We start from the raw sequence: 140,416 nt of genomic DNA on the forward strand, positions 1-140,416 counted from the left end.
TACGCTATTATCATTTTTTGTGTTGTTACCTTTCTCAAATAATATTTATAATAATTCTTTTTAAATTATTGGTGAATTTATTTATTTTAAATTTTAATAAAAACTTTTCTTTTGCTTATTTTTTAGTAATAAAATTATAAAATTAAAGATACATGAGACATACGCCTATTGATCCAAGGGACTTAGGCCCCGTGTCTCGGGGCTACGCCTCGCCCCGTGCTAAGTAAAATGCCTCGTCTCGCGCCTCCATCCTAGACTATGTTTTATTAACTCTTTATGATCAGACAGCGATGAACAAGTAACTAATCACATTCCCTAGACTTCTAATTATGTTAAACTAGCCAATGTTATAACCAAATTGAAAAAAGTTATCAGTTACTGCTAAACATCACATAATCCTAATCATACATTTAATACTTAAGCACCATATTGATCTATCATGGAAACGAACAAGACTTTAACATGTGTACTCTAATATAGCACATACTCATTAGAATTGAACTAATTTAGCTAGAACTAAACTAAATAAACACATAAAAACACACAAGAAATTACAGGAATTAAAAAGATGGAAACATAATTGCCTTTCTTTTGTGCAGCCTTTAATCGAGAATGGATTTGGGGACCTTGGCCTTCCTCCACAATCGCACTCAACCACAAAGAAAAAAGAAAATTTTAAAGTAAATAACAAAATTAGAGAAATTAGACAAAGTATTCCAATTCTAGTCGGATCACTTTGTCATAAACTCAAAAGTTTAGATTTTGTGTTGTCAAAGCTTGTACGTGTGTGTAAAACAGTAGGAAATGAGGTTCTTTAAATGGAACCCCAAACCACCTAAATTGTGGTTTGCAACCGATGTGGGACAATGCATTTTGAAGGGATTCCTTTTGAATCCTGGTGATTCAACCTAAGCCAATAAGAAATTGTGATGTAGATGACAAAAATCACGATTTTTCCTCTCCTGGTTTTCTTCGCATCTCGATACGTCCATGACAAAATAAACAAACTTGTGTTTATAGATTCACATGGAGTTTCATCCTAATTGCTAATTTTTTTCATTCAATTGATCTTTTCAAATTAATTAAGACACGTGCGATATTGTGCATTTTAGTTCATATTAATTAAAACACACGCAAATCATGTTTATTAAAGATATGATTTGCACACGTATATTAAATTGAAAATTATGAGCTTAAAGCATGACATACACTTATATAATTAGGGAAGCATTTGTATTTTTTCAATGATCTCATTCAAATTATAATTTTCGTTAATGTATTAATAGTTGTCTCTCTTGTATTTTCCCTTCTACTATCAAAAATAAGCTATATTTGTCCTCTGTTATGCTTTCTCAACAATTATACCCCTACTATCATACTTAGAGCTATATTTACTCCTCATCCATTAAAACTAGCTATATTTATTAACCCTTTATGATCCTAGACTATGGTTTATTAACCCTTTATTTTCAGACAGAGATGAACAAGTAACTAATCACATTCCCTAGACTTAAAATTATGTTAAACTAGCCAATGTTATAACCAAATTGAAAAAAATTATCAGTTTATGCTAAACATCGTATAATCCTAACCATACAGTTAATACTTAAGCACCATATTGATCTATCTAGGAAACGAACAAGACTTTAACATGTGTACTCTAATATAGCACATACTCATTAGAATTGAACTAATCTAACTAGAACTAAACTAAATAAACACATAAAAACGCATAAGAAATTACAAGAATTAAAAAGAAGGAAATAGAATTGCCTTTCTTTTGTGCAGCCTTTAATCGAGAATGGATTTGGGGACCTTGACCTTCCTCCACAATCGCACTCAGCCACAAAAAAAAAAAAAAAAAAAAAAATCCCAAAATTAGAGAAATTAGACAAAGTATTCCAATTCTAGTCGGATCACTTTGTCATAAACTCAAAAGTTTAGGTTTTGTGTTGTCAAAGCTTGTAGGTGTGTGTAAAACAATAGGAAATGAGGTTCTTTATATGGAACCCCAAAACCCCTAAATTGTGATTTTCAACCGATGTGGGACAATGTATTTTGAAGGGATTCCTTTTGAATCCTGGTGATTCAACCTAAGCCAATAAGAAATCGTGATGTAGATGACAAAAATCACGATTTTTCCTCTCCTGATTTTCTTCGCATCTCGATACGTCCATGACAAAATAAATAAACTTGTGTTTGTAGATTCGCATGTAGTTTCATCCTAATTGCTAATTTTTTCCATTCAATTGATCTTTTCAAATTAATTAAGACACGTGCAATATTTGTGCATTTTAGTTCATATTAATTAAAACACGTGCAAATCATGTTTATTAAAGATATGTTTTGCACACAGATTTAAATTTCAGTTAATTGACACATGTGAAGGACCAAACACTATACATTCTAAATGTGAAAATTACTAGCGATAAATATGATTCTAATACTAGTAATTGTCATTTTGATAATTGGAAGGACAAGAAGAGCGAAAAGTAGTGGAAGCATTTGAATTTTTTCATCGTAATTGCTGAAAATTTGAAGTTAGAAAACCATAATGATCTCATTCAAATTGCTCCCAATTATAATTCATTAATACATTAATAGTATTTGTTCCAATACTGTAAGTGTTTTAAATGTCTTCATGAAAAGAAAAATAAAAAAAAACACAACCTTTTACTACAGTAAAACACTTATCCAACCAATAAAGTTGCCTGATTTCAATATTTCAACCATACCTCTGGGCCCGCAGTATAAAGCACATGATACACTTGTATTTAGAAAATGGAAAAGGGTCGTATTTGCTCTTCTACTATAAAAAATAAGCTATATTTGTCCTCCGTTATGCTTTTTCAACAAATATACCCCTGCAATCATACTTTAGAGCTATATTTACTCCTTACCCGTTAAAACTAGCTATATTTATTAACCCTTTATGATCCTAGACTATGGTTTATTAACCCTTTATGATCAGACAGTGATGAACAAGTAACTAATCACATTCCCTAGACTTCTAATTATGTTAAACTAGCCAATGTTATAACCAAATTATAAAAAAATTCCAGTTTATGCTAAACATCACATAATCCTAATCATACAGTTAATGCTTAAGCACCGGATTGATCTATTTGGGAAACGAACAAGACTTTAACATGTGTACTCTGATGTTGCACATACTCATTAGAATTGAACTAAACTAAATAAACACATAAAAACACACAAGAAATTACATAAATTAAAAAGAAGGAAACAAAATTGCCTTTCTTTTGTGTAGCCTTTAATCGAGAATGGATTTGGGGACCTTAGGCTTCCTCCACAATCGCACTCAGCCACAAAGAACAAAGAAAATTTTAAACTAAATCCCAAAATTAGAGAAATTAGATAATGTATTCCAATTCTAGTCAGATCACTTTGTCATAAACTCAAAAGTTTAGGTTTTGTGTTGTCAAAGCTTGTAGGTGTGTGTAAAATAGTATGAAATGAGGTTCTTTATATGGAACCCCAAAACCCCTAAATTGTGGTTTTTAACCGATGTGGGATAATGCATTTTGAAGGTATTCCGTTTGAATCCTAGTGATTCAACCTAAGCCAATAAGAAATCATTATGTAGATGTCAAAAATCACATTTTTTCCTCTCCTGGGTTTCTTTGCATCTCGATACGTCCATGACGAAATAAACAAACTTGTTTTTGTAGATTCGCGTGTAGTTTCATCCTAATTGCTAATTTTTTTTTCACTTTATTGATAGTTTCAAATTAATCAAGACACGTGCAAATCATGTGCATTTTAGTTCAAATTAATTAAAACACGTGCAAATCATGTTTCTTAAAGATTTGATTTGCACACTGATTTAAATTTCAATTAATTAACACATGGGATGGATCAAAAACTATACATTCTAAATTTAAACATTACTAGCTTCAAATATCATTCTAATACTAGTAATTTGTCATTTTGATAATTGGTAGGACAAGAAGAGCGAAAAAGCAATTGTATTTTTTCATCGTAATTGCTGACAATTTGAAGTCAGAAAACCACATTGATCTCATTCATAGTGCTCGCAATTATAATTCATTAATATATTATTAGTATTTTTTTCCAATATTGCAAGTGTTTTAAATGCCTTCATGAAAATTAAAAACACAACCTTTGACTACATTAAAACACTTACCAACCAGTAAAGTAGCCTGATTTCAATATATATTTCCAACATACCTCTGGCCTGCAATATAAATCACATGATACACTTGTATTTAGGAAATGGAAAAGGATCATATTTGCCCTTCTACTATCGAAAATAAGTTATATTTGTCCTCCGTTATACTTTTTCAATAATATACCCACAATCATACTTTAGAGCTATATTTACTACTTACCCGTTAAAACTTGCTATATTTATCTCCACCCCCCCCCCCCCCCCCCCCCGCCCAATCCAAAAGAAAAAATAACTTCATTTTTAGCTTTAAAAAGTTAAGCGTCATGCTCTTATTAAATGAAAAAACCAACTCCATCATATTGCATTTATATTTTATTTGGTTGATGGTATAAATTTATAATGAAATTAGTTATACCTTCAACCAAACAAAATATAAATTTAATTTCAAACTTAATCTTGGGACATCACACCTTATTCAATCGAAAAATGTTATTTTATCTCATATGAAGGTGGAACAAATTAATCCAAAAATTATAATGCAGGACTGTAATCCCCGAATAACTTAATCCACTAACCAAACAACCCCTAGAGTATAACCTCTCTTTCTTGTTTCACAAATTTCAAAGTCGCCTAACAATCCTCCCCCCGGCAAAAGCTAAATCATTAATCAGGGACCTAAATGAGTTTTTTTCCTACTTCGTGGTGCAAGAAACTAAAATTATACAAAATTTGGATGACTTCACAAATACCCCCAACAAATAAGCTCCTTAAAACAATTTCGTTAAACTAAAGGGACAAATGATAAAAGAAGATGCCTCGTTGGCGCAAATCAACAGCTTCAAGACCCTTCTCGCGTCCTTTCTTTTCCTATTTCCACCGCTTGGTGCCAGTCACTCACTCACTCCCTTCTTCTTCCCCCTTTAGTCTCCCTTTGCTCACTGTACAACAACATTTTTCATCTATCTCTCTTCGGATCTCAATACTTCCGTTTGTAAATTCTGATTCGCTGTATATTTTTTCCTGTTGAGTTTGGGAATCGCTTGAGAAAATGGAGGGAGTCCATGAGAATACGGTGGTAGGGAGTTCTTCACCGCCGCCTTTTCTGAGCAAGACGTATGATATGGTGGATGATCCATCGACAGATTCAGTGGTGTCGTGGAGTAAGAATAACAACAGCTTTGTTGTGTGGAATGTGCCGGAGTTTGCTAGAGATATTTTGCCCAAGTATTTCAAGCACAATAACTTCTCCAGCTTCGTCAGACAGTTGAATACTTACGTTAGTACCTTTTATTTTCTTTGCTCTGGTTTTTACTTCTCTTGATCCTTATGATTGTGTCCGAACTGTTTCCTAAACCCTAAATCACAAGTTTCTTAAAAAGGAAACTAATCAATTTTTTGCAAATTTCCTGTTAGGTTTAAAGTACTAAGATACTTTGTTTTCTCTGTTTGTATGATTTAAATGCTTCTCTGGCTCTTTTTTTTTCCCCCTTTTTTCTTTTCTGAAATTAGTAGGTTAAGCTTCTTATAAATAAATTGAAACTGCTGTTATATTTCTGTCTGAATGGTGTTATCACCAGAATTTTATGTGCAAACTGCAAAGGTTACAGTTTCATCGTGCACCTGTCATTCCTGCAAATTGGAATCGTACTCTGCAAATTTTATGTCTACTTGAACTGATAATGAGTGGGCCTAGCATATATGTAAATAGAAAGTTAGGGGTCATTTTAATCAGTCGTTTAGTTGGCTATTTGGTTATTGCCAGTTTTCTGTGGGAATAGTTGTAGAGTAGTTCCATTTGATAAGTTTATTCCGAGTGTATCTGGAATTGATTTAACAAGGATAAAGGAAATTAGTACTTCTAATTTGAGAAATAATTGCAAAAATGGCACCTCTGATTTAATCTCAATGATTCCAAATTGTGATGGGTCTTTTAGGCATAGACATAGCTCTACCGGGTTCGGCCGAAGCTGTAGGCCATACTCTAGCTCTGCCTGTGCTTTGCGGGGGGAAGCTTAGGATTGATTGAATTGTTCAAGGGGACTATATACCTAACTGGGATGAAAATATTCCTTCGAGTAGGTGTCCCATGCCTTTACCCCCATCAGCGGCTAACCTCCCTTGCCTTGCCACACCGAGTTTAAATGTCTTTAAGTAATAGAACTTGCCACCAAAAAAAAAAAAAAAAAAATTTTAACAGTTACCAGTTTCAAAATAAAAATGTTTTAAGTAATAGATGGATTTCAGGGATTTGTTTGTGACTACGTTTTTGTGGAGTGTAGTTCTGCCACTGCTGTGTATTCTGTCCTTATGTTTAGTTATGATATGGAGTCTCCTTGTGCCCGTTGGGCAACATTAATTCTTTTTATAGTTTGCTTTTCCCCCTTCATCAATCAGGGTTTCAGGAAGGTTGATCCGGACCGCTGGGAATTTGCAAACGAGGGATTTCTTAGAGGCTACAAACACCTATTGAAGAGTATAAGCAGGCGAAAACCCTCTCACTTGCAGGGCCATCAACAAACCACCCCGCAAGTGCAAAATGTATCTGTTGCATCTTGTGTTGAAGTGGGGAAGTTCGGAATGGAGGAAGAGGTGGAAAGGCTTAAAAGAGATAAGGATGTTCTTATGCAGGAGCTGGTTAAGTTGAGACAGCAGCAGCAGGCGACGGATCACCAATTGCAGACTGTTGGGCAGCGTGTCCAATTAATGGAGAAAAGGCAACAACAAATGATGTCATTCCTTGCCAAGGCCATGCAGACCCCTGGCTTTGTAGCCCAACTGGTCCATCAACAGAACGACAATAACAGATGTATTACTGGGAAGAATAAGAAAAGGAGACTTCCTGAGCAGGATGAAGAAAATATTGAATGCAATCCTGTCAATGCTTTGCGAGATGGACAGGTAGTCAGGTATCAACCTTCAATGAATGAGGCTGCAAAAGCATTACTGAGGCAGATTTTGAAAATAAATTCACCTGGGAGGCTGGACAACAAATTTAAGAACACAAATGGCTTTTTGACTAATGATCCCCTCCCGCCTAAAAATGCTCTAGACAGTAGCGGTACATCCAGTCGTATTTCCGGGGTTACCCTCTCAGAAGTACTTTCAACTTCTTCACAGTCTCATCTAATGTCAGATTCAGGATTTCCATTCAACCCTTGTTCTCTCATGTCTGAGACCCAATCTTCCACTACTGTGGTTCCTGGGGAGGCCAAAGTTCATGCATTACCTGAAACTGATGCCCTTAACTCTCACACGGTCCATGATTTGCCTGAATTTTCTCAAGAACAAAGGATTAATAAACATGATACTCTTGGTACAACTGACCTTAAGATGTCGGAGACTGGAATTGTGCCAGATATTGACACAACTCAAGGTATTTTGGATGGCTTAAAGACAGTTGTCCCTGATGGATTTTCGGCAGACACCGATGGCGATATTTTGCTGGATGATATGCCTAAGCTTCCAGCGATTAATGATATTTTCTGGGACCAGATTCTCTCTGCAAGCCCTCTAACTGAGGATACGGATGAGATTGGTTCCCTAGCAGTGGAAGATAGTTTAGAGAAGGAAGACGATTTCCTTGGAGTTCAAGAGAATGATTGGGATAAACTAACGCACATGCATCATCTTACTGAACAGATGGGGCTTCTTTCCTCAGGGGCCCAGATTTGATGATTTCATGTATTTTTTAATACTGCAATGACAGAGGTAAAATCTGCGTCCTCCATTATGACCTTATTGCTATCCTATCAGATTACAGATCCTGCAACTATTAGGGTTGTTTTTCCTCAATTCAATTGCCATACAAATAGGGCTTTTTAGGACCAGTGATTTCACCATCTATCATGTCAGACCTATTGTATGTATGTGTGACTTAACTAAAGGAATTTCACTTTCAGTGTACAGATAGATGTGATTTTCTAACTTTTAACACCATGTTGATATCTTGAAAATTTCTTTTTGATATAATTCTTGTTTCACTTTCAATGTACAGATATATGCGGTTATGTAGACTTGTTAACACCATGTTGATATCTTGAAAATCTCCTCTTGATATAATTCTTGTTTCATTGTGGGGTCTAAAATAATTCATTGATCATATGCCTCAGTATACTGTATTAAATGGGTGTGTCAAAAAAATCGTGAGGTTGGATCAGGTTTCAATACTTCTATTAGTTTATTATTACTCTTATGTTCTACTCCGTCATCTTTATAAGGTAGGGTACTCTCTGCATCACTGTGATACTGCCTTGAACACAACTGCTAAAGTCTGGTGAACTTCTAGAGAGTGTAGAGCATTGAACTTCCCCCGTGTGGTAATATTTTTTTGTCAGGTGGATGTTCTAAACTGGTGGGCATTAACAGCTTGTCTTGAAAGACTGATCTTCACTACTAATGATGTTCTGAGTAATGAAAGGGGGATCCCCACAAGGAAAAAAGGCTGTGCCTGATCTTGTATTAGTTTGATGCATTTTATTCCGACTCTTTGTATGTATATTATGTGGCACAGTGGGTTAGTTAAAAAAGAATGCTAAAATGTTGTTTACTTAATAAGAAAGTGAAAAGGGATGCAAAGAAATTGTTGCAGGGGATCTGTATGTAACTTTTGCTGTTTATATAATGCAATGATTTCAATGAAGATGAAGCTCGATGAATGAAAGGCTTGTTTTTCTTTCAAACATATTGAATTGTCTGCTATCGTGAGGCTTGTATTCAATGCAGTGGTTGTTTCAAGCAGCGTCTCGCACTAATAGATGATCCTCTTTTCAGCATATTAGGAGAACTTGTTCCCTATCTATGTTTCTTATTGTTGGGTTGATGTTGATAGTTCTCTGAATGGCCAAAACATTTGTGGTGGTTTCGAGGTGGCAGCATCTACTTTGGTTTCTACTCGTTAACAGAAAAATAACTTCTTCTAAGGGGGTGAAAATGGGTCCTTGAGGTCCATTCAAACTTCTCTCGTTCGCTTTTTTAGCAGTGGAATTGAAGAAATTTAACTTTAGATTAAGCAACTCATGATTAGACTGGTTCCAAAGTTATCCTGTTCCTTTTTAATCCCTTTTTGAAAAACAAAAAAGTTCTTTTTTCCTTTTAGCTGCCGGGTAGGGTAAAGCATGTTAGACTGATTGTTCTTATTAAGTTTATAGCTGTTGACGTGATGCTGGTCAAGTTCTCACTGAGGTAGAGACTGTACTGTTAGATGTTTTGAGGGCCTATATGTCATGTTTGAAAATAAAATTCAGTTTGAGATGAAAGAGCTCCTTTTCTATCACGACTGGACGAAGACTCCTTTTCTATCACGACTGGACGAAGACTAAATATATTTGATGACTTATATTTTCTGTATGACAATAGAATCCTTCATCAAATAATATCGGGATTGAGATGTGTCAACTATCTTACATGATCAAAGTAGAAAAGTAGATCAGGCATATATATTTGGTTCACCCGCTATGGTCATTCGTATTGCATCATTATCTAGTTCAAGTTCCAGCCTGTGCTTAAATGGCTTTATTTTATTTTTTTCTTTCACTAAATCAGGTTGGGGGGGGGGGGGGGGGGAATTTGGACCTGATTAGTAGAGCAAGTGAGCACCTCTAGTCTCGAGAGAAGGAAGAGAGTCCCTACTGTAGTAAACCTTACCATAGGCAGGAATTTGTATCCTCTTGCCTCTTGACCTAGTCTTCCAAAAGAAGGAAGATTGTCAAAATAAACTTGGAACTTTTGGGTTTTTGATGCCAGGCAAGTTTGTGAGCAGCTATAGGTAGGAGAAGCTTGGATGATGTTTGGACAGTTATTTTGGATAATTTAGTGCCTTCACTACGTTTAGTGATCAATGAAGTTAGTAATTCCGGGAGGGGTAAGAGGAGCTCAGATAAGCTCGATGATTGGCTTGATAAAGGAAGCTTAAATTAGTGATAGAATAAGCATTAAAGCTTGGTTCTGATAGCATGTGAAAGACCATGAGCATCTAACCCAAAATTGTGCGGTAATGAATAAAGTGGTTCAACACATCGTAATTTCCTTTGAAAATTCTTGCACGACGACTTAGGAATATTGTAACTTCTAACAAAGGTTTATATTCCCTGCTTCATCGTTCTAATAGTAAATGTTATTTTGCTCCAGCTCAAAAATTAAGAGTTGATCACTCCTTTTTTGGAAAAAAGAAAAAGAAAAGAGGAAGTTGCCTTATGCCTTGAGGTTTACGTCTTTTAGTTTCTACAGTGACATCTTTTGTTCGTCATGGTTCTGTCATCTAGCAAAAAAGAAAGCCTTTTTCAGACGTCTTTGAGTTGTATTTTGCAATTTTGTGGAGGTCATTTGGCTTGACGGCCAAGATAGATACATAATTTACTTTCCATATTGATGTAATTGATAGATTGACACTTGAGTTTTCTATTTGAACACAAAGGATATACTAGTATTCATTGTGATGTAGAAATGTTGTTGACTCTATTAATTCCATTATTAACTATTTGCTCTTTTTCAAACGTCTTTGCCTTGTATTTTGCAATTTTGTGGAGTTCGTTTGGCATAATGGCCAAGATAGATGCACATTACGCTCCTATATTGATGTAATCGATAGATAAGCACTTAAGCTTTCTATTTGAACACAAAGGATACACTAATATTCAGGCCTATGCTCCCAACTCTCAAGTTAAACATCGATAATGCTGTAGTTGTTTATTGTCTAATTATAATGGTATAAACTATAAATAATATGAGTTCATGACACAGGCATTTAAGTCTTTTGAGCTGAGCCTTAAAGATTTTTACCATTAAATTCATTAAATAGAATTATGGGTCTTTGTTTATTATCTGTTGTAATTTTAGCGAATATTTACATGTAAATTTATGCACCTCGCTAAAAGTATTGGATTTAGATGAATTATTGACGTGCTACATCCGCAGTTACATATAGTTCTTTGCAGAATTATTCCAAAAGTACCTGGCTTTTGGGATGGTTGGGGGCGAGGATGGAGCTACACTTTGGTAATGTGGTTCATAGTTACTTGTTCTTATGTTCTGAGTTGCATGTCTCAGCCGGTTTCGACTGATTTTTTTTTTTTTAATTTTTTGGGGTATCCTACAAAAGGGAAAATCTTTCCTATCCCCATCGATTTCGGATTAAAAAGGTGTGAAAATTTATCTTTATAAAGAATGTGTTCCGAAATGTGAAATGGCAGAGAAAAAATATCACATATAGGATATCTATAAAGCTCCTTTTTTCTTTTATCAAAAAAGGAGATTAGTTCCTTTTTTTTCCAAAGAACCAAACAATCGTAAGTCAAAAAACTTTCTTATTCAACATATAACCAACCCTGCACAATATGAGCATAAAACAAAAAACTATCCTTCTGACAGTAACTTGTTTCTTCAAGAAATAAGAGGTTTGGACATAATTTGAAATTATGATATGAAATAGTGATTTGAAATCATGATAATCTGAAATTAAAGTTTTGTTTGGACATGCGACTTGAATTTTTTAAGTTATATTTTTTGCAATAGACATAAAAACTCATAAGTTGTAAAAACCGTCAAATTTTTTAAATTCTTATACAATTTTAATAAATGAGCAAATTATAGTTTATAACAAAATTAGTACCAACATCAAGTGAAATTTTAGTTCAACAAAAAGGAAAATTGAACATGAGTTGTACAAGTAAATGCAATTGGTAAATGATTGATAAGAGCAAATTTGTTATAAATATATTACCACCTTGCAGGTCTTTTAATATTACATATAAATGGTTAATAAACATAGTTGATAATTATATCTACTAATTTATGGGTCTTTTTTCATAAAATATAAACTTATGAGTTAAGTTTTACATTTAAAATAATTTGATATCATGATTTGGGTGGAGAATTTGGAATTTAAAGTCATGATATAAAATTAAAATTAAAAATTTGTGTAAATTGTATAAATAAATATTAATTTAAATTTAAAATATAAAATCATGATTTCATATCCCACAGCCAAACGCCTACTAAATATTGGGGGCGGAAAAAGGAAGAAGAGTACGCCGTTTTCATTTCCTTTCTGCAAGGACTTATTAAAAAGGAAAAAAAGCTACTTTCAGTTCAGGAGTACAATTTATAAAAAGTCTGGGTGCAAAAGCAACAAAAAAATCTCATAACCTCGGAAACGAAAACAGCGTGTCCATTTGCCCATTTATCCCTCTCGCACGTCACACGACGTTGACGTTTTGAAGTGTACCCTTTTCTCCCGACGGCTAGTAAACCTCTCTATATCCTAGAGCACAAAACAACTTCCCTTATTTTCCTTCTTATTATACCATACATACATCCCCTCAATTTCTACTTCATTTATTTGCTTCAAATAACTGAATACTGCTATTGTGATTTGATGTCGGTGAGTAGTTCATTATCTCTCGTTTTTTGTTTTTCAGTTGCGAATCAATTTGATCTGTTTAATTACTGTTATATTTGATTCGGTTTGTTTTGTTTGAATTCATTTTTAGTTTATTAGTACGGTAATGAGTTTGTAATTGTTCTCGATTTAAATGACCTAGATTTTGCTTCTTCAAATGAAGTCAGCAGTTCTATGATACCCTAGATAACTAGACCTATATAAATCTGTAAGAAAGTTTGTGACAATGTAGCGCTTATCACCGTAATTTTTTTGCTATCACTATAGATCTTATATAACATAGTTGTATATTTAGATTCTTGTTGTTTTCGAGCAATTAACTAATCGTAGTAGCTGATTTGGTATGTGAGTGCCTTTTGTGGTCGATTAAAATGCTTTTGGAAGATTATTACTCCTACCTTCTGTACTTTTAGGAGTTACATTAGAAATGTCGAATTAAATGCTTTTGGAAGATTATTACCTTCCTTTATAAAAAAAAATGTTTTTGGAAGATTCCAGACCATTAGTCTCATTTGCTACCGGAGACGGGACTGGAGTTATTGATAAGTGAAAAATAATGAGGTCCTTTATTGGACTTGAGTAGACTTGAGGACCAAGTGTATTTGGGAATATTCTGAGATGTTTTTCTCCCTCATATTTTTGTGCTTTTAGTAACTAATGATGTTCTCCGTGGCCTCAGTTTTTTTTATTACGAGTCATTGCTTCTGTAGAATGATTAATGCACAAAGAAGTTCATTTTCTAAAAGGAAGGCATTATCTGGGACCGAATGATTAAGCTGAATATTTTATGAGAAGAGAAAACTTCAATATCCTATTCCTTAGTGTGGCCAATTATCCACAGAGTTTTGAGCCGTGATGCCACGGGCCCACTGGGATTTCTCAGTTATAAGAAAAAAAAAAATATCCTGTGTCCTAACGGATTTTGATAATATGTGGTAATGTCCATCGTACACTCTAAGAAGCTTTTGTGTAAATAACTCCATTCCTCACGCTTTTCTCTTCCTTACGGGTAAATCCATATGTGAGAAAATTCTTGCTTAATGTTGTCAAAGTTGCAGGATACTCAACTAACCTTCCCAAAAGGAAAAAAGGGAAAACCAACACACATGATGCATGACCTTTTCCCTTATGTCGTCAAGTCATATTAATCCTTTCTAGTATTCATCATAATAGGCGAAAACAGTGAAAGTGAGCAATGTCTCTCTGGGTGCATCGGAGCAAGATATCAAGGAGTTCTTTTCATTCTCTGGGGATATTGACTATGTTGAGATGATGAGGTTAGTGTTGGTAATAGAAAATATTTTCATTTTTCTCTCCTCCTCTTGTCTGCTTTCAATCTACGCGTGTTTTCAGATCAGGGAAAACCTGCCTCTTGAGAAAATGAAAGCAGTTAATATAATGTTAGCTCCTTTTTGGTTTCTTTTATGGCTTTATGCAAGTTACTTTTCTGGCTATTGTAGTGAGAATGAGCGATCTCAAATTGCGTATGTCACATTCAAGGATCCCCAGGGTGCAGAAACTGCTGTTCTTCTTTCTGTAAGTTTACTTTTCTTGTCCTTTGGAGTCCTATGTAAAATCTCTATTGTATACCTGTAATATTTTTTTCTAGTTCAAGTCTTACATATTTGATGCAGAAAATGCTTGTAAGTTTCTTAATGAATGATTGATTTTAGGGCTGTAAAATATATATTGTCATTTGAATTTCGTTGTGTCCATTGAGTGCATTTCCATAAAAGACAACGCGTTCCTGATTATAATCTGTAAGCATCCTTTATCAGAAGTGATAGAAGCCCCTTATTTGTTTTCTAATTTATTCTCTTCACTATTTGTCTCTGCATATATTTTGTCTATGAGGTTTGTTGTTTCATCGAATGAGACAATGACAAGCAAATTGAGGTTCTTGTTAGAAGATTGTTGAAACAGTTGCTTCACTGGGTTGGTGTTTTCAGTTATCTTTTGAGTCTTGTATGTAGTATCTAGAATTTTTGGCTTTTGTAGTTTGTGCTTTTGGTCCATCCTTGGTGTTCTGTTTCATTTTCTTTTCACTGCTGGCCCATAATTTTCATTTACACCAAGGATAGGTTTGCATGTTGATTAATACTAGAGGTGTTTCCCTGCACAGTGTGTTGCTGGTAATAAATTTGCTCTGCCCTTTAATACCTGTTAGGCTCTTTCTTTCTATAGCTAAAGTAAAATTTTAAGTGGCAGCCACTATAAACTTGTAAGACCGTTAGAAAACTAGATACCGTTAGCGTTAATCCGTCCATGTAATACTTAGCACCGCCATTGATCATTTATATTTCAGCTTATATGTTGGAGCCTTCGTATCAGTACAGAAGTCGGAAAGAGGCATCTGATTGGCTTTGTAGTTTGTGCTTCGTATCGTTTGATGTTGTGTTCCATGATACAGACAATCATTTGACTGTTCGAAAATTTTCACTTTTAAAATGCATGAGCATGTTGAAAATTGCATCTCTTTTGAGAGGAGGCAGTGGAAGAGGGGGATGTGAAGTTATCCTCAAATTCATCTTCGGATTTTAGGTGTCAGTTTTCATTATTTTATACCCCTTCTCTCTTCTGTCGTTCGCTTATGTGCTATTGAAGGATTAGGGGAATGATCCCCTCCAGTTCTCTTTCTTTTGCGTAACCCTAGATGGCACAATTGGTAACTGCTAGCCCAAAAGTTGTTGAAAGTCTTGAAGCACACCAGTTCTGCCAGAGAATTGTGCGAACCAAAAAGGAAGAACTGATTTGAGGCAACCCTATGCCCAGCTGATGTATATGTGGCCTTTTCGCTCTGCCATTTGATGGCATTTAAGTTTTGTACCGAGTCACTGTAGCTATGTTTTTTCAAAAGGGTTCTAGGAGGAAAATGCTTCAGAAGAAAGTCTAGGGAGGAAATTGTAGTTAAGAAGCTATGCAGCATGGTAGTGATACAGATAAACTGCATTTAGAAAATTGCAGTTGATTGTTCAGTTAGCTTGCATTTACGCTTTGATTTGAAGGATGAAGGTTTAGCTTCCGTATTTTTGCATTTTTTTGTTTTGTTTTGTTTTGTTTTTGTGTGTGTTTAAACTGATAAGCTCATCCGTGGTTTCCAGGGAGCAACAATTGTTGATCAGTCTGTCACAATAGCCCTTGAACCTGACTACGAGCTGCCTCCTTCAGCTCCAGTGCCAATCAAGGTCTGTATAATTTATACAGACATTCTGGATTTTATCTACTGTCTGGTAGTCCCTAACATGGTGTATGCCTCTTATATATACACACAGGAAACCGAGATTGCTAATGCAGCTGGTGGTGGATCTGCTATTCAAAAGGCAGAAGATGTTGTGAGCAGCATGTTGGCAAAAGGCTTCATCTTGGGCAAGGATGCAGTTAACAAAGCCAAAACATTTGATGAGAAACACCAGTTCATATCCACTGCCTCAGCCAAAGTTGCTTCTTTAGACCAAAAAATTGGCCTCAGTGAGAAAATCAATATGGGAGCAACAGTCTTGAATGACAAAGCGAAAGAAATGGACCAGAAATTCCAAGTTACTGAAAAAACAAAATCAGCTTTTGCAGCTGCTGAGCAGACAGTTAGCAACGCTGGATCTGCCATCATGAAGAACAGATATATTTTGACAGGGACATCTTGGGTTACTGGTGCTTTCAATAAGGTCACCAAGGCTGCAGGGGAAGTGGGCCAGAAGACGAAGGAAAAGATGACAGAAGAGGAACAGGCAAGAAATTCAGCAGCAGGTTATGTGCCTATACATGCTTTTACAGAGTCCCCAAAACCGTCGAAGACCGAGGAACCCACCAAGCCATCTTCACCTAAGGGTCTAATTCTCTAAGCTTATGCAAAAATATTTGATAAAACTATTTGCTATTCCGCTTGTCTGATCTTTTAGCTGGTCATTGCGTTATGGTTAGATACTTAGATATGCTAGTTATATGAAAAACGTCCTTGTAAGTTTGATGCATAGAACAATAGTTGCTGGACCATTGAGTTCTTGTCAAATTCTCGTCTTTGTCAAATATTTGCCTTTGGGTTGGTAATTTGGCTTTTGGAAGTAGAACTGCTGAACATAGCGGATAAAGAATATTTTTTAGTTAAACAGGAAAGGGGTCGGAGACGTCCTATCATCATCACATCATTGTTATCTTTTACGTTGGTTCTGATTTTAGTTTATATTCGGAAAACCTTTTTAGTAAACGTTTTTGAAAACATGTTTTGCGAGTGGGGTGGGTAGAGGATGTTTGAACTTAAAAGAGAAAATGTGTCTGGATCACAGGATTTGAGTGGTTTGCTGTAGATCTCTGTTTCATCCTTCCCAATGCATTTCATTTCTGTAATGATGAGTTATGCTACAAAAGCTTACCTACCAAAAGAAAAAACAATAAACAAAAACAAAATAAAGTGGGGCAAAATTTGAAAAAAAAAATTGAACTATGAACTCGTATTGGAACATTCCCATCTATTCCCAGCAGACAGCTTTGTTGATTGAAATGAGTTCTTGTCCTAGTCCAGTCTCTTTTTCTTTCACCTGCATGGTTAATTTTCGAAATATTCAATTCATCAATCAACTTTTGCCAAAAAAAATCAGCAATTCATCTATCAACCATCAGATATGAACTAATGATTACGGGTAAAGCTTGAAGATGACTAGTTTTTGCAACTCTGAATAGATCAGATGAAGAGTCCAACGACTTTTTGGAAAGAAAAAAAAAACAAAGAGTCGAACAACCGCCGTCGAGAACAGCTTCACACATATTAGTGAAGTGCACCCAGAAATGTGAACTTCGGAGGACTCGTGCCTCCGACAAATTAGAAATTCTACACCACGCATTGCATGCAAACTTTTGTTCAAAGAGAGTCGAATAACACCTCTTCATCGGAGAATACAATGCATACAGAAACCCCAAATTTACGATGGGTGTATAATTTATGTGTAAAAATTTACTAAAATTACAATAAATAGTAGATATGAAACCTGACTTAAGAAATATAATGGTTTAATGTTAAAAAATTTAAAAAGTTGAATCCCTAAAGTTTAAATGCTAGATTTGCCTCTGAATGCATAAATAGGTCCAAAATTTCTTCTGTATACTGTACATACTATGTCTTGAATCTGCTTGATTTCTTTGTATGTTTACTTCTTTATATAATAAATCCCTTAGGGAAAATCCTGATATTCCCGACTAATTGCATTATTTCCTAAAAGCCAATACTCATGTCTTTCATTTTTTCCTGAAAAGATCTAACTAGATAGCAGTGGCCATGAGACCAACCCAAAGTTATGGCGACGAAGCTAATGCAATCCGAATTAGTGGCCGACTTAGAATTTTAATCAAGCGGGTTCAAATATATTGAAACCTTAAATATGATAGTCGGCAATAGAAATTACAGTATTTCTTTTGTGCTACCCTTGAAATTTAATACTTTGATCGATGTCTTATGTGATAAGAATGTGCCACTAGACGTAAAGCTAAACTTTATAAAGTAGTTGTTAAACCAGGTATGTTGCATTAGCCGGTCAAGAACTCACACGTTCAGGAGATGGAAGTAGTGGAAATGAGGATGTTGAGGTGAATGTATGGGCATACTAGGAGATATAGGATTAGGAACGAAGATATTTGGGACCAGTTAGGAGTGCTTCGTGTTCACTAATTGCCCCATAAGGACAATACTTGTATCTTTAGAACATCCAACAACAACGAGGGCTATCAATTTTCCAATGCCATTTTAATTGCCAAAGACTTGAACAAACTCTAGTACTATAAGCTAAAATTAATCAAAAAAGGAATCAAACGCACATAAAACTACCAAAAACACCACAAACCAGAAACAAAAAGGCTTACATTTTTCATGTCCAGGAATTATCAAACGCAGCAGAAGTCATAGCCTGAGCAAACTCCTCAAAACTAATACAACCATCACCATCCCTATCAGCTTCCTTTATCATCCCAGTCAACTCCTCTTGTGTAAGCGCATGCCCTAACTTCGCCATTGAATGAGCCAACTCCGCAGCCGTAATCAAACCATTTCCATCTCTATCAAACATCTGAAATATCTTCTTCAATTGTTCCTCCGAATACGGACATTTCGCTGGTATAAGTTCCGGTGCTACCAAAGCCACAAACTCCGAAAACTCAATCAAACCATTGCTATTTCTATCCGCCTTTTGGATTAAATCCTCTAATTGATCATTACTAGGTTTTAAACCTAAGGATCGGAGTAATGATCCGAGTTCAAGCTGCGTTAAGCTTCCGTCGTTGTTCCGATCAAATGATCGGAATATCTCACGAAGCTCCGCTATTTGATCATCGTCAAGCCTTGCATCTCCGCTCATGATCTCTAAACTCTCTCTTGTTTAATAACAGAATCGTGTTTCGATTATCGAGCCTTTCAAAACGATCTTAATGATATTAATTCCAATTGCTTTGAGAATTGGTAATTAGAAGCATAAAACCTCTGCTAAAATTATTCAACAAAATTTGGGGGAACTTTGAGAAAAAATCGGATCTCTGAATTGATCAAATCATACAAATGATGAAGAACGTAACCGAAGGTATGTAACGCGTGTATATTTTAATTCCTTTTTTAATTTTAATTTTGTGATGGAAATCACTGTCTGCATTTGATGATTGGGGAGTTTCAGATAAGGAAAGAGAAACCGTCAACTCATCCCTTGCCTCTGTTTTCAAAATTTAAAAAAGTTAGTTGAGCTTATCACGCGGATCCTCACTCGGTCACTCCTAACCCGCCACCCGTCTTTCTTTTTTTTCTTTCTCTTTCAAAGTGAAATTTATATTCGTTTCAATTTATGCGAAGGAGTCGGGATATGATGGTCAAAATACTTAATTTTGATTATGAATTTGGTTACGGATTTGTTTTTAAAAATAAAATATATATATTCGAAAACTACGAGAAAAATATTATAAGTCAACATAGTTAATGATTCAAAAAATTTAAACAAAGCTAGAGAAAATTGCAGTGAAAAAAAGAATTATTTGACTTTCCAAACAGTAATCCTTCACATAAAATGGACACATAATTTGAGAGAAAAATATCTTTAGAATTTATAGGGAAAAACAAATCATATATATTTACACACTTAATCCAGATTATATGTTTTTAAAAATATATCAAGTGAGAATTAATCCTTATTCTTCTAAGTAAATAATTTTGCTTTCAATCAAGTGCACCAATAAGAATGAGCTCAAAAGAGAAAAACATAAAGCTATGATAATGATGAATCTTATTGTTTGAAAATCGATAAGAATGAGCTCAAAAAAGAAAAACATAAAGCTATGATAATGATGAATCTTATTGTTTGAAGATCGATTTCGATTATTGAATACCGTTATTTTTATTTTTTATTTTGAGCCACTTACATTATACTTATATAGACCATACTAGTGGCATTTGGCCCATGCTAAGTCCGGACCTAAAAAGTTAAATTTATATAAAAAAAAAATCATAGATGTAGTCTAAACTTTAGATTTATTTATACTTGAATGTCAAAAAACATAATGACCAATATTATATTGTGGTAACATAACATCTTTGTCATGAGTGGGCACAAATTTGAACACAATCCAGTATGGAAGAGAAAAGGTGAAGCCGCAGGGCAATTAGGAAAGTCATGAAAAAAGGTGATTCGATCGTTTTAGAGGTAGAGACTTCTTTATAAAGATGAAACCATGAAAAGATATACTGGGAAGAAGTTCAAGAAAACTAAAGAGTTAACAATTTCACGCTCGTTAACTTGAAAAAGTGAACCTATCTAACTTCATCTCTACTTAATAAGTTTTGCTAGAATTGAAGTTCTTTTTGAATCCCACAATATTAAACATTTTGTACATAAAAATATAATAATTAAAATGTTTTTATTATACATTATATCATGCAAAACTATGCATCCAACGAAAGTCAAACTTTGTACTAATATATACTCCTTCCGTTTCAATTCATGTGAAAGTGTTTGACCGAGTAATATTTTTTTTTTAAAAGAATACTTTTGAAATTTATAGTCTAAATAAGCCATAAAAATTTGTGTAGATATAAATCATTTCATTAAGCATAAAATGGGAAGTTTGAAGTTAAATTGTAACTAAATATGGAAAAATATTATGTCTTTTTCTGGACTAACTAAAATGGAAAGATTGTCGCATAAATTGAGACGGAGAAAGTATTAGGTTAAATCTTAATATTATCTTTTGTATTTAAATTTTTTTGGCTCTTATATTATCACAATGACCGCACATAAAGCAAAAGTTATCATGAAATATGGCAATTTTAATAGTTTCTCAAAACGTATCAAGTAAGCCTTTGAATTAATTTATAATAATCATTTACATAAATTATATATCCAAACAGTGGAAGGATGTCTTAATAAGTTTTGTTCGTTCAACTTTGGCAACTTACCCAGATATGACCCAGAGAGAGTTCTTCCATCAAATAGAACTTATAAATGAAATACGTCTGTTTTTTTTTGGTAAGCTTATAAATGAAATACGTCAGTTTATCTACGTGATAAATTAGTGACTAAATTTCAGGTACGTGTGGCGCAAAGGAGGGTAGGAGTTTGGAGACTGATAGCCTGTTTGGCCAATTTTTTTAAATTAGTTAATTTTGAAAAGTGTTTTTCTTTAAAAATGCTTTTTAAAATGTACTTTTGGTGAGAAACAGTCTGTATTGGGCTAATCAATTTGAAAAATACTTTTGAACAACAATTAGTGTTTGGTCAAGCTTTTAAAAAGTATTTCTAAGTTTATTTTCTTAAACATGCTTTTTCAAAACGTACTTTTAGAGATAAACTACATTTTTACCCGCATAATAAAAAAAACTACTTCTTCTTAATAGTGTCCAATTCTTAAGAAACATCTAATACTCCCTCCGTCTCAAAATATTTATCGCATTTTTTATTTACAAGCCCATTAAGAAAGCATTTATAAGGGTAGCATTTTAACTATTTTACCCTCTTAACATATTTCATCATGTTCTCTCTCGTTAATAAATATTTACTCCATTAATGATGAAATCTCTTAAATGTTGGTAGGTGAACTCACAAAATCAGCCCATTGATGTAATTAATACAAGGGATCAAATGAGAAAAAAACTACTTAATTTTATCTTGGGTAAATAAAACGATAAATATTTTGAGACAAGTGTTTTTAGTAAGGACGGCAAATATTTTGAGACGGAGGGAGTAATGAATAAAGATAATTTAGTAAATTATACCTTGTATTTATTATTTTCTCTTAATAAGCATGAAATGAGCTAAAACGACACTTATTTTAGGACAGATGGAGTAACTTGGTTTCTTTTTATTTTTGTTGTTTTTTTTGCTTAGACCGTGTATTTTGTTGGATGATTTGATTAACATAATAAAATAGTCACTGGGACCTACCCAGTGATCTTGATTTTTTTTTTTTTAAATAAAAATAAATCATATAGGGGCAACGTAAAAGAGAAACAACACAAAATCTTAAATTGGTACAACACGTGTCACTCCGTAACTGTGAGATGCAAAAGAGCTTAGAAAGGGTTGACTTTTCGTAACTATTCAAAAGGTCTTATTAGCTCAACAGAGAGGACGCTTCCCAAGAAAACTAAGTTTAGGAAATTCCGAAAATAGGTCTGTGAGGACGAGGGAAAGCACTTTATTCTCGCAACACTTAATTTCAAGACAGATGGAGTAATATTAAATCATATAGGGGCAACATAAAAGAGAAACAACACAAAATCTTAAATTGGTACAACACGTGTCACTCCCTAACTGTGAGATGCAAAGGAGCTTAGAAAGGGTTGACTTTTCGTAATTATTCAAAAGGTCTTATTAGCTCAACAGAGAGGACACTTCCCAAGAAAACTAAGTTTAGGAAATTCCGAAAATAGATCTGTGAGGACGACGAAAAGCACTTTATTCTCGCTACTTCTATATATTAGTAATATACTTGGCCTTTGTCATTTGCTTTAACTATATTTATACACATCATTTATTAGTTTTTTTTATAAAAATTTTATTTCAAAGGCAGAGAGTAAAAGCCATTTCCCTCTTCACTCTGCTCTTGCCATGTCCACTTTCTTCTCTGCTCTCTTTCAACTTCTACTTCTCCTCCATTTCATCATCTTTGAACCCCACAAAATATTTACCAGTTTTTAAATAATGTTTATCCCCTCAACACACAAAAAAAAAAAAAAAAAAAAAAAACAACACCACGCACACCCACCCTAGAATCAAGAATGTTGTTTGAGAATTTGTTGTTTGTTCTTTATGGATCAAAGTAGATCGATAGTACCAATATGAAGAAAGCTTTAGAACTAGAAAGTATCTCATTGTATTACTCTACAAAATGAATTAAAATTATTTTTCAACAACTACAAATACAGAGAATTTTTCGATACAACATTTTTTTAAGCTACTACAAGCCTCAAAATACTTCTTCCTCTCGTCAATCTTCCTTGCAAGAAAATGACTCAAAGCATCAGCTCCAAATTAAGGTCCCCTATAGATTGTTTAATCATTAGGTTCTCCTGCTTCTTCATTTGTTCAATCTGATCATTAGGTGGATTAGACTACCCTGCTTCTTGCTCTAGCTGTGGATCAAGTTCCATGGCTCGTTGACCCTGATCATCAGGTTCCGCTGCTTGTTCATTTTGCCCAACTTCCATTGGGCTAGGCCTACATCAGTGACAGAAATTCGCAGCTTTGTGGGGTTGGCCAATTACTACCGTCGGTTCGTGAAGGGGTTTGCTTCTATTGTTTTGCATTTAACCCTTTTGACTCAGAAAGAGGCACCTTTTCAGTGGTTCAACGAGTGTGAGGAGAGCTTCCAAAAGCTCAAGACTCTATTGACTACAACTCCTATTCTATCTTTGCTCGCAGAGGGCAAGAATTTTGTGATTTATTGTGATGCTTCTCGTTCTGGTTTGGGTGTTGTTTTGATGCATGGAAAGAAGGTGATTGCTTATGCTTTCAGACAGCTGAAGATTCATGAGAAGAACTATCCTACTCACGACTTGGAGTTGGCAGCTGTGGTTTTTGCATTGAAAATTCGGAGGCACTACCTCTAGGTGCCCGTTGCGAGGTATTTACTGATCATCGCAGTCTTCAGCATGTGTTTACTCAGACGGATCTTAATTTTAGACAGCGGAGATGGATGGAGTTGCTTAAGGATTATGATATTACTATCTTATATCATCCTGGCAAGGCAAATATAGTGGCAGAAGCCTTGAGCAGCAAATCAGCTAGTATGGGTAGTTTGGCTCGTTTGATTGCGTCAGAGCGTCCGTTGGTCACGGAGGTTCAGAATCTAGCTAACAGTTTCATGAGGCTTGATGTGTCTGATTTGGGCAGAGTGTTGGCTTGTGTCAAGGCGAGATGATCGTTTTTGGAGCAGATTAAGGCCAGATAGTTCGAGGATGCGAGTTTGAGTACGATTCACGATAAAGTCTTATGTGGTGAGGCCAAGGAGGCCGTGATTGATGATGAGGGCGTCTTGAGAATCAAGGGGTGTGTTTGTGTTGCCCGGGTTGATGATTTGATTAAGACAATTTTAGCGGAGGCTCATATTTCTAGATATTCTATTCATCCTGGTGCTACCAAGATGTTTCGGGACTTGAGGCAACATTATTGGTGGGCTAGGATGAAGCGGGATATTGTTGAGTATGTCTCGCAGTGTTTAAATTGTCAACAGGTTAAATACGAGCACCAGAGGCCCGGGGGTACGCTTCAGAGGATACCCATTCCAGAGTGGTGGGAGAGGATAGCGATGGATTTTATGGTTGGTCTTCCGAAGACCTTGGGTAAGTTTGATTCTATTTGGGTCATTATTAATAGATTGACCAAGTCCGATCTCATCCCACTTCATTCCTCGCTTGAACAAATCACCCATACTTCATGAATATAACTCGGATAATTTGGCCATGTATAGTATTTTCTTGATTTATATCCATGAGATTGTTTATCATACATAGTATAATCATGGGGTTCCTATGGTATAGAAAACGCATCACATCCGATAGAGGCACGACGTTTACATTCCAATTTTGGAAGACTTTGCATTCCGAATTGGGCACTAGATTGGACCTTAGTACAACTTTCTACCCCAAGTCCTAAATATAGCTTAAAACGCGTATGGTCGGTTATGCGATGGTCGCGCGACTATTCGTGTCCTCATTATTCATAGAGGATATGCTTCGAGCTTGTGTGATTGACTTACGGTGGCCATTGGGATCGGGATCGCTACAACTTTCATGTTACTACCATTGGGAGAGTCCTTAGCCGATATAACAATAGTTACCACTCGAGCATTGATATGGCCCCATTTGAGACTCTTTATGGGAGGAGATGTAGGTCTTCTATCGGGTGGTTTGATGCATTTAAGGTAAGTCCATGGGGTACTGATCTTTTGAGAGAGTCATTAGCTAAGGTTAAGGTGATTCAGGAAAAGCTCTTAGCGGCTCAGAGTAGACAAAGAATATACGGATCGAAAGGTCCGAGATCTTGAGTTCATTGTTGGAGAGCAATGTTTCTTAAAAGTCTCACCCATGAAGGGTGTGATGAGGTTTGGGAAGAAAGGTAAGCTTAGTGTTACACCTCGAAAATTTTTTTGTTGATGCACAGTAAATAGACTAACGAAGAGCATGAAGTATACAGTATTGTAATCGGTAAGGAATGACATTTGATGACCCTAATTGAGATTTCAAAGACGTTCGAGGTAAGAGAAGAAAGTTTGCCAAGAGGAGGCAAGGCATACGATAGGTATCGGAAAGGATTTATGAGTAACAAGTTAATGACGACTTAATGATGTTTTGAAGAAGAGTTATAACGTCCCTTAGATTGTTAACGAGGTGTTAAACAAGTGTTAAGAAGGTTTCATAAGGATTGGAGATCAAACGAGTCGACGAGAATGAGTTCGGAAGAACTGGGCATTATACGGCCCAACATTATACGCCCAACATACTAGCGGCGTATGTTTGGCCGTATAATCAGCCCAGATTAGCACACCTCACTGGACCAAATTTACGGCCAGACATACGGTCAGTATAATTTATACGAACCGTATAATCCGTAGAAAATGGTCGGGGCAGATGGAGTATTATTAATAAGGGGTCCAAGTTTATTTCATTTCATTTCCCCTTCACTCCCCTTCTCTCTAGAACTCTCTAGAACATTTCTCTACACTTCTCCCACAAGAATTCAAGAGATATTAGTGATCAACTTCATCAAACCAAGAGAATCAAGTGTAAGAAACCCATTAAAGTTCATCCAAGACAAGGAATCCAAGTGGAGGTGGAACTAGGGTTTTGCTCAAGTGAAGTGTTTCCACCCAAGGTTCATTCCTACACCATCTAAGGTAAGTTTTATGGTATTTCCACATTGTTTAAGGTATTGAGAGGTTGAAACACTTGGATTGTAGAAGAATATAGAAAATAGGTCATGAATGTGGGAATAGTGTCATTTTTGAGTAATAGCTTGGATTGAATCATGATTCTTGATATGTTGTGATTATGGTTATGTTATAAATGATGTTAAGAACATGGGATAGACATTGTATATGAATGAATGTAATAGTGTGCTATGACCATGGATATGGATGATTGGAAGTGAATGGAGGAATACGGATAATATAGGTGGACAAAGACTATTGTTATGATGTTGTGAATGTTATTATATATATGTTTGGGAGCTGATATATGATATGGAGGAAGTCGTATAAATAAAGGAGATGCTGTCCAATTTTCTCTAGCTTTAGTCAAGTATGCTAAGCTATTGATTTTCTAATGTTAGTATAACTCTAATGAAGTTAGAAACGTGAGCATTGAAGGAGAACGTTCAAGCGATAGAATAGTTGAACGAAAAGGTATGTAAGGCTAACCCTTCTTTCATTAAGGCATGTTTCTTCGGCTATACTCCTATCCTTTTATGAGCCTATAATGTTCTCCAAATGATTCTATCTTCAAAAGCTACTAAGCTCATGATTCTTGATATGTTACGATTATACTAAATTCCTTATATGATGAGTAATCCTCTACGGATAGATGTAATGACGACGATAGTAATGATGCTAAAGATACTTATGGGCTTTTATGTATATGTGTCTATGTATGACTATTATGAAACCCCGAGCTTGTATGGCCGGGTAGAATACATATATATATATATATATATTGCGCGCACCACTACAGTTGGGTACGGATAACCCTGAGCCTTGGTAGGGCCAGGTATGTATACTCACCGAGCCTTGCCATGGCCGGGTATGTGAAACACCGAACCTTCATGGTCGGGTATGCTATGTATATGATATGAATGTGAATACGAATATGCTACGAATATGAAAATGGATACGAAATGTAAATGAGTACGGAAACGAGTACGGATACGGATGTATGTACACAATCATACATTAGAAATGGAAAGTCCCTATGAAAAGCAAGTAAGTGTTTATGACAATGATACTACTATCTCCCATCCTATGCTATTTCTTATGTTGTCTATTATGCTTTCATAATGATGTTGATCATGCTTTACATACTCAGTACATTATTCATGCCGACGTCTTTTGTTTGTGACGCCGCATCATGCCCGCAGGGTCGTGGAGACAAGCTTGATCCATAGCTTTATTACTCGGGGACTACATAGCGGAGCTCCATTTCATTCGGAGCTACAACTTTTTGGTATTTATTCTTTTGTGTACATACTTACGGGCATAGCGGGGTCTGTCCGCCTACATGATATGACATACTCTCCTTAGAGGCTCGTAGACATGTGTATATGGTTAGATGTATTTGGCCTTGTCGGCCCATATTTTGGATATCATTTTGTTAGCCTCGTCGACTTATGTACATTTATATGGGCATTGTTATTGATGGTTATATATATGTATTATTGTCCAATGGGATTAGTATGAATAATGAATGTGAAAGTATGAAAAGAGGTGTCGGGTGGGTTAGCACCGGGTGCCCGTCGCGGCTCTCCGGTTGGGTCGTGACACTTAGTCCCAGATTCATTGATCTATTTGAGATTCTTAGTCGTGTGGGGGATGTAGCCTATGAGTTGTCTTTGCCTCCAGGTTTATCAAGCGTTCATCCGGTGTTTCATGTCTCTATGCTGAAGATATATTATGGTGATGGTTCATTTATCATTCGTTGGGATTCAGTCTTGTTGGATGAGAATTTGTCTTATGAGGAAGAGCCTATTTCTATTTTAGATAGAGAGGTTAGTAAGCCGAGGTCGAAAGAGATAGCGTCAGTGATGGTTCAGTGGAAGAACCGTCCCGTTGAGGAAGCTACTTGGGAGAACGAATCCGATATGCGTAATAAGTATCCTCATCTTTTCATCGAGTTAGGTACGTTTCCCCTTATTTCCTTCTCGTTATCCGTACGAGGACGAACGGTTATTTAATTGGTATCTGATGTAACGACCCGCTAGGTCGTTATGGGAGTTCTGACCATTGTACCCTTACTACTACATTCCCGAAGATAGAAATGAGCTAATAATAACTCAAAGATGTAAAAGTCTAAAAACTGGGACTTGAATTGTTTGTTGTTGCTGTGTTCTGTTGAAAAACTTGCTTTGTTCCATTAGGGGGTGACGTAGTAAAATTAGACCTCTATGGGAAATTTCGAGGCCGCAGGTGAGTTTGTAGCGTGTTTTTATGTATATGTGCATGTGTGGTTTTCATCTGTAGGGCCTCGGATTGGTGTTGTGATTTTGGGTGAAAAACTGGTGGAAAACCCGAGCTACTAGTCAAACCGCCGCAGCGGTAGGAGTACCGCTGTAGCGGGGAGGTGGTCGCCACCGCGGGAGTGGGAAAGTTTAATAAGGTCTGCCACAGCGGAACCTTTCCCGCTATAGCGGGACCGCCGTAGCGGAAAGTCGACCACTGCAGCTGTCGACGGGAAGCAGAACCAGTGTTTTATATTCTTTATTCCGAACTCATTGCCGACATAACTCCAAAAAAGTTCCCAAGAACTCCTGTGGCGATTTTCTAAGGCTAGGGCTAAAATAATTTTGAAAGGTAAGTCTCAACCCTTTACTTTGTTCATTCCATCATCATCTTAAGTTCCATGATTAGTTTAAGGTTCTCTAATAGCGAATGAAAGGACTAAAACTCTAGAACTTAAGAAACCCTTGAATAATGAATGGGTTAGTGACTTTATTGTGGTTTATTCATCTAAGGTTATAGATTATCACTTCCTAGGATGGGAATTCAAGTTCTAATGGATGAGAATGATGTATTGAGACTTAGAGTTTCATAAAGATGGTAACTTTAGCATAAAAACTATTTGAAAGGAGATGAACTGATTAGAAAGCTATTAAAAAGGGTAGGAGTGGTTGGGCTCTCTTTTCCCAACTGTTGTATTGTTTGAGTAGATGATTCGAATACTCATGTAGCGCTATATTTCTAGATTTTGAATGTTCCGAGGCATTGCGGAAAGGAAAAGCTCACGTGGAATAGCTTGCATTGTTCCAGTTCTGCATTGAGGTAGGATATGGTCTACTTGAGTTAGACTTTGATTAGTTGATTGTATATGTTATGAAATTGATAGGAGAAAGCATGATTAGGTCTTCGGACATAAAGTGTGTTTGGAATTTCCTAAGTTTGATATTGATTGATTGATTATGTGAGGAACTATTATGATACGATAAAGAAGAAGTCAATAAATACTCTTTTTGTTGACTTGGAGTAATCCCTTATTCATGCTATTGATGAATTGATTCTTGAGTCTTGATATGACTTGTGGCATGGTGACTTATCTTCCCTGATATTTATTCATTGATTGTTCACATTCCTTATTGATTGTTGGAACAGAAACACATTGAGATGAGAAGGAACATATAAATATGAAAAAGCACATTTGACGGGGGTGAGGATGTGTCCTAGTTATGGGCTCGTGATCCGAGTTCAGTTCCGGAGCGAGCGGTACATGGACATCATGGGTCTCATGCAGGTCATGGCTATTTGGGCAAACAATACCATTTAGCATTTGTGTATGAATATGTGATAGAGTTGAGATAATTCATGAGTTACGATTGTGGTGGTGATGACATGGGTTGAGTTACTTTTATTGATTGTTGTTTGTGTGGGCTTGTCTTATTTCGGTGTTGGATGATTCTTGTTGATAATTTCATATGGTTATGTGTTGTTGTGCCTATCTGTCTATTCTATTGATTTTGTGATTTTATGAATGATACTAATTTTAGTCGGCCTATGATATCTACCGGTACTTAGTGTTTGTACTGATACTACCTTTCTGCATTCTTTTGAGTGCAAATTGTGATCCAGAGACATCTACTAGACCTCATATTTAGCGTGAGGCCAGTTTTCGACAGATTTGAGGGTGAGCTCCTATCCATGCCAGGCCGCCTGAAAATCTTCTCTTGTTGATGTCTACTTTCATTCCAGACATTACTTATGTTATTCGAGTCAGTTGTTATTTCCCTAGACAGTTTATATTTTAGAGTCCCTGTACGATGACTTTCGGATTTTTGGAGATATAATAGTTAGATTTTCGCAGTTTTATTTACTGATGGCATGACTAGACAGTTTTATAATTTAATTCTGGTTAACGCTTTGCAATTGTTTTAAAATGATTGATAGTTGGGTAAGGGGATGGTTCGCCCACTAGGGGGATTTGTGTGGGTGCCACTCACGGCTACTTGGGTCGTGACAATTACAAAGTGAGAGAATACACTTTATATAGTCTACTAACCTTCCTAAACTAATCTACTAACTCATAACCTCTTTTGGAGGGACACTGGTGTATAACTAACTTTTGGACAGTTAGTTATACTCATAACAGTTTTTGTATACCAGCTGTATGTCAGCTGTATACGAACTATATATTTATGCATTCTTTTATTATTCGACAATATGCCTGTTAAAATAACAAACTTATCTGCATCCAATATCATTCTAAATAATTGGTCAGATATTGAATATACGAATGCTATATATAACAAATAATTTGGAAGTACAAATATACCATTAGTTTTTCATACAAACGAAGATCGACTAATAATGGTAATACTAAGTAACTATCCTCAAATTATGAAACTAGGCGAACTACTAGAAGTCTAGAATTTCATAAGATAATGATGGCATTACAAAATTACTTAATCATACATTTTAGTTTCGAATTTCATAAGATAATGATGGCATTACAAAATTACTTAATCATAGATTTCAATTTCGGATTTTGAGTATGAAAAAAAGTCTAGTAGGGCGCATTTCCTCGTTTAATGGGCCTAACTCATGCAATGCAAACTCGGGTTAGTGAAGGCCCCAATGGCCAATGTTAGTGAAGGCCCCAGTGGCCAATGCGGGCACCAGGTATATACAAAAAGAAGAGATGCATATAGATAGGCACGAGCAGATCTACTGTGCAAGCTACGAGTTCACGTAAATTCATTAGCTTTTGCCCAAATCATGTATATGTGTTAAAAACACACTAAATATTACAAAAATTAGACGGTGAATTCAGTTATTATTGTATATATTTATTTAAAGTCACTGAAAAAATTCATAAACTTCAAATTCTGGATCGCCCTTGTGGATAAGCAAGTGTTACTTTAATATATTGGTCAACAAAAGTAGAATTAATTGCGATAGAACATTTAATTTTTTCTTTACAAATTCTTAATATTTAATTTTAAGGTAATGAACAACCTAAAAAAAATCTAGTAACTGAAACATGCGTATTGGTGACTTTCGACTTTCAATTAACCAAATTTTTGAAATCATTTGAAATCTTTAAAATTTGTCCTCCTTTGGCCATAGGTTCCAATTGTAATTTTAAAAAATTAAAAAATTTCGCTAACGAATTTTTGTTAACAATTAATTGCATTTTTATGCGGGTCGGTCAATTAATATGCATGAAAATGTAATATAACTTTGTGAAGGTTGATGAATTGGCATAAGTATCGGGTCATAATTCCTTCACAAAGTTATGCGAGGGCCCAACTTGATATTGCCCAAAATGCAAAGGTATAAATTTGTAATTCCTTAACCATAACTGTAACGTTCTATTTTTTTTTTAATTTTTGCTTGGCCACTTTTGAAATCTTCAAAGGCGGACCAGTAATATGAGGGCGTAATTTAAAGATTTTTTAAAGACTTTGTTAAAAAATGACTCTTCAGTCCTCTTCTCTCTCTCTCAAATTGTAATTAAAAAAAAAACGTAACAATTAATTGCGCTTGAAAATTGGAAAATGCAATATTTCATTGATGAATGGGTCGGGTCATCCGGGTAACCATGGGCCCACTCGATATTGCCCAAAATGCAAAGGTATAAATAGCCATAACGTTCTATCCACTTTTGAAATCTTCAAAGGCGGTCAGATTTTTCTTTGTTAACTTCTTCAGTGCCTCTTTCTCTCTCTCTCTCTCTTTGGAAATTCTACACATAATAAACGTAAAGCACGCTTGATCTTCAATTTCTTTCTTGTGATTCTTGGGACTTAACATTTTTTCCTAAATACACCAAGAAATGTTTGAATTTTCCCATATTCTTGGATTTATCATTGTGTCTAGTTCCAACTTTCAATGTACGTTCACTTTTTCCAGATTCATTGTAAGAAAAAGTTATGGTTTTTGGATTTGAATTATGAAGTGTAGACTGGAATCATTTCTGGGCGGTTTGCTTAATTGGCAAAAAAGCAATCCAATCATCTTTTTTCAGTTTTCTTAGTTTATTCATTCATTCAAGATTATGTTGTTTCGCCAATTTGAGTTTCTTTTTTAATTCATGTTTTTAATATGACTAGATTTTATTACTATTGATCAAGAATGATAAAGACTGTAAGTAATGAAAACTGAGTCCGTTAACTTCAATTCCTGTCATTTTTTCAAAAAATTCCTAGTAATAAGAGTCAAAATTTCCGCAGCATTCTAGATATAAATCTTGAGAATTATTTACTCTTATAAGGCTTTTCTGCAGGCTGAAGCAGGGGATAGTTTGCCAAGTGAAAAAGGGGTGACAGAGAAATATAAGCGTAAAGATGCTTCGAATGGGGATACAACATTCCCTTCTGATGTTCAGAAAGTAACCAAAACAAAACCTGCAAGAAAAGTGAAGAAACCTTGTCTTCGTGGACCTTCTCATGGAAAAGTTTCTCAAAAAAGGAAAGCCAGTCAGCTTAGTATGAATGAATTTGATTGGACTGATACGATCAAAGAATGTCCAGTATATCGTCCATCTAAGGAAGAGTTTGAGGATCCCTTGGTTTATGTGCAGAAAATTGCTCCTGAAGCATCAAAATTTGGTAACCTGACAATTGAAAATCTTCTCTTGGTATTAGTATATTGATAAAAAATAAAAGAAAAAGTATATTTATATGCAACGTATGTGAATAGATGGCACAGATTCCTGAATACAACTTGCCATTTTAACTGCAGTATTAGAAAGCTTTAGAGCAACATATACCATATAGTACTTCCTCAGTCCTACAATTTGTCATTTTCTATTTCTCGAGGGTCGAACTAAGTGAACTTTGACAAGAAAGATTGCAATGTGTTACTTGATTTCTAATTAATTTTTCTGAAAAATTTAACTATTTATTTCAAGTTAGCTACGAAAATTCGTTAAACTGACCATCAATAAGCAGAAAGTGATTACGACGTGAGATGAAAGGAGTATAAGGTTAGACTTATAAGGTTATGAGCTGCATATGTTTCCTACTTCTGAGTTCGGCAATACCAGATCTCAACATTGTAATGGTGTTTAACTGGGGAGGAGATCATATTCCTGTGTCCTCTTTGTTACCTCTTTTTGGATGTGACATTATAGAATTTTTCTCATTAACCAGATAACGGCTCTAGGAAACAGAACAGTTAAATAATTCCCTTTTGATCCATTAACTGTACTGTTCTTTTCTGACCGTACGATGGTTAAGTTGAACTCTTATTGCTTCTCTCATTGTGCTGTGATAGTTTTTATACTTTTTTCATCCATGTTCTGCTGATTGACCAGCATTTTGTTGAATTTTAGGCATTTGTAAGATTGTCTCTCCTCTGGGATCTTCTGTTCCAGCTGGTGTAGCGCTGATGAAAGAGCAAAAACGTTTTAAGTTTACCACTAAGCTGCAACCTCTGCGACTTGCTGAATGGAATAACAACGATAAGATCACATTCTTCATGAGAGGAAGGTATTATATATAAGTGATGTTCGCTATAGATTACGCAAATACTATCACAAAATAGTGGCCGTATCTATTGCAGCACAAACTGCTGCTATCATACTGTATCTCATTATTGGCATTGTCTTGCTACTTACCTGTTGGATCTTATATGGTCGTTTTCTTCATGTGTCTTTTTTGTGTTCCAGAAATTATACTATCCGGGATTTTGAGATAATGGCAAACAAGGCAACAGCTCGAAAATACTGTATATCTGGATGCCTTCCTCCTGCATATGTGGAAAAGGAGTTCTGGAAAGAAATGGTACATGCAAAGAAAGGAATGGTTGAGTATGGAATTAATATAGATGGCAGTGCCTTCTCAAGCACTTCCACTGATCCTCTTGGAAGTAGCAAATGGAATTTCAAGGTTCTATTCAAACTTCTGCTGCTAGTTTTTTTGTACGTCCTTCTTGTGTTCTTCTGTTATCATCTTTCTTCATTTTCTTAGATGGACTATCCTAAGCTTGTTGCTGCGTGTGAATGATTTGAAGTGAACAGGAGTTCATATATTACTGTTTCTCATGCAGTATTGCATTAACATTTTCTAATTTCATTGAGCGTCGAGGAATAAGATCTGCAAATACCATGACTAGTACACCTTTTCCTTTTCATCCAATATCCTATTGTTGTTCTCTGTGCAGATACTTCCTCGGCTGCGAAGATCCGCATTACGCTTTCTCGTTAACGAAATACCGGTAACGATAGTAGATTCTTGGAAAAATGCAGCATTTCAGTAAATGCTTCAATCGTTTTGATACATTTATTTGTTTCAGGGAGTAACAGAACCCATGCTGTACATTGGGATGCTATTTAGTATGTTTGCTTGGCATGTGGAGGATCACTATCTCTATAGGCAAGTCATACTATCAACATTTCTTTAGATGTTTCAGCCATTCAGTTTCTTTACATTTTCCTTAGTTTTTCCTCTCAGCATTAACTATCATCACTGTGGGGCGGCCAAAAATTGGTATGGAGTTCCTGGTCATGCAGCTCTTCAGTTCGAGAATTTTATTCGGCGTCATGTTTATAATGAAGAAATCCTATCAAAAAATGGGGTCGATGGAGTCTTTAATATACTTCAAGAGAAAACAACAATGGCCTCTCCAAAGATTCTGCTGCAATATGATGTTCCTGTTTACAAGGCTGTGCAAATGCCAGGAGAGTTCGTTATTACCTTCCCCAGAGCATACCATTCAGGATTTAGTCATGGTTAGATCTTGATAAGTCACTTGCAATGATCATATACAATTTGGAGGATATTAATTTGTCCATACAACTAATTTTCCTGGTTGCTGCAGGCTTTAACTGTGGTGAGGCCGTGAATTTTGCAATTGGTGAATGGTTTCTATTTGGGGCTGCAGCTAGTGAACGTTATGCTCTTCTTGGGAAGGCGCCAATTATTCCTTATGAAGAGCTCCTATGTGCAGAAGCGATGCTTCTCTCGAAGTCTTTAGCTCGCGGACCTTATTGCGCAGCAGATTTAAACGATGTTCATTGTGTAATGACTTCATTTTCATGCTTATTGAGATCATACCACCATGCCCGCTGGTGCTTGGAGAAGTTAAAAACTTCTCTTACAATGTGCTCAAAACCTCACGGGTCATTTACCTGCATCCTCTGCAAACGACTCTGTTATGTAGCATACATTGAGTGCAAATGTTACGCTGGTCCCGTATGCCTTTTTCATGGTACTAGAGCTAAAAACTTCAACATTTCGTACCATTTCCAGTGAGCTTTTTACTTTAGTAAAATGCAGTTTGATTTTGCAAGCAACAGTTTACGCAGCTCGATGGGCCGTAAGACCTAAACCTGTGGCACTTATTGAGCACCAATTGATCATTTCTCTTTCCACTCCTCTTTGCTTAACAAAAATAAACTTCATCATGCAGATTATGAAACTTTTAACTGTCAGTGTGGATGTAGCTGCAGCCTCTTTGTTACTGAGGACATTTCAAAAATGGAAGCTGTTGCACAGATGTTTGAGGCTGAGGAAGGAATGCATTGTGAGGTTGAGCAAAAAATGAAGTCTGAGCCTTACTTGTGGATGCATACCTCATTTCCGTGCATACAAGGAAAATATAGTCCATATTGTGAGGTACCATTCTTGCTGAGCCCTTGGCGACTAACTTAATCAATTGTAGCATCGATTTGTTTTCTATGTTTTACGTAATTCCATGGTTGCTTTCTAATCCCAATATTTATGGTTTCCCTTCTCTCTACCAACTAGTTCACTCTAGTTCAAACTCTTAAAGTTACTAACAATTTAAATTGGAAGAATCAATACAAAACATATCCATATAATAGGGTTTGATATATTGCAACTTTCATGAACTTGACAGATAATGCCAAATAATACTCAAAACAATGAGGCCACTGGTATAAAGATTTCCAGGATCAGAAGAGCGTCTGCTCAAGGCAAGCAATTAGCAAAGGAAGAGGATAAGAAGAAAAAGGTATACTTTTTTCTTGGTGTTAACACAATCATGCATTGTTCTGTTTGGTGAACCAACATGTCCGGAAACATTTTAGCAGTATACGAACGCTTTGGATTCTGCATCTTTTTGTTTCAATTTCTGATCTGTTAAGTTGTGATCATTTATGTAACTAACCCGTCAGTTGGACCAGAGAAGTTGCCAGTTAGACTACTACTGCTAGGATTCTCACCCTGTATTTTGTGATCAGTGTTACAGAGAACCAATCGAGCTTGGAAACAAGAACGTATCCTGGGAGCGCTATGCTTTTCAACCTCAAGAAATTGACACCATGGAAAAGAAAGTTTCAAAGACATAGCTCTAGTACTGTTGATGGCGGAGGCGGACCATTATTTTCTAAATGTAGAATACAAGCAGATACAAAGAAGTAGGTGACACCAAATGAGAGCCATCAAGTTCCACTAACCTCAATGTAAAGATATCAACCAACGTGCTTTTTATGTTGGTCTAACCATGGAAGGCAAAAATATTACTTACTAGTATATTGTAACTATAATTGTTGATATGTTGTAGGCATAACGGAGTTTAAATTCACTAGTTTATATTGTTTTCCAGGCCCATTCCGTAAATTTGTTGTTTCTCTTCAGTCCTTTTAGTTAACATCATCACTTCATAGTCATTAACAGGGGCGGATCCAAACCCCATTTGCCGCAAAATTACACTGTATTTACAGTGTGATTTTTTTTTTTTTTGAATCGTCTAAACAAAAATCCTGACTTTGCCACTGATAGTTGGTTAATAGAATGCTCACCCTTAAATAATGGTATCTTCTCTTTGTAGTTGTCAATTAGAATAAATGATCAGCAGGAATGTGCCATTTGCCGGAAGCACATTTATTGTCCGACTTTATTTGTTGATTTATTCGAAGAAATCTGGTGAGGTGCAGGCCTCTCAACAAAGTCAAATATGTGAAAATGGATGATCGTATGACTGATTCTTCCAAGCTTTATATAACTGACGCAGTCCACGAATTAGTCATCAAAATACAAAATGACATGAAATGGAAAAGAATGAGAATAAAGGTGATATATTAATAATTGGCTACGAAAGCGAAACAAATCCGACCTTAGCTCAGTTGGTAGAGCGGAGGACTGTAGTCGGTAAATACCGCAGCTAATCCTTAGGTCACTGGTTCGAATCCGGTAGGTCGGATGATTCTTTTCATTTTTTATCCCTTCTCTTTTTAAGCCCTAACCACCCCACCCCCCCCCCCTCATTTACCGAACACTAGTGTTTGTACAATTTGAAACTCAATAATAATGAGTTTGTCCCTTTAATCTTCTCCACTAAAAAAATAAAATTTTGTCAATTACAAGGTTTGAACTCGTAACGTGTGTTTAACTCACATCGCTTGGTGGCTAGTTGCTCTCTTACCGCTAGATTAAGGTCACTGGTTCGAATCCGGTAGGTTGGATGATTCTTTCTATTTTTTTTTTATCCCTTTTTTTTTTGTACTGTTCGATTTTGTAATAATTGAGAAATCTTTTATTTGAAACTCGACGGATGATGAGTTTGTCCCTTTAATCTTCTCCACTTAAAAAATAATGTTCTGTCAATCACAAGGTTTGAACTCGTAACGTGTATTTAACCCGCATCACTTAGTGGCCAGTTGCTCTTTTAACACTAGATTAAGGTCACTGGTTTGAACCCGGTAGATCAGATGATTCTTTTTATTTTTTATCCCTTTTGTTTTTACGCGCCACCCCCCCCCCCCTCCCCCTCCTCTCTTTTCCCTTCCTGTTTCAAATAACTAAGAAATTTCCAAACACTAGTGTTTGTACGACTTGAAACTCGATGAATAATGAATTTGTTCATTTAATCTTTTCCACTTAGAAAATAAACTTTTGTCAATCACAATCGTTTGAACTCGTAACACGTGTTTAACCCACATCACTTAGGGGTCGTTTGATAGCTGGTTAAAAGTAAATTATTCATATATTAAAATTCTACATAAGTAATACTGTGTTTAGTAGCTAGTTATGAGGTGAATTATTCATGTATAAAATTAGTACAGTGTTTGGTTTGTAATTTAGAAATCCGCATAACTAATACATGTATAAGTTATGAGAAAATCTATGTATTGTTTTGTGCAGGACAGAAGATAAAATAACTAATACATGAATAACTAAACCCTGCATAACTAATCCATGTATTACTAATACCTGTATAACTCTAACCAGCTACTACACGACCCCTAAGTGGCTAGTTGCTCTCTTACCGTTAGATTAAACCTCGGGACTTGGGAGTACTCCTCCACCCCTATCTTTTGTTTCTCCATCTCCTCCTGATTTTTAGTAGGCATTTGGCCATGCCATGGTTTTGAACCATGGTTTTGCGTTTGAAACCATGGTTTTAAACCCCAAATTATCCAAACCATGGTTCGTTTGAAACCATGGTTTCAACTTTTTTTAAATATAAATTTAACCCATAAAGTTTATATTTTTAAATAAAGACCCATAAGTTGGTAGATATTTTTAACAATTACCCCCATCAATTATTTACCAATCTCTTTAACTTCCACTAAATTTTATTTATATCAACCAACCTTTTAATTTTGTAAAAAAAGACGCATAGTTTAATTTTATTTATTGAACTAAAATTTGGTCAATTGATATTGTATTTTAGAAAGGTCTTCTAGTATTAATTTTGAGCTGGTTATTATGAATTAGCGTGTTAATTTTGTTATGAACTATGACTTGCTCATTTGGTAAGATTGTATAAGAATTGAGAATGTTTTGATAGTTTTCACAACTTGTGGGTTTTTTTTATGGTTATAAGAGAAAAACTTCTTAAAATATCCAAAACGTCCAAACATTTTTCTTTCAAACTACGCTCCAAACGGGGCCTTATATTCTTAAGTTTTGTTTAATTAATTAGACAGATAAATCAAAATAGATGAAGTAGTATTATTTTCGAAAAAATTATTAAAAAAAAAATTAGGTTGGCAGTGTGATTTGGTCTATTCTCGTGACGTGTGCAATGATATTGGAGGTCAATTCATGAAGTGGGAATATCCTTTCTTTTAAATATAAAACTGAAAATAAATAGATCATTCCAATTTCGAACCATCTCAATGAATCAGAACTCATATTTGTTTTAATCTTCATTTTACTGAGATTAAGAAAGGCCGAGATAAACGAAATTAAAACAGGAAATAAATTGCTTAACTGTTCCCTCAAATTATATTTGTATGTGAAGTAAAACTTCCCTTCCAGAAGCCAATGCAAGTCATCCCTTCCAGAAGCCAATGCAAGTCATTCTCATTTTGAAATTATAAACAAATTTGATTGCCGTCGAGGCTGGGGTTGATTGAAAATGAAATGTCACAAATTTGGCATCTAAAACTAAGAAATATCGACAAAATAGAGCAAAAGTCACAACTCACAAAGACGCAAAATATGACCATCCCTTACGTTGAGGACCAATGAGGTAGTACGCTACGATTGAAGATTGCCGGCTTAACTCATTTTGTTTTCATTACGATTAAAATGTTTGAATTTGAATATTAAAAATTCAAAAATAAATAAATCAAGATCATTTATTTTGTCAATATTTAATATATAAAATTTGTTCTCCTTTAATAATTAATAAAAATAAAATATTACTAAATCTAATATTATACAAATTAAATATCATGGTGGTAATAGCTATGGTGGTCATCGTGAATCTTCATTGATTATGGTAATTGGTGGGAGGATAGCTGATAATGGTGATTGTGAGTAGTAGCTGACTGAAGTGATTGACGGTGATGGTTAAGGGTTATAGTTGGTTGTGGTATGATGGCGACAAATAATAGTAGTCGACTATATATATATATATATATATAGGGGGTTTAGTGACTGATGGTGTTGATTAGTGGTAGTTATGGTATCCTAAATTGGGACATGCCTGGAGTTTTATGAAATATTGAGACTGATTCGTATAATTAAAGAAGATGACATATTTTATGTGGTTAACCTACCTACGAAATAGAAACTTGAGTTCACGCGCAAAAGATTTTTCAAAATTTGGACCAAAAGTGTCTAATAACAACACTTTATGATGTATTCAAGTACTTAATTGGAACAAGCTGTAGTTTGAGTGTCTAACTGAAATTTACTGGCAAGTTTGAGGAGGCTGTCAATGTACTGAGCCTTTTTTGTAATTTCTTTTAAATAAATCACATCTTAATATCCATTAAGCTTTCGTTATAAATCTTAATCATTCAGATATATTTCATACCCTTTTTAGACAAAGATTCCTTTTTCACTCTTTTCGGATGATAAACCTTTCTCAAAACATGGAATGTGAATCAAACACATGTTTGAATTGAAATTAAGATGCTGATGCAAATTCTTCCCTTCTTAATCAAATAGATTCATATCTGAAAGAGGCTGATAATAATTTCTTGTAAAAGAAAAAAAATGCACTTAATAATTGACATACAAATGATTAAGATTCAGCACAAAAAGACAAACACACTAACCACAAAATTTAAATAATTAGGTTCAGACCTTCACTAAGTGTAAAATGAACAAGACCTAAAACAATTACACACATGCTTGTAAAAATCAAATGATATGAATAATACTTTAAAGAATATAGTAGTTCAAAATTTATCTATAATAAATTTGTACATCTATTGCTAATAACAATACATAAAAATTATAAATTTATCTCTGAGCTCCGACTATTATGTCATTACAAGAAAATTTTACTCTAAAAGAAAGAAATATGCAAGTACAAGATACTTAATTGATTTTTTTTTTTAATTTTTCATCCGATGTTCTATATCTGCGTTGAAGCATAATAAATTATTTGCATTATTTGAGTTAGTCTAAATATTAGGATTGAAGAAACAAAAGAAGATCAAACGAATTGTAAAAATAAAAAAAGAGGCTTAATTGCTTAAATGCATAAACCACATTTTATTCCAAAAAAAAAATAAAAAAATCACACATAGGGAGAAGGAAAAAACCCCTTGGGAGCCTGCCCCAAAATGGACTGTCTAATGTGCCATCCACATTTAGTTGGACTCCATGCGGGCACCCGATATCGATGGAAAGCAAAAAAATAAAATATTGGGTGAGTGAAGAGTAAACCTGAAGCTCCAATTACTTAAATGCATAAGCGACATTTTATTCCAAAAAAAAATCACACATAGGGAGAAGGAAAAACCCCCTTGGGAGCCTGCCCCCAAAATGGACCATCTAATGTGCCATTTGAATTTAATCGGACTCCATGCGGACACCCGACACCAGTGAAAAACAAAAAAAAAAAATATATAGGGTGAGGGAAGAGTAAACCTGAAGCTCCACGGGGGGACCCTGTAGCGGTGTCGCATGATAAACAATCCCAAGAAATCGTATTTAAAGCTTAGTTGATAACGAAAATACGAAAAAGAATACGAAAATACAGTAGTAACGCAATAGCAATATTGGAGTAGGTATAAAAGGTAAAGTTGATTATTACTTTAATAGTCGCCATAACCGAGGAACATCGGAAGACTCCTTCTTTCCATCTAGTCGAAAAGTCAGTAGCGTTCACGCGTCGTCTTCTCATAAACACGCAATCGAACGAACATTCTTCCATCTTAACTTTTTCAATTTCAAAGGTAAGTCACTCAATCCTTTCACTCTCTTTCCTGATCGGTATATTCTCTTTTTTCTTTCCTTCTCCTTTTATTCTTTGAATTTTATGCGATCTTGTTACTGAATTCGTTCCTTTAATACATACTATAATTTTGAAGTGATATCGGAAAATTCATCTGTCTACCAGGAATGTTAGTTCAGCTCGCCGAAACTTGTATAAATTTGACCTTTTTTTTTTTCAACACTACTGCCCTTTGAATTGCTTTTCTTTTTTACAGTTATATTTCCTGTAGTTTCTCTCATGATAAAAAAAAATTCCCAGTGATATTGTCTACATGCCGGATATGCCTTTTGTTTGTTTTAAGTTTCGTGGATTTTTGTTTCCTTATTGATTTCTCCATTTTTTTTTCATGAGTAAACCCTAGCAATTGACTATATCGGGTATTTGTGAAATCGTAGTAGTAGTTAGGTTTATCCATATGGATCATTGGCTAATCAATCAATCCTAAACTAGTTAGGTTCAACCATATGGATCAAATGTCAAATTTACTCTACTCTACTCTAATCATGAAAGTTTTGGAGAAACTTATCTACTGTTTTTTTTTCTTCTTCTAACAAGAATAAAACTTATATACTGTTGTTGAGTTTGATCATTTCTGATTTCTACTTTTGTTTTCCTTTTCAGGATAACTCTGTGCCTGTTTAGCTGGAGAGAGTGTAGAGGCAAGGATTTGACGGATTTAACATAGGAGTGAGTTGCAGAAGATTTAATCCAAAATGAGTGACAATAATTTGTTGGATAAAGTCAGTGCTTTTGGGGAGAAATTGAAGATTGGTGGCACGGAGGTTGGGCAAAAGATCACTGCTGGAATGAGTTCGATGAGTTTCAAGATGAAGGAGCTTTTCCAAGGTCCAAATCAGGCTGATAAGCTTGTCGAGGAAGCCACAGCTGAAACTCTGGATGAACCTGATTGGGCTATGAATCTTGAGCTTTGTGACATGATTAATCACGAAAGAATCAACAGTGTTGAACTGATACGGGGCGTGAAGAAAAGATTAATGTTGAAGAGCCCCAGGATTCAGTACTTAGGGTTGGTCTTGCTTGAAACTATTGCAAAGAACTGCGAGAGGGCATTCTCAGAGATTGCAGCTGAGAGGGTTCTCGATGAGATGGTGAAGTTGATTGATGATCCTCAGACTGTTGTTAACAATCGAAACAAGGCCCTGGTGTTAATTGAAGCTTGGGGAGAATCATCGAGTGAGCTTCGCTATTTACCTGTGTATGAAGAGACTTACAAGGTATCATTTACAGGTCCTCAGTCTCACATTTAGTTCATAAAATTTTAAGAAGTCAATTGTGTCAGTTGTTTTTGTTGGACCATGATGAAACATGGGAATGCAAAATAATTTGGTCCCATACAATATTTGATTTTCTTTGATGATGTTTCTCGGTTCAGTGTTTATTTTTGGTAAGAGGGGAAAGGGATGGAGGACATCAGGGGGAGTGGAGAATGGGCCCAAAGCAAACATTTTTATCAGTCTATATCAATCGAGCTTTTCAGTTGATCCCAGTCTTAAAAGAACATTTACGTGCTCCATTATCTTTCGTTTTCCAAGGCAAACATGCACATCACTACAGTCTTTTCCAATCGAGCTGGTCAGTTTAGCTAGTTTCCTAAAGAATTGACATACCTCATTTTTCTTCCTAAAAGAAAAACTTCACTAATTTCACTTCTCAATTGGTGTCTTGATCATTCTCTCTTTTGAATTCTGGACAATGCTTGTCAGGTCCTAAGAAATGGTCATTAACTACCTAATTGAAGATTTTGTTGTGGATGTTGGTCAGATTGTAGAACTATGCTTTCTTGACTTGGAAAAATACATCATAGCCTGGACTTTCCTCAAATATACATCTCCTACTTACAAACTACTACAATTTACACAAGGGCATTTTAGTAAATACATGCATGATGTCAATATGAATGATTCTTTCAACAATGGAAGATCAGATACATACTTGCTGATGTTCATTTCTTCACATTCATGTTTCATACATCCGTATTTTTGTTTTTGTTTTAGAGTTTGAGATCAAGAGGGGTACGTTTTCCTGGTCGTGACCATGAAAGCCTAGCTCCGATCTTCACTCCTCCAAGAACAGTGTCAGCTTCAGAACCAAATGTTACTCTGGAGCAGCAAATGCAACATGAAATTCCACGGCAGAACTTTTCAGCTGAGCAGACGAAGGAGGCATTTGATGTGGCTAGAAACAGTGTAGAGCTTCTGACAACTGTTCTATCCTCTTCACCTCAGCAGGATGCTCTACAGGTACTTCTGTTTTATTATTGTCATCACATGTCAATCTCAGGAGCTGAAGTTATCATCTTAATAAATCCTCAGGGTATAAGTGTGGATATCAGATTCTAGGATTGATAATATTTGTGATCGAATGTTGTTCCATTAAGTTATTGATATGACAGTTTTCATTAGCTTTACCTTATCAAAAAAAGAGTTATTCATTTGCCAGTTTTCATCTTGAAAGGTTATTAAGATAGGGGCTATAAATGAGCCGAGCTTTGTGCTCCATAACTCAGGCTTGAGCAAAATCTTATTTTTGTAGCTTAGCTTGTTCTTATATGTTATTGGAAATGTAAATTGATTAGTATTCTCTGGGGGAAAATTTGGGGTCTTTCGTTGATTTGTATATTTCAGTGAAATGGAATACGAGGAAATAATTGTATTGAGAGGAGAAAATGTGGGCCTCCTAAAACTTTAATGTCATATTCGGACTTGGACACCATTTGAGGCTGATCACAAAGGGATGTAGGACTGTTTTATTGGGACGGATAGGACTGTTTTATTGGGACTGATTGAGAATCATACTATTGATTAAATCTTTCGAGTTATATAGCATGAGTTATCTAAGGGTTTTAAGAGAGGTTTATGAAAGTCTTCATCAAAAGAGAGGTTTATAAAGGTTTTGTGCTACTCCACCCATTGCTTTCATGTTTGGATGCTCAGCTTTTTCTTTCTCATGGTATCAGAGTGGCAGAGCCAAACCTTCAACAAGTCATTGTCACACTCGCAGTCTGTATTAAGAGTTCATATGTGAACCCAAATTTGGATTGTCCGACACGTCTGAGGGCTCCCAAAGAAGTTTACAAATATTTTGGGTTACTCCACGTATTGATTTAAGATTTTTGTTGGATGTTCATATTCCTTTTCTTTTCTTGATGACCGAGATACTTCAGGAGGCAAGTGTCACAGTTTTGGATTCAGTGGGTGATGAGCCCCTCCCTCTACCTTTTTTCACTTAAAGCTTTTATATGTGGCATGATATGAACCTGTGATGTGCGCCTAACCCAAACCGCCAAACATTATACGTTGCACTCTTACCACTAGACCAAAGCCCGCTCATATTATTTCATAAATTCAAAATAGATTTTTGAAGTTGTTAGTGCCAGAGTTCTTAATAGTTTGAAGTGTGATTCTAAAATAGTTGGAATAAACATTTAGTTTGACTGTAAGGTGCTTCTACTGTTCCTAGCCAAGCTTGAGCTCAAAGCAGAATTTATATAAAGTTCAGAATTTGTAGTCTGAACCTTCATTAGTGTTCCACTGAAAACTATTGTAGAGGTATTGGCTGAAGAAGGTGGTGCAAGTCCTAGGTAAAGGGAAACTTCAGTATTGTGGTGCCCAAGGGCTTGGTTTGTCTCCCACTGTGCGTACTCTAGATTGTTGCATAAGTGTTCTTATCATTTCTTTTCATTTGTTTCCTTTTCTTCTTCCACATTTTGCGTTCTTTTTTATAGGAAGCGAGCAAATGATTCTTGGTAATTTCTTCAGAGGACATGGCTCTAGGTGTGTCATAGTGATTTGGCTGGCAAGTGAGTGCACACTTTTGAGTGTTAGATAGTACAATCTCTCTCGTTTGCAGTTGCATAGGTTGGACTGAAATATGGCAAGATGTAGCAAAAAGATAGTAATTACTCCCTCCGTTCCAGTTTATGTGACCCTATTTCCTTTTAGTCCGTTTCAAAGAGAATGACCTCCTAAGTTTGAAAGTAATTTTACTTAAACTTCCCGTTTTACTCTTAATGAGAAGTTTTTATATCCACACAAATGTTATGGGATGTTTAAGACCACAAGTTTCAAATTGTTTATAGCCACACAAATGTTGTGGCACTCTGTGCCCAGTCAACTAGGTTCACATAAATTGGAATGCAGGAAGTAACGTGTTTCTTTTACCATTGAGGTGTTCGATTCATTTCTTATAAACTCCATCCTGAGTTGATTGTCTGGTTTAATTTTACGCTATTGTGAGGGTAAGAGTTGACATGTTGTTTAAGAATTTGTTTGGTAGGCGAATATGCTATATCTGGTTTTGGTGTTTATGGAATAGAATAAGATAAAAGACCTTATTGAGAAGAGTAAAAGTAGGACGCTTGTAGCTGTTGGTGCAAAATAATTAGTGAGCCCAATGGCTTTTTTCTTAACATGGGCGTTTATCAATTGTATGAATTGGACGAATTCCAGTGTTGTTTGAAGTTCACATCGCCTTCCATCACTTTGTGGCAATGTTTATGTTAAGTGGGCCATTGGCTCTGAACTTTTCTTGAAATGCTGTAGACTTCTTAAAACTAAGTTCCCTAAACTCTAAAGTGCTATAGACCTGTGTGGACATTTCAAACAGCTGAATTTTAAATTAGTGATACGAGTAAATATTTAAGACTAATCATAGAAGCTACCCTGCAAGCCAAGAAAGACACACTAGTCATGTCTGCTATTCTCAGAGAAGGGGCTATCAGCTTGAGCTGGGTTGTGGTCGTGAAGATGTAGTAGGCTAGATCTTTGTCAAGTAAATAATTATTTTGCTTAATATTGGAATTTTCTTTATTTTAATCCCTTCTACTATTCTGTTTGGTCTGCATCAGCATGCACATCTTTTCTGTCCCCAATTTTGCTTTCATGTTTCTCAGCCACTTTAGGAGTTGGTTGTTGACTTTTACTGTTTCTGTTAATAGTTTAAGCAGAATTTGTCAAGGTCTTTATGGTTTTTGATTTTTTGGATTACTTAACTGGCCAGATCTTGAAATGTTTTTGGTATATGTTTTCATAAAAGGAGTTTTCTCAAAAAAGGCCCACAGTTGGATGGAAAATGATTTTCGTGCCACCCCTTGTCACATTGTCTGCTGCATGATAGAGCAATCTTTTTGCAGAAATTCACGATTGTGGATTTAGCCTCATGAATACTGGGGTCGTATTCCTCCAAACCTTTTCCTTTTCTCTTGATGAAACTGGTCCAATTCTCCTTGCAGCGCCATTGCAAGCCCTTACAGTTTCCCTTTTTATTTTAATATTCTCCTCTCATTTTTGTTTATTCGCAGGATGACTTGACAACTACGCTAGCACAACAGTGTCGCCAGTCCCTCAATACTGTTCAGAGAATCATCGAGACTGCTGGAGATAATGAGGCTCTCCTTTTTGAAGCCCTGAATATAAATGATGAAGTCCAAAAGGCCCTATCGAAGTACGACGAAATGAGGAAACCTGCAGTTGTTTCATCAGAGCCAGAACCTGCCATGATTCCAGTTGCAGTGGAGCCCGATGAGTCACCCCGTGCCGGAAAAGAAGATGCTCTGATCAGAAAACCAGCAGGCTCCCGATCTGCAGTCCAGGGAGGGGGTAATGATGACATGATGGATGATCTTGATGAGATGATTTTTGGTAAAAAAGTGGGTGGCACATCTGAATCAGGAAATGACACAAAGAAGCAGCAATCACCAAAAGATGATCTCATCTCATTTTGAATTCCTTTCGGTGCGCTGGACAAATACTGGAAATGGACACTGGCTTTGGTGATGTTAATATCAGGCTTTTTCACATTCTATCCACTCTAGTGCTCATGATTGAACCTTCATAAATGAATGTAGAAACTTCGTTGATTTGTTCTCCACCATATACCTGAATTACTTACAGTTTTATTGTTTTAATTTTTGGGATTTAGTTGCTTGGAAAGGGATCCTGCATGTTTTTCATGGATATTGGATGATATTTGTTCTTGATCTTGTGTCAGTGCCTTGAGACGTGTCTCTGGTGGCTCCATTTCGGTTGTCTGGGTGATGTTGTGTCATGTCTGTGATGTTGCTGCTTAAATTCAGTTTGAGAATTGGAGAATGTTGTTATTTTACTTTCTTTTTTTGGTTGCAAATACTTGCCTTTAGTTTATTGAACTTCAAAGGTGTTTAGACCAAATCAATAGATGCATAACATGTATTTGAATATTTACAACTATCACTATCATGATTAAGTAACATATATATTTGCTTTATAAAATTACTTAACCATTGAAAAATGCATTGGTTTGGTGTGAATACGAGGCGCGGGTAAGTTTTTCCAACATCTGGCTTTGATTCCGGAAATCAACTTGTTTTTAGATCAGGAGCTTCCAGTTTTAGCTTCAACTACACAACTAGTAGCGTTTGCTTCCTGTTTAGTCTATGGGTTTTACTGAACTCTCTAAATTGTTAAGTTTCCAAAGATGTATTTTTTAAAAAGATGGTCGTTCGACGGTTGAGATTGGAACATCACTTTTAAGGGGTGGACTTTCGGTATTTCTAAAGTTCTGTAATTAGTAAGAAAACGATATTTTGATTTTCGACAAGATATATTCATAATTTGTCTAATATTTTGACATGTTAGCCTTTATAAAATTTCCACTCTCAAGTCTTAATATTATGAATTTGGCTTCACGTGTCAATCAAGACATCCAACTCACTTTGTTAATGTTACCCACGGTGGTGGATTCAATATTTTTACTAATAGGGTTTAAAAATATAAAAAAGTAACACAAAAAAATCAAGGGGGTTCAACTTCATGTATACGTATAAAAAAAAATAGCTTTAGCCTTATATCAACTAGAGTTGTCAATGTGGGCTAAGGCCCGTGGGGGCGACCCAGCCCAGTCCGTGATTTGATAGGGTTGGGCTTGAATTTTTGGAGCCCATTTAAGATCGAAGCTTTTTAGCTCAGCCTGAGTAAGCCCGCTGGCCTGTGGGCTTGAGCGTGCGTGGGTTGGGCCGGCCCGTGGGCCAAATAAATTTTTTAATTTAAAATAAAAAAATTGAAAGAAAGTGAATATGTTCAGACAACCTTGTCACAAGCAGATTCAGATGTGCTTGATGAAGATGATGTGCTGATGTTGGATACGTCATAAGTGCCATGATAGTTTCTTTTTTCTTTGAAAAGTTTATTTTTACTTTTTGGAGGGAATATTGTCATTTTCATTTTCGTTTTATTGAGATTTATTGGAACAAAGCTAGGTAAATATTCCTATTTAACTAGTTGTATTGCTACTCATTAACTGTTTAGTTTGCTATTAATATCTCTATTCGGTTCGAATGATATCAGTTTTTAATATGTTACGCGTTAACAATGTCAAAAGTTATTCAGTTTCGCAGAAGGTTTGGTCTACAAGATCGTTTTCTTGTTCAGCTGTACCCAAAATATTTACATTCACACCGAAGTCATACAATCAAATCTTTACTTGAAGTCAAACCTAATAAGCACTATTAGAATTATTTTATTTGTGGATTTGAGACTTGATTAGCAAGTAAACACCATGTAAATATTATTGTAAATATTTATGTTAGCATTTTTATATTATATTTTTAATTAAAGAATTATAAAAAGGTAGGGTGGCTTGTCCAGGCCCGCAACCCACGTGGTGATGGGTTGGGCTTGTTATTTAAAGGCCAATCAAAATGGTGGGCCAGGGCTCACCCGTCAAATTCCAAAGCCCGTGAGGGTTGGGTTAGCCTGTTTTGACAGCTTTACTTATACATAGTTTCAGATGAAAGCCTTTTGCCTCCGCCCGGTTACCCATTTCTATGGACTGATAGTTAAGTCACCATATAGTAGTAGTTTCATACTACCGATCAAGTAAACTGAAATAGAAAAGAAAATAAAAGAACAAAAAGAGAGGGGGCATCCCTTCATACAACAGGCAGTCTTGTACTAGCAGCAGAAAGGTGAATAACTAATTCTGCGATTGTCTATGTGAGTGTTGAGCAGTGGATGGGTAATTCATCAATCATCTAAAAATGGCCGGAAGACATTACACTGCAACTTCTACAACCTTCAAACCCAGATCTCCCGCACTACTTTTTCTCCTCGCATTCCTCACACTCACTCTCCTCTTCTACATCTTCTCCATCTCTTCCTCTTCCTCACCTCCATCCACACGCCACGTCATCACCTCCCTTAACCCTAACTCCAATATCGATTACTCCTTCGTTACTTCACTCGACAAATTCCTCACTAAATCTCCGCGATCTACAACGGACGGTCAGGATACAGTTTCAGGAACAACGTCGGTTGAGGATGCTAGGAAACTTGATGATTTAATTTGGAGAAATGAGAATCAAAGGCTTTATGATGAGGCTTTTTATCCTGCTTTTTCGGCTCTTAAGGTTTATGTATATGAGATGCCGTCGAAATTCACTTATGATTTGCTTTGGTTGTTTCGTAATACGTATAGAGACACTTCCAATCTTACCTCTAATGGTAGTCCTGTTCACCGCTTGATTGAACAGGTAATATTCGATTGTGTTTTTGTTAAGTATCGTTTACATTCGTTTAGCTCATTATGATGAAATGCTTTTTTTTTTGGGAAAAATTACAGCCAAATAACATTCGGCCATCTAGTTTACAAAATATGTACACAATGTATAGGTAGTTTATAGTTTATACTAAATATATGTATAATATACATACCTATACAGCCGAAGTGTATCCGTATACTTCGGCCATGTTTGGTAAACTAGATGGCCGAACTGTACATATTTATAACTTGCCCTTTTTTTGTTTTTTGTTTTTTTGTGTAGCATTCAATTGATTACTGGTTGTGGGCGGACTTGATAGCACCAGAATCAGAGAGGTTACTGAAGAATGTAGTTAGAGTACATAACCAGGAGGAAGCTGACCTGTTCTACATTCCGTTTTTCACTACCATTAGCTTCTTCTTGATGGAGAAACAACAATGCAAGGCTCTTTATAGGGTGTGAGTGCTTTTCTTCTATAATGCTTTTCTTTTTATTCCTACTGAACTTTTTACTAGCTCTGTTTGAACTCAAAATATGTGTTTTGTTCACGATTTTCTCACTGAAATTTGCTTGATGTGATGTTTGTGAGTAATTCAAGCTACATTTAATCATTATAACTCTTGCTTCTGACTGAAGCACAATCCTGAATATGTTTTGGAGGCAACTCCTGTCCGAACTTCTAGTAACGCAATCAAAGCTGTACTTCTTTCCGTGTTCTGATTTCTTAGGCATACTAATTCTTCTACAGCATTGGAGCTCTCAGTTCCATAACCTAGTTGTAGGTATTTTTATTGTGCTTGTTAATGGATTAGAATCCAATAATATTATGATATGAGAGAAAGAAGCAGTTTCTTTGGTAACAAAACCGGGCACTCATTGTTATCCTTAAGGTTTTAAAATTCCTTTGAAGTTACAGCTGGCATGTATGTATACTGCCTTTTTTTTTTTTTTTATGGGGTTCCTTATCTTGCAAGCACATTAGCATTATCATCTCAATTAGGTACAACTTAGTAACAGGCATGCTGCTCTATTTGCAGACTTGGGGAAAAGAAAAGAAAATCCTCCCTTTGGAAGGAAAACTTGTAAAATTTGTTTCATGATCGGTTAATTCTGAGTGGGGAAAACTAGTATCAAAATGAATTATAGAAGATTGTTTGTCTCCCCTTTTCACTTATCACGGTCGAAACTTATACCTACACAAATTTTTTGATATAGCCTATCATGATCAAGTTCAAAAGAGTAACTGCCAAATTTTTTAATTTGCATTTCCTTATGGTTGAGCACCAACAGATATATTAAACTTTGATACTTTTTGTATCTATTTTAAATAGAACTCTGGATTCTCAAAAAAAAAAAAAGAACTCTGGATTCTGCGACAGGATTAAAGACTTTGTTATGTTAGTGGAATATGATGCGAGACTTTGTGTAGCAGTGCTGTTGTCATAAGTCGATATTCTTTTTTTTTAATAATTTAAATGTAGGAAGCTCTGAAATGGGTTATGGATCAACCAGCTTGGAATAGATCCGAGGGAAGAGATCACATACTTCCAGTTCATCATCCTTGGTCTTTCAAGTCTGTCCGCAAGTTTATGAAGAAAGCTATTTGGTTGCTCCCTGATATGGACTCAACCGGGAACTGGTTAAAATCTTCACTGCTAGTTTCTGCAACAATTGAATAGTATTGCAGCTCTAACATCAACTATTGTGGCTTCTTTGAACTTCAGGTACAAGCCTGGGCAAGTTTATCTCGAGAAAGACTTGATACTTCCTTATGTCGCCAACGTCGATCTATGTGACGCAAAATGTTTATCTGTATCAAAGAGAACTACACTGCTATTTTTCCGAGGAAGACTTAAAAGAAATGCTGTAAGATTCACCCTGTATTAATCATCAAGTTTAATTCAGTTCGTTTACCACTTCATATTAATTTCTTTTTCCTGCTTGTGTATCGACTACCGAGTTGGTTAAAAGATGATATCTTCAGATATTTTGGAAAATTTGGGGCTCTCCTAATGATAGTAAAGTTGTTTCTATGCTACCATGTACGACATCTGCAGATTCCAAAATGTTTGGGACAGGGTATGGAATGGTGGAAAAAGAACTTCCAAGCTAGTTGATGACACAATAAAGTATTAACTTCTATGCAATTGTGAAATCCTAGAATAACTAGTTATTAATTTCGTCCATCTTAAGACAAAATCTCGGTAGGAACTAGTTGGTAAATCATGCTAGGAACCAGTTGCTTAATATTGGTAGGGCAGAACATGGGTAGTCAATCTTGTAACATCATTTACTCTTTTGATATTCCCATTATAAAGTAAAGAACTGAAGTTTCTATGCAGTTGATGGTATCTTGTAACCTTCCTAAGTTATACTTACACAGTACAAGAATTTCTTGATGATAAATGAGCGAGAGGTTGAAAAGAAATATCAATTACGTTGCAGTTACGAACCAGATTAACAACTTTTCTATGGCAGAACATGGGCAGTCAATCTTGTAACATCATTTACTCTTTCGATATTCCTATTATAAAGTAAAGAACTGAAGTTTCTATGCAGTTGATGGTATCTTGTAACCTTCCTAAGTTATACGTACACAGTACAAGAATTTCTTGATGATAAATGAGCGAGAGGTTGAAATGAAATATCAATTACTTTGCAGTTACGAACCAGATTAACAACTTTTCTATTTTTGCTTGTTTTTAACTGTTGGGGTGCAGAACGCGATGCCCTACTATTTGCATGTTATGGACTGTATATAACTTAATCTATTACTATTAGGGTTAATTCTTCTTCTTTTTTTTTTTTCTTTTTTTTTCTTTTGGATCGGTCTATTAGGTTTAATTTATTAGTAGTTTCTAAAGTTACAATTAGAAGCAATGGACTTCCTTTGAATCTGCTTTTCCTGAAGTATTCCATGCACTGCGTTTATTAGTTTCTTCAGAATGAGAATATTTTTCCAGAGTTGTTAGAATTAATGTAGTTGTGACTAAAAAAAAAAAAATATTATGGTAATTGTGGCTATCTGATATATTCCTTTCCAGGGTGGTAAGATACGTGCCAAACTTGTGGAACAGCTACGTGGTGCAGATGGAGTATCCATTGAGGAGGGAACTGCTGGAGAAGGGGGAAAAGCAGCTGCACAGAGTGGCATGCGCAAGTAAGATTTGGACTTTCTGATTGTCTTCTTTAAACTCTGGAAGTGAAGGTTGTTCATCTGTTCAAACAATAACTTGAGTGCTTTTATATGTATTTCCTTGGTAAACAGGAGTATATTTTGCCTAAATCCAGTTGAGTGCTTTTATATGTATTTCCTTGGTAAACAGGAGTATATTTTGCCTAAATCCAGCTGGTGACACCCCATCGTCAGCCAGATTGTTTGATGCAATTGTCAGTGGCTGCATTCCTATCATAGTCAGCGATGAACTAGAGCTTCCTTTTGAGGGGATTCTTGATTATCGGAAGGTATTAGTTACTTTGGCATGCTTATGGTAATGGCTTTCTTTTTAAAACATTTTTTTTTACCCAGGCTTTATAGAAACCCCTACAATAAAGTTAAGATGATCAATCATCTTAATTAGAAGCCCATAACAGGAAGTGTCCCAAGTCAAGAATGCTGCAGTATCAGTTCAAGGCCAGTTGTAATATTGATGGTCTAAGAGGAAGTTACATCTGCCAATTTACAGTAGTTTTTGGTTGTCTATGAGGAAGTTAAATCTAGTAAATTTTAGTAGTTTACTGGGGAACATCAAGTTTCAATGGACAAGTTGATATGTTATAGTTACTTGCCCTCTCATCACTTTTCTAGCAACTACATATTCCTCAAGTGCCCGTATGGCATGGAGTTACGTTTTTGATTGTAATTGCATTGAAGCTGGAATTCATATTTCTTTTCATATCATAATAACCAGCCCTTTACCCAACATAGTTTCTCCCTTCTCCTTAAAGGAGAGTGAACGTGGAGAGCAGGGATGAAGTATTGAAATTGCTTAACGTGTATCTCTTTCTCCTGTTTTTCTTTGGCAGATTGCTCTGTTTGTCTCTTCTAGTGATGCTTTGCAGCCAGGATGGCTTTTGACATTTCTAAAAAGTGTTAGTGCAGCTCAAATTAAAGAGATGCAAGTGAGCTTAGCTAAGGTATCTTTTTAGGTTGAGATTATCGTTTTGAAGCAGCATTGTCTTCACTTCATAGAATGACTCATAACTGCTTGATTTTGTGTTTTTTGTTCTATTAGCGATGTTCTGGTCACATTCTTGTTTCAGTGAGTTATCCAAAACCCTCAATTGATCTAGTTTTGAATCTTTTCCTTATGAATGCAGTACTCAAGGCACTTTCTTTATTCTCATCCAGCTCAGCCGCTAGGTCCTGAAGACTTAGTCTGGAGAATGGTTCGACATTTCTTCTCTTTAGTTGGTTGTTATTTTTCTCATTGCTATTATGTGGTGCTAATTCTTTTCTGAATATTGCTCCAACAACCGGAACCTTGTTATCTGGCTGTACTTGTGAATTTTTTGCTTATGTGGTGCATAGGAATTTTCATTCTTTCCATATCGCTTTGAATTTCTTAGCCTTATCTGACCTCTTTTTATGCTTTTTATTGAGCCGAGGGTCTTTCGGAAACAGCCGTCCTACCTTGGTAGGAGTAAGGTCTGTGTACACTCTACCCTCCCCAGACCCCACATTGTGGGATTTCACTGGGTTGTTGTTGTTGTTGTATTATGTGGTGCTGTTTTTTTTCTTCTTTTTCTTGTGACGCCTGCATTTTGTGGTTTTAACTAACTAAATTCTTTCAAGTATTGGTTTCCATTTTGATGAAGTTCAAGTATTCGTTTCCGTTTCTGTCATTCTTTCTTTCATGTCATAGCTGATACTTTAGTGGAGTATCTCTTTTATGTTTTATGTGTTCGCAGGTATTCTTACCAATCTCTTTTTCTTCCCTTTGGGCGGGTTGATTCATCTGTGCAAGGAGATTTTTTGAACATAATCCTATACCTCTAAGCCTACAATAATGATGCTGCGACGATCTAGTAGAACTGTGTGTGACCAGCATCACAACCCACCAAAAAAAAAAAAAAAAAAAAAAAAAAAAAAAAAACTCTGCATGATATAATCAAATGGATTCCTCTAGGCTGAAAGTCCCATAATTTCTTTGACGGTCTTCACATTCATTGCAGTAATTTGCTTGTGTTAAGATTTGTAATGTTGGTCATTTTACTGCTCAATTTTATTTCTTATCTTATATTTTCATCGTGATGCTTTATGCTGCATATTTATCCATGCAATGGCATCTCAGCCTCTTCCTATGATGATAATTTGCTTCACTAATCCCTGTTCGTTTGGTGAGTACGGGTTATTTTTGAGGTTCTTTTTCTTTGGGTGGGAGTGGGGGTGGGGGTTGGGTGGCGTCTTCATCTATTTTGAGTATTCCATCTGTAAGTGGCTAAGTGCAGCATGAGGTAATAGAGGGCTGAAATTTTGCTTCCCTTCATTTTCTGGTGATTCAACAGATGGCAGGAAAGCTGGTCAACATCAAGCTCCACACGCGAAGGTCACAACGAGTGGTGAAAGGATCCAGAAGTGTGTGCACTTGTGAGTGTAGACGTCCCAATGTTACAAGCCCAGGTCCATTGTCTTGACTGTTGATCACAGATGTTTTTCTTTTTTGCCACTCAACAAAAAAAATCTCTCTTTTTGTCTTATATTATTTTGCACTTTAACGTTTGATATAGTTCAACAAGACCTGAAAAAATGTCTGATTGTGTAAGCAAGAACTGATTAAATTTGATTTGTTATTCAAACTCGTGTCTGATTTTGCCTGAAGAATATTAAGAGCCCGTTTGGATTGGCTTATAAGTTGGCTTTATAAGTGTTTTCACTTTTATTTTAGTGTTTGGTACATCAAATTTTTTAAAGTCATTTTGTGCTTAAAATAAGCTCAAAAAAATAATTGGACCCATTTAACTTAGTTTATCTAAAAGCAATTATAAATTTAAAAACAGCTTATAAGCCAAAAAAATAAGTTGGACTACCCTAACTTATTTTTTCAAATTATAAGTTTGAAAACGAAGCTTTAAGTTATAAGCCAATCCAAACGGGCTCTAAGTTAGCTTGATGACAGAAAATAACACGCTATATGTCTACGTACATATAGTGGATTTCTGAAGAGATATCGGTTTGTGATGGCTTGGATTTCTACTTGCGGAAACATCGGCCTTGAAATGTTGAGGTTGTTTGAATTTTGTGAGGCTGCAACTTTTTCTTAGGAGTGGTGACATCTGTGCCAATTTTGGTCCCGTTTCCTACTATTAGATACTTGGACATAATCGAATACACACGGTAGTAGTAGAATTTATTGGCTCTCTCAATTCAAGCGCAGATATTTATATGTTTGCTATTATTATCGTACAGATCTTGGTCTCCTATTGGGAAATCTCAGGTGATGGATACAGCCATTGAATCCTTAAGATATTGAACTACTTGGTTAGATGTAAACACAGGAGGGAAAAAAAGAAAAAAAGCAAAATTAAGAACATAAAGTTGTATTACTTAAACAGTATAGACATGTGATGCGAGATGGAGTGCACATGCTTTTTTCTATCCCCCGCAAGTGTATAGGCGTGAGATGTTAGTAGCAAAGGTGATGGGTGCAATAACTACTGAGCAAGGCTGGCTTTGTATGGGACGTGCAGGGCATATATGATGATAATTTGCTTATTTGTTTATTCATGAAATCATCATGATGATCGTGCTCATGTTTTTGGATTGTTGCCTTCGCATGTTGCATGAGCTGTGTCACTGGCAATTGTGTAGTTTCCTAGCAACAAGTCACCGACCTCCCTTTTTTTTTTTTTGTTTCTAGATGCCATCATAAATTATAGTGGTACATATGATTTCTTTCACCCCCCCCCTCTCCCCCACACCCTTTATAGGTCCCATAACTTATGGACCTCTTTTTCACACGATAAGAATGATTGTTTCCTCAGAGGAATCTCGGCTTTGTATTTGAACTACTTTGAAGTCGTGTTGCCATCACCTTTCTATTAACAGTAATAAAATTTGCAATCCATGCACTGTTTCCGTATCCCATACTAGTTGACGGAATGAGTTTAAAAGAAGACACAGATTTTTGGAAATTTTCTCTGTGTATTTTATTGATCAGTATGTACCTCTCTTTATACACAAAACTATGCAACAGAATGTAACGTAAAGAAGAGGAAATGGACAAAACTAATTACACCTGTCTATTCTAATTTGTCCATCGTATAACAAATTTTATTCTCTCTCGTGTTGGTCACATGACCATATTTAAATCTGCCATGATTCTAATCTAAGGGTGGAAGATTGATCTATCATGTGTGTGTGTTGTATGGGTGAGATTAATCCACCAGGTCAAAAACGTCACGAAAATGTTTCTTCTTTTCTCTCTCTCGTTTCTTCATTCTCTCTCTCGTTTTCTTTGTAAACGTCTGTTTTCTTCTTTTCTCTCTCGTTTCTTCATTCTCTCTCTCGTTTTCTTTGTACATCATCATAGTCGTCTTCTTCTTTTCTCTCTCTCTCTCGTTTAACTTCAATTCTCTCTCTCGTTTTCTTTGGATCTTGATATCCCCCCTCAAATGGAGGGTAGGGAAACAACCCCCAATTTGTTCAACGAAATCGATGGGAAACCCCAGATAAGGGTTTGGTGAACAAGTCTGCAATTTGTTGCTTTGAAGGAACGAAAGATAAAGTGATGAGACCGGATACAAACTGCTGTCGCACAAAGTGACAATCCAACTCCACATGCTTCGTTCTTTCGTGGAAGACGGGGTTTTTCGCGATGTGGATGGCCGTCACAGCTATCGGAGTGCACGATATGGCAGTTAAGAAGGGAAGCGAAAGATGTTCAAGAACCCTAACGAGCCGGGTAATCTCTGCCGTTACCATTCGCATTGAACGATACTGCGCTTCTGATGATAATGAGACGATGGTTGTTTCTTGGATTTCCGGAAATAGGTGCTCCTCCCAAAGGTAATGAAGAAACCACCGACCGATCGACGAGTATCACCGCAAGATGCCCAATCGATCGACGTCGCGAAGGCAAGCAAATCAAAAGATGAATCGAGAGGAAAGAAGAATTCCTTGGTCCGGATCATTTCTAAGGTATGTTAAAACTCGAATAGGCGCAAAAGATGTGATTCCCGTGGTTGTTGCATGTATTGACTAAGAATTAGGGATCGCAAAACATAGATCGGGCCTAGTATGAGTTAAATAGTTGAGCTTTCCCACTAAGTGTCTATACGAGGTGGGATTGGGCAATAAAGGACCATCATGTGCATTGAGCTTAGAGTAAGGATCAAGGGAGAAGAAACCTTAGCACTCTGAGCAATCAAATTCCTGTAAAAGATCTAAGGTGAATTTCCTTTGGTTTATGATAAAACCCTGTTTTTCCCGCAGTATTTCCATGCCTAGAAAATAGTGAATATCACCCAAATGCTTGACTCTGAATTCTGTGTGTAAAAATTCAGTGATATGTTGAATCTGATGAAGATCATTTCCTAACGAGGATGTCATCCACATAGACACGCATGTATGATGGAAATCGAGAGAGCCATTACTGTTTGAAAAACAATGAGTAGTCATTGAGAGAACTAGTATACCCTTTGAAAGTTAAAGCACCGGCAACTTAGCATACCGTTGTCGGGATGCACGCTTTCAATCCATACAATGATTTCCTTAATAAACGTACTAGTTTAGAATCGGGACAATCCATACACTCGGAAACTTCATGTAGACTTCTTCCTGCAGGTCCCCATGCAGAAAAGCATTACTCACATCAAGTTGATGGACTTCCCATCCTTTCTTGATAGCAACAGTTAAAAGACATCTAATTGTGGTCATTTTGACCACTGGTGAGAATGTCTCTGTGTAGTCCACTCCCTCCTGTTGAATATCCCCCCTTACCACCAATCTTGCCTTTAGTCTTTCTATTGTGCCATCTGACTTATGTTTGACTTTATAAACCCATTTGCAAGGTAGTGGTTTCTTGCAGGGGTAATGGGACAACATCCTGTATGATTGATCTCAAGAGCATGCAACTCTTCTGCGTAGCTTTGTCCATCCTGGATGTTTAGAGGCTTGAGCAAAAGAGTTAGGTTCGGTTATAGATGAGATTGAAAGAAAGACATGTTGGTTTTGCGAGAGATAAGCAAAAGAAAGGGTAGAGAGGGTTAGGATGAACAAAACAAGCACTAGTAAGGTCAGTTAGAATGACATGATTGCATATATAATCATCCAGGTATCCAGGCCTTCTAACAATTCTGCCTGATGTACTGTTCCTGATGGAGTTGAGTACAGGTGGATCAGGTACAGGGATATCAGGAATAGAAAGTGGTGAAGGTGATATAGGTGAAAGGTTGGTTGTTGTATTGTCTATGGTAGGCATAGGTTGTGGAGGCTGAGTAGGAGAAGAAGATCCCTCAGTATGTAGGATAGGTGAGGAATTGGTAGGTGTATCAGTGAGATGTGTAAAAATATTAGAAGGTGAATTAGGGACATGATGGATCGAGTCGATGCGGTATGTTGTGGTACGAAAAAAATGGTAGAAGGAGAGTTTATACTAGAGGCAAATGGAAACTGTTGCTCAAAAAACTGAACATCTCTGGAAATAAAAATTCTCTTTGTGCTCAAATCCATTAATTTATAACCTTTCTGTCCTTGAGGATAGCCTAAGAAAACACAAGCCATAGCCCTAGGCTCAAACTTTGTCCTGTGTTGCGCGCTGTTGAGCATAGCACAAACACCCAAAACACCTCAAATTGTCATATTTTGGTTTGTTGCCAAAAAGAATCTCATAAGGAGTTTTTCCTTTTTAGTACTTTCCGGAAGAAACCCAGTTAACGAGGTATGTTGCTTTGTCAAAATACATTCCCCCCAAAATGAGTTAGGCAAGTGAGATTGAAACATCGTACCCCTTGCAATCTGCTAGAGATGTCTATGCTTTCTTTCCACTACACCATTCGTCGTGGTGTTCCTACACATGATGTTTGATGTATTATTCCTTGAGACTTTAGAAAAAGAGCCTCTTGTGTGCCTTTTCCCAATTCTAGAGCATTATCAGACCTGATAACCTTCACTTTATTATTGAACTGCCTCTCAATCATGATCAAAAAATCCTTTAGAACAGAAAAAGCATTGGATTTAGAACTTAGCAGAAAAGTCCAGGTCCCTCTACTGAAATCATCCACTATGGTAAGAAAATACCTATATCCATTATAAGTGCAAGTTTTATATGGACCCCATGTGTCAATATGAATTAGATCAAAATTCCTTTTGGATTGAATTTGACTTAGAGGAAGGCTCGGTTTGCCTAGCTTTTTAGACGTACATCACAAACATGTTGAAGATTTGAAGGAAAATGAATGAAAGGAAACTTTTTCATTACTGAATAAGGAACATGTCCCAATCTTACATGCCATAGAGTTATACTAGGAATTACATTTGCTGAAACTGGAAAAGAAACTGTTTGTGACTCAGAAATGGAATTTCTTCCTTCTTGACATGAAACTACATTTTCCTTGAAAGTGGTCTTAGACTTAGAACTAGGGCCGCAACAAGTAGAGTCCTTCTTGCTTCACCAAAAACTTGAGTGTTCCTCGTTAAAAGTGGTCCCGTAATATGCATCCACTAAGAGTAAATAACACATCACACTTAAACTGATTGCATAACTTATGAACCGATATTAAGTTATATTTGGAAATGAACACATGAAGGACATTTTTCGAGTTATTTTAGGTAGAATAGAGACACTTCCCGCATTTGTCACAATGATCCCGAAAGAATTAGGCAAGGTGATGCTTTGATAGGAACGGAAGAGGAGACAAAGACATAAAAGATTTAGAATCAAAACACATGTGCTACGCACCCGAATCAATGATCCCGGTGTGTTAAAAATCGATAAACAAGTGCTTGAATATTTTAGAATTGTACGTGATTGCTCATAGCATTGAAACCACCATTTGTCCGTTTGAACTTCCCGCTTGTCCCATCTTTTACTTCCTTAATAACTTGTTGCACCAATCTATTATTGATCCTCGCTTCATGTATGAAACATGGTTGTGTTGATTCTTTGTATGGAGTATGGTTGTTCGATTGTCTTTACGTACTACTCTTTCGTGTTGTTAGCAAACTCAAATTCTTCCTCAAAGAATCGCTCCATTTGCTTTCCCTTGATAGGATTTGGTTTTTGTAAACTCAAAGTCTTCGGAAAACCATGAAGTACGTAATAATCATCCTCTATACGATTCGTTTTCCCACAATAGGTGCGGCTCACATTTGGGTTGTATTTTGCCTTTCTAGGCTTGTATTTTGAAAATCCTTTTCTTCTTCTTGTGTGTTGTTTCCAAGTTTATGATGTGCTTGATTTGGTGTTTTAAAAACTTGGTTTCCATTCCTCCGATAACCCTCGCCTTGTGAAGTTACCATAAAAGGCGGTATTCGGTAGTATGATTAGAATTGGTATACATTTCTCTCGATTTTCATCTTGCAAAAGTAAAAAGAGTATGCAAGATCCATCTTTAAAAGGGTTCATCATAAGAATGTTTCCTCTTGCTTGTGTGTATATATCATTTAATCCCATCAAAAATTGTATCAACCTCTGGTCCTCTAAGGATTTCATCAGGTTGGACTTCCCTTCACACACACATGCACATGAGCAAGAAATAACAACATTCAGTGCATCCAATTCATCCCATAGTCTTTTGAGCTTGGTAAAGTACCTAGCAATGTCACTATTTCCTTGAACCAGACTTGATAATTCCTTTTGTAAATGATATAGTTTAGCACCATTTGATTTGCCAAATCTTTGTTCTAAGCTGTCATAAAGTTCTTTTGCTGTTTTGTAGCTCATTACACTATCTGCAATCTCTTTTGATAGTGCATTTGAGATCCAACAAATGACCATATCATTCACACGACTCCGTTGTTCGTATTCGTAGATTTCGGATACGGAGCTTTACAAGCACCGTTAATGAAACCAAGTTTCCTTTTGGTGATAGTGCAAGATGGGATCGATCTTCTCCAACCCGAGTATCCTCTACCATCAAACACATTGTTGACTAGAGCCATTCCGGGTGAATCGAGTTATTAAGATGATATGGGTGGTGTGGTCATAGGTGATTGCCTTGTCCACATTGCTTGGGATCGTATTATTGGTGTTGTATCACCCATTTGGATTCTTGGGAGATTGAAGAAGATGATTTTGATGAAGGTTTGGATCGAGCTTTCAGATCTGCTCTGATACCATAAAAGAAGACACAGATTTTTGAAAATTTTCTCTGTGTATTTTATTGATCAGTATGTACCTCTCTTTATACACAAAACTATCAACGAATGTAACGAAGAAGAGGAAATGGACAAAACTAATTACACTCCGTCCTATTCTAATTTGTCCATTGTATAACAAATTTTATTCTCTCTCGTGTTGGTCAAGCACGACCATATTTAAATCTGCTACGATTCTAATCTAAGGGTGGAAGATTGATCTATCATGTGTGTGTGTTGTATGGGTGAGATTAATCCACCTGGTCAAAAACGTCACAAATGCTTCTTTCTTTCTCTCTCTCGTTTCTTCAATTCTCTCTCTCGTTTTCTTTGTAAACGTCACAAATTTTCTTCTCTTTCTCTCTCTCGTTTCTTCAATTCTCTCTCTCGTTTTCTTTGTACATCATCATAGCTGTCTTCTTCTTTTCTCTCTCTCGTTTCTTCAATTCTCTCTCTCGTTTTCTTTGGATCTTCAATAGAGTTATTCCTTCTTATAGGTTTCCGATATCCTTTCTTCTTGAGTTAACTTTTAGGGGTCGTTTAATTCGAACAAGAATATCTCACGATTATAATCCTTCCTTTTTTTATATGGGATAGGTTATACCAAGATTTTGGTATAAAAATAATGCTAGTTTTAACTAATACCTCCAACTAGACACGGGATAAATTTAATTTCAAGATATATACCGGGATAACTCACCTAATTCCTTCAACGAAATGCCTGATTGAGTTAGAATCAATGTCCATCTTCTTTAACGCGTATGGTCCCAAGTCGTATGAAAATGTAAACGGCTGCTTAATCACACCAGCCGTTAGTAGTTACTTGAAGACAAAATTACAATCCTAGACTAGTGACTGAGCAGAGCAAAAGGAACGTGGTGCTAGTTAAAGATAGACAAATCTTCCTGTCCTAAAATACACACTCACCTTTATAGCTTGAACTACCAGTCATTCCTGGATTTTGAACAAAAGGTTAAATCCAAAAGAATAGCCACATGTTATTGGTTCACGGAAGTGATGTCTAGTGGGTTAACTGTTTAGTTGGAGAAAGCGACATATATACCTAAAGTAATGAAGCCACGATTGCATTTGCAAGAATTAGCCAAAATTGTGTACGTATATAGACAGCTAGTAATACTAGTAGTAAAGTGTAAGAATAAGAAAAAACCTATGATGTTTAGGGTGGGTAGAGAGTTGTTGCCAGCCAATTTTTTTCCCGCGTTGAAACACAAATAGAATAGCATAAAAATTGGGCCACCATCATGAAATATTGAAATTAGACAGACGGTGATCGTGAAGTCCTCATGCGCTCCGCTAATTACGCGTTTACCATCATCTTCGCAATATAGTATTTGTGGCACTTCTGTAATTAGAGTACAACACTAGGTACTTTGTTTAAGGATTTTGCTTATTTGACGATGACCCACTATTGATTAGAGTTTGACCACTCCTCCAAGTAGGACCTCTTTTCACAAAATACAATCTTTTTTGTTGTTGTTTTAGTTATAATATAAAGTAAGGAAAGAGCTTGATTTCCACTTATTTCAACTCATTGCCAAGTGTTTTCTTAGCTATTGTTTCATTGATGATTGAACTGTATGTATTCAATACGGGATTGTTTGGTTCGGTTACTAGTTTTATAGTGAAAATAAGATCTCTTGCCCTCTTACAATTTGAATAGAAGAAAATGGCTTTTTCAGATCTTTTATGTGTAAAAAATGAAGATCTCTTGTAAAAAGGTCATAAAACTAAATAAAATTTGTAAAGGACCAAAAATTCAATTCTCCCAGTTTTATACGCTAATTATAATGAAGTAATTAGTAAGTTTTTTAGGTGACGATTTATAGTGAAATTATTATTATGCAGTGTTATTTTAAAAGGATAATTTCTGTATTTAAATACTTTTATCTCATATTATTGATACATATTCTTATCCTATATTGCATCACACATCATATCGTACATAGATCTCCGGATAACTTGATACTATTATTATTTGATAGTGCCAACCAAACGGTTAATTCTACATTAATTATTTTTCTTACCAAACACTAATTACCTTCTACAAATTTTTATGCAAAGATTAATTACTCCAATATCACAAACAAATGGTAAGTGAATGGAAGTAGTTCTTGCTAACTCAAATTCTCAAATTGGAGATTTTCAGAATTCAAATGCACTTGCTTAGTTGCTTTAAAAATCATTCGTGGTATCATCAAATCATAATTTGTAATTTTACGGGGCAAATTAGACCAACTTTTTATATCGTGGTAGAAGCAGTCCTACTGATCTATCAACCCATGATATCTAAACTTAAAACTCTTATGATTTTAATTGAACCAATCAATTTGCAATCAACTTTTAATACATTATCATTAAATTATAATGATAATTTGCTTTTACCACTTTACAACATGTCAAAAAAGCCCTTATTATTTTCTCCTTTTGGCGGAGATCCTTTTCCCTATTTGAGAACATCATATATAGTCTCAGCATTAGACACCAAAATTAACCTCCACATTTCCAATAATACCTGATTTGCCCTTTTCCGACACCCCATCACCACGTTTTTTGAAAAAATAAAATCAAAATAGACGAAATTTCGCTTCTTCGTCCTTGCCTACAAAATATTTAAAAATAAAATAAAAAAAGACAAAAACACGCCATTACAGAACATCTTTTAGTAAGACAGACAGTGAAACTTTGTCCCTGTAAATTTTTTCCATACTTCTGCTTATTCCTATTTATTTAAAGCTACAAACAGAGATTGAAGTGAAAAGATAAGAAAAAATGCTTTAAATTGAAAGTTAAGAGCCGCATTCGAACAACAAGTTCCTTTAATTTCTTCCCTTTTCTTTCAAAGGAACTTTGTGGCTTTTCAAGAATCTCCTCATATACTCATTATACATTTTCATTCTTTAGATTCATACATTTCTTTGTATATTTCTTTTTCTACCGGCTCATTCAAGCTAAAGGGTGTCTGAAAAACTTGGAGCTTTTGGGCTGACGAATTCTCTAGCTCTACTATATGCACAAAACAGTTGAAATAATTCATTGCCCATTTTGAAAAACTTTCAGATTTAGCATTGGATTTGAAAGATCCATAAACTCACAAGTCAGTAGTAAGCAAATCGAAGAAAATGATGGCATAGCATTTGTTCTCTCATTGATAGGTACAGCCTGCTGTCTCTATTTACTGTTCAAGTCTTATTGAAGGTCTTTGCATTTTACTATTACTTGTCTGAGAGTGTTGCTTGAATTGCTTTAGTAGTAACCAATGGCTGAAGATGTTGTTTTTGTTATTTATTTATGTATTTTAGTTGCTGATGGTTTTTTATGAGGTGGTCTATGGAAAGATCATTCGGATCTGTTCATATTGATCTCATTAATCTGTTTATCTGAATGTGATTTTTGCTAGTTTCCTAGATTCTTGTGTACAATTGACTTGATTTTGACTTCATTTGAACTTGATGTTGATGTACAAATTTTGAATCTATCTTTAAGTTGCAAGCTCACATGGTTTTCATTCAAGCCAAGTTTGTGAAAAGAAAAAAGCTAAGTTCTTGGAAAAATCTAATCTACCAATACCTCAAGACTACATAGCTTTTATCATTGGTAGTTATTTCTCATCATTAGCATAGTATTTCCTTTCAAATATGCTTATTGAATTATGATCTCCTGATGATAGAGCATGTTGATAATGATAATTCCATATTAATTTCAGACTTGAACCAGGTTAATGTTTTCTTTCTTCAGGATTTCGGTTTAAATCTGAATTAGTCTTTGGACATGGCTTCAAAATCATTCAAAGCTAGTAGATCATCTCTGTCAAATTCCTCGGATTTGAACGATCCGCACCAGGGGAAACCTCCACTTCCTCCACATGTGACTTTCCAACGGCGGACTTCCTCAGGCCGATATGTAAACTATTCAAGGGATGATCTTGATAGTGAGCTTAGCAGCAGTGACTATATGAACTATATGGTACATCTCCCTCCGACTCCTGACAATCAGCCAATGGATTCAATTTCTCAAAAGGTTGAAGAGCAGTACGTATCCAGTTCACTGTTCACGGGTGGCTTTAATTCTGTTACACGTGCTCATCTTATGGATAAGGTGATTGAATCAGAGGCAAATCATCCCCAAATGGCGGGTGCAAAAGGGTCGTCATGTGCTATCCCTGGATGTGATGCTAAAGTGATGAGTGATGAAAGGGGGATTGATATTGTTCCGTGTGAATGTGATTTCAAGATATGCAGAGACTGCTACCTGGATGCTGTCAAAACTGGTGATGGTATATGCCCGGGGTGTAAGGAGCAATATAAAGTCACTGACTGGGAGGAAGCGGCTAATGGAAACGATCGTCCGCTTCCTCTCCCTGCGCCAGCTGGAATGTCAAGGATGGAGAGAAGGTTGTCAATTATGAAATCAACTAAGTCGGCATTGGTTAGGAGCCATACTGCAGATTTTGATCACAACCGTTGGCTGTTTGAAACAAAGGGCACATATGGGTATGGAAACGCTATATGGCCAAAAGAAGGTGGATTTGCAAATGGAAAAGATAATGATGATATTATGGAGCCTACTGAACTGATGAATAAACCATGGAGGCCACTTACGCGCAAATTGAAAATTCCTGCTGCTATCCTAAGTCCTTATAGGTAAGACACCCCCCCCCCCCCCCCCCCCTTCTTTTACTCTTCATGTTTTAATTGTGATACTAATAGCTGTAAGCTCTACTTAATCATCCTTTTCTGGGGTCTGAAGAATAACTAGCAGCTCGTTTGCTCTTCTGCTTTTGCTTCATCTGTCCCTGACACCTAGTTTTTCCTTGACCTCAGCTACCTTTTACTTGATTATTTCCTTGTTTCTCTGCCAAATTTTAAATGCATGCATTTTTCTCCTAACATATGCTATATGTGTTTCAGAACTAGGTCAGTCTTGAATGACAAAATGCTAGTATATTGGAAAAAGAATTCCTTTATTCTTTTGCTATTACTTGAACCATTCAAGGTTGCAATATATCAAATGTTATATGTTTCAATGAACTATTACTTCCCAAGGAGAAAAGATCCCTGCTATCCCTATATTCTTTTAGTTGTAATAAGATATAAAAGAAAAAGGAAAATATGAATACTTTTCTTCTTCTCCTCACCTGAATAGGGCTATCACTATTCTTCTAGGGTTTACGTTGAAATCCCTGACATGTACTTTCTTTTTCTATTCAGACTTTTGGTTGTTGTTCGGTTTGTTGTACTTGGACTTTTCTTGGCATGGAGAATAAATCATCCGAACAATGATGCAGTTTGGTTGTGGGGGATGTCTGTGGTTTGTGAAATATGGTTTGCTTTCTCTTGGATTCTTGATCAATTGCCCAAGCTTAATCCTATCAACCGTGCTACTGATCTTGGTGTGTTGAAAGAGAAATTTGAATCACCTAGCCCAGGCAATCCTTCTGGGAGATCTGATCTCCCTGGTGTTGATATGTTTGTCTCTACGGCTGATCCAGAGAAGGAACCCCCTCTTGTGACTGCTAATACTATATTGTCCATTTTAGCTGCAGATTATCCTGTAGAAAAGCTTGCTTGCTATGTTTCTGATGATGGAGGGGCTCTTTTGACTTTTGAGGCAATGGCAGAAGCTGCAAGTTTTGCTAATATATGGGTACCCTTTTGTCGTAAACATAACATTGAACCGAGAAATCCAGAAAGTTACTTCAATTTAAAGAAGGATCCTTACAAGAACAAGGTAAAGCAAGACTTTGTTAAGGATCGTAGGCGGGCAAAGCGTGAGTATGATGAGTTTAAGGTCCGAATCAATAGCTTGCCGGAATCCATTCGCCGTAGGTCTGACGCTTATCATGCAAGGGAAGAACTTAAGGCCATGAAGCAACAGAGGCAGAAGACTGATGATGAACCTATAGAGAATGTTAAGATCCCTAAAGCTACTTGGATGGCAGATGGAACCCATTGGCCTGGGACATGGTTGAATCCAGGACCTGAGCATTCCAAGGGTGATCACGCTGGAATAATACAGGTAATATTCTTTATAATATACACAATCAGTGTATAAATTTTGTATATTGGCTAGCGACCGTAATTAATTTCGCCGACGGGCCATTAATGAAAACAGCCCTACTCTTTAAGAGTCTACTCTAAACTCCTTGGAATTTCACCTACAAACAAGTGAGGTTTTTGTAGCTATTAATGTGATCAAATATGCAGGTGATGTTGAAACCACCAAGTGATGATCCACTGCATGGTAACAGTGAGGATGGGGTTCTTGACTCGACTGATGTTGATATCCGTCTTCCCATGCTTGTTTATGTTTCCCGTGAAAAGCGCCCTGGCTATGATCACAACAAGAAAGCAGGTGCTATGAATGCCCTGGTTCGAGCATCTGCTATCATGTCCAATGGTGCATTTATTCTTAACCTTGATTGTGACCATTACATTTACAACTCCCAGGCTATCAGGGAAGGTATGTGTTTCATGATGGACAGGGGAGGGGATCGCCTTTGCTATGTTCAGTTCCCTCAGAGGTTTGAGGGCATTGACCCATCTGATAGGTATGCCAATCGCAATACTGTCTTTTTCGATGGCAACATGAGGGCCCTTGATGGGCTACAGGGTCCAATGTATGTCGGAACTGGATGTCTCTTTCGGAGGGTAGCCCTTTATGGTTTTGACCCTCCTCGCTCCAAGGAGCACCCGTCCGGTTGCTGTAGCTGCTGCTTCGGTCGCAAAAAGAAGCATGTCAATATATCATCAGAAGAGCACCGGGCCTTGCGACGAGGTGATTCAGACGATGAAGAAATGAACAACCTCTCACTGGCTCCTAAGGCTTTTGGGAACTCGGCAGTCCTTATTGATTCAATCCCTGTGGCGGAGTTCCAAGGTCGTCCTTTGGCAGATCACCCAGCTGTGAAGAATGGACGCCCCCCTGGTGCTTTGACCATTCCTCGAGAGCATCTTGATGCATCAACTGTTGCAGAGGCCATCAGTGTCATCTCTTGCTGGTACGAGGAAAAGACAGAGTGGGGACAACGTGTCGGATGGATTTATGGTTCGGTTACTGAAGATGTTGTGACTGGATACAGGATGCATAACAGGGGTTGGAAATCAGTTTATTGTGTTACCAAACGTGATGCATTCCGCGGGACTGCCCCTATTAATCTCACTGATAGGCTCCATCAGGTCCTTCGATGGGCTACTGGTTCAGTTGAAATCTTCTTCTCCCGCAACAATGCCCTTCTCTCCAGCTCAAAAATGAAATTCTTACAGAAAATTGCTTACCTCAATGTTGGAATCTATCCCTTCACATCAATCTTCTTAATCGTCTACTGCTTCCTTCCAGCACTATCCCTCTTCTCTGGTCAGTTCATTGTCCAAACACTCAATGTCACCTTCCTTGTGTACCTCCTGATCATTACAGTCACCCTCTGCATGCTCGCTGTTCTCGAGGTCAAGTGGTCAGGCATCGAGTTGGAGGAGTGGTGGAGAAATGAACAGTTCTGGCTGATTGGAGGGACGAGTGCTCACTTGGCTGCTGTTCTTCAGGGGCTCCTAAAAGTTGTTGCTGGTATTGAAATTTCTTTCACCTTGACGTCAAAATCAGCTGGTGATGACGAAGACGATGACTTTGCTGATCTCTATATTGTTAAGTGGACATCTCTGATGATTCCTCCAATCACAATCATGATGGTGAACTTGATAGCAATAGCAGTTGGATTTAGCAGGACAATATATAGTGTTATACCACAATGGAGCCGTTTATTAGGGGGTGTATTCTTCAGTTTTTGGGTTTTGGCACATCTCTATCCCTTCGCAAAAGGGCTTATGGGCAGAAGAGGCAGGACACCCACCATTGTCTTTGTATGGTCAGGACTTATTGCCATCACCATATCCCTTCTTTGGGTGGCGATTAATCCTCCAGCAGGCAATACCCAAATTGGAGGATCATTCCAGTTCCCATGATCAGATTCTCTTCCTCGGAAGTTCTCGGTTTGCTGGTATGTTCGATTCATTTCATATTAAAAGGGATTATGCCTTTTTAAGCTCACCAATGAAATTGGTGACTTACAAGCTGCTCAACTATTTTTATCATAGTGGAAGCAGAACAAAGCAAGTTTAGTTGAGTTGGACTTGAATAGAGGAATCACAGCATTTTTCATATCATCTTGGACTGGAAATATTCATTTAATTGTTTGATTTACGACAATCATTGATGTTAAAGGAATTGCAATAGACATTTTTGGTCGTTGAAGTGTCCTCTTCACTTCTTTCTTCTGTTAATCATGGAAATTGAATTTCTGCCATCTGTTTTTGTAGCTGATTGAAACTGGAGCACAATTGACTCTAGATTTCCAAAGTAATGTTAGAAACTTTATTTTTTCTCTAAACCATGAAATCTTCTTTCTTCTCCCCTTTGAGAACTTGAATCATGTGATATTGGTCATTTATCTTATTGTTGGACATGGTAGAAAGAACTTAAATTAATAAATGAAATGATCCCAAAAGGAAAAAGATTATCATTCATGCAGGCGGAATGTAGTAAAGCTGTTGGAGCAGTAAAATTTGCATGTTTTAGCCAACTTCCCATCTATAAAGTACAACACGTAATTACTTTACTGCTATATAGAAACATGTGTTTCTATACATGGATCGTCATCAGTCCGTTTTTTTTTTTTTAAAAAAAATATTAAGGTGGGGCCCATCTTGTATAATAGTAGGAATGAAAAAAAAAAAAACAAATTTAAGATGGCCCCACTCTTCTATAATAGCAGAGATTAAAAAAATTTAAGTTGGGGTCTGTGTGGAGAGTTAGGAGACAATTGCAAAAAAAAATAAAAAATAATAAGGTGGGGTCCACGTGAAGAAGTAGGAGACAATTGCTAAGGGAAAAAAAGGCGGGGTCCACATGAAGACGTAGGAGACAATCGCAATAGAAAAAAATAGGACATTTAAATAATGATAGTAAGTTCAGAAAATGGTAAAGGTACGCTTAGAGAAAATTTAAAGAGGAGAAATTCAGGAAAAAAGAAATAACGATTTAAATTGAACACAAAAACTGCTAAAGGAGTGATAAAATCAAAAGATTTAAAACTTATACCTTTGGGTATAAGTTTAGACACATATGTCTCACACAAATAATGAAAAATAACATCGAGAAGACGAAATATAAACGGTCAAGAAACGTATACACGTATTTTTTTAAAATGACGAAGTTGATCTATACTTAAAAATTTAAGACTGCAACAGATGCTGACACATAAAAGCGCTTTTCAGTGTTGTTGAATAGAAAGAGATAATGGCATGAAACTCGGTAGGAGAAGGTGTATTTCAAATCTTTCAATTGGAGAACCAAACCAGGAAAGTCATATATGAGAGAAGCGGACTAAGTAAAATAATTTATTGATATTTTCAATTAATTGAATTATAATACTTTCAGTAATAAAAATTTCATAATTATATTACTAAAAGGTACTCTCTGTCCTAATTTATGTGACATAATTTGTCTAGACACGAAGTTTAAAAAAGAAAGGAAAAATCTTTGAAACTTGTGGTCTAAAACAAGTTATCGATATTTATGTGAATTTAAATCATTTCATTTAAATCAAGTTAAATGAATTCTAAACATAAAAATATATCATTACTTTTTAGTCAGTCTAAAAAAAATGTGGTACTATTTTTTACCTCCAACTCATGTGAAAAAAAAAAATTGTGAACCCCATATTAAAAAATAAGCAATATAAAAAAAAAAATAGACATGGACCCCATATTAAAAAATCAAGCAATAGTCATGTAATTCCCAAAGTATCCCCTATTAAGTCAATAATGGTGGATTCATTTAGTTGAATTTTTATATCACGAGCTGCATTTGCAGTATTTCTGAATGACTGTCCAATAAAAGTGGCCCCCATTGTTGGTAGATCAAAGTATTCACTTTCTCTTATTGCGTTGTTTTTCTAACAGTTTTATTGGATATTCCATATTTTATTTTTAGAAATTTATGGATAACATGTGTTATATCTTTTGATATCAGCTTAATACAAAACTCCTTCCTTCCCCAAACAAAAATTGATAGAGGTGGTTTCGTCGTCCATCTCCAACTCATGTAAAAAAAAAAAAAAAGAGTTGGGTCCACCTCCTACTCATGTAAAGAATAAAAAAAAATAAGGTGGGGATCCACATGTGCTGTGGGCCCTACCAAAACTTTCTCCACATTTTTTAGGCTTATTGTCACTTATGCCCTTATTTTGTGCTGTTGTCTAATTTTTGTCCCTAAAAAAAAAAAATAATAATAAAATTGTGGATTATAAATTTATATTTCTGCATCATAATATCTCACAAGTTATATTCCGCACCATTAAAAACGTATGGCCACTAGGCATAAAATTTAGGAAAAATAACAAAGATATTTCTATTTGGAAAAAATATTTACCTGAAATGACTCAGATTTTTAATATTACCCAAAATAACCCTTTTATACATTATTATACACTTTTATATAAAATGACACATTATTTACAGTAAGTCTATAATGTTGTATATCGTGTGTATAAACACCTTTGTTAAAAAAGTTGACTATACAGATGTAAATTAAAAATATAACTACGTGGATATAATATTTTATGTTGGATTGTATATTATTGAAATTATTCCTAAAATTAATTGCTAAAGGCAAAAATTAAATACCAGCCCATTTGAAGGACAATTCGTGCAAGTTCTTCCATTGTTTTAGTTTTTAATTTGTAATAAACAAATTCCTTTTTTTAAAACTAAACTATATAACTCACAACTAAACTATATAAAAGCATGAGTTGAAGAAGTGGATTGTCGACCAAGAGCAATTTGGTCAAAGCACTTGCCATTGAATAATTCTGTTAGTTAAAAGTAGAATCTTACTGTAGCTTAGTATTAAATATATTCGTACTTTCCCTATTTTGCCCCTGCTCATAAAAATTGCATCAGAATAGATGATGTCATTTCAAGTGGCAGATATTAATTATGTTTTTGGCCACGTGTCACTCTTTTATCATCCTCACATAATTCCACTTGATAGACAAATAACATTTGTGTATGTGTATTAATGTTCATCTATATATATGCATCGACAAAGGCAAATTTAGGTATGTTTATTAACAATATAAAATATATATACTATCACTACTCAATACATAAATTTTTACAATTGTATACAACTACATACATATAGATACACTATATAATCTAAAGTGTTAGGCCCGTGCCGCCATCTAGTTTCTTTGATAAACATAAGATCATCAAGTGCTCCTCCCTTAAAGAATCCAAAGTCAAATCCACTCACTGGCACACAATAAACCAAAACATGGCTAATAATCCTTCCACCTTGTTCTTCTTACTCCTAACAATGGTGATTTCATAAGTCTCTGCCACAATCACGACCTCACAAAGCATAGACATTGTTGGAGTCATTGATGAGATGAGTAAAGCCAATTACTTCACGTTTGTCATGCTCATTAACATGGCCCCTCCTGATTTTATTCAAGGAGAAATCACTTTCTTGATGCCAAAAGACAGGATACTCTCTCAAACCTCAATCTCGCAAAATGATGTTGCAGACTTCTTGCTCCAACATTCTACCAGTCCCCATCACTTTTCGACTACCTCCAACATTTTCTAACAGGTTCTATGATACCAACTTCAAAACCTGACCTCGTACTTAAGTTGAACAATTCTGGTAGAGAACACTTCTTTTTTCAACAATGCTAGAATAGTTAGTTAAATTTACCAGTTTCAAAAAAAAAAAAAAAAAAAAAATAGTTAGTCCCAATATATGTGCTAGAGTCAGTTCTATCAAAATGCCATGGCATTGATCAAGTCCTGGAACCTACCACCTTGTCATCTGATCATCACACCTTACAATTTCACCCCTTCCATCCCATTGCCCCAGTGCCACAGTTCGTGGTGGCAGTCCCTCCTCCTGTGATGACACCACCATCGCTGGTGGGGCCAGTAAGGAGTGGAACCTTTAATCTGACTCCTTCGCGGAACCCACCAATGAAATCTGGTGCTCAGTCTATACCGCAGTTAAGAAACCAGCAATAATTGTGGTGATATAGCTGCTGTTGGTGACAGGGTGCGTCTGTTGGGTTAGTGTTGGTGATAATACAATGAAATTACAATTATAACTGAAAAACAAAATGAACAAATAAAAATATCTTCGGCTGAGGCGCGGATATCTCGCTCTCTTTAAGGAGATTCAAGCCCACTGCAAAAGAAATCTACCGGTCCAGCAGTAATCTTTCTGACTTATCCCCTCCAGGATACAACAGCCCGATCACGTCGTATAACTCAACAAACTCTGGACAAGATGTTGAGTTCAAAGCTCCACCAAAAAGAAGAACACCTTCCTTCAATTAATAAACCCTCTTCTATTTTCCTCACTTTTTAAGAACTCTCTAAAGTTTATATTGTTCTCTACTTCCACAAAATAAAGATGACAAACTATTTATAGTTGAAAAATTCATCCTTGAATTGAATTGGATGAAAGAGTGGAATAATGGGGTATTAAGATGGTGTAAATATGGAGAATATGGGAGAATTATGAAGAGAAGGTTACAAAAAAAAAAAATAAGACCACATTCATCCATAACTCATATGAATAATGAGATAATTAAAAACAAAAGTAATGGCCAATTAAAGGCACAAAAAACGTGAGGAAAGTAGACCACTTCTGCCAACTTTATGGCCACAAAGTGTAGGAGTAATTAGGACTAAATGAGGCACTTTAATATATTAATAAAATAATATTAAAATGCTCCAAATGTCCTTCAATTCACCACTCATTTTAATATTAATATAAGAGAGTGTACCAGCTGAAGGTAGATTATTATGCGTAATGAAGGTGTACTCTGCATTGAACCTCCACGTAGTAAAACAATAATCTTTACTCCAGAGCCGTAGTGGTTTCAGACTTGAACTATGACTGCTTAAGAGAAATAAAGAATTATTGCTCACACATAATAATCAAGGTGTTGACATGAGCTTTCACAGCCAACACATTACGGCCTTGTGCTATCCCGATTTCATGAGTGCTTTTGAGAACGAGCCCAATTCTCATAGGAAGCGGTCTACTTCCACACTCATATAGGTGAAATCTGTCAAGGGTGCTTCTGTAACTTAACACCCCATTCATACGAGCTACAGAGTTTCATTAAGAGTTTATAAACTCAACCTCTACAAACTGTTACAGAATAATGCACTCTCACCATAGGGAGGGAATAAATAAAATAGTGCATTTTCTCAATAAGTCATCATATGATTCATTTTTTCCATTGAACCTGGTTATAGGATCTCTAGTCCCCAGGTTGGGTTTCCTCATATACGACTCATGAATTTATGGGCTTCAATCCCATCCCCCTCGATGTGCTCCAGACCTTTTCTCTTGCCAAGGCCTTGGTTACTGGATCTGCAAGATTATCACAAGATTTGACATAATCAATGTTAATGGTACCACTTATCAAATATGATCTCACAGTACTGTGTTTTCTCCTTATAGGTCTGGATTTACCGTTGTAATAACGGTTTTGAACTCTACCAATCGCAGCGGTGCTATCACAATGAATTAAAATAGGAGGAATTGGTTTTTCAAAATAAGGTATTTGAAATAATAAATCTCTCAACCAATTCGCCTCTTCACTAGCTGAAGCTAAAGCAATTAGTTCAAATCCCATGGTAGAGTTAGCAATAATAGTTTGCTTTTTTGATTTCCAACAAGTAGCACCACCTGCCAACGTAAAAATATAACCAGTGGTAGAACAGGAATCACCAGATAAAGTGTTCCAATCTGCATCAGAAAAGCCTTCAAGTACAGCGGGATATTTTTTTTATAAAACAAGCCATAAGATTTTGTACCAACTAAATATTTCATAACTCTCGTTATGGCATCCCAATGTTCATTACCTGGCTTGCTTGTAAACCTGCTAAGTACTCCAACTGCATACGCAATATCAGGCCTAGTGCAATCAGTCACATATCTCAAACTTCCAATTAAGCTAGCATATTCCTTTTGATTTATCACATCATTTTCACTTTGAACAGGAAACAAGTGAACACTTGAATCAAAAGGAGTTACAACATGCTTGCAATCTAGAAAGTTATATTTTTTCAAAATTTTCTCAACATAATGTGACTGGTCAAGGAAAATCCATCACATGTTTTAGTAATTTTTATTCCATGAATAAAATTTGCCTCACCAAGATCTTTCATGTCAAAATGGCTTCTAAGAATATTTTTAGTTTCACCAATAACATTCATGTTTGAGCCAAAGATCAACAAATCGAGGCAAACAATAACATGTGAATTATTTCAAGACTTATGATAGATGCACTTATCACACTCGTTTGTTTTAAAACTATTTTCAATCATGCAGGAATCAAATTTCTCATGCCATTGCTTTGGTGCCTGTTTCAAGCCATATAGGGATTTAGTAAGTTTATACACTTTGCTTTTGGCCTACTTCAACAAAACCTTCGGGTTGTTCCATATAAATTTTCTCATTTAGGTCCCCATTTAAAAAAGCAGTTTTTACATCCATTTGGTGAATATGCAAATAAAAAATTACAGCAATAGCAATTAAAAGCCTTATGGATGTAATTCTAGTTACCGGAGAAAAAGTATCAAAAAATTCTAGGCCTTCTAGTTGTTTAAAACCCTTAGCAACTAGTCTAGCCTTATATTTATCAACAGAACCATCCGGTTTTAACTTTTTTCTAAGGACCAATTTACACCCAATTGTTTTACAACCCGGTGGTAAATCAACTAACTTCCAAGTTTTATTGGAAATAAGTGATTTCATTTCATCATTTACAGCCTCTTTCCAAAAAATAGCATCATGTGAAGATAAAGTTTTTTGTAAGGTGATAGGGTCATCTCCAACATTAAAAACATAAAAATCAGGACCAAAATCTTTTTCTACTCTAGCTCTTTTACTTCTTCGTATTTCAAAATCATCATTTTCTTTATTTTTCAAAACAGAAGTAGAAGAACTTGGTAGTGACAAAATATTTTCTTCAGTCCTATGACCCCCACTATTTTTAGAATCAAATGGAAATTTATTTTCATGAAAAATAGCATCACCTGATTCTATTATTATATTATCTTCAAGACTAAAAATTCTATAAGCTGTACTATTCGAAGCATAATCAAGAAAAGCACAAGTAGTAACTTTTTTACCTAATTTACTTATTTTGGGATCCATTAGCCTTACATAAGCTAGACAACTCCAAACTCTTAGATATCCCAAATTTGGCTTGTGATCTTTCCACAACTCAAATGGTGTTAATTTAGTCTTTTTATAAGGCACACGATTCAACACATAACATGCAGTTAAAATAGCTTCACCCCAAAAATTTAGAGGTGCACTAGACTCAATAAGCATGGTATTTGTCAACTCAACTAAAGTTCTATTTTTTTCTCTCCGCTACACCATTAGACATAGGAGAATAAGGTGGAGTAGTTTTATGAATTATTCCCAATGATCTAACAAAAGAATTAAACTCATTAGACTCATATTCTCGGCCTCTATCACTTCTAATTCTTTTTATTTTTCTACCAAACTGATTTTCAACTTCATGGAGATAAATTTTAAAATTTTCAAAAGCATCACTTTTATTTTTCATCAAGAAAACATATGTATACTTAGAAAAATCATCAATAAAAGTGATAAAATATCTATTTCCTCCACGAGTTAAAATTCTTCCAAGTTCACAAATATCAGTATGAATTAACTCTAATAATTCAGTTTTTCTTTCAACTTGAAAGTGAGGTCTTTTTGTGATTTTGGCTTTACTACAAGCCTCACATTTTTCAAAATCCGTTTTAATCATTGTGATTAATCCTAAACTACTCATGATTCCCACATAACGATTATTAATATGACACAAACGAGCATGCCAAAAATTAGTAGAAGAAAGCATATAAACAGAATTAGTAACTTTATTCATTTCAACATTCAACTTGAACATCCCATCACAAGCATACCCCTTTCCCACAAAAATACCTTTTTTCACTATTACATATTGATCAGACTCAATAATTTGTTTGAAGCCTGCTTTATTTAGAAGAAAACTAGACATCAAATTTTTTTCTCATGGAAGGAGTAAAAAGTACATCTTTTAAAGTTAATACCCTTCCTGAGGTAAAGCTCAACTCGACATCTCCCTTTCCAAGCACTTGAGTAGTGTGAGAATCACCAAGCATGATGGTTTTGGGCTCCTCAAATGGAGTATACACTTTGAACCAATCTTAATTTGTCATAGCAGACATGACGGTGTGCACCAGAATCAGCCCACCATCCATCAACATTTTCAACCATATTTATGTCTGTTATCACCGCCAAAAGTGGCTCTTCGGTAACGTTCGCCTAAGGTGTAGGACCACGTTTCCAAAACTTGCAAAATTGAGCAATATGTCCACTCTTGCCACAGACAAAGCATGGTCCTCCATTTTGTGCTTGTTGATTTTGTGCTTGGTTGTTACCACCATTATTTTTCTTGGGAGGTCTACCATTATTTTTCTTGAATATTTTCTTCTTAGGCTTCATAGAGGTATTTTTGTTAGCATTAGGAGCAGCATTATTTGAAGTAATTAAATTTAGCTTGTTTGTTACGGGTTGTAAGTTGCTCTCTTCCGTTTGCAAAAGTGCATCTTGGCCCCTTGCCTCTTCTTCCATGCGGATTCGCATAATCAACGTCTCAAGAGAGGTTTCCATTTGTTTGTGGCGCATAGTTTTTTGAAATTCCTTCCATGAAGGTGGAAGTTTATCTATTATGCCACAAATAATAAGGTTATCTCCAATTTTTATCTCCTCGGACCTGAGCTCTCCAACGATCATTATAAAGTCTTGAGCTTGGTCTACCACTGATTTGTGGTCCACCATTTGGAAACGAAAAAATCTATTAGTAGCATATTTTTTTCGCTGCAGCTTCCTCGGTGTCATATTTACTCTGCAACGCTTTTCAAATTTTCTTTGCATTAGAGTAAGTTCTATCATAATAGTCATAAAAATTATCTGATAGACAATTAAGTAAATAATACTGACACTTGTATGAACCTTCCTAGTACTTTTCAATTTTTTCTTGAAGAGAAATAAGTTCTTCATCATTCATGGAAGAATTGTCTACTTTATTTGGATTATTCTCAGTTAACACATAAGAACATTGAGAAGACTTAAGTAGAAAAGTACTTTACCCTTCCATCTCTTAAAATGAGTCTCGTTGAACCGAAATGGCTTGTTAAGATCTCCCACTTTGACATCCGCAGATTTTTCAATTGTAGCCATTTGAATCTCCTTAAAATTGTTGGTGATAATACAATGAAATCACAATTACAACTGAAAAACAAAATGAACAAATAAAAATATCTTCGGCTGAGGCGCGGCTATCTCGCTCTCTTTAAGGAGATTCAAGCCCACGCAAAAATCTACCGGCCCAAAGAAGAATCTTTCCGAATTGTCCCCTCCAGATACAACAGCTCGATCACGTCGTATAACTCAACAAACTCTGGACAAGATGTTGAGTTCAAAGCTCCACCAAAAAGAAAAACACCTTCCTCCAACTAATAAACCCTCTTCTATTTTCCTCACTTTTTAAGAACTCTCTAAAGTATATATTTTTCTCTACTTCCACAAAATAAAGATGACAAACTATTTATAGTTGAAAACTCATCCTTGAATTGAATTGGATGAAAGAGTGGAATAATGGGGTATTAAGATGGTCTAAATATGGAGAATATGGGAGAATTATGAAAAGGAGGTTACAAAAGAAAATAAGACCACATTCATCCATAACTCATATGAATAATGAGATAATTAAAAACAAAAGTAATGGCCAATTAAATGCACAAAAAACGTGAGGAAAGTAGACCACTTCTGCCAACTTTATGGCCACAAAGTGTAGGAGTAATTAGGACTAAATGAGGCACTTTAATATATTAATAAAATAATATTAAAATGCTCCAAATGTCCTTCAGTTAGTGTCACTTATGATCTCCAAATTTACTCTTTGTAACACTAAAGTCAGAAAGCTAGTTTTGGAATACTTAAATCACAAAATTAGTTGTTTGTAATAGTAAAGTCACTAAACTATGTGTTCGTTGCCCAGAAAATACAAATCCCTGAAAAGTTAAGCTTTTGGTGCCAAAAAAATGTTACTATATCATTGTCCCATCATCATTTTGCCACTGTGTACATAGTCGTGAGAAAAAAAAATTATCACAAAATTCCACCTTTCGGTAACTTATATTTTAAACATAAACAATTTTAAAACATAAAGTACAAAAGAAATGAAAAGGAGGGAAGCAAATCATACGTACAAAAGGAGAATTTTTATTTTTTCAACTTCATGGTAGAAGCAGAACTGCTAGGGCCTTCGATTTGCCAAAGTACTTTTAAAGCTGCAACTGGAATCTAACCCCAATGCCAGGAAACTCTCCATGGAATTTCAGAAAAAAAAAAATTACGTGGCATATATACAATGACAACGATGATGTTGTATACGGTGAAAACCGGATGTATGTGACACCGGTAAGATCGGGAACCGAGGGTAGGAAGTTACAAGCACGAGCATGAAGTTTTTCCTCCAGACAGGGGGGATTGCACAAATGCGGTTAATCCGAGAAAAGTGGAGTAAATTTGTTTGGTCCGGTATCTTCGGACCAAACTCTGCATCGCCGTTAGTCCGATTTTTCCATGACCGAATTGATCGTGGCCGTAAGTCCGGTTTCTCCATGACCGAGTTGATCGTGGCCGTTAGTCTGGTTAATCAGTTACAAACCATTCTGTCACATTGTACTGACAACCGTACGGGTGGCAGACCGTACGGCCCAATCTTATCCTTTTAGGGTTTTTCTTTATTTTAAAAAGGCTTTATGTTGTATGTAAGGCCCATAAGGCAAAACTATAAATAGGGGGCATGTCCCTACTTTTGAGGGTTAGCTTTTTTGAGATCAAGAACATTGCAGTAGAAAATATATATCGGAGCTCTTTCTTTTGGTCCGGATCAGTGGCATTTTATGCTTATTCCTCCAACATAGTTGGCTTAATTATAAATATTCGTATCTTTATTTAAATCATTAACGCACATATTCACATATATATATGTTATAGCACGCAAATCCATAATTGTCTCTCATAAACCTAAAATAGATTAAAGTTTATCACATATCCTATACCTCATTTACAAATTCAATTGATTACCTAAATTCGGGGTAAACAGTTTGGCGCCCACCGTGGGTCTAGGATAATAGTGGTTTTTTAATCTTGGCTCCTATCTATTCCCGTTAGATTCAGAAATCTTCTGCTCACCCCTATGAAAACGGTCTAAATGACAAGCAGTGGGCAATCCGATCATGTCAACGACAACGAAATTGTGGTAGAAAACGAGAATAGTGGGCTACGGGACCTACCAGCAGATCCCATCGACCCAAATTCTGTTGATTCGAGGGAAGGCCTCAACCGGCAGAACACCGTGAATCAGGAGAATGCCACCCAGCCGGCCACCGATCCCTTAAATACTCATAATTCAATTACTTTATGCCGGGCACAAGGCCGGCAAGTACCGGATACCCCGGATGAGGTTAACTTAAGTTTAATTTTTGAAATATTGCAAGAATAGAAAGCTGCCATAGCCGAACAGGGAGTTGCAATAGCTCAGCTACAGAGCAAAAATGATAAGGCCCCCCCGGAAAGGCCAAAAGACGTCACTGAACCAAGAAGGGATGAAACACGGAGAGTCGAAAGTAATGGGTCTGGAGCCGGTTCATCCACTGAAGTTCTGAGGATGCTCGAGACCTAGGCAAAACGGGTAGATTCAGCAGAGAAGAGGGTGGAAATATATAACTCTCGGGTGGATCAGATCCCGGGGGTTTCAACTATTCTAAAAGGACCAGATTCAAAAAGGTACATTCAAAGGCCTTTTCCTTCGAGTGCGGCTCCGAAATTGATCCCGAAGAGGTTCAAAATGCTGGATATCCAGAAATATGACTGCACAACGGACCCACAGGAGCACGTGACTTCATACACCTGTGCCATAAAAGGTAATGACGTCGAAGAGGATGAAATTGAGTCCGTATTGTTGAAAAAGTTTGGGGAAACCCTATTGAAGGGAGCATTGACTTGGTATGACCATCTTCCCGAGCATTCGATCACTTCGTTCGAAATGCTTGCGGATGCGTTCATAAAAGCCCATGCTGGAGCTAAAAAAGTGCAGGCCCGGAAGGCAGATATTTTCCGTATAGCCCAAAGGGACGATGAGTTATTACAAGAATTTGTCAACCGGTTTCAAAGGGAACGGATGGAGCTTCCTCCGGTTCCGGAGGAATGGGCTGCACAAGCTTTTACCAGAGGACTTAATCCTCGGAGCTCAACAGCCTCGTTCAAACTAAAAGAAAACTTATTGGAATACGAGGCTGTGACCTGGGTAGATGTCCATAACAAATACGAATCAAAGATTCGGGTAGAGGATGACCAACTCGAACTTCCCCCAGGGCCCGTAAATACGAACAACAACTCTGAGAGATCGAGGAAAAATTACCAGCCGGAGTCAAGGTCATCGAGGGACAGGTATCGGCCATACTCTCATTTGAAAAAGCCAGGCTTCAGGTCAGAAAAATCAAGGGTTGGTCCTAGTCAGTTTTTCGGTCGAGCTGATAAATGGACCGAGCGCCCGTCGAACAGTCGAGGTCTCTCGTTTAGGAGTGATGCCGGAAGCTCGGCCAGCAACAAAGATTTGCCAAGGATATCGGAGTACAACTTCAATGTCAACACTTCGGACCTCGTCTCGGCTATTGGCCGTATCGCAGAAGCAAGATGGCCGAGACCACTAAGATCAGACCCGAGTCAATGGGACCCGAGTGTGATGTGTGAATATCATGGAACCCATGGGCACAGAACTGAGGAATGTCGCCAACTAAGAGAGGAAGTGGCTCGGTTGCTGAAGAATGGCCACCTTCGAGAATTCCTGAGTGAACAAGCTAAAAGCCGCTATAAGGAAAGGGAATCTCACAAGCGGGCAGAACCGGTAGAACCTCAACATATAATCAATATGATAATCGGAGGCACAGACACTCCCCATGGACCGGTGATGAAACGGCCAAAGATTTTCGTTGTGTGTGAAAAACGCAGCAGGGATTACGTTCCCGAGGGCTCCATCTCTTTCAGCAATGAGGATGCTGAAGGCATCATTCAACCGCATAATGATGCGTTGGTAATTTCTATTCTTATTTTCAAATCACAAGTTAAACGTATTTTGATTGACCCGGGTAGCTCGACCAACATCATCGGTGGAGAGTGGTTGAACGGTAAGGCTACTCGAACGGTGTACCCGGTTGCCGAGTGCTCGGTGGGTTCAATATGGCAAGTGAAACTACGAAGGGGGAGATTTCTTTGCCGGTCAACATTGACGGCACCATTCAACAAACGGTGTTCTATGTCATCGAAGGCGACATGAAGTATAATGCATTGCTGGGTAGATCGTGGATACATAGCATGAGGGCCTTGCCATCGACATTATATCAGCTGCTGAAATTTCCCACACCGAAGGGGATAAAAACAATCCGAGGTGAACAGCCCGCTGCAAGGGAGATGTTCGCGGTTGCAGAAGCGCCACCCGTTCCTAAAAAATCGGATAAAAAAGAAGATGAATCAGTCGGTGGCAGGGACTCTAAATAGTAACTAAGGTATACGGGTTCGACAGAGGAGCAGTAGGGGTCGGACCCGGGGTATGAAGAGGATGATTTCGGTGTACCCAGATCTTTCGTTTTGCCAGATGAATCGGATGCAACCAAGTCTACAGTGGAGGAGCTGGAGCAAGTCATCTTGTTTGAATATCTACTGGATAAAAAGGTATACTCCAGGCACGGGGTTAACCTCGAGCTCGGGAACAAGTTAATTAAGTTTTAACTTTAAGCTAATGCCGATTGTTTCGCATGGTCCCATATAGATATGACAGGTGTGCCACCGGAAGTAACAACTCACAAGCTCAGCCTCGACGGGAGATTTCCTCCGGTGAAACAGAAGAGGAGGCCTATGGCAGAGCCAAAGCACGCCTTCGTAAAGGATGAGGTAACAAAGCTTTTGAAAATAGGCTCTATCCGGGAAGTAAAATATCCGGATTGGCTAACTAACGTAGTGGTGGTCCCAAAAAAAGGTAATAAATTTAGAATGTGCGTTGATTATAAGGATTTAAACAAAGCATGCCCGAAAAATTCGTTTTCGATGCCTCACATTGATAGAATGATCGATGCGACGGCCGAGCACAAGATGTTGAGTTTTCTCGACGCTTACTCTGGGTATAACCAAATCCGGATGCACCTAGAGGATTAAGAGAAAACATCCTTTATTACCTAGTACGGAACTTACTGTTATAATGTTATGCCATTCGGATTAAAAAATGCCGGTGTAACTTACCAACGCTTAGTTAATGGAATGTTCGAAGAACAGATAGGAAAAATGATGGAAGTTTATATTGACGACATGGTAGTCAAGTCCCTGGAAACAGAGGACCATTTAAAGCATTTGCAGGAAACTTACGATGTACTCCGTAAATATAACATGAAGCTTAACCCGGAGAAATGTGCCTTCGGTGTCCGATCGGGTAAGTTCTTGGGTTTCATGGTGTCCAACCGGGGAATTGAAATCAACCCGGACAAGATCAAAGCCATCGAGGATATCGAGGTGGTAAATAACGTCAAAGGAGTGCAAAGGCTCACCGAAAGAATAGCAGAACTGAGTCGATTCATATCGAGATCGTCGGATAAAAGCCACCGTTTCTTCTCCTTATTAAGGAAGAGGAATGACTTCATTTGGACACCGGAATGCCAAAGAGCCTTGCAGGAATTGAAAAGATACTTGTCCAGCCCGCCTCTACTGCACACACCGAAAACGGACGAGCAGTTGTTTCTCTACCTTGCCGTATCCGTGGTAGCGGTAAGTGGTGTTTTGATCCGAGAAGAATCATGTACGCAATTCCCTATATATTATGTGAGTAGAACTTTAGGGGATGCGGAGATCCGTTATCCCCACCTTGAAAAGTTGGCATTGGCATTGGTAAGCGCTTCTAGAAAGCTCAAACCTTACTTTCAATGCCATCCGATATATGTAGTGACTACTTATCCTCTAAAGAACATCATGCATAAACCGGAATTGTCGGGTAGACTAACCAAATGGGCCGTAGAGATTAGCGGATATGATATTGAGTATAAGCCTCGGACGGCCATTAAGTCCTAAATCTTGGCCGATTTTGTGGCAGATTTTACCCCGGCTATGGTCCCGAGGTTGAGAAAGAACACCCACGCTCCTCGGGAAAGGCTTCAGGTATTTGGTCGTTATACATGGACGGGGCCTCGAACCTCAAAGGTTCCGAGCTAGGAATCGTCCTTAGAACTCCCGCCGGGGATGCCATGCGACAGTCGATTAGAACTATTAAATTGACTAACAATGAAGCTGAGTATGAGGCTATAATTGCAGGTTTGGAATTAGCTCGGAGTATGGGGGCCGAAATAATCGAGGCGAAATGTGACTCTTTCTTGGTCGTTAACCAAGTAAATGGCGTCTTCGAGGTCAAGGATGAACGGATGCAAAAGTATCTGGAGAAAATCCAAGTGATACTACACCGGTTCAAAGAGTGGACCATGCAGCATGTACCCCGGGAGCAGAACAGCGAAGCCGATGCATTGGCCAATTTGGGCTCTTCAGTCGAAAGGGAAGAAATCAACCCCGGCACTATGGTACAATTGATGAATTCAGCGATAGAAAACGGGCATGCTGAAATAAACACGATGGGTCTAACTTAGGATTGGCGCAACAAATATATCGACTACTTGTAAGATGGAAAGCTCCCGAGTGAGCCAAAAGAATCACGGTCACTAAGGACAAAAGCAGCACGGTACTGCTTAGTAGACGACCAATTGTATCGACGGTCTTTCTTCGGGCCCCTGGCCAAGTGTTTGGGTCCCGGAGAAACCGAGTATGTGATGAGAGAAGTCCACGAGAAGACCTGCGGTAATCGCTCCGGTGCAGAGGCCTTAGTCCGAAAAATTATCAGAGCTGGCTATTACTGGAACCGGATGGAAGAAGATTCGAAGAATTTTGTCCGGAAATGTGATGGGTGTCAAAGACATGCCCCGATGATTCACCAGCCCGGGGAGTTGCTACACTCGGTGATGTCACCTTGGCCCTTCATGAAGTGGGGAATGGACATTGTTAGTCCACTGCCATGGGCACCAGGTAAGGCTCGTTTTATTTTGTCTATGACTGACTATTTCTCTAAATGGGTTGAAGCGCAGGCCTTCGAAAAGATTAGGGAAAAGAAAGTTATTGACTTCATATGGGACCACATTATCTGTCGTTTTGGCGTTCCGGCGGAGATAACTTGTGATACCGGTCCTCAGTTCGTTGGCAGCAAAGTCAATGATTTCCTCGAGGGGTTGAAGATCAAGAAAATTATATCAACTCCGTATCACCCAAGTGCAAACAGACAGGCAGAATCCACAAATAAAACAATAATTCAAAATCTAAGGAAAAAACTTGAATCATCGAAGCATCACTGGAGGGAGGTGCTCCCGGAGGTATTGTGGGCTTACAGAACCACAGTAAAACCACGCACGGGAAAAACACCTTTCTCGTTGGTCTACGAGGCCGAAGCCCTCATCCCAGTAGAAGTTGGTGAACCGAGTCTCCGGTTCAGATACGCCACCGGTGAATCGAACGAGGAGGCCATGGCCGTAAAACTCGACCTCACGGATGAACTTCGCGAAAATACGTTGGTCCGAATTGCAGCCTAGAAACAGAGTGTTGAAAGGTACTACAATCGGAGGGCCAATTTTCGACATTTTCAAGTTGGGGACTTGGTGCTTCGGAAAGTTACTTTGAACACCACGAATCCCAACGATGGTAAGTTGGGTCCAAACTGGGAATGGCCATACAAAATAACTGGAATAATGGGTAAAGGGTCGTATCAGCTGGAATCCATGGACGGACAGCGATTGCGCAATAACTGGAATGTGGCTCATTTGAAGAGATACTACTGTTAAGGTATGGACACCTACCCTCGTGTTTGTTTTATTAATCTTTCTTTTTTGCATGTAGTTGGGTACCGGATGAAGTTAGATGTTAGGTCTGAAAACACGGGTTGCACTCTTTTTCTTAGTTCGATTTTGTCCCAAATTGGGTTTTCCGACAAGATTTTTAATGAGGCAACAAGTACAACGTATTACTTGATAAAAACGAAGCTAAGTGTCCTAAAACTCGGAGGTATACCCTACGAGTGGGATTGGATAGTGCTTACCCGATCATGCAGCTCGGATAAACACTAGGGGACTACTATACCCACATCGAGGCTTACCCCGTTAAACGTAAAACGAAAGCGACTCGGCAAAGCAGAACGCCGTTAGGTCCTCGAAATTTTGTTTCTCACCTTCGTCCAAAATCGGACCTTCTGTATTAGGTTTCGATGTAAGGGCCAAACGATCAGAATGAATCATGTCCACTTAGTATTTGCTATAGCAAAAACAGAAGGAAACGGACAAAGTCTTCATATCATGTACGTGCAAATACATGCAATATAAAAATTATTGAAAGTTCTGATTATTGCATTTTGAATACGTCTTCTTAGACACCCTACCCCGATAGTCACAGCCGAAATTCGGCATCATTTTACTCAAATACCCCCTACACCAAGGACTATAGTCGAAATTCGACAAAGGCAATAAGGTCACATTGAACCAAGTCAAAATCTTTAACACCCTCGAATGGGGACTGCTATATCAGAATTTGCTAAGGCTGGGATTCAGGTGTCCGAACCTAATCCACGATAAGGGAACTATTGAAAAATATCGGCCCTAAAATGCCTAATGTGATTCGAAGATGTCTGAATTCACAGAGCATAATTAAGTCCCATGGGCAAACCACTTGATCAAATCCCCGGACAAATTGTACCGGACGAAGAGAAAAGCCAATACTTAGGCACAGCCCGAAAAAATGACTCCAAGCCTTTGTTTACTCTTTAACGGGGTTGACAATTAGGGCAAAAGTCATAAACACTCAGATAAAAGAATAAAAAGCATTGGAAAGAAAGAAAAATGCATATCCCATAAAAAACAAAAACAAGACAAAAAGGCAAAGGCAAAATAAAGACTAAGTGCGGTGCCACGGTCTACCCTAAGGTGCGGTGGCCCGGAATGCTCGGGATCGTCCGCTCGGAATTCTTGGAGTCGGTATCGAGGGCTCTCTTGGCTTCCTCCTCGATCTTTCTGGCTTCAAGTATTAGGGCCGGGAGGTCCCCAAACCTTGTTGGGCTTGCTCAAGGGTGGCCCTCCGGGACTTCCACCGTTCATACTCCACAGCAATAGTGGTATGAGCTTCGGCAGCCTCCACATTCTTAAAGGCCTCAGCCTGGGCCAGTTTTCCCACTAATTTTGTTCTCTCCACATCGAGAATTATTTGGACTTGAGTAGCCGACTCGAGCTCGGTCTTGAGAAGGTCATTGGCCCCGGCTGTCTCCTCGAGTTTGGTTTTGAGATCGTCGCATATCTGGGCCCTATCCTCGGCTTTCTCCTGGAATACCCTCAACTTGTCCTTGTACTCAGCATTCTCGGATTCAAGCAGCCGATGCCTCTCTGCCATGCTCACGGCATTAGTCCTGATCGAGTCAAGCTCTCTCCGAAGTTGAGAGATAGTGGCCTCGAGTTCACCAAGCCTCGAAGAAAAACGAGCATTATCTTGGCTAAGGCCGACCTTGTCCGCTTCCAGAAGCCAGTTCTTTTCGAACATTCTGGATAACTCATCCCTCAACCGAAGATTTTCGGCCTTCGCTGCTTCGAGCTCGGGTTGAAGGTTGGAAAGGGCAGCTGCTCAGCTCAATTGATCCTTCTTCACTTGCAAAAGGTTCTGGAACTTCTCCGTTTCCCGACCTTGGGCATCCAGCTGCCCGTTAAGGTCGTCAAACTCTTGCTGAGCACGGATGAAGGCCACATTGACGAGCACCACACTCTGTAAAAGAAACAAGAAGTTAAGCTTGGATAAATGAGAAGATAAAATCCACATTGAATTATGGAAGGATAGGCTAATAAGCTTACTCGGTTTCCCGCGTGCATACCCTCGTTAATGAGACTCTGCCAAGGGACTCCGGTCATCTTCCACTTATCTGAGTCCGAGACGAGGTGCCTCAGTTAGCTTGCAATTCCCACGGGACGGGACAAGAAACTGCAGTCCTCGGGAACGGTAACCACGACCGATCTTGTCCTTCCAGGTTCCACACTCGGGGCCGGAAAGATACGCACCAGGCTATCTCTTGAACCAGTTTCGGTAGCCCGGTTAGCTGCCCTAGTGACTCGAGGGATAGGGAGATGCCCGAAATCGGCAGCTTCCCCAGTTGCAGGAGGAGTATCCGAGAACATATCATCAAAGTTATCCGACCTCGGAGCTGGAGTTGGGGAAGCCGGAGCAGCACCAGCAGCCTCGGTAGGAGCAGGTGCCTCGGATTTTTGCACCGGGTCCCCGGCGGGCAGTGAGTCGGTATCCCTTTGGAGCCTCAGTGTCAGGTATCGGCTTAGCTCCTTGCTCGGCCTCGGCAGTCGAGTCGAGCCCGAATCTCCTATTCCTTTACAGGGGAGTCTCCTCAGATGAAGCATCACCTAAAATGTCAACGTATTCAATTGACCTTAGAGGAGTCGGATAAAGGATTTCTTCCCCACCTGTGTGCAGAGCCGGAGCGGAAGGTCCTTCCCCGGCTAAAAGAAATAGCAGAACGGTGGCTTTTTTCTCTGGAATAGACTCAACGGAGGGGGCCACACCGACCCTTCGGATAATTAAATCGGGCTCTGCTTCATCTCTTGGAGTCCGAACGACGCTCCTTGCCCTTTTATTCGATTTCTGCCCTTTCTCCGCCTTTTATTGGCAACAATAATAATACGGGATGTCCCCACTAAATCAAATTCGGGTACCAGCACAGCTTGCTCGGTTGCTGTCTCCGGTCTTGGCTCCACCGAGCCCTTGGGTAAACCTAAATACCGAAGAGGTTATAGAAAGGAAAGGAAAAAGCAGAAGATACAATATATTCCAATTCAAGTATAGTATTACCGTGATTTTGGGCAACCCATCGGCCACGCGTGACGATTCCCATATCGATTCTTCATGGGTGTGTTGACCGAGGAGTTCTCCAACCTACTCATTGATGTTCGAGACGGCCGGAGGTATCCATGCCACGATTGATAAAAAGAGAAAAGGGGAGAAATAGAGTGAATACAAGTGTTTGACAAAACATTCAAGAATAATTATTAAAGGGAGAACTGAGAAATTTACGGTTGTCGTTCTACTCCTCCGGGAAAGGCATATAATCAGCCGGAATAATGTCCGCGGTCCTCACCCGGACAAAGTACTCTAGCCAATCTCGGTCTCTATCTTCATCCATCTTCGAAAAGATCGGGTTCCGGCCTCGCTTGGCGAGCTTTATCACACCCCCTCGGAATCGCCTCGGGAATATAAACGGATGAAATGTGTCATCATAAATTCTTTTTTTACATTGTTGGCCAACAACCGGAGGCAGGCCACGGTCCTCCAGATTATCGAACCAATTTGGGCCAGGGTTACATTATATGTCCGGCACATCTCCAAAATAACCGGGTCGATTGGGGGGTCGAGCTTGAGCGTAAAGGGATGTGTGTAAACGTACGAAAGCCTTCCCTATGGTCGGTGATAGATTCGTCAGGCCCGGGGGCGAACACTTGCACCAGATGGTTATCCCATCCGCAATCAGCCCGGACCTGATCAAGTTTATCCTCGGTAATGGACAAGGGATATCGCCTTACATCGTACCTTCCATCCGCAACCGAGGAAGGCTTCTCGACTTCAAATTCTTTGATGTAGTTGGGTTTGGATGGCACTATGTCTAAAGCGGTGGGCTCAATGACGTTTTTTCCCTTGGGTTAAGAAGTCGGCTCGGCTCCTTGAGAAGAAACCGAGGGAACATCCTGGGAGGTGGTTTCGGTGTTGGCAGACATTTGGAAGTTATGGAAAAGGAGATTGGCGAATTCGAAAAGGGAGAAGGAACAAGTTAAAAAATAAGAAAGAGTGGAGGAGCAGTTGAAAAAATTCAAAATGGCAAAGTGAGAGAAGAAACAAAGTAGCACTTTCGGTAGGAAAACAGCAAATGAAAAAGTTGGCAAAGTTGGTTTTCTTACACACAATGTAAGCAACGAATTGAGGGGAGAAAACGGTTGAAATCAGCAACAAAATATGAGATGAAGATGATTAGAAGTGGAGAAGAAGAAAGTGAAGAAGTAAAATGGAGAAATGAAAGGGTTAAAAGCCTTATATAGGCATGGGAAACCAGCGGTTACAGAGGCCAACCAACCGGGGAATGCCACGTGTCCCACGTTTAATGAGACATGATTTGAAACGACGTGCGTTACGGCGGTTACCGAAATTAGCCGTTCGGGATGAGACACGTGGCTGATGGCAGAGGGACGGGACATAACTGTTCCCGCCAAAACGAAAAGATAAGAACGGGCTTGTGGACCTGCCGGTTTTGTGACTTATCCACTTCTCGTTACTCCGGTAAAACTACTATCCGAAAAGTGTGGGGACTATCTGTATACGGTGAAAACCGAATGTATGTGACACCGGTAAGACCGGGAACCGAGGGTAGGAAGATACAAGCACGAGCATGAAGTTTTTCCTTCAGACCGGGGGGATTGCACAGATGCGGTTGATCCGAGAAAAGTGGAGTAAATCTGTTTGGTCCGGTATCTCCGGACCAAACTCTGCATCACCGTTAGTCCGATTTTTCCATGACCGAATTGATCGTGGCCGTTAGTCCGGTTTCTCCATGACTGAGTTGATCGTGGTCGTTAGTCCGATTAATTAGTTACAAAATTGTCATGCGTCAAGACCGTTCTGTCACATTGTACGGGTGGCAGACCGTACGGCCCAACCTTATGCTTTTAGGGTTTTTCTTTATTCTAAAAAGGCTTTATGTTGTATGTAAGGCCTATAAGGCAAAACTATAAATAGGGAGCATTTCCCTACTTTTGAGGGTTAACTTTTTTGAGATCAAGAACATTGTATTAGAAAATATATATTGGAGCTCTTTCTTTTGGTCCGGATCAGTGGCATTTTATGCTTCTTCCTCCAACATAGTTGGCTTAATTATAAACATCCGTATCTTTATTTAAATCATTAACGCACATATTCACATATATATATGTTATAGCACGCAAATCCATAATTGTCTCTCATAAACCCAAAATAGATTAAAGTTTATCACATATCCTATACCTCACTTACAAATTCAATTGACTACCTAAATTCGGGGTAAACAGATGTGTCGATGACATCTTGTATTTCTGGCACCTTATACAGTTTAATGGCTTTCCTATACAACTAGTTTTGTGACTTTAGTGTCACAAATTTAGTAATTGTACTATTATAAAAAAATAAATGTGACTTTAGTGTTACAAAAAAGTAAATGATCATCAGTGAACTTTCATCCGTTTGAAGATAAATTGGGCTGCTAACTGAAACTAACCAAGGATATGTAGGATTAAAGATTGTACATGTTGAGGTGGGGTTGCAGATGCAGTGCTTGTGAGTTATTGCTAATAGTGTTTGGTTTCTGGTCTACAAGATTTGTTTGTTCAAACAATTTATTGTTACCGAACAGTTTTGAGGTTCATGAAAGCATAGAATAATCTATAAGTTACTTCTTGTAAAAGAAAGAGATTAATCTCTTATGTAATTGATTGAATTTCATTTGGATAATGGATTTGCTTTGAGTATCAAGGTAGACTATGGGAAAGTGAAGTTACTGGAGCAAGCTTCTTAAAACACACCCGTAAGAAGTTAGCTATGTGCTCTGGAATATTTCATAAAGTTGAAGCAAGGACAAAGGTGCAAATATACCCCTCAACTTTGAGATTTAGAGCAGATATACTCCTTGTTACAAAAGTGGTGTATATATACCCCTGTCATTACAAAATGGTGTAAATATACCTCTGTCGTTACAAAATGGTGCAAATATACCCTTTTTGCTGACGGGATTTTTTTAAAAAAATCATTTGGGTTGTTTTTTAATTAAAAAAAATGTCACGTGACTTTAAAAAAATGTCTACCTATTTTTTTTTTTTCAGTAGACATATTTTTCTGAAGCCACATGGTAATTTTTTTCTTGGTGTGTCGTGTCTGGTTCGTTTAAAAAGATATCTCCGTGACTTTAAAAAAATAAGTCTATCCACTTTTTTAGACAAACCAGACCCGACCCACCAGGAAAAAAAAATTTACTATGTGGCTTTAGAAAAGTATGTCTTCCCAATAAAAAAAATGGGTAGATTTTTTTTTAAGGTCACATGGTATTTTTTTCAATTAAAAAATAACCTAAATGATTTTTTTTTAAAATTTCGTCAGAGAAAAGGGTATATTTGCACCATTTTGTAACGGCAGGGGTATATTTGCACCATTTTGTAACGGCAGGGGTATATATACACCACTTTTATAATGAGAGGTATACAACAACAACAACAAGCCCAATATAGTCCCACCATGTGGGGTCTGGGGAGGGTAGAGTGTACGCAGACCTAACCCCCACCTTGAAAGGTAGGGCGGCTGTTTCCGAGAGACCCTCGGCTCAAGAGAGGAGAGGTATATCTACTCTAAATCGCAAAGTTGATGGGTATATTTGCACCTTTGCCTTGAAGCAATAAAAGAGAATGAAGTTAACTACAAACCAGCGAGTTGCACTCATTCTTTCTATTTTTAAAATTGTATTTTAGGAGCCCATACAAACAAAATAAATAAATAGAAAACCCTTTGCTAATTTAAAGTTTTAAACTCAGCATTAGTTGGATCTAGAGTCAAACTATAACTATTACAGCAGCTCTAATCTCATATTTCCTCATTAACTCAGAACAAAATCCTTTTATTGACAGACTTCGGAGAACCAAACCCACATATGCGACGAATACGAGATGACTTGAGACTAGGGGTGGCCCAACTAAGATAGGATTAGCTGGTTTAAACAAATGAATGATATTAATGTTAGGTATAACCTCATCATGCAGGGCGTAATGGTTATATCTCAAGAACATAAAAAGCCGTGTTTAAAAAGTTGAAGAAAATATCTAAAATGGGAATCGAAAATAAGGAAGGGGTACCATCAATGGTTATGGTGTGATAGATAAGAGGATTTTCCATCCTTAATCAAAAAATTTGGATTCGAGACCTGTGAATTAAAAAAAAAAAATCTTTGTAGGAATTATCTGCCCTTATGAACTGACGTAAGATCTTGTAACTGTAAGGTGCTAGACTTTTAAGCATCACTTATCCTCTAAATCGGTACATAAGGTTGATTTGTAGAAACCAATAATACACGTTGATAGAAACTAACACAACGACTGCCTTTGAGAAACATTCAATATTTTTTTGTGACATGACGAAAGAGGAGAATAACACAAAATTGTTTTTACCCGGCACCCGATGTTTATGTTAAATCAATCAAACACTTGAACATACATTTGCCGCCCCTCCACCCCCCCCCCCCCTCGCCCCACTCACACCCTTCTGGCATGTATTCACTCCGCTTACGAGCGCTGCCGAATAATTAAGAATTACTCTTTCCTATCATTTTACTCATTCATTACTAATTTACTATAAAAATATAATAATGGTTGGTTAGTTCATTTTATGTTGCTCCCGTAATTATTACTATTGTGAGAATCAAATTTCAAGAGAAAAAAAGGTAAAACTTTAATCATATTAGATAACGTATGACTAGTTCAGGATGAGCATTTGATCAATTAGGTAAACTCTTAATGTATTAGCCAAGTTTTTCTGTAATTGTCATTCGTTATAATAGCGTTTCACTATAACAGCCTGATTTTCTCCGTTTCATGTTATATTTTACTTATCTATAACGGCATTCTACCTATAACAACAATAACATTCACTATAGCGGTACAATTTTTGTAAAATTACCTCTCTATAACAATCATACTCAAATATCGTATAATAATATTTTGTAAGAAATACATTATGTATAACAATAAAATATTAATATATTTATGGAAATCATCAAGGGAAAGGTATTGAATTCCTTTTTGCTGAAAGTTTGGACAAAAATATTCGTCAATTCAAGCGTTATATTAGCACTAAAAGACTATGATTTACGAAACAACCTACAATGACAGAATTTTTACGTCAAACTTGAAATATTTAAATTTTCAATTAATTTTAAATGCACATGTTCCTTGGATTTTAATTCTTTATCGGTACGGTACAACTAGTTATGAATTTTTAGTCACTTCAATTTCTAATTAATGAAATATGAAAATCAATTGAGATTTTAAAATTAACAAGTATTTTGTTTTCATTTATAACATAAGAAGTATAGAAAAATAAATTTAGTTTATAACAGCTAATGAGATGCAATATCAAATGTCAGTATACATACATAACAACACATCACTATAACAACTATAAAATTTTCAGACAAACGCTGCCATTATAGGTAGGTTTGACTGTATGTGTTTAGATTCTCTCAATCACAACCAAAAAAAAAAAAAAAACTTGCACACCCTTGCTATTGCTAATCATAATCTATTATTTAACCATAATAAAATCAATATAATTTGATGTAAGTATCGACCGTAAATAAAGTTTTTCTTGCGATATAAAAGAAAAAGGGAAGACATCAATGAGAATTAGCATCATATATCAAATAGACTTGAACTTATATTCATCCAAAAGGATTTGTGTGCGAACATAAAATTAATTCAAACATATTTCTCCTTTTTATTTATTCTTACCAATCCAACTTATAACTTGTTTGGCCTAGCTTATTTTTTTTCCTACTTATTTTTTCAATAAGTGATTATTTTAACAAAGTGAGATGATTGACCAAGCTTTCGGGAGAAAATAAGTACTTCTGGGGAGTAGCAGAAGCAGTTATTCAGAAGCTTAAAAAAATAGCTTCTGCCCTAAAGCACTTTTGAGAAAAATACACTTAGAAGCACTTTTTAAAAGCTTGGCCAAACGAAAATTGCTGCTCAAAAGTGATTTTTAAATTAATTGGCCAAACACAAACTGTTTTTTGCCAAAAATACTTTTTTTATAAGCACTTTTCAAAATAAACTGATTTTAGAAGCTTGTCCAAATAGGCTATTAATAAATCAAACCAATTACACATAGCATTTTAAGGTCGTCTTCACATTTCGATAAAAAACCACCGATCATATATCAAGATCCACATTGACCATATAAAACAAAAAAAGAAGTGCAAAAATAAATAAGCAAAAAATGTAAATAAAATAAAAAGAACTGATCTTATAATAAATATGGAAAAGCGTCAAGTATGCCGTTAAACTATGCGGAATTAAATTAAAATGTCATCGTTAATAGTTTGCTCCACAAATGCCCTTGCCGTTGACAGTTTGACCCAAAAATGTCCCTATTGTTACTTAATTGGGTAAAAATGCCCTTTTCCTAATAGACATATTGTTTCTTTTCTTTTTAAACACATTCTTTTCCTAATAATTTTAAAAAAAGAAAGAAAAAAAAACCCTTATCTTGTTCCTTTTTTATTTTTATTTTTTTACTATAAGATAACAGTAATCCGATCATTAATTTTCATTTAGATAACGATAAAATTCTTTTTCCTAATAAAATAGAATTTTTTTTGTTTCTTATTCTTTTCCGAGTTGAAGTAGGATAAGTATTTGCTAATATAACCCTTAATTTCATTGATATAGATCACGTATGTCAAGTTAGGGATGAGCATTTTGATCAATTACTATCAATCGCAAGCAAAAAAAGAAACATCCGAAAGGACGTGTGCGTATACAAAATTAATTCAGACATATATAATTCTCATTCCTATCACTCCAACTCAACAAACCATACCAATTAGATATACACATATATTAAGAGGGTTTGTTGTCTTCTCATTTCGATTAAAAAAGCCTCATCGTATATCAAGATCCACATTGACCATATAGAACGAAAAAAGAAGTACAAAAAATAAATAAGCAAAAATACAAATAAAATAAAAAAGAACTGCTCTCGTAGAAATATATTAATTTTTCATTATAATATTGTGGCCGACATCGAAATTTATATGAAATGATTTTTATCCTGTGTATCAAGTCTTGCAGCAACAACTGAATATCCCAGATTGGTCTAGTTTGCAAGAGCCATCGTTATACGATCTCCTTATGCAAAAGGATAAGCACTCGTTGTTGAAAAATGTTTTCGTGCACTGCTCATAGCAAAATGAATCCAATCGTTTTTCACCTGTCCATTCAAATACACACACACACAAAAAAAAAATGCAATTAATTTATGTACTCTTTTTTTATATCACTAATTCAAAATAGTATATAAATCAGTAATAAAATGTTAGAAAGGGAGCAAGATAAATTGAAAAAAAAATACCAAAATTCCTTGCAACAGCCAAACCGATAATAGCTAGAAATACCAAGAGAAGACATGAGTAGGAGTGATAGGACTTGGACAAAGCCATTGGAGAAATTTGGTTTATATTTGCCTAATGGTAGATATTGGGTAGTATTTATAGTTCTTTGTGACTGATTTAAATGGAAAATACATAGAGAATCCATCTTTTATTGGAAAATTATTTATAACAGAATCAAATTTATCAATGTACGTAACAATTTCCCAAATAGAAGAGATCTCTCTATATTATTACGAACATATATACACCATCATTCAGAGGTGGCAAATTGTAGTTATTAAGTCCCTGGAATTAGTAGTCCTCTTACATGTTATTCGATAAATTAATTTCGAGAAAAATAAATATCTTTGTAATAAATATAAAGAAAAATACTCCGTAAAATATTGTTTGTAAATATTCGTAAAAAAGGTATGCATTCTTACACTTTTGCTTCTTTTTTTTTTTCTGTTTTAAAAAAAACAAAAAAAAAATTGGAAAATGTTGGGATAATATTTTTTACAGAAACCTGTTATTTTGCTGTATGAGCAAAATCTTTTATACTTTAAATGCTTAAGAGATACTCATGGGCCAAAAGAAGATGACATAAAAATAATTGAAAAGCAACTAGAATCTCTGGAGGATCTAGGAATAGGAATTATTGTTTGTCAACGATATTTCATTCTCGTTATAATATAGGGAGCAAATATTCAGTTAGAATATGAAGTACTGGACGTGAAAATGGAAGAATGATTTTTTTTTTTTTTTGGATAAAAATAGAATAATGATTTACCAATTTGTATATGACATATTTGCTTTTCTAGTCGTTGTCCAGTTCCAATTTAGTTTTAATAAAGCACTTCCTATGAAAGACTACCCTTTCCTTTGTTCTTCCATTTCTTGTCAATCAAAAAAAGGAAATTCTATCAAATCAAATCTTATATTGTAGGAAAATGAGACGGGGACATAACCAACTACACTTATATAGGGAGCTTTTTAATATTTTACAAAATGTCTTGTTCCAAACTCTTAATAGGGGTCATTTGGTTTGAGGTATCAATCAAGTCAATTTTTTTTTTTTATATAAATCAGTAGTATTAGTCTATATCATCTGTGGTTTTTGGTATTAAAATCTGTATAAATTATGCTAATTTTAATACCAAAAATCAAACATTGTATAAATAATACAAGTATAAGTTATACGAAAATTTATGTATTATTTTATAAAAGATAGAAGGTAGAAAAATATGCGGATTAGGAATACGTGGATAAGAGCATCTAAAGACAAAATACCTTTACAATTGGTAACCCCTAAAAAATGATTTCCGTATTATTTATTCACTCTGTATCAATCATTGTAGTATTATTTATTCATTGTAGTATTATTTATTCGCCGCATCACAATCCACGTATTTTCAATCTCCGTACAAACAATTCATGTATTACAATTCTTGTATAATTGTTTGGTCAAGCTTCTAAAATCAGCTTATTTTGAAAAATGTATTTTTTCCAAAAGTGCTTTTCAAAGAAGCAGTTTGTGTTTAACCAATTAATTTAAAAATAAATTTGAGCAACAATTAATATTTGGCCAAGCTTTTAAAATGTGTTTCACAAAAGTGCTTTTGGGAAAAAACCATTTTTTTAGCTTCTAAAAAACAGATTCTCCTACTGTTTACCCTAAAAAGAGAACAGTTAAATTTGTTTAGTGGTTTTAAGAATACGTGATTTGATTTTGTTACAAGCAGTGAAAATAAGCTAATTAGAATGATAATAGGTGAATTGGTTGACTAAAATAAATTAAATATAAAGCAATTGAGCCTGGGCTTGAATGATCCTGGAAGCAAATCCTTTGATATGTTTCTTCCGGTTGAATTGTAAAGCACTTAAACTTTCTAAGAACAAGTATACAAATCCGGAGCAAAAGAGCAATTTAAAAAAATAAATGTGAACAGTAATGTTACACCCCGTATCTAAGAACTAAAGTTAGACTCATATCATTAGAGTTTTAGTGGAAAAATTGAAGGTTTGAACGTTTTGCGAAAATGGTTGATAGGCCCACTTCGGGCAGTGATAACTCTTTGATTAGTTGGGAATTTAGGAAAGTACCCTTAATGAAAGTTGTAGTACATAAAAATAGCTTTCTAACGATATAAGGACCAGGCCAATCAGAGATCGGAGCAAGGAGATATGATCATCTCAATATGACTAATAGTAAGGCGTTTAAAAGTCTATAGAATCGGCTAAGTTTTTGATACGTCGCCTTCCGCCGAATTTCGTGAAAATACGTTGGGAATTTGAGGAAACTTAAAAATGAAAGTTGTATCCCTTTGAAATAGCTTTCCAACGGTATATTATGGGCCTTGAACAGAGCTATGTACAAGAAGTTATGCCTATTTTACCGAACACTATGCAGAACCGATACATGACGCACATGTGGGCGCGTGCGGGCGCGTGCGATGGCTCCGCATCGCGGGCCAATAGCTCAATCTGAGTATTTAGCTGCAGAATGTCGCGCGATGCCCATGCATCGCGGACCCATCGCGGAAAAGGTCGGGTTTCGGGTCAAAAGTTGGATTTCGCGTTTTAAGTTATATTTAAGCTTGGGTTTTATTTCCCTAACATCCCTAGTCACGAAAAATCACCCTAAAGTCAGAGGAAACAAGTCCCAAGCCTCAAGAACCCTCCAAGGTAAGTTTTATCATGATTCTAGGTTGAATTCAAGTCCCTAATCCCTTTCTAACTTCGAGTAAACCCTTCTAATCCATAGAGTTGTGATTGGAACATTATTGTTGGAGGTGGAAACCCTAGAACCCAAATTCAAGAGGATTGAACGTCAAAAAGGTAATGCTTCTACACTCTAATCATTCATAATAGTGAATTGATGGGTTCTTGGGAGAATAGTAAATGGGTTTAGTAAAGAGAATTACACGAACTATAGTAGGGTTTTGGATTGTTGACTTGAGATTGTTATAATCATATGGGTGATGGAGAATGATGTTAATTACACCTAATTGAGATTGTAGAATCAGCTAGAAGTAATAAAATGGGGATTGGGTGAAGAAAACACCATTAATGAAGGTTATGGAGCTTCATGCCCACCAAGTGTTTGATAAAATGCTTAGATGACCAAAGCATCAATATTATTGCTAATATAGAATCCCTTTGGCTTGTATTGATATAGATCAAAGTTGAAAGGGGTGACGAACATTGTATTACGCTCAAAGGCTGGAATTAAGGTATGTGAGGCTAACTATCTACGTTAGGGAATGTTCATGATTCTCCCTACGCCTCATTCTTCATACTTGTCGTAATTTGACTCGAATATAGTTTAGCCCTAGTTTCATGATATGATATAGAACTCGTTATCTTCTAGGATTGCGATTCGAAATCTCGTTCATGGTTGTCAATTTGAATATCATGAACTCGACGTAATCTTTATAGACTTATGTATTGTTACCACACGAGTCTCGTCTAGAAATTCGGTATGCTCGAAAACAAGAAGTGTTTTCAATTCGATCCAAAGATGTCTATTTCAGTTCAGCATTGTTCATTGTTGTTATGGTCTCAGTCCTTATTAATTAACCATAATTAAACATATGTGATTTTGCCCAAGGGCACAGTACAGTCTTGTGTATACGTATACATGGCCGAGGCCATTGACTGACGCACTACTAGGCCGAGGCCATAGCGTGCATTTATTATTGGGCCGAGGCCCCACATATACAAACACAGATAATACGTGTGATTCGGATACGAGCGAGGAGTATTCATATCTCTCTTCCTTACTATTACGATTACAGTTACATTATCGGTTTCGGTTTCGATTTGGTATTTTATTGCTTCGTTTTTACATACCAGTACAATTCAAATGTCTGATGTCCCTTTCATTGCTTGGGGCACATCTCGCGATGCAGGTAACGACATACAGGTTGACGATCCAGCTACTTAGGAGTGTTCGTATCAGCTACTGTGGTGAGCCCCATATATATCTTCGGGGCGATATCAGTCATGCAGTTCTTACAGCTTTCTAGACAGTTACCTTTTTGTATTCATTAGAGGCTTCATAGACACAGTTCAGACAGTCAGATATTTATTATGTTAGCCTTGTTGGCAGTTATTCAGTTGTTTTGGTTTAAGCCATGTTGGCTACGTTCAGATATTTCAGATTGTCTAAGTATTTCCGCATTATGATTTCAGTCAGACCTTTTAGCATATCGGCATGTGTTTTGTTGTTTCCACGTTCGTTATGTTATGATATCACATGTTGATTCGGCCCGCCGGTTGGTTCGCTCGGTCACGTACGTCGGCACCGGTGCCGTGTTACGTCCGAGCCCGGGTTCGGGCGTGACAAGTAAAGCTTGTAACAATAGTGTGTATTCAGTGTTATTAGATGATCCTCCTTTTGGGCTGTTAAGCTCCTTTTATAGTACAAATACATGGACCTTTTAACCAGTAATTAAATCCTAATAATGATAATAATGAGCAATTAACATTGCCTTTAATACTAAATCATAACGTCTGCTGTAGATCCGGTCCGGTCTTGTAACGTTATTCCGCTATTAATTAACCGGTGTGACTTTCTCTTGTAACTTGACTCCGGATATAACTGGGGCTTCTTGCTCGTATTGAATGTTGTAACTGGAAGCGTTTTGTAACATCCTGTAAATCCGAGTTAAGTATGAATGTGAAATAATTGTGGTTTAGATGTCATCTTAGCTATATGGATCCCTTTGGGATGGCTTCAGGTGTTAAATGATCTTTTTGGGGTCAAACGAGATAAGGAGGTTCGTTAGAAATCCTGAAATTCATCTAAATCTGTGACAATTTTCAGTTATGTCCATTTTTCGGGTATTTGCGTTCGAAATTTGGAAAAACTCAAATCATGAAAGTTGTAGGCCTCTGAAAAGCCTCTCCAACCATATATTATAGAGGTCTAACGGAGCACAGTACAAGAAGTTATGTCCATTTTACAGAACACTGTGCAGAAACAGACATGGGCAGCGCGATGGCCACGCGTCGCGCGCGTGAGGGCTCAGCGTCACACGCCGAATGCGCAAAAACACCCTTTCTGAATCTCAGGTCTGCAGGGAGTCCCGCTATGGCCACGTGTTTCGGGACCATTGCGAAAACGTCGGGTTTTGGGTCAAAAGTCGGGTTTTCGCATTTCTTTCTTATGTTTAAGCTTGGAGTTAGTTCTTAAACATCTCTAATCATGAAAAAATCAACCCTAAGGCCTCCCCAAACCTCTAAGGTGAGTTCCTACTCCATCTACATTGATTCTACACTAAATTCACCTCTTTTTGACACTAGTTCATCTCTCCAAACCCTAGATTCTTGAAAACTCAAGAAGAAGGAGATAAGGGCGTTGGAGTTCGTCTAAGAGGTAAGACTTCTAATTTTCTGAGTTTATTAATAAAGTTTAGATTGGGGTAGAGTATTCTACAAGATTAGAATTCACAAATGATTCACATAAGGATTCAAGAACAAGTTTGAAGGCTAGAAAAGCCCTAGTTTTTTGAATAGTTTTTTCGAACAAGGGTAGAAATACCTAGAATTGGTTAAAGTTCTAATCTTTCTCATCTAAAACCATTGTAGTGTGATTGTTGAACCTTGGGAATTCCGTTTGGTAGCATTTTAGCGGGATTTGAGTATGTCTCTTTTTGAAATCTTGTAAAGTATGTCTCTTTTAAAAATCCTTTTTGACTATAAAAGTGACTTGTATATCTCTTTGAAAACCTTCTTTTGACGTATGTCACTTTTTGCACATACTCTTTTGAAACAATTTGTGTGATTTTGGTTGTGGTTTGTGTGCGTGAGGGACAAGCCCACATTAAACCTTGTTTGTACTATATTTTATAAACATATTCATGATTGTTTTCCTCTCTAAGGGATGATTAAAGATTGAGATATAAAGCTTTGGTATTTGAACTCGAATTACCCATAAAGGATGTTTAAACTTGATAATTGGAAAGCTTGACTATCTCGTGTGAATCCTCTATAATGGATTGTGTTGAACTCAAACTTGTTTAAAGAAGTGAACCCGGTTTCAAAGATTGAAATGATTTGATGTACCCCTATAATGGGATGATGAACATAATCCTTAACGAATAATGAGACTATCATGACATGACTTGTGATTCGGCTTCCATGCCATGATTTGAGATTTGGCTTCTATGCTATGATAATGATTCGATTACTTTGTTATGATTCGATGTTGTTTGTGTTTGGCCTAGCTACTCGGGAGGAAGGGTAGTCACTATGGATCCTAATGGGGTTAGCCTAGTCATTCGGGAGGAAGAGTGACCATCAAGGGTTCATAACTCCGATGTGATTTTGCCTAGCTGTTTAGGAGGAAGGATAGCCATCGAGGGTGACCAACCTCGATGTGGTGCTTCTATGCTATTTTAGGGAACCTTAAGTGGTCGTCCCTTCGTGTTATTGATTGGGCCTGTATTGGCATGATTCTTGATTGATGGTGAATGATTTGATGATGATCTTAAGTTCATAAATAGAAGACTTAATTTTGATAAATGGCACAATGGATTGAAAGTGATTTACTTCTCTCTACTGATGGTTTCTTTGTGTTTGATGATCTGCTTTATCTCTGAATTTCGAACTCTCCGAAAGAACATAAGATAACGATAATTACTTACATATTCAAAGTGATTATTTCTTAATAATTGTTTTATATTGGATATTCACGAGATGTTATCATTTATTTCGAACCGTTTTTCAATAATGCTTATTACTTATTACTCACATATTTTGCTATTAACTATTGTCCCGGAGACACTCACTGAGTACCCAGTACTTAGATATACCATTGTTGCTTTTGATGGTATGTTAGATAACGAAAAAGAGCAGGTTCCTGATACGTATACGGAGTAGGAGAACTTGCTGCTTTCCAGACTTATTGGTGAGCCCACCTGTTTGTTCGTGGGACACCTCTCTATTTAAAGTTATTGATTTAGTTTTCGGGCTGCTTCCTGAATTTTGGAATATTGTTTATGTCTCTTAGAAGCTCCATAAATAGTTGTCAGATTGTGGGTAGATGTTGAAAGTCTCATATGACTTATTGAGGCGTTTGCCACGTTTACAACAATTTATTCACATTAGACTCTCTAATTGTGAGCTCGATCTTATTTAGTTATTTGTAACTTATTTAATTAAATAATGAAAGATTATTAAAAAAGACTTGTTGTTTAATTCATTTATAAGGTGCTTCCAGTGTTGTTCATATCATCGGATGCCTGTTACGCCTAGGGTAGGTTTTGGAGCGTGACACGTTTCATCTTCCTCAGCCACGTGTCCTATTACCATTTTGCCATATGTCAGGCTATATTTTAGCATGTATACAGATAGTCCCCCCACTTTCCGATGGAAAGAAGTGACACCAGGGAGAGGAACTAAAACATCTCCAGAAACATTATCACACAATGGTGGGAAAAAAAGGCTTTTCTTGACTTTTTATGTGATGTATGTCTCTTCGATTCAGGCATTTTCATCCACGTGTCTCACCCACATTGGTCAGACTGGGCGGTTCAGAAATTTAAAACAATTTAGTAATTATAACGGTCCGTGTAATGAAACTTCAAGAATTTCATCATAATCTCTTCACTTAATCTACTCTTCTTCAAACGCAAACTGCTCTCCATCACAAAAATCACTCTTGACTTCACTCCTTAATCCACTTTACCTTCTCCACCATTTTTAATTAAAACCTTTAGTCATCAAGCGTCATGGATAAATCCAAACCTCCATCTTCATCTGCTCCTTCTCCTTCGTCTTCCTCACGACCATCGTCCGGCGAGAATGGTGACAGCGGGAACCATCCATAGGTTTCGGCTAGAGAAACTGCTTATCCTTTCATTCCTAGTACCTTTAACTTTAATGACGATTTCGATAGGGGTGAGTTCGTCCAAAATTATCCTTCCTCCATCACTATTACCAATATCAAGACAGTTATAGCCGATTGTAATCGGTCGCCTCTCCAACATCATCATCCATGCTCTCGAGGATGATTTCACCATGCACCGACCGGGCTTTTCCAGCATTTACACATACCCATTTACATTTGGTTGAGACCCGGCCATTGACCCAGTGATAATCGAGATGTGTAAACGCTGCAACATTTGCCTCAGACAGATTGATCCATTTGTATGGAGTGTCGTGGCTTGTATCCGTTTCTTAGCCAACAAAGCCGACAAGCCTTTCACCTTGACTTCATCAGGGTTTACGATTTAGGGGTGGAGTTATCTCCGTGTCCAAGCGTGGCAAATCTTCGCTAATTACCAGCTTGGATTATGACATGATCGAGGATAGACGGAGATATTTGTCGCTATCCCTACAGCAGAAATCGTCGATGAGGCAGATATGCCTATTCCCGAGAGGTGGAATCCTACACATAAGCTTCACTTCTTTTTTCTTTTGCTTTAACTCTGTGTTTGCTTACCCCCTTTTCTTTGTTTTACCATGTGACTTGTGAAGCCAACAAAATCACGCCTCCCACCAACATGCGTTTTTCTGAGTGGGTTCAAGCCCTTTTAGATATCTTGAGCCGCAACTCTCGGTCGTGGAAAGAAATTTCCCGCAATCGGTGGAAACCCAAAAATCACAGTGATTATTGACCCTAATATTCTTCTATATATTTAGTTTCATATGCACATTCCTATACAATCTCTCACTTTTCTTATGGACTTCATCCAGGCCTTCCCAAAGGTACTGTTCAACCTCGGGTTGTCCCATCGACCCCAATTCTCGACCCAACTGCTTCTGCTCAACGAATCACCCAGGCTACCACGGTCGTGGGTTCGCCTTTTGTCCAGAAAACAAAGAAGAAAACCCCTAGGTCTTCAAAAAAATCAAAAACCATCGCTTCTGTTCCGACTTCCTCTACTCCTCTTAAAAGAAAGAGGAAATCCAGAGAAGAAATTGCTTATGAGGCTAGAAACGCCTCAACATTGCCTCCCATTTTCGCTTCTGACCCCATCATTGTTTATGATGATGAAGACACTGAAGATGAAAACATTGTAGTAAAAAGAGTCAAAACGGGACCTATCTCGGAAACTCTCCCTGCTGATGTTCCACCTTCCCCGCACTTGAATGCTGACCACTTTGACCATTATTACTCTGAAGCGGATGCTTCATTTGGTGAAACCCCTTCGCGAGGAGTCCCGAGGTCATGACTTTAAGACCATCGAAGCCGAGCATCCCCACCAAAATTGTATCTCTCCGAGCAACCGCTCACACATTTAGGGATCACACCTTCTCTAGAGCTCGGATAGTTGATGTGTTCCCAGCTCCGAGCTTAGATCTGACTGCAACGAAAATTGTTACTATTACACATCCTGAGGATACTAATCTTCTTTCAAGGCCCGTTGGCTTCGCCAATTACAGGTTTTGGTCTAGGACTCTGACAAGAAAAAAATGGCCAGCATATTCTGGAAGGCCCTTATTAATGAAGGCTTGCATGCATCTGCTCAGGTAAGATCTTTTCCTTGACACTCATTCTTATAAATTTTTCTTCTATTGAAAAATCTTAATTCGAAATTTCTTCCTTGATTCAGTCTGGTGTCTTTGTTGGGGAAGATCTAAAACGATGCATTGAGGATTTGGATAAGCTGACCGCTGAGTTGGAGGTCAAGAATCAAGAGGCTAAATTCTATAAGTCCGAGCTCGATAGGAGAGACTCCAGCTGACTGGTGACATCCCATCTTTAAAGGCTGAGCTGGAGCAAACGAAAGAATCCTTTCGAAAAGCTAATCAAGACCTCACACAGCTAAAAGATGAAAAAGAAGCTTACCAGCAACAAGCCAACAGACTCCAAGAGTATCTGGACAAGCTTAAGTTCGAGTTTGACACTCAGGATAAGGCCTTACATCTTAGTGTCCTAAATGAATCCTTCTTGGATGCTGAGGTCCGGAGACTGAATGCTGAGCTCTCAGCCGTTGATGACAAAAGGATTGCGCTGGAAAAAGAGCTCAATCACCAAATTGCTATGTGGAAAGAACATAGCTATCAGTAATCTTTGAAAATCCAAAGGCTAAAAGCTGAAGGTGATGCCCATGCAGAGGAGAACAAAGCCCTCCGAATTGAGCGTGATGAAGCCATTCTTTAGCGGAACGAGGCTCGTGCCTCAGTTAGAACTCAAGAATCTCGGGTCATTCTTCACTCTGAGTTCACCACTTGTAATGTTCGAAGGTATACCCTCAAACAAGTCAAGCAAGGGAGTTATGGGAATTTCAAGAGCCTAAAATGAATTTCGTCAAGTGTAGTTTCCAATACAATAAACCGTTCATCAATACGACATCGGAGTAGGGAGTTATGGGAATTTCAAGATAAGCCTCTAAGCTGCCAAATGGCTTCCCCGCGGACCCCACTTGGAAAGTCGGTGGAACCGACATTCAAAGGGTATAAATGCCCTATTATTCTTTTTTTTCATCATTTACACTTCTTTTGAGCTCCAGAAACATCAATACACTTCTCTTAAACACTTATAGCCCTTAGATCAAGAATTTAACGAGATTACACCAAACTAGTTCATGAAAAGTGATTGTTCTTGCTTCTACTTAATGTTGGGGTGAGTTTGGTCTTGAAAAAAGTTGGTGTAGCTAAAGTTCTTCAAGTATAAGTATGTTATTCATCCTATCTCTTGTGTTGAGTTGATTTGAAGGTTTAGCAAGTCTTAAAAGTGAAAATAGTTACGGAGAAAAGGTCATGAAGTGTTGTGTTGTAGTTGTTGAGTTTATGGATTATTTTGAACATGTTGTGGTCGTGTTGTTGAGCTAATTTCCATGTATATGGATGGTATATAATGTTGTTGGGGTGTTGATAAGATTATGCTTCTTGATTGGGAAAAAAGGAAGTGCATATTGTTATTGTATATTGATATAGTTTGGGTTGTTTGATGTATACTTTTGTAAGGGCAGTAAAAGGAGTATTTAAGGACTTTTGTAGGTTTATGATTGTTATTGTAGGTTGTGGTATATGTTGAGGTGATTGGAGAGTAAGGGAAAATATTACCCGTTTTACTCTAGAATCAAGTTGTCGTTGATATACGTGATATAGTAGCACCATCTACGTTTATATGTGTATTCCTTGTTATAGGAATGGAATGGCGTGCTAGTTGTAATTAGCCCGATTGTTGGATTGCTTGGGCGACTTGAGATATGTTAAGGCTATCCTTTCTTTCATTTTGGTATGATCCTATGATGTAAACGAACAAACGAGCATATAAGCTTCCATATTACTCTACTCTTAGAAGCGCTAGGAGTATTTCTGTCTTTGATGATCCTGTACCCTTATTATGATATTCCTTCTGTTCATGGGTCTTGAGATTTTATGTTTTACTGATGTTAGCTCAGTAATTGTCCACCAGAGGTACTATGACATCATATTATTCCGAAAGTCCTATTATTTCATTTTACTTATGCACTGCACTCGTTCTCATTCAACATGTATACATATATAAGGCACATTTGATGGGGTGTGACGATATAGCCTATGTTGTGGCGTTCATAAACATATATGAGGCACATTTGACAGGGGGTGACGATGTGACCTATGTTGTGGCGTTCAGTTACGTATATAAGACACATTTGACAGGGGGTGACGATGTGGCCTATGTTGTGGCGTTTATGTACATATATAAGGCACATTTGACGTGGGTGACGATATTGCTTATGTTGTGGTGTTCATGTACATATATAAGACACATTTGACAGGGGGTGACGATGTAGCCTATGTTATGGCGTTCCTATATTTATATATTTTAAAAGTTAAAGTTAGCATGCATGGTATCCGCCTTAAGAGACAATCAGATGTGCAGGTTATCTTTATTTCATGTTATATTCCATATTTCTTGTTATGTTGATTATTCATGCCTTACATACTCAGTACACCGTTCGTATTGACATGCTTTCTTGTGGACGCTGCGCTTATGCCCGCAAGTAGGCAGGGAGATGGATCAGATCCGTAGATGCCTTATCAGTGGATTCTCAGGAGCACTCCACTTACTTCGGAATTGCAGTCTAGTTAGTATTGGTCCTTATGGTCACTTGTATTTTATATAGAGAATCGTAGACATGTGTGTATAGTTAGACGTTTCATAACCTTACCGGTTCATATTATTATATAAAATTTTAGTAACTTTGTCGGTTGGTGATGATGGGCATAATTGTTGAAGATTATATATAGATGTGCCGTTATGTCGTGATATATATCCTTACAGATTATGATATCCAGGAGTTATCTTTATGGTCCACCCAGAAATGATCATGAGTCGTATGTTAGAGGTGCTCGGTGTGTTAGCTCCGGATGCCCGTCATGGCCCTCTGGTTGGGTCATGACAATAAGGAGTTAAAGTTATCCGCTTAATCTTCAATCCATCAAAATATCCCGTCACCTTCTTACCAATGAACTGTGGTCCGTTGTCGCAGGTCACTTCTTTTGGAATTCCGAACCGGCAAATGATATGATCATAAATGAAATCTATGACCTCCTTTTCCCTTATTTTCTTATAAGCTCCTGCTTCCACCTATTTGAAAAATAATCTATCATAATAAGCAGGAACTTTACTTGACCATGAGCTGAAGGTAATGGGCTCACAATATCCATCCCCCACTTCATGAAAGGCCAAGGTGACACCACCAGATGTAAAAGCGCTGTGGTTGATTAATCAGTGGGGCATAGCGTTAACACTCATCACACTTCTGAACGAATGTCTTTGCAGCTTCCTCCATCTGGGACCAATAATATCCTGCTCGTATCATCTTCCTCACCAATAAATTTGCTCCGGAATGACTTCCGCAAACTCCTTCATACACCTCCCTCATTACATAATCCGTCTCTCCCGATCCTAAGTATCTAGCCAGTGGATCGTAGAAAGACCTTCTGTACAATTGCCCCTTTACCATACAATATCGAGCTGCCTTCGTTCGTATTGCTCGGGATTCTTTTACATCATCAGGCAGTTATCCATTGCAAAGATAATCTGTGTACTTGTTGCACCAATACCAAGTCAGACTTATTGAATTCACCTCATCATGACTAGGATCTAACGCCGAATTTAGCAACTGCACAACCTTTCCCGAATTGATTCCTTCTACATCAGTGGATGACCTAAAATTTGCCAGAGCATCAGCTTCTACATTTTGTTCTCGTGAAACGTGCTCCAGGGTCCGCTCCTTGAAGCGCCGCAACATTATTTGGACTTTGTCCAAGTATTTCTGCATCCTATCATCCTTTACATCAAAATACCGTGCACTTGATTGACCACCCAGAAGGAATCACTTTTGGCCTCAATGACCTCAGCCCTCAAGCTCCAAGCTAACTCCAAACCTGCAATCACTACCTCATACTCGGCTTTATTGTTAGTCAATTGCACAGTTCCAATCGTTTGTCTAATTATATCCCTTGAGGGTGTTTTTAAAACTATGCTCAGCCCGGACCCTTTCACATTAGCCGCACTATCTGTGAATAAGGTCCAGACTCCAGGTAATGACCCTGAAGAAATTACGTATTCTTTTTCAACTTCAGGTATCATCCCGAGGCTAAAATCAGATACAAAATCAGCCAATACTTGGAATTTTATTGCCGTTCTCGGCCTAAACTCTATGTTATAACCACTAATTTCAATAGCCCATTTTACTAGTCTACCAGAGAGCTCCGATTTATGCAATATATATCTCAATGGGTAAGTCGTTACAACACAAATAGGATGACACTGAAAATAAGGTCTCAATTTCCTAGCAGTAGTTATTAAAGCTAAAGCCAATTTTTCAAGATGAGGATACCTAGTTTCGGCCCTCGCCAGTGTTTTGCTAACGTAATAAATAGGAAATTACGTTCCTTTATCTTCCTGAACCAAAACTACACTCACCGCTACTTCGGACACAACTAGATATACAAGAAGTTGATCACCCTCCAGTGGTTTAGATAACAATGGTGCACTCGAAAGCTATTTTTTCAATTCTCTCAAGGCTTGCTGGAATTCCGGAGTCCATTCAAAATCCTTTTTTTTCAGCAATGAAAAAAATCAGTGACTCTTTTCAGATAAGCGAGATATAAAATGGCTTAAAGCTGCCAACCTTCCGGTTAAACCTTGTACCGCCTTTACATCTTCTAACACCTCCGGAATTTTTTCTATTGCCTTTATTTTATCCGGATTGACCTCAATTCCACGGTTTGAAACTAAGAACCCCAAAAAATTTCCCGAGCCAATGCCAAAAGCGCACTTCTCCAGATTCAACTTCATGTTGATCTTCCTTAGCACTTTAAACATTTCCTGCAAATGACTTAAATGGTCCTCCGAACAAAGATATTTGACTAGCATATCATCTATATATACTTCCATAGCTTTTCCAATTTGATTTTCAAACATGCGATTAATCAGGCGTTGATAAGTTTCCCCCGCATTTTTTAAACCAAAATGTATAACATTATAACAATAGGTACCATACTTAGTAATAAACGAAGTTTTCTCCTGGTCATCTGGGTTCATCATTATCTGGTTATACCCAGAGTAAGCATCAAGGAAACTTAACATCTTATGCCCCGCCATAGCATCAATCATTCGATCAATATGCGGCAAAGGAAATAAATCCTTTGGAAATGCTTTGTTTGAATCTTTAAAGTCTATACACATTCTTAATTTATTCCCCTTTCTGGGTACCACTACCATATTTACTAAACAGTCAGGATAAGTTACCTCCCTTATAGACTCGATATTTAAGAGTTTAGTTACCTCTTCCTTAACAAACCTATTCTTGTAATCAGCTATGGGTCCCCTCTTTTGCTGCACAAGAGAGAACCTTGGGTCCAGACTGAGTTTATGGGTCGTCACTTCCAGCGAAATCCCTATCATATCTAAATGGGACCAAGCAAAACAATCGACATTATCTTTAAGAAATTTAATAATATTAATCCTAAGCTACGGAGACAACCCGCTGTCCAGTTATACCATCTTTTCCAGCTGCTAATCAAAGAGTGCAATTTGTTCCGAATTCTATCATGGACTTCGTGGCATCTGATTCATCTGGGACCACGAACAATCTTGTAACTCCATAATTTTCTACCTCTTCAGGCTTCTCAGTGTTCGGGTCAGTAACTTCTGCTTTCTGAGAGTCCCTTGGCTGAGCAGCTACTGATCCGACCTGTTGTATTGCTATTTTGCCCCATTTTATCTCCTTTTTCTGCCGAAGGTTCTCCCTTGTTCTTTTGATTTGGCTCTTTCTTCTCGCATGATTCTATAGAAAACATTTCATTTGCCGCAGACTGTTCACCCCAAATTTGCTTTACCCCATCAGGCGTCGGGAATTTGAGCAACAAGTGAAGGGTGGAAGGTACTGTCTTTATATCGTGTATCCATGGTCTTCTGAATATAGCGTTATAGCTCATATCACCACCAATGACATAGAACTTGGTATGCTTGAGCATTCCTCCCGCATTGATTGGCAATATAATTTCTTTTTTTACTGTTTCGTATGCCATATTGAACCCATTAAGTGTTACACCCGGTATCTTCGAAGAAGCACTTATCAAATTTGAAACATAAGTACGTGGAGTTATGATTAAGTACAACCACTTTGGAATGTAAGGAGCAAGCATTATTAAGTATATTTAATGAGTGAAGGATGTGTATAAGGTGTACCGGAAGGTTTTATAAGGAAATAAGTGAAAGAAATGAAGTAATACGACCTTGGAGAAAGGATGGGTAATGTTTCGTGTGAAAATTTTGGTCCAACTTGGGGGATGAATATCTCTTAGCATATGAAGTGTTTTGAAGTGAAACAAAAGCCTAAAATGAAGTTCGTCGAGTCTAGTTTTCAACGCAACAAATCGCTCATCGATAGGACATCGGAGTAGAGAATTATGGACGTTACAAGTTCAACTGACAGAGCAGAAACGCGTGCTAAATCGCTAAAGAATCGACTTGCTACAAGATCGCTACGATCCCACTGAATTTGAACCAATATAAAAGGGGCATGCCCCCTCTTTTTCAGCCCAAAACATCATCCAAATTGTTCCAAAATTCTCTAGAAAGCTCCCCAACTCCCAAACCCAAATTTCAAGCCTAAATTAACTATAATTCCCGAATTTCGGTCCAGGCAATGTATAGTTGCGAGTATAGAATCGTATGGCGACGCGTGTGGTCCAAGTTTAAGGTGAAGAAAGTGAGGATACAGCGATATTATCAGGATTAAGGTATGAATCTCCTATTATTAATGTTAATTTTAGTTTAGTTACGGAGATAGAACCGTTAAATAGCTGTATAATAATTCTATTGGTGGAGATGCAGATAAATATTATATGGGAGGTTTTATGAAGTATTTGGCATTGAGAATAGCATGGTTGATGTTGGTCTTGTTGTTGTTGTTGGTAAAGCGTGATTTCGGGCTTGGGATATAAACAGGGGAGATGCTATCGAAATTTCGACAGATTCTAGAAAGAGTTAGTTTAAGGACTAAGATAAGCACTTGATAACGAGCCTAACAATAGTATGAATTCCCTTGATTGTAGATTTGCGAGTTCGAGAAGTAGAAGTTTAGTGAATAGATAAGCTTCAAGGTATGTAAAGTTATCCCTTCCTTCTCTTTGGCATGAATTACATAAAGTGAGCGAACGACGTACATACATGACTCCATGAACTCTAGTTCTCCTGGTACTTGACATACGAGCTTGTCTTTGATTCTCAAGTGTTGGTTCATTCTAATTATTCTATCAAACCTCAAACGATGAATCAGTTTGTACATGTTTGCTCCTAATATTCTATTCATGCACGTTGTTATGGCCTCATTTCCCCGAGTCCCTCACTAGAGGGCTGGGTACGGTATATATATATATGATTATTTCATCGAGTCCCTCACTAGAGGGCCGGGTACGGTATATATATGATTATTTCACCGAGTCCCTCACTAGAGGGCGAGGTACGGTATATATATGATTATTTCACCGAGTCCCTCACTAGAGGGCCGAGTACGATATATATATGATTATTTCACCGAGTCCCTCACTAGAGGGCCGGGTACGATATATATATGATTATTTCACCGAGTTCCTCACTAGAGGGCCGGGTACGGTATGTATGTATATGACTTCGTTCACCGAGTCCCATAATGGGCCGGGTGCACGATATTATATATATGCATGACACATCTCATAAAGTACGTACGTTTGGTATTCTTGATTATCATACTTGTCTCCCGTCAACTTTTACTCGCTATGATCTTCTTTATTGTACTTCATGCTTTACATGCTCGCACATTTTCCGTACCGACCCCCCTTTCTTCGGGGCCGCGTTTCATGCCCGGCAGTGTACACACAAAGTTGGTGATCCTCCAGCCTTAGGACTTTCGCCACCGTTCGGAGAGCTCTATTGTCCCGGAGCTTGAGTTATTTTGGTACAAATCCTTTTGACATAGACTTTGGTATACTCTTAGAGGTCTGTAGACATGTGTGGGTTGTATATATGGTTTAATTAACTATACAGATATAGTTCGCTTTGGATATTCTCGTGTATAGTGGCAGCCTTGTCGGCTTGCATATTTGGTTATGTATGGTTAACTGTGACTCCTCAGGAGACAGGTTCGTTCTGATATATGGCATTATGAGTCTACAGCATACTCTTATAGATTTCCGCATTGTCCTTAGTATCAGTTTGATTATATCTAACAGGTTCGTATATGAGTGTCCAACTCGGGCACTAGTCATGGCCCATCGGTTTGGGTCGTGACATTAACTACCTAAGATGACGGTATCAGACTGTCCAGAATTGATAATTCATCTACCACTTTCCACCTAGTGATGTTTGCTGAACTTCCCGGATCAATCAATATACGCTTAATCTAGCAATCTATAACCATGACAGAGATTACCAACGCGTCATTATGAGTAAGAGTAATGCCTTCCGCATCTTCATCGATAAAAACAATTGCTTCTTTAGGGACGTAATTTCGTGACCTCTTGTCCCGTGTTATTGTGAACTTGGTTCTTTTAGTCACAAAAGGCGTCCCTGCGATATCGGTTCTACCCATTATCATATTGACCACCTGATTTGGTTCTACCAAATCGGAGTGTCTGGTTAAATCCCTGGCTTTTACATAACCATTTCCAGCTCTGTTATCCAAAAATTCCTTAAGATATCCATTTTTTAGCATCCATGCAACCTTGTTCCTAAGATGCCGGCAATCCGTAATCCGATGTCTATGAGTTCCGTGAAAAATCACATATTAAATTCGAATTTCTCTTACTGGGGTCCGTTCGGATGGGCTCAGTTCACCTTGTGTCATCAATCTTCTCAAGGGTTGCAACCAGTCCAAACACATCGATATTGAAACAATAATCCGCTAGACTTGGATTCTCCACCCTGTTGACTAAAGTATCCTTCGAATCAAAGTGAACATTGCCAGCATTATTGTTCGTTCCCTCGATCTGGACTTCACAGCCTTCTTCAGACCCACGTCGAGGCCTATCTGGACGGCCATAAGGCTAGTATCTTTCTTTTCCCAATCCGTTGCTATAATCTGAATTTCTCTTTAATCTATCCCAACTGCGATTTCGACCATTGGACAACACCGTCAATCTGAACTGGTCATCCTCCACTCGAATTTTTTATTCATACCGATTATGAACGTCGGCCCATGTTGTGGCAGGAAATCCCAATAGGTTTTCTTTCAACTTTAATGATGCACTCGAACTCATTGGGTTTAACCCTTTAGCAAATGCCTGTGCTGCCCATTCATCCAGAACAGCTGGAAGCAGCATACGCTCCTTTTGAAATCGGATTACTAATTCTCTGAGCAACTCATCATCTCCCTGAGCAATTTTAAATATATCAGCCTTCCTAGCTGACACCTTTTTTTCTCCAGCATGTGCCTTGATAAAGGCATCAGCGAGCATCTCGAAAAAGAGAATGGAATGCTCCAGAAGCAACGAATACCAGGTCATTGCTCCTTTGGACAAAGTCTCTCCAAATTTCTTGAGCAGCACAGACTCAATTTCGTCCAGCTGCATATCATTTCTTTTGATGGCACACGTATATGAAGTCACATGCTCCTGAGGATCAGTTGTCCCATCATACTTAGGCAGGTCCGGCATGTTAAACCTCTTCGGGATCAACTTAGGTGCATTGCTTGGTGGATATGGCAACTGCACGTATCTTTTTAAATCCGCTCCCTTTTGAACCGGTGGTGCCCTAGGGATTTGATCTATACGAGAATTGAACGCCTTGAACTCCTTCTCGCTCTTATCCAATCGGCTTTTTAATTCTTTCTTATTTTTCTCTAACCGGTTGGAAAGAGCTTCCAAGTACTGCATTACTTCGGGTGCTGTCCTATTGCCACGGGCTTCACCATTGCCTTCTCCTTGCTGCACCTCCGTATTGGGTGGATTACCTCCAACATTGCTTCCTCTTCCTGTTTGCAAGTCAGCAATGGCTTTCTGTTGGTTTTCTAACATCTCCAATATTTTCGCTATCCCCGGATCCGCTTTTACAACCACTTCTTCTTCATGATCATGATTTGGAATGAAGTCTTCTCCAGTGTGCTTGGATCCTCGTGGTGAGATTGGAACTTGCTCATTTTGGTTCCGATCTTCGCCACTCGTTTGACCCCTTTCATGAGTGCTCGAGTTGTTTGAGACTCCATCAACTTGGTTCCCATTTTTGGCCATCTTTCCAGAATTATCTGACGACAAAAAATTTAATAATTGTAAGTTTGATGGTTAGAGCAACAAAACAATATCACTTTTATCGCTTTTCGCCAAGCTGTTTACCCTAAAAAGAGAACAATTAAATTTGTTTAGTGGTTTTAAGGATACATGATTTGATTTTGTTACAAGCAGTGAAAATAAGCTAATTAGAATGATAATAGGTGAATTGGTTAACTAAAAGAAATTAAATATAAAGCAATTGAGCCTGGGCCTGAATGGTCCTGGAACCAAATCCTTTGATATATTTCTTCTGGTTTAATTATAAAGCACTTAAACTTTCTAAGAACAAACACAAATCCGGAGCAAAAGAGCAATTTAAAAGAATAAATGTGAACAAAAGAAAGCTTGTAAGAATAGCGTGTAATCAATGTTATTCGATAATCCTCCTTTTGGGCTGTTAAGCTCCTTTTATAGTACAAATACATGGACCTTTTAACCAGTAATTAAATCCTAATAATGAATAATAATGAGCAATTAACATTGCCTTTAATACTAAATCATAACGTCTGCTTCACATCCGGTCCGGTCTTGTAACGTTATTCCTCTATTAATTACCGGTGTGACTTTCTTTTGTAACTTGACTCCGGGTATAACCGGGGCTTCTTGCTCGTATTGAATGTTGTAATTGGAAGCGTTTCATCTTCCTCCACCACGTGTCCTATTACCATCTTGCCACGTGTCAGGCCATACTTTACCATGGATACACCTACTCCCCAAAAGCACTTAGTTTCTCTAAAGAGCTTGGCCAAACACATCACATTTTGAAAAAAATAAGTACTTTTGACTAGGGGTAGGCATTCGGTTCTTCGGTTCGATTTTTCGGTTTCGATTTTTTGAAAGTGGACAGCGAACGCCGCACCGAATTAGTTCGGTTTGATTCCATTTTTTGAAGTTCGGTTTCGGTTTTTCTAATTCGGTCCTGAAATGGGCTAATTTCTACTTGTAAAATTAGGGTTGGACGTTTTTATCAGTTAATAATTATTTTATCGAGCAAGGTTAATTTAACTTGGTGGCTCTGCGCAGACTGCAGAGTACTGATTATTGAATGCTTATTGATTGTTTCAAAATGAGATGCTTCATATATATGATGAAGTCCTATAGATAAGTAAACATCATCACCAAAATATTGACCGCTATGTTAACTTCCAATACTACATTGTTTTGTTACATAAAACACATAAGAGGACATAGAAGTTGATATCATACAGAAAATAATATTAAGCAGCTAAGAAGCAGTAAGAAAATGGATAATGAACAGAGCCTATCAAAGGCCAAAGCATTTAAGAACAAGCACTAAAGATTCTGAACTTCTGATATACATAAACCAAACAACTGAAGATCTACCCAATATTAGCTATATTCAGGACAGACATCACATTTAAGAATGAATACTGGAAGATTTGAACTCGTGATGTAATCTTTTGTATTATGGATGTCAAGCTGATCATTAAACTAACTGCAAATCATCGCTCATTAAATCGAGGACAAGAGGAGAGAACCGAGGAAATAAAGTTGTGGCTTAGGTTAAGTGAATGCAAATTAGAGTAGGTCTATATTCTATAGGGACGGGCTTGGATAAATTAATTTGGCCGAGAGAGTGGATCGAGTGTTGTAAAAAAAAAGGGCAAACTACATAAATGACAAAGATTTGGGCTTAACTCAAGCCACATAGCATATGTTTCACTAATTACATTTTATAGCAACAATCAGGATCCATGCGCGTGTATACAAATTCTGATTTGTATACAATAATTTTTTTTTTCTATTTTTTCACTATATTCATGAAAATGACTATATGTATTCATAAATTGGCTTGTTGTATTCATAAATACAAATGAGTAACAAATGAATACATAAAAACATATATACACAAAAATTAACAAAATCATATTTTCTGGTATTGTATACAACAAATACAAGGCATACAACATAGATACACCAAAAAATTAACATTGTATACAACATAGATACACCAAAAATTAACAAACACCATATTTTTCTATTTGTATACAACAAATTCAGGTGTATACAACATAGATAAGCCAAAAATATTAATAAAAACAGGCGAAAAACACTGTATACAACATATGTACACCAAAAAAAAAAACGAATACACTCAAAATATTGAATACAAAAAATAAAATTGATTGTATTCATTTGTATGCATGCGTAAATTCACTCTATTCATTTGTTTACAAAAAGTTCTTCTTTGAAAAACGCAAAAAAATTATATACAGTGTATGTATACACCGTATGTATACACAGATCTAAAAAAAAAAGCGTATGTATACACAGATCTGGAGAAAAACTTCCGGTCAAAATTTCCGATCAGATCTGTGTACACCTGCTTCTCCTTCACCTTCTTTTCTCTGTCATTATCATGGTCACCTTTAGATCTGAAAAATTCTGGTCAAAAACTTCCCTCTCTGATCGGAATTTTTCAGATCTGTTGCGCCGTTGCTTTCCTTTCTGGCTATGCAGCCATGGCGGCTTCAAACTTCCCGTCAAAATAGAGCAGCCATGGCGGCGTCAAACTATCGGTCAAAATAGAGCAGCCATGGCGGCATCAAACTGAAAATCCGAGGCTACAGCAGTTACACGACATCCTTCTATCAGACCATGAAAAATCGAGCAGCCATGGCAGCGTCAAACTTCCGGTCAAAAATGAACTTTTGTCGATTTCACTGGAGCTCCGGCGGCGGAACAGTGGGGAAGAGGGGAGAGAGATGAGAAGGTTGGGTTGGAAGTGAATAATGTGATGGGTATTCTACTTTGTTTGTGTGTGTATATATATATATATATATATATATATATATATATATATATATATATATATATATATATAGTCACTAAATGTCATTAATATACAAATGTTTGCTATGATAAGTAATTAAGTTAAACTATAGCTACTAAATGGCGATACCCACTGTATCTTTGTTATGTATTCATGCTGTAAATCTTCAAAAAAAAAAAAAAAAAAATTGGTTAAACCGAAATACCGAAGAACCGTTGACCCAGAACCGAACACCGAACTGAAACACCGGATTTGTTATAAAAAAATCAAACCGAAACACCAAAAAACCGAATTAATTCAGTTCAGTCCTATTTTTCGATTTTCGGTGTTTATGTCCAGCCCTACTTTTGACCTGCCAAAAGCTTGGCCAAAAGGCTATAATACACTAAACCAAATGACCGCTTAATTTATCTAAATGATTGATGTCGTCACTACTTAAATGGAAAATATAGTAGTATCATCTAACAGTAGAAATAATTTTTATATATTTTACTTCTAAAATTAATGTGATGTTAGTTATATTTCTTTCATATCTTCAAGTTATATTTTATAATTTGCATGCATAAAAGATTATTTTTTAAGCATATTACGGAATATCTTAATACTCGTGGTAAGTGAAACTGCGATGCACCATGGACTGGAGGTTGAGTGTTGAATACTAGCAATTACTACTATTGTGAACATATATATTCCGAACTTCGCCTTTCTAATCCTTGTTAGAACAATCAAATGTGTCTTTATATGATAATAGTTTGTTTTTTAAAAAATTTAAAATCCGAAACCAAATTAAAAACCAAAATCCGAATCAAATAGCAAAAAAAATATCTGGTTCAATTTGATTTTTCGGTTTAATCCCAATAATGCACTCCCCCCCCCCCCCACACACACACAATCCAGTCCCCTACTACCTAATCTAACAATCCTTACGACCTACGTCAGATTTTGATTTTCCTGATTCTATTTCTTGATTCTAACTTTCGTTATATATACATATAATACATCTAGGTATCTTGTATAGTTAGGTACATCACCCTTCTTTTTCTTTTCTCCAAAAAAAAAAAAATGTACTAGTATAACTTGTTGACGTTTTGTCCAACTTTTTTATGGTTTTTTTTTTTTTTTTTAATTTACAGTAGAATGTGCTTAAATATTTTGAACCTATTTATAGATTAAATTTAATTTGTATTCACTTGCAGCGTAAGACATTTTCACACCCTGAGCGTAAGGGCAGTAGCATGTAGTTAATGCTCACGGTTGATTATGTTGAATTTTAAACTTAACTAGTATACGTACCCGCGCGATGCGCGGATCATTTCAAAGAAAAAGAAAAAAAGGGGGAAGAGACATGATAGAAACAGATGTATATTGCAGATTTTATATTCTCATTTTTCTTGGATCAATCTTATTACAGACTAACATTTTCCTTTGGTATATGTAACAACTACTATTTCATTACTGACCATTTCTTCCAACAATATACAGTCTTTTGCACTCTAGAGCCAATATTACATTGACAACAAAATCATTTTCTTTTCGTGGCTTTACTTTGTTATTTTCCTTTCTTAAATTACTCTTGAGGATCTTTTAAAATACTGGAAGGAAACATAAGGAAAGAACAATTAAAAACAACAAATAATGAAGTTCTAGAAAGAAAATGTGTTATGTGAAGCGAAAAGATTGGTCAAAACCCAAAGAGATCATTTGTTTTAAGTAGGCTATTTTGCAGCAAAGCATTTTGTAAAGTCTTTCATCAGCAGAAATAAGCAAGCTGCAACTTTGCACCTAAATTTTGAAAGTTAAGAAGAACAGTGCAAAGTTATAGCATCAGACAAAAGTACCTAAAAAAGGAAAATAACCTCCGAAAAGCAGTAGTGTAATCAAAAGAACTTATAGTAAAAGTGCGCAAAAAGCGAGGTGTTCCACTCTGCGTGTGTTTCCTACTATTTAGATAGGTGGCTAGGTGATATAAATTAGGTTGTAAAAGAGAATGAGGAGCAAGATACCGGAGTTGTGATACATAATGAGGAGCAAGATACCGTGAGTTGTGATACATACTTCGCAACTTGTATACAAATATAGAGAAGATATTTTCATTTAAGGAATATAAATGTATCAATGCCCCTTATTACCTCAAGTCTACATATTTGTAGAACCGAAAATATAGGAACAATCTCAGTAGAAAATCCAACACTCGTGACCATCAACTTTCATTTATTTTTTTGAAATGGAAATTGTCTTATAAACAAAATAGCAGAAAGATTATGTATCCAAATTATCTCCCAAAAAAAAAGAAACCAAAATAAGGGATCCGTATCTATCTACCTAGTGGTTCTATAACCTGCAATAGGAATTTCTCTTCATTTACAAAATCTAATTCAATTTGCACCAAAGGTAAGTGAATAGCACGCTATCGATTAAATCTTCGGTGTTCTGGGTTTTCCTTCAAAAACTCTTTTTTTCCTTTATCTCTCATAAACACCATCATAGATGAGATAAAATTCGTAGCTTTACAGTGAGTAGACATATGTTTTAGTTGCATATGTTTGAGCAAGTACTTCCAGTACCGGTGCATTTATTGGAGCAACAACTTCACATAGCAAATGCTTGCACGTGTTCCTTGTTGAGGTTTTAGAGTAAGCATTTAATTGTCCTCAGACTTTGTAATTGCTGCGTAATTTAGATATTTTGTTCCAAGGAGCTTACATTGCAAGGTTTCGCTTGCGAATTTGATTTCTTCTTTAAGGAAAGAGGAGATACATAAGTTGTTAGAATGACACAACATTTCTTTGAACGACATCCTTTCTTAAAACATATGGAGTTGAAATTAACAAACATTCAGTACAAAGCAATTAATGACCTTGCAACTTTTTTGTCCTGCCATCTGTTATGTAAAAAGAACAGATCACAACTTAGACACAGAAAAAGTAGCAGAGTGCACCAACTAAGAGAAATAAAATAAAAAAGACATGTAGCATTCAAAATTTTCCCATGTATGAGTGTTAAAACCAAACTTCTGACCAAGAACCTGAAGTAGAATTAAGCAAACCTTAGTTGTTGACAATCCGAACCTATCATCTTCATTAATATTGTGGTCACATTACACAAATCAAATACTACTATGAAGAAGACTCAGGAAAATGTCTCATTAAATATACAATACTTCAAATGAATTCACATAATCACAGGTTGATCTCTGTTTTAGAAATACACTATTTACAATGAATTTCACTGTCGATTCTTTTCATTTATCATAAGACCAAATATATTCACTTGTCTTACCTTGTTCTCTCTTTTAATAGTAAGACTTGAAGAGCCAATGTCAGAATTGAAAAAAGGAACCCTTTTTATGAATAAAATGCATTAAAATCTCTATTCTCCTCTTTTAAATTATTAGATCAAATATTTACTACTATTTGAACTTAGAAAACATTATAAAGACAAATGAAATAGTAAAAGTAAAAATAAGAAGTAGAACAACATATTTGCCATCCATATAAGTGTCGCAACCCAGGCATGAAGAATGATAGTGCTGCAATATTTGGCTACAAATGACAACAACTCACTCAATTCCTGCTTGCCGGAGATATATTAATTTGTTTCATATCTGTTCTCTACCTAGAAGACATGAACATGACACCATTTTAGGAGTTATTATTCACACATTCTAATAGATACTTTACATCCGATGACTTTTTATTATAATAAAGGTGGTGTTTTGATTGAGACCGATTATCTCCAAATGATAAATAAATATAGAGGCAAATCGATATAAAGAGATGCGGCGAACATCAAAACTAAATCATTCTTTATCGATTACGTAGCATTGCAGCACAAATCAATAGTACTAGACTTCATTCAATTCTTTTTAGGACTTAAAAATAAGAATCTAGCAATATGCACTTTTTCTGTGAGAGCTTACCTCCTTTGTAAGCTAGGTGATCTAGCCCCAAATCTTAAGATTAAGAAAATCAAAAAGCTCAGGCGCCAATGGGAAAATATAAAATCAAAATTCCCCATGGTTCTAAACTAACCACGACACATGACCAACATAACATAATAGTTAAAAAAATACTTTATCCCCAAGAAAGATATACATCCCAAACTAACTCAAAAGTAACAATGATTCTTTTATCCAAAAGATGTTTTATTTTCAAAATTTTCTTACAATGACCCTTTTTGGTGTTTACTTTATGCTTTGTCCATCAGAGTCGGTAACGACCAAACTTGTGATTTCCGTAATAAAGCACAATAAGAGCAGAAGTCTGTTAAAACCATCTGACTATAAAAAAATCATCATTTACCACAGAAAAAGGGAGGGCAATGACTGCGTTAGTTCATCTGTAAAGCAATCATAGCACTGATAAATGCAGACGTTGGGAAACCGAATCTTCTAAATACATAAACAAAGAGCACAGTTTGATCTCTAACCACAGAAGAAAGGAGATTTTCAAGATTAGTAAGGAAAAGGGAAATTTAAAATAAAAAATAAAATAAAATAAAAAATAAAATAAAAAATAAAAAAAAACTTACGGGAAAATAAATAAATCTTCAAGGCATAAATAAAAATGGTGTTGAATTTAAAAAATACCTCCGCGTAGCTTAGTGCAGTGTAAAGAGGGATAAAGAGAAACATTAGCACATCGAGTCAGCAAGTAGAGAATCTATATTGTAGAAAAAAAAAAACTTACGGGAAAATAAATAAATCTTCAAGGCATAAATAAAAATGGTGTTGAATTTAAAAAATACCTCCGCGTAGCTTAGTGCGGAAGAGGGATAAAGAGAAACATTAGCACATCGAGTCGCTAAGTAGAGAATCTATATTGTAGAGCAACTGTCAGAAGAGAAGAGTAAAAACACATTATCCAAATCTTCCAGGCATATAATCAAATATCTTGTGTGCATCAGAGGAATATATTTGGTTACCCAATTCACCTAATACCAAAATGATATAACCATGAATGTAGAAAAAACAAAGAAACTATGAAAAGAAAATTGTACAGATGCCATAATTTACTTGCTATCTTCTTTGCAAAGGCTTCAAAATCAATAACATTAGCTAGAAAACAATAATCAATTGCGATCCTTTCATGTACGAACCACTACACCAACTGTCAAGCCACATAAAAAAAGATAGCAAGAAAGAATTAAAACTGACAATGAGAAGAAAATGAAACGTGAGAGAAGAGAAAGAGAAAAGGAATTAATACATACAAAGTAGGCCAAAGATTTGTTTCCAGATAATGAAAATAAAATGAACGGAGGGAATAACTTCTACTGGTACATATTTGCTTCCACTACTTTGTGTTGCGCTTTAAAACTGGCACTCACCTTTGGTGGAGAACGTGAAAAGTGGGAAGTAACTTCCCAATTTAAATTTAAAATAAGTTTAAAATAAAATAGGTTTCAGAATAAGTAATTTCCATTATACACTTCCAATATACAAATGTACTGTATTTGCTCTTTGTCCAAAAATCTGATAACCTTAAAAAAGGAAAAGAGTCCTAAACGTTTGGAAGTTCCGGACCGTTATACTGATTTGGTGGAACCAAATTGTACCTGCTTTTGTTATTTTTTATTTCAAATATTAACTTTATCACTTGATAACTTCCCAATTATTTTTAATTCAAATTCAAAACAGTAACTAAAATAACTAATTATAATCTAATTAACTAACTTTTGTCCTAAAACTATCCTCTTTTTAATAATATATATATTGTGTTTTACAACAATACATAGATAAAAATTAAACTAGTACTCTCTCAGACATTTTTCGCATTGAGAAGTATGGATCATTTGATTCATGTGATAAAAGAAAATAATCTCGAAATAGAATATGAGATATTTAATACCGTATTTGATTATATTTTTATTTTCGGTATCATTTATCTCATCATTAGTATCACAATTTTGACATTATTTCTATGTAGGATAACAGTTACGGGATTATTTATCATGGGATAAAACAATAGTAGCATTCTTCAACGCTCTTCTTTTAAATTCCTTTAAGGAGGTCAAAGTTAAAATTGAAATAAAAATCTCTCCAAATTTATCTAGTATAAAATTGACCACATACATATATTTGATATTATAATCGTGCATTACATTTTTAATTCAATGAACCAAATATCTACTAAAAAAAAATATTTACTAAATAATTTTATTATTATACCATCGCAGTATAATCTCGATATAACTTATTTGTGGGAAAACGACCCAAAGGAATTGGCGTAGACAGGTAGGTGATGAGAATTGCTTGAAACTTCTTTGAGCCGGGGTAGTTGGAATGTGAGCTTACTGTAGGGCCAACACTGGGCTGAAATGAACCACTAGCTTTTTCTTCTATTCTTGGCTAGATTTTGATACTAGTTGAAAATAATTGTGTGAGAAATTGTCTTGGTTCACTAGTCAAGTCCACTTGGTCCTTTTACTCTTGACCTCATATGCCATTTTTCTAATTGGTTCAACTGAATTCAATACTTTTGATAGTAAATATTAAATTTTGAATCAATTGTGATGGATTTTATCCGAAATTCTAAATATTGGACGGGTTAAAATTTAAATCCTGAATTTGCTTTCGTTTTGTCGTGCTAAACTACCAAGTCTCTTTGTCTGCCTCCTCAATGTTACCGTAACTACTCATTTGGCCTTTTTTCCTTCTCTCTCACCCAAAGCCACACGTTTATGTACTTACCTAACCCTCTCCACCTTATTTTCCAATGTATTTATATCACCTTCCTTTCTCCCTATTACAACAATATCTCTTTTTTCTATCTATTTCTTACACACCCTCACAAAGTCACAACTCATAAATTTTCTTTTCAATCTTCTTTTCTTTTCATAAAAAACACAAGATTTCTATTCTAACCAATAAAAAAAAAAAACAAGAAATGGTAAGTGTAGCTACTGTTGAAACCCAAAAGGCAGAGATATCATCATCTGTTATCCCTCCTTCAAATCAATCTTCTGAAGAGTTACATGTGTTTAGATCAAGATTACCAGATATACCCATTTCCAATAACGTCCCTCTTCATGTCTACTTGTTCGAGAGGCTCTCTGAGTTTCAAGACAGGACATGTCTTATATCAGGCAACAGTGGCAAAACCTTCACTTTTGCAGAAACTCATCTCATTTGCCAGAAAATTGCTGCTGGATTAACAGACATAGGCATCAAAAAGGGAGATGTAATCATGACTTTCATTCAAAATTGCGCTGAATTCGTGTTTACTTTTCTCGCAGCTTCTATGATTGGCGCTGTTATCACTACTGCTAATCCGTTTTACACAAAAGCAGAGGCTTTTAAGCAATTGAAAGCCTCTAATGCGAAATTAATTGTTACTGAATCTCAGTACGTGGATAAATTTCGCGAATCAGGAGATAACGACCCGAAAATAGAGGAAGATTTTTCGGTCGTGACAATCGATGATCCGCCAGAAAATTGCTTGCATTTCAGTGTACTTTCTGAAGCAGATGAAGAGGACATGCCAAAAGGGGTTGTTATTCAACCTGACGACCCTGTGGTTCTACCGTTTTCGTCAGGGACCACGGGGTTGCCAAAAGGAGTGATATTAACTCACAAAAGTTTGATAACAGGTGTGGCTCAATTAGTCGATGGTGACAATCCAAATTTGTACTTGAAGCATGACGACGTTGTGCTTTGTGTGCTTCCTCTGTTTCACATATTCGCGTTGAATTCAGTGCTGTTAGTCTCACTAAGAGCAGGGGCTAGCGTGCTGTTGATGCAAAAGTTTGAGATAGGCACGTTTCTGGAGCTGATACAGAGGCACCGGGTGTCAGTCGCCGCTGTGGTTCCGCCCCTGGTTCTTGCATTGGCTAAAAATCCGATGGTTGATTCGTTCGATTTGAGCTCGATAAGGCTCGTGTTATCTGGGGCTGCGCCACTGGGAAAGGAGTTGGAGGAAGCACTACATCGAAGAGTCCCACAAGCCATATTCGGACAGGTAAGAAAAAAACAGTGCCCTGTTTTTTTGGTTTAGCTAAGCACTTACTGACACTTCTTGATTTCCGAATTTTGGCCAACAAACTATAACCAATTTATTTCATGTCATTTGAATGAATTATTTCCCAATTGGTAATAGTGAGTTATTTGGACCAATAACGACCATTCGTAGAAGTTGAAGAAATTAAAATTGTATTAACTTAAATAGAAAAGACAAGACGAAAGGAAACTAATAGTTATTTTTTTTCTTAAACTTTCTTTAGATAGACACTAGTAGCTGTAGTAATCAAGATTGCCAAACTTTGTTTCTGAAAAATTTAATATGCCCGAAATTTAGTTAAAGGTCCAAATCAGGTGCTTATTACGGTATCTTTATCTCTCTCTAATAAATTGTGCTCTAATCAATATTAGTTACTTTAAAAAACAATTAATGTTAAGGACAAAATAGAAAAAATTTAATTAATTTTATCTTAATTTTGTAAATGGACAAATATTTTGGGACGAATGTTTTTAGTAATGTGGATAATTAATATGGACTGTGAGTAGACATGTTGAAAAGGACACTCTCTATTTGTGGTATAAATGTTGGCATTTCTTTCAAAATTGTCAGAATCTAAAAGTGAGTAAGACGTAATCAACATGCGAGATTACACATAAGCTGTACCAGATTACGTTAACAAACTAAATTTGTCACATAATATAAATGGTCATGTGGGGACGCTTAGATGGTCAAAGACTCAGGGGGGTTACAAGTCGAATTGTTACGAGTTCGAATCCAACGGGGTTGTCATGGGAGATAATCTTCTATGACTATTTACAAATTAAAATAAAAGAATAATTTTTGTAACGAATATCTCTGAAGGAATACAATAAATAAAAGAATATAATCCTAAAAAAAATTCTCATTTTTCATTTATAGATTTTGTATTTTTTTTTTTTGACCGATCTCCAGTAAAATATAGTCCTATAACAAAGCAACATATGTGAATGAACTACAAAATCAAATTTCTCTAATTTACATATGATATTACGTTAACAACTAAATTTTCTTACACAATCAAACTGTTATGAAATACTAATCCAGCTGGTTTTTTCTCATTTAAAACTTGTCATACGCATGTGAAAGTTACATTGAGTTCGTGGTAAATGTTTAATAGTACTAACTTTTATCCCTTGGTTTATTTTATGTATCACTGCTCCAAACGTATTTTGGCATTTATTTATTCGAGAATTACTTTTCATTGAATTTTCATACAATATAGACTTTATTTCTTCTAAATAACTAATTTAACCATTATTTCTTCCTATTATATTTTAGTTTTTTCGTCATATTTCAGACTATGCATGGTTGCAATATCTGCACGTAGCAGACCAAAAATTGAAACTACGCCACTTAAACATTTTTTAGTTGAATTGACAAATATGTCAGCGGTAACAGCTATTTAACATATTAGTAGGCAGGTAGGTGAATAGCAGTCATAGACAGTCGTTAATTGCTCTACCCTCAAATTTATGGAAAAGGATATGTTGATCTGGCCTCCTTTACGTATATCTAACTTTCTTTCTCTTTTATGATTTTAGCATGAGAAGTGTGAACTACTTGTCGAAAAATTAAATTCAATTCCTTTTCTTTTGTTAAAATTGAATTTCTACAAATACAGTACATCAAATGTTGATAACATTAAATGGATTACCAGCTTTATCTAGATTTTTTAAATGATGGGATATAGTCTCTTTCATTTCAAAAGGCGAACAAATTTATATTTTAATCATGCTTTTGCAATTGAAAAGCTAAGTTTCGGCTTAGCATTTTCTTTTGGGAGGGGCTTCCAAATCTGTACCGTACCTTTTAGAAAAAACAGATTAAGTATGCTTCAAATTTTCTTGACTTCTGTAAAAGTGGACGGCTACGCAATATTCGGATATGTTGAAACGAGTTGAGTCAACAAACGGATCATAATTCAATATTCTCATAATATACTTCGGTCAAGATGGACTTGAATCAATCTGGACTGACAATATGTCATAATTCTGATTTCTTCTTTTTTTTTAAAAAAAAAAAAATCATTGTTCTTAATTGATGATATTGAACGTGGACTTGCAGGGATATGGTATGACAGAAGCAGGACCAGTAGTAACAATGTGCCCAGCATTTGCGAAACAACCATTTTCAACCAAATCCGGTTCATGTGGCTCGGTAGTTCGAAATGCGGACCTTAAGGTGGTTGACCCAGAAACCGGTGGCTGTCTTGGCCGCAACCAACCCGGTGAAATTTGCATACGTGGTTCTCAAATCATGAAAGGTAATTAATCCATTATGAGTTTTAACTTTTAATACACTGACAATGTAAACTCAATCGATATTCCTAATACATAAATAATATGGGATTAAGATTTAAGAAACAGGATCATATAAATAACTGTTTCATGGAATCTTAATGTAAGAAAAAGTTAGTAATAATCTATTCAAATAGTCGAAATAGTATATATTTACATTATTGTTATGTAAGTCCTTTAGGTTATTTGAATGATGATGAGGCCACTGCACGGACCATTGATGTCGATGGATGGCTCCACACTGGCGATATAGGATACGTAGATGATGATGACGATTTATACATCGTCGATAGAGTCAAAGAGCTCATCAAGTTCAAAGGCTTCCAGGTATAATTAGAATTTTATGTCATATAAATATAAATACATTCATTATCTTATGATTTGCCATGTAGTAGCAAGTTATTAGTTACTATAAATGTACATAAAATTACCTTATAAGTGACCTAATTCTATAAATACTTTTTGTAATACCTTAAATGTTGTATAGGTGCCACCAGCTGAGCTTGAGTCTCTTCTAGTAAGCCATCCAGATATTGCAGATGCTGCGGTTGTGCCGTAAGTGCAATACAGATAGTACTGATCATAGAAAAATAACATGTATTTGGCCATATATATAAAGTTGGTTAAAACTATGTATGCAGGCAAAAGGATGCTGCTGCAGGGGAAGTCCCCGTTGCATTTGTAGTCCGTTCTGCCCAAGGTTTTGAACTTACTGAAGAAGCTATAAAGGAATTTATTGCCAAACAGGTATACATCTTTCTCATCACTCAGAACTCATCAACACTTCAGAGGAAAGAAAAAAAAAACTGAATAGCGATTACATGTAATTATCTTTTGTGTGACCTAGAATACGTTCCTAAAATTCTAATAACAGATGCTAATTTGTAGAAATTTACAAAGCATAATTTACATAAAATGATATGGCAGGTGATATTCTATAAAAGATTGCACAAGGTGTATTTTATTCACGCGATTCCAAAGTCTCCATCCGGAAAGATACTGAGGAAAGAACTGAGAGCAAAACTAGCTGCGACACCAACGTCCACCCAGTGATTGAAGGCCTTTTCCGTTTTGGCTAACGTGGCATGTGATCTTGTTATTTCTTATATTTTCGGAGACATAACTTCGTCAATTATTGTCTAGTCCAAGTTGTTAATGCGATGTTCTGTCTGAAGTCTGATATTCAATGACTGATTCTGTGAATGCTGTTTTAATTTTTTTCTTTTGATAACAGTAAATGGTTAAGTCTGTTGGGGTTTTCAGTTTCTTTTTCGTTTTCTTCTCTTTTCTGTGAAGTTTCGGGTCCATTATTTGAAAGGACAAATTCCAATTCTATAAATTTATGCATTCTGTGATAAGTGAGTATCAATATACCACTCCCTCCGTTTCTAAATAAATGGTGGCTTTTCATTTTGTTAGAATTTCAAGAATAAATTGATCTTATTCTTCCAAAATTACCCTTATTAACATAATTAGTAATCATTAAGTAGCATTTTTAGGAAAGAGGTAACTTAGAAAGAGATAAAATTTAATTAGAGGTAAGTTAGTAAATACTCTTCTAATTTTATACGAGTGAGCAATTTCTTAAGGGGTGTGCATAATAAATTAAAACACCACTTATTATGAAACGGAGGAAGTATTTGTTACAACTATATCATAAAGGAATTTATATCTATTTCCTCAATTAATATATGAGCAATGTCACTCTCTAAAAAGTTGTTCTCACGCCTAAAAATTCACAACCCCCCCCCCCACCCTTTTTTTTTTTTTTTTTTAAGATAAGAAGAAGAAAACTATTCAATGTGAGAAATGTGAAAAAAGGGTATTCCTCCCTTGCTTGTTAGGTAAAGTTTTCTTCACTCTCTAAAAAGTTGTTCTCACGCCTAAAAATTACCCCCCCGCCCCCCAACCCAACCCCCTTTTTTTTTTTTTTTTTTAACATAAGTAAGACGAAGAAAACTATTCAATGTGAGAAATGCGAAAAAAGGGTATTCCTCCCTTGCTTGTTAGGTGAAGTTTTCTTCTAATTAAGAAAGCAGCAATTTGTTGCTCTAATTGTGGGTATTAAAAAAAAAAAAAAATTAAAACAACAATATATGTTGTGTCTTGCTACAAGCTAAATCATTTCCATTTTGGAAAAAGAAAAGGAGAGAAGTAACCAATGTCGTATGTTGAGGGAGAATGCATTTGTCTTTTAATAAATGAAAAAAAAAAAAAAAAAAAAAATTAGTAGAAAAATGTATACTTATTAGATCATACCGTAAGAAGTTACTATTAACTTTTTTTTTGACTTAAAAAGAAGAAACGTTTTTACTCTCTGCTGGAAAACAAAAGAAGTAAATTTGAATTGAAAAACATGAGTCCAATGTTGATCCCGCATAATCCGAGACAAAACCTGCATTTTTTAGTGTGTTTGACCATTGAACCATCCTTTCTATTTAGTTGTGGGTTCCAAACTGAAAATACTTATACTTGACTATAATTTTTTCAATATAATAAAGATGAAACACTTTGCATTTCACTATGTTGCCCACCCGTATTTAAAATTGTTGTTGCCAATTTAACCAAACAACCTGACTTTTATGCATTATTAATGCACTATTCGATATTGACCAGAACAAAATTGCACCTCAATTCGTCCCATCAAATTATGTTGTGTCTTGCTATCTATGCTAGGCTATCATTTCCTTAACTGATCGGAATCAGTATCTTAAAAGGCATGGGTGTGAGGCGTAAGGTGAGGTATTTTAGTTAACATAGGCCGAGGCTTAAGCCTCTATGATTATTTAATTTGTAATATTTAATAAATTAACATATAATAAATGAAATTCAAGAAAATTATAAAATTAGTAGAAAAATGTATATACTTATATAAACATGCTAACATCTACATGAACATTATAAACTTTAAGTATTAATAAGGGATTTATTAAGCAATTTTGGCTCATATTTAGAAAAGTTCTCTTGCTTACAACGCAACTGAATGCCTAGTAGTCTAGTACATCGCGACTTACGCCTAAGCGAACACCCCTGAATGTTGGGACCTACACCTCCCTCGATACGCTTCGGTGCATTTTTAGTGTGTTTGACCCCGCAACTCGCCCCAAAAATACCTTTCAAAATACTATCAAAATTGGTTATATCACTTGCATCAATATGGCAAAAAGATCCTGGGATATGATTTTGCTTGCAAAAAGCCATTAAAAAAGTTTCCTTTCTTTCTTGTGGCTAATAAAGATGAAACACTTTGCATTTCACTATAATTGAGTTGCCTTCACCCGTATTTAAAATTAATGAATTGTCATTTGAGAGCACATTTCAAATTCAATTTTTTGTTTTTTCGAGATGAATAAACGTGCAAGATTTATAAACTTAAATAGTAACGGGCAATTTGCAGGATTGTCCTTCACTGGGGGTGGTCTTTAATTTTTGTCCCTCAAATTAGTGGTATGCAAAAAAAAAAAAATATTTTTTTAAAAAAAATATTTTCCCAATTTTTTTTAAAATATTTTTTTCTCAAAAATTTATGTATGAAATGTGTATATCTCACTCAAGGCAAAACTTAAAGACCACCAATTAGAAGGACAAAAATTTATGTGACCATGAAAACGGTATGAAAAATGTATGAAATGTGTATATCCGTTCAAGTGTTTATCTAAGTTAAAATCACGCTCAAAATTGCCTTGCGAAATTTTGCCTTGTGAATTTTTTTTTTTTTTAATTTTGTTAGATTTTTAATACAAACCCACAACAATATTATTACAACTTTGATACAACATTCAAGACTTAAAATAATTGCTCAAATTTTTGTTTATGAGGAAAAATCTTAAAAAAAGTTCTCCAAATATGTTAAGGACAATGAAATATGTATATTTCGGCAAAAAAAAAAAAAAGAATAGTAACACCAAAATCAGGTTTATGTGCGCTTCCCGTGTTTATCTTAAGTTAACTGAAATGGCTTAAAAGGGCCAATAACAAAGAAAGATTATGAACATTTTTTTGCGCGGATTGTCCTTCTTTTGGGGTGGTTTTTAATTTTTGTCCCTCAAATTGCTGGTCTTTAATTTTTGTCCTTCGCTTAAAAAGGTAATTTGAAAAAATTTTTAAGCCTTTAAGCAAAAAAAAAATTATGTGTTAAAACCTATATCTCTCTCAAGCTCGCTTAAAAAAAATAAAAATATATATTATAAACAAGGCAAGGCTTTGCAAAAAGTCTGTCTTATGCGTTAGACTTTGCCTTAAGGCATAAGTAGAAGTCTCAAATCTTATAAGGAACCATAAAGTACCTATTCGTCTTAAAGAATACGGCAAACTTTTAGCTATGCCGAAGGCAAAGTCCGAATCCTCCGAGACTTTAGTAATAAGTAAAGAAAAAATCTAGAACTAAATAAATTGACAGACTTATTTTGCAAAGTCTTACCTTGTGATTTTTATTTTATTTTTATGACTAAACTGGGAATCGAACCCAGAACCCATCAATAATATTTTAAGTGAAGGACAAAAATTAAAGATCACCTCCAACAAAGGTCAGTCGTGCAAATTGCCCATTATGAATGATAGAGTGAGCCCTTCAAGGTAATATGGGCCTCCCGCCTTTTCTGTTAAGAGTCCATTTGGATACAATTTTCCGGGAGAGATTTCCACAAATAAGACTTTGGTAACTACTATTTCAAAATGGGACAACTACATATATATTACATCTTAAGGAGAAATATTTACGAAATGTGACGATAGTTTTATATTTACAAAATATACTTTTAAAAAAAAAATTTAATTTTTTAAAAAAAATATTTTTCATTTTTTTTATTTTTTTTTACGTGACTTGAGTTGCCCCGCTCCTTGCGCTAAAGTAGCTCCATTTTTTTTTCTCAAAAATTTATGTATTGTATGAAATGTGTATATCTCACTCAAGGCTTAAAAAATTATCTCAAAATTTAGTGTATGGAAACGGTATGAAAAATGTATGAAATGTGTATATCTCGTTCAAGGCTTAAAAAATCCGCTCAAAATTGTGTGTATGAAAACGGTGAAATTTGTATCTCTCTCAAGTCTTAAAATTTCATCACATTTTCGTGTATAAAGTTCATGTTAGATTTCTGTAAAATTAATACAACTACAACAACATTATATACAACTTTGATACAACATTCAAGACTTAAAATAATTGCTCAAATTTTTGTTTATGAAATGTGTATATCTTGCTCAAGGCTTAAAAAGTTCTCAAATTTTATGTATGAAGAACATATGAAATGTGTATATCTCGATCAAGGCTTAAACATTACGCTCAAAATTTTATGCATGAGAATGGAAAGAAATGTGTATATCTCACTCAAGACTTAGAATTTCATTCACATTTTTCGTATATAAAGTTCATATTAGATTTCTGGAAAATTAATACAACTACAACAATATTTTAACAACTTTCATACAATATTCAAGGCTTAAAGTTTTCGCTCGCAATTTTGTCTATGAAAATTATATTAAAATTTCACTCACACATACACATTTCATACATTTTTCATACAACTTTCATACACAAAAATTTGAGGTAATTTTTTAAGCCTTTAAGCAAAAAAAATATATATATATATATATAAAAATATATATTTTCTGAGAAAAAAATAAAAAAATGAAAAATATATGAAAATCCGTCATGTTTCGTAATATATCGTTATGTTTTTTAAATATGAAAAACTATTGTTACGTTTCGTAAATATTTCTCCTTAATATGTATAGATACGTAGTTTTCCCTTTAAAAATTGACCTCATTAAGAAATAACTATTGGGGAGCAAAATTCTGAAGGGTCGAAAAGATTTTTTATTTGATATTGCGCAAGACTTCCTTAACAGCAAGCAACGATGATCGTCATAATTTTGGTCACAAATCTTGACGGATCACCAGAATTTCAATCACAAGTTTGCCTTAACAACAAGTGATGGTGATCACCTGAGTTTTGGAAAAAAGTTCTGACAAATCACTAGAATCTTTTCAGTATTTGTGATTGAAAATCCTGACAATCACCATAATAAGTTGATAGTTGAGACAGCGTGAAACTTAGATTTAGAAGAATAACTCTTACATATATTATTTTTAGGAACTTCAATTTCAAATCCTAATTTTGTTTCCCCCACTCAAATATTGTCCAAATGGCCCAACAAAAGGAGGGAGATGGATTATCTTAAGTTAATTGAAATGGATTGAAAGCCCCGAGTCCGGCGTCAAAATGACACGTTTTTGTAGCCTGAAGACCAAACTAGCATGCCAATGTTTTTTTATACCCAAATGGATTTTTCGTTACACGTGCAACGAAATGTGAAAAACATTAACATCTTCCGTCAAAAAAAAAAAAAAAAAAAAAAAGCATTTCGCCATCATTAAAACGAAATGGTGCTGAATCTTTACTTTATTATTTTACTACATTTTGCCTAAAGCCCAACAAAGTTGCTGAATCTTTATTTTATTATTTTTCTACACTTCTCCTAAAGCCCAACGAAATGTTATTATTTTTCTTTTTTATTTTTGCACTTCGCTGGTTCTGTTCTGTTTCCACTAGTAGGTAGGTTTTTTTTTTTTTTACATTTCGTTTATATTGTGACTTTCGTGACTTAAAAGAAAATAAAGTTGCAAATTCAAATTTAAGACGAGCATTAATTGATCACATCAAAATAATATTTTTTGTAGTTGTGACTCAATTTGCGAACTACTTTACTTTTTTTCGGTCAATATATACTGCCTATCTTTACCCATGTTATATCTTTCATCTTTCAATTTGTTATATCCTTCATCTTTCAATTTTCTTTTATTCATTTCATATCTTTCATATATCATTTTTCTCTTATCTGTTTCATATCCTTAAGCTTTTATTTTTTCTCTCATCCATTTCATAAAAGATGACAGAAACTCATGTAAAAGTGTATTTATTTTGGGGTGGTGAAGTTGTGTATGAAGCAGGTTCAGTTAGATACAGTCGAAGTCCTGAAATAGGGCAAAGGTTTCCAATTTCCCTAAAATACGATCGCATGCAACGCGTCTTAAGGAGTAAAATGTTCGTAAATGATCCTGAACTTTCGGTAGTTATCATCGGACGATGTCCAAGGTCATTTACAGCCGATGGTTTACCAATCTATGGTGAGATGCAGATTACGGATGATGAATCGTTGTCATTATTTCTTCGTAGTCATGAGATTTTTAAAAATTACATAAGCATAGCGGCGCTTGACATGTATGCTACTGTTGAACGCTCTACCCAGGTTGAAGTACCTACGACAATGAGTTCGATCTCGGAGGTACTACCTATCTCCCAAGTTTAAATATTTGTTTTTCAAGGGGTGTAGTTCAACAACAAACAATGGTAGGATTTGGTAGTCAGTCAAACGATACGACTAATTATAGTACACAGTATGATGGTGTGGCTTCAACGCACTGTCATAATTTTGATTGGAGTGGGCAGAACTGTGAGACAGGGGGACCAAGTAATGCTACTACGCATTTGCAGAATTTGGATTGTAATGTCCGACACCCTTCACATCAAGGTCCAAGTGAATTGCACAAAGGATAGGTAAATATAATCATATTTTGTTCACTTTATTCATGGATCTTATAATTGTTTTTGACTTGTAAAGTCTATGATTTTTTCTTATTATTTTGAAGATAACATAGGCATAACGATTTTTAATAATATAATAAATGAGTCGGGTAGATAGTCCACTCCATATTAATGACGATTACGATGAAGACGTCCCCCCCCCCGAATCACAAAATTGGAATTCCGAGCTAAAGTTATAAAATCATGTTAGTTTGGTGTGAATAAATTTTTTAATAATATATTATTTTTTGAATTTTGTGATTTTAATTGGTGTCATTGGAAGTTGATATTTTTCCTTGTATAGGTATGTTATTTCACAACAAGAAGCAAATGAAAGGTGCGGTGAAACTCTACAATATAACCCACAAAAAAGAATTTAATATGGATCCATTTTTAAGATTTGCAAGCGGAAGTTAGGTTGTAGTTGGATGTCGGTTGATGGGAAGTGATATGTGATCAAAAGTGGTTGAGCCACACAAATGTGAGACGTATCCTTTCAATTTGTATAGCAACATGATTGCTACTTCGTTGATACCATCTATTATGATCCGGGATTAAGTCCGATTCGGAAGTTATAAAAGGATCCACAAGTATACTCCATAGAAAAGCACAAAAAGGCGTAAGAAAGCTTTTGAGATGGTGTTAATTCGAAGGTTCTTTTAGGACGTCCATTTTTTCGAAGATTTTAAAATGGTTAGTACCAAAGGTAATCGAGATTTGGGGCCCTTTGATTTGCTCAAAAAGAGAAATTTTACTAAACTAGTTCTGAACCTAAATTACCACCAATTGCAAAAACTTCCACTTACTAAAAAATTCTAGTACAAAAAGAGTCACACTGCTCATGAAAATGTTAACTACAAGCAATTATATTATTTATGAATGACCACAAATTTGTAATTACATTGGCAACAAAGCACTAAATTCAAAGTTTATTAAAGTAATTGCATCAAGGACCTTAAAAAAGTTAACTCCATTTTAAAATATCGTGCCACCAAATAAAGCTTGTTATCTTTCGAAACTTAAAATGATTTACAACATACGGTGGTTAATTAAAGTAAAAAGAGGTTCAATTATTTATGGTGAATTAGGACACCTAAAGTTCATTAAAGTAATTGTCTTAAAGTTACTCCATTTTAAAGTCTACGAAACTTAAAGATTCTAGGTAAGGGTTCATTAATCAATGATTAACCCTTTAAGATTCATTAACAATGGTTAACCGACCGAACTTAGAGTTAGATTAAAAAAGCTAAGTGGGTAACTAAGTTCACTTTGGAAAAAAAGAAATAATTTGTACTCCTTAGATTGATTGAAGTAACAATACTTCAACAAAATGACTCCTGCTTAAGAGTTGAAAAATGGAAAAAGCTAATACATTTTTGTATAAGAAAGTAGTTAACGTTAAAAGAGGACCAAGGCCAAAACGTTGTTTTAGATTAAAGATGGGTCTACTATCATCTTTGTTATTTTGAAATAAATGTTATTCTCGAGTTGAAGGCCAAAGTTGATAGAGTAAACCTATTGGCTTTCTAAATTAAACAAGTTACTAAAAGCCAAAAACCATTTGGCTCAATTCATTTAAAACAGATGACGTTTTGAGTAGAAAAAGCAATTAAGATTTAGAGGAGAAATCACATTCTTGACTAAAGGCAACACATAACTGATCAAATAAGTGTTAATTAAAAGAAAGACTCTACATGATTAAGCAAAGTAAAGCTATTAGCAACTAACTACCAAACACAAATAAAATTGCAATCACACCAGGAAATAAGCAACATTTGGGAATAAAATGAGTCGAATCAAAGGCCTAGTTGGCTCCTGCAGAAGGACAAAGTGTTTTAGCGATTCGCCGTTTGGCTCGCCACTCTCTTCGGTT

At 36.4% G+C, this 140,416-nt stretch overlaps 8 protein-coding genes and 1 non-coding gene across 17 annotated transcripts; 8 read left to right on the top strand and 1 right to left on the bottom strand.

The window, feature by feature from the left end:
* The first annotated feature begins 5,112 nt into the window (after positions 1–5,112).
* Positions 5,113–8,792, top strand: LOC132056257 (heat stress transcription factor A-1b). 4 transcript variants are annotated; one of them, XM_059448363.1, is made up of 3 exons: positions 5,113–5,429; positions 6,548–7,861; positions 8,148–8,792. In XM_059448363.1, exons 1-2 carry the CDS (start codon positions 5,202–5,204, stop codon positions 7,823–7,825), a joined length of 1,506 nt encoding a protein of 501 aa, XP_059304346.1. In that variant the 5' UTR covers positions 5,113–5,201; the 3' UTR covers positions 7,826–7,861; positions 8,148–8,792. The 4 variants fall into 4 exon arrangements, with proteins under 4 accessions (XP_059304346.1, XP_059304349.1, XP_059304350.1 ...); XM_059448366.1 differs by having other exon boundaries at positions 8,371–8,792; XM_059448367.1 differs by having other exon boundaries at positions 8,375–8,792.
* A 3,518-nt stretch (positions 8,793–12,310) lies between these two features.
* LOC132056258 (binding partner of ACD11 1) lies at positions 12,311–16,592 on the top strand. Of its 2 annotated transcripts, none has more exons than XM_059448368.1 (5): positions 12,311–12,530; positions 13,722–13,825; positions 14,009–14,084; positions 15,650–15,733; positions 15,821–16,592. In XM_059448368.1, the coding sequence occupies exons 1-5, from the start codon at positions 12,525–12,527 to the stop codon at positions 16,385–16,387; spliced, it is 837 nt and encodes a 278-aa protein (XP_059304351.1). In that variant the 5' UTR covers positions 12,311–12,524; the 3' UTR covers positions 16,388–16,592. The 2 variants fall into 2 exon arrangements, with proteins under 2 accessions (XP_059304351.1, XP_059304352.1); XM_059448369.1 differs by having other exon boundaries at positions 12,311–12,516; positions 13,707–13,825.
* A 264-nt stretch (positions 16,593–16,856) lies between these two features.
* Positions 16,857–18,898, bottom strand: LOC132056259 (probable calcium-binding protein CML18). The gene is made up of 2 exons (XM_059448370.1): positions 18,396–18,898; positions 16,857–17,080 (listed from the first exon to the last, which is right to left on the bottom strand). The coding sequence occupies exon 1, from the start codon at positions 18,884–18,886 to the stop codon at positions 18,401–18,403; it is 486 nt and encodes a 161-aa protein (XP_059304353.1). The 5' UTR covers positions 18,887–18,898; the 3' UTR covers positions 16,857–17,080; positions 18,396–18,400.
* A 13,438-nt stretch (positions 18,899–32,336) lies between these two features.
* On the top strand, positions 32,337–36,912 carry LOC132058582 (lysine-specific demethylase JMJ13-like). The gene is made up of 11 exons (XM_059451044.1): positions 32,337–32,348; positions 32,488–32,812; positions 33,538–33,694; positions 33,874–34,093; positions 34,368–34,421; positions 34,500–34,579; positions 34,658–34,935; positions 35,025–35,414; positions 35,616–35,821; positions 36,066–36,179; positions 36,409–36,912. Exons 1-11 carry the CDS (start codon positions 32,337–32,339, stop codon positions 36,514–36,516), a joined length of 1,944 nt encoding a protein of 647 aa, XP_059307027.1. The 3' UTR covers positions 36,517–36,912.
* A 366-nt stretch (positions 36,913–37,278) lies between these two features.
* TRNAY-GUA (transfer RNA tyrosine (anticodon GUA)) lies at positions 37,279–37,370 on the top strand. Its single transcript is given in 2 exon segments — positions 37,279–37,315; positions 37,335–37,370. It is a non-coding gene; the product is annotated as a tRNA-Tyr (tRNA).
* A 4,255-nt stretch (positions 37,371–41,625) lies between these two features.
* Positions 41,626–47,854, top strand: LOC132056260 (TOM1-like protein 1). 3 transcript variants are annotated; one of them, XM_059448371.1, is made up of 4 exons: positions 41,626–41,848; positions 42,474–43,087; positions 43,868–44,113; positions 47,173–47,854. In XM_059448371.1, the coding sequence occupies exons 2-4, from the start codon at positions 42,566–42,568 to the stop codon at positions 47,593–47,595; spliced, it is 1,191 nt and encodes a 396-aa protein (XP_059304354.1). In that variant the 5' UTR covers positions 41,626–41,848; positions 42,474–42,565; the 3' UTR covers positions 47,596–47,854. The 3 variants fall into 3 exon arrangements, with proteins under 3 accessions (XP_059304354.1, XP_059304357.1, XP_059304355.1); XM_059448374.1 differs by having other exon boundaries at positions 41,833–41,979; XM_059448372.1 differs by lacking the exon at positions 41,626–41,848 and adding an exon at positions 41,849–42,002.
* A 1,886-nt stretch (positions 47,855–49,740) lies between these two features.
* On the top strand, positions 49,741–56,212 carry LOC132056261 (probable arabinosyltransferase ARAD1). Its single transcript, XM_059448375.1, has 9 exons — positions 49,741–50,379; positions 50,671–50,844; positions 51,870–52,027; positions 52,113–52,254; positions 53,433–53,548; positions 53,715–53,853; positions 54,415–54,525; positions 54,709–54,777; positions 55,897–56,212. Exons 1-9 carry the CDS (start codon positions 49,888–49,890, stop codon positions 56,023–56,025), a joined length of 1,530 nt encoding a protein of 509 aa, XP_059304358.1. The 5' UTR covers positions 49,741–49,887; the 3' UTR covers positions 56,026–56,212.
* A 9,129-nt stretch (positions 56,213–65,341) lies between these two features.
* On the top strand, positions 65,342–71,087 carry LOC132056263 (cellulose synthase-like protein D3). Of its 3 annotated transcripts, none has more exons than XM_059448378.1 (4): positions 65,342–65,859; positions 66,411–67,347; positions 67,915–68,722; positions 68,911–71,087. In XM_059448378.1, the coding sequence occupies exons 2-4, from the start codon at positions 66,476–66,478 to the stop codon at positions 70,660–70,662; spliced, it is 3,432 nt and encodes a 1,143-aa protein (XP_059304361.1). In that variant the 5' UTR covers positions 65,342–65,859; positions 66,411–66,475; the 3' UTR covers positions 70,663–71,087. The 3 variants fall into 3 exon arrangements, with proteins under 3 accessions (XP_059304361.1, XP_059304362.1, XP_059304360.1); XM_059448379.1 differs by having other exon boundaries at positions 66,422–67,347; XM_059448377.1 differs by having other exon boundaries at positions 66,443–67,347.
* A 56,306-nt stretch (positions 71,088–127,393) lies between these two features.
* On the top strand, positions 127,394–132,224 carry LOC132056264 (4-coumarate--CoA ligase 2). Its single transcript, XM_059448380.1, has 6 exons — positions 127,394–128,621; positions 130,725–130,923; positions 131,139–131,284; positions 131,445–131,512; positions 131,599–131,704; positions 131,885–132,224. The coding sequence occupies exons 1-6, from the start codon at positions 127,551–127,553 to the stop codon at positions 132,008–132,010; spliced, it is 1,716 nt and encodes a 571-aa protein (XP_059304363.1). The 5' UTR covers positions 127,394–127,550; the 3' UTR covers positions 132,011–132,224.
* The last annotated feature ends 8,192 nt before the right edge of the window (positions 132,225–140,416 follow it).

This window comes from Lycium ferocissimum, chromosome 5 (assembly GCF_029784015.1).
Source record: "Lycium ferocissimum isolate CSIRO_LF1 chromosome 5, AGI_CSIRO_Lferr_CH_V1, whole genome shotgun sequence".
Taxonomy (NCBI): Eukaryota; Viridiplantae; Streptophyta; class Magnoliopsida; order Solanales; family Solanaceae; genus Lycium; species Lycium ferocissimum.

Bases quoted from the DNA above. Each gene is read 5' to 3' on its own strand.
- LOC132056257 (XM_059448363.1), top strand. From the start codon at position 5,202: ATGGAGGGAGTCCATGAGAATACGGTGGTAGGGAGTTCTTCACCGCCG. The intron at 5,430-6,547 runs GTTAGTACCTTT...TTCATCAATCAG, and splicing joins TCAGACAGTTGAATACTTAC to GGTTTCAGGAAGGTTGATCC.
- LOC132056258 (XM_059448368.1), top strand. The intron at 14,085-15,649 runs GTAAGTTTACTT...CGTGGTTTCCAG, and splicing joins AAACTGCTGTTCTTCTTTCT to GGAGCAACAATTGTTGATCA. The intron at 15,734-15,820 runs GTCTGTATAATT...ATATACACACAG, and splicing joins CAGCTCCAGTGCCAATCAAG to GAAACCGAGATTGCTAATGC.
- LOC132056259 (XM_059448370.1), bottom strand. From the start codon at position 18,886: ATGAGCGGAGATGCAAGGCTTGACGATGATCAAATAGCGGAGCTTCGT.
- LOC132058582 (XM_059451044.1), top strand. The intron at 34,422-34,499 runs GTAACGATAGTA...TATTTGTTTCAG, and splicing joins TTCTCGTTAACGAAATACCG to GGAGTAACAGAACCCATGCT. The intron at 36,180-36,408 runs GTATACTTTTTT...TTTTGTGATCAG, and splicing joins AAGAGGATAAGAAGAAAAAG to TGTTACAGAGAACCAATCGA.
- LOC132056260 (XM_059448371.1), top strand. From the start codon at position 42,566: ATGAGTGACAATAATTTGTTGGATAAAGTCAGTGCTTTTGGGGAGAAA. The intron at 43,088-43,867 runs GTATCATTTACA...TTTTTGTTTTAG, and splicing joins TGTATGAAGAGACTTACAAG to AGTTTGAGATCAAGAGGGGT. The intron at 44,114-47,172 runs GTACTTCTGTTT...GTTTATTCGCAG, and splicing joins CTCAGCAGGATGCTCTACAG to GATGACTTGACAACTACGCT.
- LOC132056261 (XM_059448375.1), top strand. From the start codon at position 49,888: ATGGCCGGAAGACATTACACTGCAACTTCTACAACCTTCAAACCCAGA. The intron at 50,380-50,670 runs GTAATATTCGAT...TTTTTTGTGTAG, and splicing joins TTCACCGCTTGATTGAACAG to CATTCAATTGATTACTGGTT. The intron at 53,854-54,414 runs GTATTAGTTACT...TTTCTTTGGCAG, and splicing joins GGATTCTTGATTATCGGAAG to ATTGCTCTGTTTGTCTCTTC.
- LOC132056263 (XM_059448378.1), top strand. From the start codon at position 66,476: ATGGCTTCAAAATCATTCAAAGCTAGTAGATCATCTCTGTCAAATTCC. The intron at 67,348-67,914 runs GTAAGACACCCC...TTTTCTATTCAG, and splicing joins GCTATCCTAAGTCCTTATAG to ACTTTTGGTTGTTGTTCGGT. The intron at 68,723-68,910 runs GTAATATTCTTT...TCAAATATGCAG, and splicing joins ATCACGCTGGAATAATACAG to GTGATGTTGAAACCACCAAG.
- LOC132056264 (XM_059448380.1), top strand. From the start codon at position 127,551: ATGGTAAGTGTAGCTACTGTTGAAACCCAAAAGGCAGAGATATCATCA. The intron at 128,622-130,724 runs GTAAGAAAAAAA...GTGGACTTGCAG, and splicing joins CACAAGCCATATTCGGACAG to GGATATGGTATGACAGAAGC. The intron at 131,705-131,884 runs GTATACATCTTT...ATGATATGGCAG, and splicing joins AGGAATTTATTGCCAAACAG to GTGATATTCTATAAAAGATT.